Consider the following 144,179-nt stretch of genomic DNA (forward strand, 5'->3'; position numbering starts at 1 on the left):
TTCAATTGTTTTTTCCCTCAATCTACACACAATACCCCATAATGACAAAGCAAAAATATATATTTTTAGACATTTTTGCATATTTATGTAAAAAATATATAAATAAAAAGGAAATCACATTTACATAAGTATTCAGACCTTTTACTCAGTACTTTGTTGAAGCACCTTTGGCAGCGATTACAGCCTTGTGTCTTCTTAGGGAAGACGCTACATGCTTGGCACACCTGTTATTGGGGAGTTTCTCCCATTCTTCTCTACAGATCCTCTCAATCTCTGTCGGGTTGTAGGGGTAGCATCGCTGTACAGCTATTTTCATGTCTCTCCAGAGATGTTCGATCGGGTTCAAGTCCGGGCTCTAGCTGGGCCACTCAAGGACATTCAGAGATTTGTCCCGAAGCCACTGCTGCGTTGTCTTGGCTGTGTGCTTAGGGTCGTTGTCCTGTTGGAAGGGGAACCTTCGCCCATTCTGAGGTCCTGAGTGCTCTGGAGCAGGTTTTCATCAAGGATATCTCTCAACTTTTCTCCGTTCATCTTTCCCTTGATCCTGACTAGTCTCCAAGTCCCTGCCGCTGAAAAACATCCCCACAGCATGATGCTGCCAGCACCATGCTTCACCGTAGGGATGGTGCCAGGTTTCCTCCAGACGTGACGCTTGGTATTCAGGCCAAAGAGTTCAATCTTGGTTTCAGTAGAGCAGAGAATCTTGTTTGTCATGGTCTGAGAGTCCTTTAGGTGCCTTTTGGCAAACTCCAAACGGGCTGTCGTGTGCCTACTACTGAGGAGTGGCTTCCGTCTGGCCACTGTACCATAAAGGCCTGATTGGTGGAGTGCTGCAGAGATGGTTGTCCTTCTGCAAGGTTCTCTCATCTCCACAGAGGAACTCTGGAGCTCTGTCAGAATGACCATCTGGTTCATGGTCACCTTCCTGACCAAGGCCCTTCTCCCCTGATTGCTCAGTTTGGCCAGGCGACCAGCTCTAGGAAGGGTCTTGGTGGTTCCAAACTTCTTCCATTTAAGGATGATGGAGGCCACTGTGTTCTTGGAGACCTTCAATGCTGCAGACATTTTTTGGTACCCTTCCCCAGATCTTTGCCTCAACAAAATCCACTCACGGAGCTCTACGGACAATTCCTTCGACCTCATGGCTTGGTTTTTGCTCTGACATGCACTGTCAACCTGTGGGATGTTATATAAATAGGTGTGTGTGCCTTTTCAAATCATGTTCAATCAATAGAATTCACCAAATTTGGACTTCAGTCAAGTTAAAGATACATCTCAAGGATGATTAATTGAAACACGATGCTCAAAATCTAAAAACCTGTTTTCGCATTTGTCATTATGGGGTATTGTGTGTAGATTGATGAGAAATGTTTTATTTGATCAATTTTAGAATAAGGCTGTAACGTAACAATGTGGAAAAAGGGAAGGGGTCTGAATACTTTCTGAATTCACTGTAGACTGTCATTCATATTAAGGTCAAAATACTTGAATGTAACTGATAAAGCATCACAAACTAGTGTACCTGTGACAGACAGCCTGACATGTGTCTCTCTTTGAAGGAAATTATACCAATAGCGTTGTGTCGGAGTCTTGAATGTGAACCAGTACTCAGCTGAGTCGCTCTCCCTCAGGTCTGTGATTCTCAGGGTGCAGACATTCTCTTTTATCCCCACCGAATTCAGCACGACCTGCATACTCTGGCACCGAGGCACCGTTTCGGAGGACGCATGGCTCTCGACCTTCGCCTCTCCCGAGTCGGTAGGGGAGTTGCAGTGATGGGACAAGAATGTAACTACCAATTGGGGAGAAAAAAGGGGTAAAAGTAAATATATATATATATATATATATATATATATATATACAGTGGGGAGAACAAGTATTTGATACACTGCCGATTTTGCAGGTTTTCCTACTTACAAAGCATGTAGAGGTCTGTAATTTTTATCATAGGTACACTTCAACTGCGAGAGACGGAATCTAAAACAAAAATCCAGAAAATCATATTCTATGATTTTTAAGTAATTAATTTGCCTTTTATTGCATGACATAAGTATTTGATACATCAGAAAAGCTGAAAACCTTTGTTTGCAATTACAGAGATCATATGTTTCCTGTAGGTCTTGACCAGGTTTGCACACACTGCAGCAGGGATTTTGGCCCACTCCTCCATACAGACCTTCTCCAGATCCTTCAGGTTTCGGGGCTGTCGCTGGGCAATACGGACTTTCAGCTCCCTCCAAAGTTTTCTATTGGGTTCAGGTCTGGAGACTGGCTAGGCCACTCCAGGACCTTGAGATGCTTCTTACGGAGCCACTCCTTAGTTGCCCTGGCTGTGTGTTTCGGGTCGTTGTCATGCTTGAAGACCCAGCCACGACCCATCTTCAATGCTCTTACTGAGGGAAGGAGGTTATTGGCCAAGATATCGCGATACATGGCCCCATCCATCCTCCCCTCAATACGGTGCAGTCGTCCTGTCCCCTTTGCAGAAAAGCATCTCCAAATAAAGATTTTTCCACCTCCACGCTTCACGGTTGGGATGGTGTTCTTGGGGTTATACTCATCTTTCTTCTTCCTCCAAACACGGCGAGTGGAGTTTAGACCAAAAAGCTCTAGTTTGGTCTCATCAGACCACATGACCTTCTCCCATTCCTCCTCTGGATCATCCAGATGGTCATTGGCAAACTTCAGACGGGCCTGGACATGCGCTGGCTTGAGCAGGGGGACCTTGCGTGCGCTGCAGGATTTTAATCCATGATGGCGTAGTGTGTTACTAATGGTTTTCTTTGAGACTGTGGTCCCAGCTCTCTTCAGGTCATTGACCAGGTCCTGCCGTGTAGTTCTGGGCTGATCCCTCACCTTCCTCATGATCATTGATGCCCCACGAGGTGAGATCTTGCATGGAGCCCCAGACCGAGGGTGATTGACCGTCATCTTGAACTTCTTCCATTTTCTAATAATTGTGCCAACAGTTGTTGCCTTCTCACCAAGCTGCTTGCCTATTGTCCTGTAGCCCATCCCAGCCTTGTGCAGATCTATAATTTTATCCCTGATGTCCTTACACAGCTCTCTGGTCTTGGCCATTGTGGAGAGGTTGGAGTCTGTTTGATTGAGTGTGTGGACAGGTGTCTTTTATACAGGTAACGAGTTCAAACAGGTGCAGTTAATACAGGTAATGAGTGGAGAACAGGAGGGCTTCTTAAAGAAAAACTAACAGGTCTGTGAGAGCCGGAATTCTTACTGGTTGGTAGGTGATCAAATACTTATGTCATGCAATAAAATGCAAATTAATTACTTAAAAATCATACAATGTGATTTTCTGGATTTTTGTTTTAGATTCCGTCTCTCACAGTTGAAGTGTACCTATGATAAAAATTACAGCCCTCTACGTGCTTTGTAAGTAGGAAAACCTGCAAAATCGGCAGTGTATGAAATACTTGTTCTCCCCACTGTATTTATATCAATATAAAGTCCCTGAACAGAACAGCAAAAGCCATATCCCTAGACTCCGCCACAAGTGGTACTCAGTGATGTTGTGTTGGATTTGCCCCAAACATAACGCTTTGTATTCAGGAAATAAAGTTAATTTATTTGTCACATTTGTTTTGCAGTTTTACTTTAGTGCCTTATTCTGTACAGGCTTCCTTCTTGTCACTCTGTCATTTAGGTTAGTATTGTGGAAGAACTACAACGTTGTTGATCCATCCTCAGTTTTCTTCTATCACAGCCATTAAACTCTGTAACTGTTTTAAAGTCACCATTGGCTCATGTTGAAATCCCTGAGCGGTTTCCTTCCTCCCGGCAACTGAGTTAGGAAGGATGCCTATATCTTTATAGTGACTGGGTGTATTGATACACCATCCAGTGTAATTGAATATCCCTTTGTGCATGGGGAAGTTATTAATCTTTTTTTTCACCTACCAATAGGTGCCCTTCTTTGCGAGGCATTGGAAAGCCTCCCTGATCTTTGTAGTTGAATCTGTGTTTGAAATTCAGTGTTCAACTGAAGGACCTTTTCTTTTTTTTTCTTTTTTTTTTGGGGGGGGATGGATCAGCTTAATATTGCAGATAGATTGTATCTTCTATCAATGTAATTGTCTGCATCACTTCCAATCCCCCATGTTTATTTTTATTTTTTATATATATATTCCCCTTTATTACTTTTCAACCCCACCATCCTTTCCCTACTTGGAGTAAATTAGTGAACAACAAAGCCCAGGCCTCTACTTCCGGTCTATACTTACTATCTACACCTTATGGACAGAGTTAATTTTACAATAATTCTATATCTATATATATATATATTTATTTTATTTTTTGCTCCTGAACTTCTTCTACTCTCAACCTCTCCGATCATTTTCATGATGTCCATCCGGTTTGCTTCTAAATGCCATATCTTTCTAACTGTGCTCTTTCCCAAAAGCTCCCAACATACAACCTATATACTTATTATGGACACAGTATGCTTACATTATTAGCTATCTTTGTTATTATTTGTTGTTATTTGTTATTAGTCCCATCCTTCAACTCTATTCAATACCTCCCATCTATCTCTTAACACCATCCATATAGGATTTCTATTTGCCATATATATTTCAACCGTACTGTGATGTTTTACAAAAGTTCTGAACCTTTCTATTCTCATTGCTTCTACAGATTGTGAATTAAAAATAAACATTTTTGCTAAAAGTATTATTATATTATTGTTGATTGACTATGACTTTTCAGATCACCCAGTGATTCAGACCAACTGAAGGACCTTACAGATAATTGTATGTGTGGGGTACAGAGATGAGGTAGTCATTCAAAAATCATGTTAAACACTATTATTGCACACAGTGAGTCCATGCAACTTATTATGTGACTTGTTAAGTAAATTTTTACTCCTGAACTTATTTATGCTTGCCATAACAAAGGGGTTGAATACTTATTCACTCAAGACATTAAAGCTTTTCATCATTTTATTAATTTGTAAAACTTTCTAAAAACATAATTCCATTTTGGAATTATGGGGTATTGTGTGTAGGACAGTGACACACAATCTCAATGTAATCCATTTTAAATTCAGGCTGTGACACAACAAAATGTCAAAAAAAAGTCAAGGGGTGTGAATACTTTCTGTATGTAGATTGAACAATACAGAGAAAGAGGGTAACCAATGAATGAGCCCATACCTGCCACAGACCCGAGACCACCAACACACTTCCTGCTGTTCTCAAGGCTATTGTTGCATCACTCTCCCTGCAGTCTTAGACACAAAGGTAGACAACTAAAACACTTTAACTGGTGAAATAACTACACCTGATACTTAGCATACAACATGATTATTCATGTGTTGGTCTAAATCTGTTTTATTCTCACAACCCTGACTATAGCACTGAGACCAATGGCCCTATCATTATCAGAATATATGGTTTATCACTAAAAACACAATTAAACAATGTTTCAAGATAATAATATAATAATATAATGATAATAATAATATGCCATTTAGCAGACGCTTTTATCCAAAGCGACTTACAGTCATGCGTGCATACATTTTTGTGTATGGGTGGTCCCGGGGATCGAACCCACTACCTTGGCGTTACAAGCGCCGTGCTCTACCAGCTGAGCTACAGAGATATTGTCAAGTACTTATAGAGTGAAGGGAAGTGGTCTTGTACAGTAAATCAACTTACTAGCTAGCAGAGCATTACTATATAGATAAACGATTTTTCTGTGCTCGAATAAACATTATAATCAGGACCTTTTCAATGCAACTGCTGCATCCTAAGATGGTGGGTTCTTTTACTGATGACTCTGAAGCTTACTTATAATAACCAAAACTGATTTATTTCACGTTCACCTTAACACATTCCAATCAACTACTCTCTACAGTGTCTTCAGCCCAACTCTCCTATATATCATTGAACTTTTACCGCCCTTGCATCTCATAATCCAATCACTTCAATGCAAGAACGGAAACCCCATTGTCATTTGTTAAATCAAATAACTCAACTCCTGCATACAAATCCCATTGGCTATTTGCAACCATTTAAAATCTAAACTCATCAACACATAATACATTTCTCAATACACCACAGCAACAAACCAAAACAAATATAGCTTTGCAAGATTGAGTCAGTGATTTTGTTGTAGGCAGATCCAGAGCGCAATTGAGTAGAATTATATCCGCAGGGGTAGACCACGAGCGTTCTTTCAATCAACCGCGAGTGAATGCGCTTTTCAGATCAGTTCAGAGCCGCGTGTGTATTACTTTATTACTGTAAACGCGCGCCAGAAGTTGCACAAAATTCTCACAATGTTCAAGTTTCCGCTCACAAGACCTAAAATTAGCTCAGTGCCCCAAAACATGAGGGAACATTGGTCAGGACACAAGTAGCTGATACAGAACTATACCTCTTTAAGACATTAGTCTACACTGAGTATACAAAACATTAGGAACACCTGCTCAGGTGACCAGGTGAAAGCTACGATCCCTTATTGATGTCACTTGTTAAATCCACTTCAAATCAGTGTAGATGAAGGGGAGGAGACAGGTTAAAGAAGAATGTTTAAGCATTGAGACATGGACTGTGTATGTGTGCCATTCAGAGGGGGTGAATGGGCAAGACAAAATACCTATTAAGCGCCTTTGAAAGGGGTATGGTAGTAGGTGTCAGGCGCACCGGTTTGTGTCAAGAACTGCAACGCTGCTAGGTTTTTCTATCCTCAACAGTTTCCCTTGTAATAATGGTCCACCACCCAAAGGACATCCAGCCAACTTGACACAACTGTGGGAAGCATTGGAGTAGACATGGGCCAGCATCCCTGTGGAACGCTTTCGACACCTTGTAGAGTCCATGCCCCGATGAATTGAGGCTGTTCTGAGGGCAAATGGGGGGGTGCAACTCAATATTAGGAAGGTGTTCATTCTGCAGAACAAATCACCTTTTTGGAGCACATATACTATACTGGAAGGAAAGTTGGAAAATATCAATTTTAAAATACTTTAAAACAAATGCAACAACATAATTGGACCATAACAATAGATTTATGGTTTCTCTGTAGTTCTGTATGTCTCACCAGCTACACTAAAACCTGGTGTTTCCAGTGTACTGTACTACAGCGCTCTCTACTGGCATCTCAACAACACAACAACCATCAATGTGACTCAAAAACAGTCTATTTTGATTTTAGATTTAGATGTATTACTAAAGGTAAATAATACTTTTTTTTCTTACTTTCGTACCGAAATATATCATATTTTGCATCATCTGCAATGTATAAGAGTTTGTTTTGTAATATTTATGACAGATGGTCATGTTATCCTGTTGATAATTTCAGATTGAAATGAGGTTGTTAGCTTCTTGCTAGCTGAATACCAGTGCTCTCAGAACCACGTTGTGGAGAGATGGGGGTCTGGGAGAGATGAGGATCTACTGTTGCATGTGGGGTTAGGGTACCACTGCAACACAGTCACACATCACAAGGACATTAAATTAAGCTCAAACCTATTGGATCACACTAACAGTAGGATTTGTCCCCACTTTGCTGTCGTAGTTGCTGAGTTGAGTGTGAACAGCTCCACGACAAGCATTACTCTGACGCAGTTTGTTTCACAGTTGCTGAGAGATGGAAACCACAAGCCTGTGTTTGAGGTGTGAAGAACAGCTCTAAATATGGACAAGAAAAGCAACAGTGCACACCAGAAAGACATTCAGAAGCAACTTTATTGTGCATACTCTATATCAATTTACAAATGTCTATAGATTTAATATAAAATGTTCTATCATTTTCTATTCAAAGTTACGAATGAGCCCATACCTGCCACAGACCACAGAAAGCCCACCAACACACTTCCTGCTGTTCTCAAATCCGTTGTTGCATCTCCCTCCCTGCAGTCTTAGAAACATAAAGATAGACAACTAAAACACACTTTATAACTGATTTAAATATATATATATACCTAGCACACAACATTACTATTCCTTTATTGGTCTAAATACATTTTACCCTGACTATAGAATTGAAACATGGGGCTGTCATACCTAGAATAATATGGTTTATGACTAAACAAATCATCAAAATATATATTTTAAGATGTCATCAAACTTACTTACAGAGTGAAGTGAAGGGAGGATAAGTGAAGTGTCTTGTAGGATAAGTCAACTGACTGGCAGTGCAAGGAAAACACTAAATAAATCAAATCAAATCAAATGTTATGTCACATGTGCCGAATACAACAGGTGTAGACCTTATAGTGAAATGCTTACTTACAAGCCCTTAACCAACAATGCAGTTCAAGAAATTGAGTTTAGAAAATATTGACTAAATAAACTGTATAGAATGTTATAGGTATAAGATAATATCAACTGTATTTCCAGAGTGAAGAGAAGAAGTTTGGTAGGAGACCTTACTGGCTGTGAGAAAATAGAGGAGTGTGAGGTCTGTGGTTGACATGACCTATAAGTATTGATGGGCAGAGCTGGCTTCCTGTCCCCATGATGCCTCTTCCTAACAACCAACACATCATTCGATTCACAATAAAAATGTGTGAACGTCTTTTTGGAGAACGCTTAATATACAGTGGGGAAAAAAGTATTTAGTCAGCCACCAATTGTGCAAGTTCTCCCACTTAAAAAGATGAGAGAGGCCTGTCATTTTCATCATAGGTACATGTCAACTATGACAGACAAAATGAGAAAAAAAATCCAGAAAATCACATTGTAGGATTTTTAATGAATTTATTTGCAAATTATGGTGGAAAATAAGTATTTGGTCAATAACAAAAGTTTCTCAATACTTTGTTATATACCCTTTGTTGGCAATGACACAGGTCAAACGTTTTCTGTAAGTCTTCACAAGGTTTTCACACACTGTTGCTGGTATTTTGGCCCATTCCTCCATGCAGATCTCCTCTAGAGCAGTGATGTTTTGGGGTTGTCGCTGGGCAACACAGACTTTCAACTCCCTCCAAAGATGTTCTATGGGGTTGAGATCTGGAGACTGGCTAGGCCACTCCAGGACCTTGAAATGCTTCTTACGAAGCCACTCCTTCGTTGCCCGGGCGGTATGTTTGGGATCATTGTCATGCTGAAAGACCCAGCCACGTTTCATCTTCAATGCCCTTGCTGATGGAAGGAGGTTTTCACTCAAAATCTCACGATACATGGCCCCATTCATTCTTTCCTTTACACGGATCAGTCGTCCTGGTCCCTTTGCAGAAAAACAGCCACAAAGCATTATGTTTCCACCCCCATGCTTCACAGTAGGTATGGTGTTCCTTGGATGCAACTCAGCATTCTTTGTCCTCCAAACACGACGAGTTGAGTTTTTACCAAAAATTTATATTTTGGTTTCATCTGACCATATGACATTCTCCCAATCCTCTTCTGGATCATCCAAATGCACTCTGGCAAACTTCAGACGGGCCTGGACATGTACTGGCTTAAGCAGGGGGACACGTCTGGCACTGTAGAATTTGAGTCCCTGGCGGCGTAGTGTGTTACTGATGGTAGGCTTTGTTACTTTGGTCCCAGCTCTCTGCAGGTCATTCACTAGGTCCCCCCGTGTGGTTCTGGGATTTTTGCTCACCGTTCTTGTGATCATTTTGACCCCACGGGGTGAGATCTTGCGTGGAGCCCCAGATCGAGGGAGATTATCAGTGGTCTTGTATGTCTTCCATTTCCTAGTAATTGCTCCCACAGTTGATTTCTTCAAACCAAGCTGCTTACCTATTGCAGATTCAGTCTTCCCAGCCTGGTGCAGGTCTGCAATTTTGTTTCTGGTGTCCTTTGACAGCTCTTTGGTCTTGGCCATAGTGGAGTTTGTAGTGTGACTGTTTGAGGTTGTGGACAGTGTCTTTTATACTGATAAGTTCAAACAGGTGCCATTAATACAGGTAACGAGTGGAGGACAGAGGAGCCTCTTAAAGAAGAAGTTACAGGTCTGTGAGAGCCAGAAATCTTGCTTGTTTGTAGGTGACCAAATACTTATTTTCCACCATAATTTGCAAATAAATTCATTAAAAATCCTACAATGTGATTTTCTGGATTTTTTTCTTCTCAATTTGTCTGTCATAGTTGACGTGTACCTATGATGAAAATTACAGGCCTCTCTCGTCTTTTTAAGTGGGAGAACTTGCACAATTGGTGGCTGACTAAATACTTTTTTTCCCCCACTGTACAATAAGGAAAGTTGAAAGATATCCCAATTAAATGCAACAACATAACTTGACCACACTAATAGTCCTATGGCTTCTGTACTTCCGTATGTCCCATCAGCTACATACCTGGTGAAGGGATTTACAAGAAATATGTGAACATCTTTTAGGCGCAAACTAATTATACAAGCGGCCTATGCTCCTTCAAAAAAAAAGATTGTTATAATGGATAAAAAATATAATTGTGATAAGCAGTCGTTGTTGAGCAGATAATGGATTTCATTGATTGATTAATTGAATGCATGAATACACACCTAGTATTGTTGAAACATTATTCTACATTATACTACAATTATTTAATGGATAATAGGAGATAATGAAATAAGATACAGCTCTGAACACCCCCCCCCCCATGGTATTCAGACTCAGTAAACTGATAGAGAACGGGAGGATTGGATGACTCTTTACAAGATATTTTCTACTGAAACTTTATTTAGGGATCTGGAACCGGTGCCGGAGAGGAGGGAGATGAAAGAAAACATGTTTCTGCTTTCTGGTGTTTTTTTATGTGACCCTGAATGAGCAAAGCTATTTCCACATAGACAGGAGTAACGTTTCTCTCCAGTGTGTGAGAGCTGGTGTATAGTCAGGGTGGAATCTGGAGGAAAACTCTATCCACACTGATCACAGCTATCAGGCTCCTCTCCTGTGTGTATGCGTTGGTGTGTGCTCAGGGCTCCTGATTGATTGAAGCGCTTCCCACACTGATCACAGCTATAAGGCTTCTCTCCTGTGTGTATGCGTTGGTGTGTGCTCAGGGCTCCTGACTTCCTGAAGCTCTTCCCACACTGATCACAGCTATAAGGCTTCTCTCCTGTGTGTATGCGTTGGTGTGTAATCAGGGATACTGATTGACTGAAGCTCTTCCCACACTGATCGCAGCTATAAGGCTTCTCCCCTGTGTGTGTGCGCTGGTGTGTAATCAGGGCTCCTGAATGATTAAAGCTCTTGCCACACTGATCACAGCTATAAGGCTTCTCTCCTGTGTGTATGCGTTGGTGTGTTCTCAGGGCTCCTGATTGCTTGAAGCTCTTCCCACACTGATCACAGCTATACGGCTTCTCTCCTGTGTGTATGCGCTGGTGTGTAATCAAGGCTCCTGAATGATTGAAGCTCTTCCCACACTGATCACAGCTATAAGGCTTCTCTCCTGTGTGTATGCGCTGGTGTGTAGTCAGGTGTCCTGATTGATTGAAGCTCTTTCCACACTGATCACAGCTATAAGGCTTCTTCTCTCCTGTGTGTATGCGTTGGTGTGTAATCAGGGATCCTGAATGATTGAAGCTCATCCCACACTGACCACAGATATAGGGCTTCTCTCCTTTGTGTATGCGTTGGTGTGTAATCAAGGATACTGATTGACTGAAGCTCTTCCCACACTGCTCACAGCTATAAGGCTTCTCTCCTGTGTGTGTGCGTTTGTGTGCAGTCAGGGTTCCTGATTGATTGAAGCATTTCCCACAATCAAAGCAGGGGTAAGGCCTCTCCCCTGTATGAATTCTCTGATGAGATTTTAAGGTTGTAGATGCAGTGAAACTATTCCCGCACTGAGAGCAGTGGTACGGTTTCTCTCCGGTGTGAATCCGCTGGTGAATTATCAATTCCCTCTGTTTAGCATAACTCTTCCCACAGTCAGAGCAGCAATGATGACGTTTCTTCCCTACACCTCTCTGCTGGTGTTTCTTGAGGTGTTCTGATCCGGATAGACTTTTCTCTGTCTTGTCAGCATCATGATGTTGTTGAGGCTCCCAAGATGATAAGCTCCTCCCACTGAGAGAGCAACGATTAGGGTTGTCCCCTGTGAAACAAAGACATTGAATTGTTAGATTTTGCAAACATGGGCCCATAAACAGATGGGTCGTTCCATGAAATGAATGCCTTTTACGTCCCTTTTTATATTTGTTCAGTAGAAATTGTGCACCAATATAACATTTTCAATCTCTGTTATATTAAATAAAGTACCCATTAAAACAGAACATATGGAGAATTCGATTAATCAAATTTTCATATGAATAAAGACCTGCTAAAGTGACAAAATTCTGCATTTTGACAGGTCCCTCAGTCAACCCTGTGTAACTTTTAGAAAGATTTTAACCCACCTAATACAATAATTTCTCCAAGTTTTAACATCATTGAGTACGGTTACATGCGCAGAATAATATGATTATTGTGAATAGTCAATTAGTATAGGAGTTTGATTTAAACGTTGACATGCTTTGAATAATTTCTCTAATAATCCTGTTTACATGGACACATCTGAAATCAGGCTACCTGATGGGACTTTGGCAATTTTTTGCATTTATCAATCTAAATAAACATTCTACCACAGAGGCCATGTAGCATATTTCATTCTGAGTTCAGACAAATAAAGTTTGTATTTCAAAACTATTTTTAAGATGCATACTTTCAGTTTTTCCGAACTCACTGCACTCACACAAAAGAAGGAAGCATGCTAGCACATACGCAGATTAAATACATTTACATTTTAGTCATTTAGCAGACGCTCTTATCCAGAGCAACTTACAGTTAGTGAGTGCATACACCTTCATACTGGCCCCCCGTGGGAAACGAACCGCCATAACTCTGATTAAAGTGTTCACATGTCCTAATAATTCTAAAGATTGCTCAGAAAACCAGGTGTTTTTAAAGGGGTATGCTTACTTCGGTTATGACCTCACACCAATTAAGATAAGCAGAGTAAGGTGTTTACATGACTAATGCCATACTCGGCCTACTGCCATAATCAGTTTAATAGGAAATGACTAGTGTGCATGTAAAGCCCTAGTTATTTGGTTACTTTGACAGTCATTTCTGAAGTTTATTTATTTAATGTGATTTGTGATTAATTTACGTCTGTCCCTCATGTTTTCTTTAAAAAACGGCATTGTTGGTTAAGGGCTTGTAAGTAAGCATTTCACTGTAATGTCTACACCTGTTGTATTCGGCGCATGTGGCAAATACAATTTGATTTGTTTTTAAGGTCAACCATGTCACATGAACTGTGGCAGGTAGCTTAGTGGTTAAGAGCGTTGTGCCAGTAACCGAAAGGTCGCTGGTTCAAATCCCGTAGCCGACTAGGTGAAAAATCGGTCGATATGCCCTTGAGCAAGGCACTTACCCCTAATTGCTCCTGTAAGCCGCTCTGGATAAGAGTGTCTGCTAAATGACTAAAAAAATAAAAAATAAGGTGAAACTGTTCCTTACATGTTTTTTTTGCAAAAGAGACATTGATCATCTAATAGTCAAATCATAGAGTAAAAGCAGGTGAGCTGGTTCTAATCTTTCTGTCAATTCTCTGGTGTTTTGTGGTGGAAAACTGAGCAAGTGAACCCTTTTACCCATAAATTGACATGGTAGAAATGTTTTAACAATTACATTTTTTTGTGAATATTGAATTCAATTGCCACTCCCTGTTGCACAAAACTTGCTTCCATTACCCTTGTTATAAGCGAATTCGTGGCTGATTTTAAAGGACCATTTTACCAATGTAAACTAGTGGTTGTGTTGTTTTCAGTAGTCCCGTTATGTTCAACACTGTTACTTTATTTGGCACATTGGCATTTACCATAGTATTTCATTTTTATTTCACCTCTTGAGATGGGAAAACACGTTTTTTATTACGTTTAACACATGCTCTATGACAAGAATGTTAAATTTAGGTGAAATCAAAGTTGTTATTTTTTATACAAAGTTACACTTCTCAAAATTGTATGGAACAACCAGATATTTTCATAAATATATAATTAAGCAATTAATTGTTACAGAAGCAGACTGTAGTCTAATCTACACATCATGGTTCTTACTTAATGAAATCAAATCTCCATCTTCCTTCTCTTCTCCTCCTCCTCTCTCAGTTCCACTCTGCCCCGGTGTTTTCCTGCAGTCGAGCAGTAAAGTACCGGGAGGCGGTCGACCTGGGGACTCCTGGAGGGTGGAGGGGGACAGGCTAGCTTTGTCCTGTTGGCGGCAAGAAGTATTCTACATAGATTAATATTAAACTAATGATTTTATTAATTCAGTCTAAACCTCTGATTGATTTGGGAGCATCCCTAGAATATCTCCTTTTACCTGAAATGTTCAATCGTTCACTACAACCCACAAATCTAAAAGCATTGGATTGGTGGAGGCATCGGCTAGTTTCCACCATATTCCGGGACCACCCATACACAAAAAAAGGTATGCACGCATGACTGTAAGTCGCTTTGGATAAAAGCGTCTGCTAAATGGCATATTATTATTATATTATATTTATTATACCAGTCATTTCCTTTCAAACAGCGAGGAAGAGGAGAAACGAGAGGGATAACTTGGCCCAAAATCTGGCTTATTTGATCGAATATACATTTCGTAACGATTAGGTTGTTAGGAGTGTATTGGTAAAAGTAGGACACGTGACATCCCGGCAACTTTGAGAAAATAAACACTTATATGGGAGTAGTGCCTGGTCGTCACTAGTTACCACAAACAAAGTTATAAACCACGCCCATTTATGCAATTGATCTTATTAAAATGTGACTTTAACCCTAACCTTAACCACACTTCTAACTTTATACCTAACCATAAATAAATAAAAATGCGATATAGACGTTTGACTTTGTGGCTGGGGTAACTAGTGGAAACTCGATTATCTGCCCTCTCATTGGTTATAATGGTCCCACCTGATCTTGCCTCGTTCTGATTGCCTTCCATTTTAGAATACATTTATTTTCTTCGTTAGAGCGGCCACTTGAGTATCTGGTCAAATAATGGATAATGTGTTCGAAATCCGTGAAGGGATGTGAACATGTGCACACTTTGGGAGGAAGGAGAGATGTTTAGGTCATAGTCACAGATTCCTAAACATTAATAGTAGTAGGCTACTTTTTGCTGAAGGAAAACAAATCCCAGCAAGTTTTACCGTCAAAGATGATTAAAAACTATGCCTAGACATTTTATACAGCTCTGCAGGCCTATAATGTTGAAACCAGACTTACCCGATTCATTGTGGAAGCTATTGTTTCTTTGTATGATATGAAATGTTTGTCGGCTACAACAGTACAATTAGGGTGCTGTGCTGTTGTCTTCATCTTCGGTGGGGTTTATCGGCGGTTGGCATCCAACGTTATGGTGCATTACCGCCACCTACTGTACTGGGTGTGGGCCAGAGACCGGGAGAAACTAAATCCTACCTGCCAGCCCCGTTGCTCTTAAAAAATATAACAATATTTGAGACTATATCTAATGACGTTCTACTCAATATACTCTTTAAACTAATTTCCTGTATCCCCTTCTCCCTCATACTAGATCGCATCCTCTCTCTTTCCCTCTGATACTGCCCACACTGTAGAAATACATGCTCCATGGTCTCTGTATCCTGGCAATAATCACACTTTCCTGTTGGATGCTTTCCTATCACATTTAAGGTCTTATTCAACTGGCTGTGTCCCACCCTTAATCTTGTAAAAATAGCCTCCTCTCTTCTGTTCCTTCCTGCCGTCCTCCCCTCCCCGACTTTCCTCTGTACTTGAAATAAATGCCTGCCCTTATGACAGGGGCGGTGTGTTCAATAGGGCGATATGGGCGACGCACTGCCAAACGGGAAAAGGAAGGGATTTTTTTTCTAATCAATTATATCACGGCAACAGTAGTTATCAGTGTTGTAATCTAGACGTCTGATCTGCCACAGTGCCACTAAATGTCCAATCAGGCTAAAGTCGTGCTTCAAATGGCCCCCCCCCCTTTTGGGGCGATTTCAGTCAGGTTGAAAATCGCCCAGAAGTCTGTCATAGACTCCCATGTAAAATCTATTTTTTTCAAATATCAGAGCTTTCAATACAATCTCTATGGGTTTCTGAGGGCTTGCACTTACGCGCTTTCGTCATACGTAACATAACCATGAACGTAACTAAGAAAAGAGCGGGTAGCCTCGTCAATCAATTCACTACTACTATCAAAATGGCTAGGCTTCAGTGCAACTCGATTGTGTCTTTGAAAGAAGTTCCTTTTTGTCGGCGAACAAATGAAGATAAATTGGCAACGAAACAATTAGGACCTCCCAGACCAAATTTTATAATTCAACAGGTTTCTACTAAAGGGGGGAAGTCCTACACCCGAGGATTTTCCAAAAATTGGTACGAACGAAAAACCTGGCTAGCAGGCTGCGATGTAGCTAATGCAATCTTCTGCTACCCCCTGCTTACTCTTTCACCCTGAAGGCGGCACGGCAGACAGCACCGCTTGGACAGCGACTGGTGTGTAACGGACATGCACCATCTTTCAGGAAAGATTAAGAAACATGAGCTGTCAAAGACCCACATGGATAGCTGTTTGAGATTGTCTGCTTTGGGGAGAGTGAACATTCCCACTCAACTGGATGAGGGATACAGGCTAGCTGTCCGCCGCCACAACGATGAGGTTAGTGTTGATAATCACAAGTTTACTGGAGAACTGAAACTGACAAGGCTGACAAGATAGGACCCTTTTGTCCATTGTTATTGGATAGGAACAGAACTTATAACCAGCTCCTGACCTAAATAGATCTTAGCACAACATTTTACTCAACATATCATATTCCATATTCACTATAACAAATATATTTACTACGACATTAGCAAGAACCGCCACATCCTCAGCCGGCTAATCCAGTGTGTGAAGTTTTGCGGAGTGTTTGAGTTAGCTTTGCGAGGCAAAGATGAAACTGAGGGCTCCACCAACCCTGGTAAGCCAACACTTTTGAGATCAGTCAATAAATGCTTCTGGTATTGACTTATATGCTGCCCCTGTCTTCATGTTGTTGCTGGACATATCTTTTTTAAAATGTGTGTAGGTCACCTAAATCATCAGAAAAATTGCCCCCCCTGAGAATTTTTTCAGGAGCCGCCACTGCCTTATGATCTCTATTCCACTGCTCCTGCCATCTCTTCACCATCACTGTATATCAGACTTTTTGCCTCTGCCTTGCTCATTGAAACACCAACATCCCCACTACTAAGCGCTTGTTTAGTCAGTACATCAACTGCTTCATTCCCCTCAACCCCCACATGGGCTGGGACCCAAGAAAATCTGATCTGAATACCAATCTGTCTAATCCTGCCATGGGTTTGTAGCACCACATAAAGCAGGTAGTATCTGCTACGTGAGCTAAAGGACTGCAGACTCATCAACACTGCACATGAATCAGAGCAAATAACTACTATGTCTGGTTTGACTTCCTCCACTCACTGCAAGGCCAACAGTATGGCCATCAGCTCCACCGTATATACATCCAGATGATCTGTAATGCGTTTCCTGACTTCCACCCCACATTCCTGCACTACAAATGCTGACCCAGTACATCCTGTCCTTGGATATTTTGAACCATCTGTGTAAATGGTCACAAAATCCTGATACACAGTATCCAGACGTCTCTTAAACAAATCAGATGGATCAACACTCTCCCTATCTTTCTGTAGTCTCTCCAACACTTCTAGATCAACTACTGGAGGCGGGAGTAGCCATGGTGGATTTACAGGAATAGCTACCGTTGGACTAAAGTCCCTTCCATAGAGTCCCATCTCCTTCGCCTGGGTATTAAACACCCACCCACCCACCCACAGCTCTTGTTCTGTCTTCGCTCATGTTCCCAGCATGCCTGTAAAACCTCTTTCGCAGGATGAGACACCCCATGTCCTTGTAGGTTGACCCAATAATTCATTCCCAGCTGCTGTCTCCTAATCTGCAATGGCACATCCCCCATCACCACCTGTAATGCAGCCACTGGGGACGTCCGAAACGCCCCACTACATATTCTGAGTCCTTGCCCCTGTATGACATCTAGCCTTTCCAATGAGGTCCAGGCTGCCGAACCATACGCTATACAGCCATAGTCTATTACAGATCGGATCAATGCAACATACATGGTCCTCAATGAGGAACGCCCAGCCCCCCACTCCTTCCCTGTCAGACAGCGCATCACATTTAGCACCTTCTTACACTTTCCCACCACTCTCTCAATGTGTTCGGCCCAGGTCAGTCTAGTATCAAAGTATACCCCAAGGAACCTGAAGGCCCCCACCCTCTCCAAGTTTATCCCATATAACCTCAAGCATACCTCCTCTCCCACCTTCCTGCTGGTAAAGAACACTGTTTGAGTTCTCTCTACAGAGAACCTGAATCCCCACATTAATCAATCAATCAAATGTTATTTATAAAGCCCTTTTTACATCAGCAGATGTCACAAAGTACTATACAGAAACCCAACCTAAAACCCCAAACAGCAAGCAATGCACATGTAGAAGCACGTGGGCTAGGAAAAACTCCCTAGAAAGGCAGAAACCAAGGATGAAACCTAGAGAGGAACCAGGCTCTGAGGGTTGGCCAGTCCCCTTCTGGCTGTGTCGGGTGGAGATTATAACAGTACATGGCCATTAAGGCCAGATTTTTCTCCAAGATGTTCAAACGTTCATAGATGACCAGCAGGGTCAAATAATAATCACAGTGGTTGTAGAGGTTGCAACAGGTCAGTACATCAGGAGTAAATGTCACTTGGGTTTTCATAGCCAGGCATTTAGAGGTTGAAATAGCAGGTGCGGTAGAGAGAGAGAGTTGAAAACAGCAGGTCTGGGACAAGGTAGCACGTCCGGTGAACAGGTCAGGGTTCCATAGCCGCATGTAGAAGAGTGGAAACTGGAGCAGCAGCACGACCAGGTGGACTGGGGACAGCAAGGAGTCATCAGGCCAGGTAGTCCTGAGGCATGGTCCTAGAGCTCAGGTTCTCCGGGATGGGAGGGAGAGAGGTTATCCACCAGTTCCTGGCGCCAACGAAGATGGCGGCCTCGTGCCTAGCTCTTAGGAAACTTTGCAGTATTTTGTTTTTTTATGTACTATTTTTTACATTATTAGCTCAGAAAGTGTTTAGCATCATTACATACAGCCGGGAAAAACTATTGGATATCAGAGCGGCGGTAACTCACCAGCATTACGACCAGGAATACGACTTTCCCGAAGCAGATCTTTTGTTTGCTCTCCCCAGGGCAACTGAACTGATTCCAGCGGCTGACCCAAAACATCGCCGGCGGAGGAGAGGCACTCGGAGCGGCCTGCTGGTTCGACTTAGGAGGCGCGCACACCACCCACCGCTTACAAGTATTCTACTCGCTAATGTTCAATCTTTGGTTAACAAAGTCGACAAACTACGGGCAAGGATTTCTTTCCAGAGAGACATCAAGGCCTGTAACATACTCTGTTTTACGGAAACATGGCTCTCTTGGGATATTCTGTCGGAAATCGGTCCAGCCAGACGGGTTCTCAGTTCATCGCGCAGACAGGAATAAATATCTCTCGGGAAGCAGAAGGGCGGAGGTGTGTGTTTCATGATTAATGACTCATGGTGTAATTGTAGTAACATACAGGAACTCGAGTCCTTCTGTTCACCCGACCTAGAATTTCTCACAATCAAATGCCGACCGTATTATCTCCCAAGAGAATTTTCTTCGGTTATAGTCACGGCCGTGTATATCCCCCCTCAAGCCGATACCACGACGGCCCTCAAAGAACTTCACTGGACCTTATGCAAACTGGAAACCACATATCCTGAGGCTGCATTTATTGTAGCCGGGGATTTTAACAAAGCAAATTTGAGGACTAGGCTGCCGAAGTTCTATCAACATATCGACTGTTTTACTCGTGCTGCCAATATCCTCGACCATTGCTATTCGAACTTCCGGGATGGTTATAAAGCCCTCCCCCGCCCTCCTTTCGGCAAATCTGACCACGACTCCATTTTGCTTCTCCCTTCCTATAGGCAGAAACTCAAACAGGAAGTACCTGTGCTAAGGACTATTCAACGCTGGTCTGACCAATCGGAATCCACGCTTCAAGATTGTTTTGATCAAGCGGACTGGGATATGTTCCGGGTAGCTTCTGTAAATAATTTAAACAAATACACTGAAACGGTGACTGAGTTTATCAGGAAGTGTATAGGTGATGTTGTGCCCACTGTGACTATTAAAACCTACCCTAACCAGAAACCATGGATAGATGGCAGCATTTGCGCTAATCTGAATGCGCGAACCACCACATTCAACCATGGCAAGGTGACTGGAAATATGGCAGAATACAAACAGTGTAGCTACTCACTCCGCAAGGCAATTAAACTGGCAAAACATCAGTATAGAGACAAAGTGGAGTCGCAATTCAACGGCTCAGACACAAGACGTATGTGGCAAGGTCTACAGACAATCACGGACTACAAAAGGAAAACCAGCCATGTCGCCGACACCGACGTCTCGCTTCCAGACAAGCTAAACACCTTCTTCGCCTGCTTTGAGGATAACACAGTGCCACTAACGAGGCCCACTACCAAGGACTGTGGCCTCTCCTTCTCCATGGCCGACGTGATTAAGACATTTAAGCATGTTAACCCCCGCAAGGCTTCCCTAGCCGCGTCCTCAGAGCATGCGCAGACCAGCTGGCTGGTGTGTTTACAGACATATTCAATCTCTCCCTTTCCCAGTCTGCTGTTCCCACATGCTTCAAGATGGCCACCATTGTTCCTGTACCCAAGAAAGCAAAGGTAACTGAACTAAATTACTATTGCCCTGTAGCACTCACCTCTGTCATCATGAAGTGCTTTGAGAGACTAGTCAAGGATCATATCACCTCTACCTTACCTGTCACCCTAGACCCACTCCAATTTGCTTACCGCCCCAATAGATCCACAGACGATGCAATCGTCATCGGACTGCACACTGCCCTATCCCATCTGGACAAGAGGAATACCTATGTAAGAATGCTGTTCATTGACTATAGCTCAGCATTCAACACCATAGTACCCTCCAAGCTCATCATTAAGCTCGAGGCCCTGGGTCTGAACCCCGCCCTGTGCAACTGGGTCCTGGACTTCCTGACGGGCCGCCCCCAGGTGGTGAAGGTAGGAAACAACATCTCCACTTCGCTGATCCTCAACACTGGGGCCCCACAAGGGTGCATGCTCAGCCCCCTCCTGTACTCCCTGTTCACCCATGACTGCGTGGCCAAGCACGCCTCCAACTCAATCATCAAGTTTGCAGACGACACAACAGTAGTAGGCTTGATTACCAACAATGACGAGACCGCCTACAGGGAGGAGGTGAGGGCTCTGGGAGTGTGGTGCCAGGAAAATAACCTTTCACTCAACATTAACAAAACAAAGGAGATGATCGTGGACTTCAGGAAACAGCAGAGGGTGCACCCCCCTATCCTCATCAACGGGACCGCAGTGGAGAAGGTGGAAAGCTTCAAGTTCCTTGGCGTACACATCACCGACAAACTGAAAGGGTCCACCCATGCAGACAGTGTGGTGAAGAATGCGCAACAGAGCCTCTTCAACCTCAGGAGGCTGAAGAAATTCGGCTTAGCACCTAAAACCCTCACAAACTTTTACAGATGCACAATTGAGAGCATCCTGTCGGGCTGTATCACCGCCCGCAACCGCAGGGCTCTCCAGAGGGTGGTGCGGTCTGCCGAATGCATTACCGGGGGCAAACTACCCGCCCTCCAAGACACATACAGCACCCGATGTCACAGGAAGGTCAAAAAGATAATCAAGGACATCAACTACCCGAGCCACTGCCTGTTCACCCCGTTATCATCCAGAAGGCGAGGTCAGTACAGGTGCATCAAAACTGGGACCGAGAGAATGAAAAACAGCTTCTATCTCAAGGCCATCAGACTGTTAAATAGCCATCACTAGCACATTAGAGGCTGCTGCTGCCTATTGAAATCACTGGCCACTTTAAGAAATGGAACACTAGTCACTTTAATAATGTTTACATATCTTGCACTACTCATCTCATATGTATATACTGTATTCTATTCTATAATATTCTACTGTATCTTAGTCCATGCCGCTCTGTCATTGCTTGTCCATATATGTATATATTCTTAAATCCCATTCCTTACTAGTTTTGTGTGTTTTAGGTATATGTTGTGAAATTGTTAGATATTACTTGTTAGATATTACTGCACTGTCGGAGCTAGAAGCACAAGCATTTCGCTACACCCGCTATAACATCTGCTAAACATGTGTATGTGACAAATACAATTTGATTTGATTTGATAGAGACTTCCCCACCCTCACCTGGATAGACCTTCCAAACAGGAAATCCTTTATCCAGTTGTTCATTCTTCCTCCTACCCCCATAATATCGAGCTTGATTAACAACCCCTCCTTCCACATCATATCATACGCCTTCTCCACATCAAAAATGACAGCTACAACAGTCTCCTTGTTCAACTGAGCCTTCCTGACTTCTGCTTCTAAGCAGAGCACTGGGTCCATAGTTCCCTTACCCTTCCTGAACCCACTCTGATGTGACGATATTAGCCCTCTGCTCACCAGGAAGTAAGTTAGCCTCTCCGTAATCATACGTTCCATAATATTACATACATGTGATGTTAAAGCTATTGGCTGATAGCTTGTTGGCCTCGTTGGGTCCTTCCCGGGCTTCCGGATTGGTACCACTACTGCCTCCTTCCAACTGCCTGGTAGTTTCGCCTCCTCCCACACTCTGTTGTACAACACCAATAACTTATCCAGTGCCTCATCACTAAGATGGGCCAACATAACATAGCACACCTCATCTTTCCCAGGTGAAGCCTTACCTATTGCTCTTTTCACCTCTGCCATGGTAAATTGTGCACTAAACGCATAATTTACATCCTCCCTCCTTATCCAGCACTCCAGGATGCTCCTCTCTCGTGTTCGCTCTCCCCCTCTGCCCCTCCTCTGACAAATTTGCAGAGCTATGCACTTTGACAAATGCTTTGGCCATCATCTCTGCCTTCATCTGTTACTGCCACTTCCTCCCCACTCGTCAACACTGGATAATCCCACTCTCTTCTGACCCCACTCATCCTCTTAATCATCCCCCACAGGTGTCGCCCTTCCAATGGTGTCACGGAACCGATGCCAACATGACCTCTTTGCCTGACGGATAGTTCTCCTCACCAGGGCCTAGGCCTGCTTATACTGAATCAGATGTTGGAAGTTATGCATTCTTTTCAGTATTCTAAATGTCCTGTTCCTACTCCTCACCATTGCCCCATACTCCTCCGTCCACCATGGGACTGCTTTCCTCCTCCCTGAACTCTTAGGTATAGCCTCAGTAGCTGCCCCCACTAACGCTGTTCTCACCCAGTTATTCATACTGTCCACATCCCCTCTCATATCCTCCCGAGCCATCACCTGCTCACTCAACTCCTGAAACTGATCCCACTTTGCCTTTCCAAACACCCACCTGCCTACTCCATCCACTGACACCTCCTCCTCCCTCAGGCCTACTGTACATACAATGGGGTAATGATCACTCCCTACTGTCGACTCCTCCCATACCTCCCACTCACAGATTCCTGCCATCGCACTAGATACCAGAGTGAGGTCCAAGGCAGACTCTTTCCCTGTGGCTACATCAATCCTGGTCCCTAGAGTGTGTTGTGGGCATTAAAATCCCCACACCACATTACCTTACTTCTATCCTGGCCCTCCACCCTCTCCAGCACTTCCAGGTCCAATATCTGACACGGATTATATTAGTTCACTACCACTATCAACCCTCCTCTCAACCACATCTCCACCACCACATATTCCTGTTCAATACCTTTGCCTAGCATCCTGTAGGGAAGTCCTTGCTTTATGAAGGTGGCACATCCTCCCCTCCCCCTACATCTCTGTCCCTACGAACCACTACATATCCCTGTATGGTAAATGAATTGTATGATCAATAAAATATGATAAATATGAGCACCCCCACAGCTGCAGAACTTTGGTTGTACACCATCTCCACACTTCCCATACTCATGCTCCCGTCCACACCTGGCACACCTCTTTTTCTCTTTACAGACTGTTGCCACATGCCCAAACCTCTGGCAGTTATAACATCTTAAAGGCTTCGGTGCATAAGCCCTCACATAATAACTCATATATCCTATGGTTACTTTATTTGGCAGTACCCGGTCCTTGAAGTGTAACAGAATAGACGTGCTATCTACCCTAACTCCACCCCATGTTGCTTACAATCTTTGAATATTCACTAGAACGCCTCCTCTCAAATTGTTGCTTACCTCTTTAGTGCTAACACTCACAGGCACTCCTGTTATCCCCCCTTTAATCCACTGCTTCCCTGCTTGATCAGTCCAGCTGCTCGACACCACCTTACACTTCCCTATTTGCTTCACTCTGAGAGCATTGTCCCTCTGCGCCATGTCCTTACAGAACACCAACAAGCTTCCATCTCTTAACACTTTAGCATTGACAACTTCCCCAATCAGCTATTTTATCACAGTCGTCAACCTTATCAGACTCATCGCCCCCAACTCCGCCTTCCTCCCGAAACTTCAGAATCACTTTATACTCCTCCTCACCTCCATGCCCCACTCGCGTCTTATCTTGCCCTTCCTCTGCACTTTCTACCTCCGAACTTCCGCTAGCGTTGGAACCTAGTTTGCTCTCCTCAAATTTTCTGCCTCCTCTCTGCCTCGATAGACCTCTCGCTCCCCTTCATACCCCTACTCCCTTTCTCTCCCGCTTTCTTTTTCCTCTTTCTTACTCCCTCCTTTATTTGTACCGCTATGCACCATACTTGCTTCACTTTCTTCTCCATCACTATCGCCTACCATCTCTGACCCAGTCACAGCACAGCCGTGCTGAACCACCGCCATACCGAGTACAGTTTGTTTGTTTATCCAGCAAGATAGCTAGCTGTGGGATTGCTTCCTTGTTTGGCAAATGTTCCAAACGCGCCAGTCTCCGACCCTAGCCTGTGCTGTTGTCTTCTTCTGTAAGGTTTTATGGCAGACTACACCTATTGGCGTATTTCTGTCACCTACTGTACAGGTAGTGAACGAAAAATACAAATATCCGTCCAAATTATTTATATCGTAGGTAAAGAATCCAAGCAGTACATTTCTCCATAATAGTGTAAAATCTTCATAAATATGTTGCATTATAAATCTACTGATGTCTTGCCACAGATTCTTTACATGAATACCATAAAAAAAAAAAGATGCAACACCGCTTCTGGGTGGTCATTACAAAAGGTACAATTTGAATTTATGTATTTTTAAACTTCTTCATAGAGTGGTTGGCAGGATAATATTAATGAATAATTTAAAAATAAACTTCCTTAATTTTGTTCATAATTAGGTAAAGTACCAGTCAAAAGTTTGAGATGGTTTGTGATGAGTTGGACCTCAGAGTGAAGGAAAAGCAGCCAACAAGTGCTCAGCATATGTGGGAATTCCTTCAAGACTGTTGGAAAAGCACTCCAGGTGAAGCTGGTTGAGAAAATGCCAAAGCTGTCATCAAGGCAAGGGTGGCTACTTTGACAAATCTCAAATATAACATATATTTTGATTTGTTTAACACTTTTTTGGGTTACTACATGATTCCATGTGTTATTTCATCATTTTGATGTCTTCAATATTATTCTACAATGTAGAAAATAGTAAGAATAAAGAAAAAACCTGGAATGAGTAAGTGTCCAAACTTTTGACTGGTACTGTATGTGTGAGACAACATCCAAAGTTTTCCCCAACAGATATTATCAACAAAACAATTCCAATAAGGCATGACATAAGGTATATAGATACAACATCCTGTTGATACCAGCTCTATTGTTGTTGAATGGACCAAAAGAAAAACAAAATCTTTACTACTGATGAGTCAACAGGGGTAATCGAAGGTAGCAACACCTGAGGGAATGGCATCTAAATCAATTGCAAAATCTTTAGGCGTTATATGGATCTTGTAAAGTGATACAAATTCCTCATTATTAAGTAAAAGACCCTCTGCATTTACAAGTTGGCTCACCAATAGGATATTATTTCAGAACAAATATTTTTTTAAACAAATATTTTTATACCATATGTGCCGTATATTCCAGATATAATATACTTGTAGAGAGAAAGAAATGATGCTTCTAAATTAAGGACCATGACAAGAAAACCTGCCGATGAAAAGCGGAGTTTCACTGTAACTTTGTCAATATTATAATTGCAAACCAACGTGAAGTTAAGACCACCAAAAGTAGAAAAGACATGATGAGGAATAAAGTTCTGCATAGAAGTGGGTCTTCTCAGGAAGTGTTTTATCAAATTGATCTTAAAAGTATTACTTAAGGTAGGAATGTCCAGAAAATTCAGCCTACCATACTCATAATTGTTCATTAAACAGTTTTCCTAATGTACGGTTTCTCCACAGAAAGTTTAAAAGCATCTGGTGTGTAGAAAGGGTTCTACCTGGAACCAAAGAGGTTCTACCTGCAACTGAAAAGGGTTCCCTTATGGGGACAGCAGAAGAACCCTTTAAGGTTCTAGATAGCACCTTTATTTTCAAAGAGTGTAGTGTTGGTACGCCCACTCCACAACAACACATTTACATTTACATCATTTAGCAGATGCTCTTATCCAGAGCGACTTACACCTCAACAATCAACATAAATTATGTCATGGCGCATCACCATGGCAATGATGATTTGTGTGACATCATTGCATCGACAATCCACAAGAGTGATGTAATGACATTTGGAGTTCCTGACATCATTTGTTTGGCTTCTATCTGTTAGAGAGGATAGCTGCATCTGAATGTCACCCGACAGTATATAGGGAATAGGATGTTATCTTAGACAGACTATGTGTAGGTCTATTCTAGTCTGGTGTATGGATAATTTAATAGATTGGTCTATTGACATGGTAATCTGCCTAGATATGATTATCACTTACCTGATTGGTTAATCCTGTGACCTCTTAACTTTGATACGTTGATAGAACGTGCTGCCTTGAACATGCCCCTGTGTTGTACTACCATGTTTTGGATTAGTAAAGTTTCCCAAATGAGCACCTCTCTCCTGTCCAGTTATTATTAGCTATTCTATAGGTGATAAAACCTAAAATACTACAGATGGAATGTGATGTTTAAATCACTGTGTACATTTATTGTTAGGCCTCATTAAATAAAGCTGATTATATTGTGTTATTTAATACATGGAGCGTACTTACTGAAATAGAGCCCAGTATATACTTTGGTTTAAAAAGGGATGGTTTCACCCAAAATCAAAATCATCCTCATGATAGAATATTTAGCATTTTACAAAAGCATTTTACAAAAGATCAGAACAATTACAATGTTAATTGCAAGATGTGTATGAAGGCCAGATTCAGACTTGAGATATGTAGAGTTAACATGGACTTAAGTCAATAAAACATGGACATTAGGCAATATTTTGGGACTTAAGTCAATGTTAAGTTATCAAGTCTGAATAGGGTCCAACATGAACAACAGTGTGGGTTTATAGTCTTGTACATTAATGAAGTTACAGAAATTATTTACCTGTTTGTTGTGCCATGACCCATGACACTCTACAACATTATGGGCAACAGTTTCCTCTTGCTAAAAGAGCTAAAAAAAAACCTGCGCAATGACGAATTTGGTACATTATCTTGTCCCCTTTCAGATATAAAAACAAATGCTTTTAGCCACAGCTCAGTCTCAAGCCATGAGCCTGCGACCCTTGTAGAACTTAACCAAGACCCTATAGTATACTATATTAAACCCTATAGTAGAACCTATGGTATACTATATTAAACCCTATAGTATACTATATTAAAGCCTATAGTAGACCCTATAATATACCATATTAAACCCTATAGTATACTATATTAAACCCTACAGTAGACCCTATAGTATACTATATTAAACCCTATAGTATACTATATTAAACCCTATAATATACTATATTAAACCCTATAGTACACCCTATAGTATATTATATTAAACCCTATAGTAGACCCTATAGTAGACCCTATAGTATACTATATTAAACCCTATAGTAGACCCTATAGTATACTATATTAAACCCTATAGTAGACCCTATAGTATATTATATTAAACCCTATAGTATACTATATTAAACCCTATAGGACACCCTATAGTATATTATATTAAACCCTGTAGTAGACCCTATAGTATACCCTATAGTATACTATATTAAACCCTATAGTAGACCCTATAGTATACTATATTAAACCCTATAGTAGACCCTATAGTATACTATATTAAACCCTATAGTATACTATATTAAAATCTATAGTAGAACCTATATTATACTATATTAAACCCTATAGTAGTCCCTATAGTATACTATATTAAACCCTATAGTAGACCCTATAGTATACTATATTAAACCCTATAGTAGACCCTATTTTTAATAATAAAAAGTAAGAAAAATAGAAAGACTTCTTTCTTCTGTGCTGCCGACAACGCTGCTTTTAAAGACAATTTCCCTGACGTTTACAATCACATTCACGGTAAAAGCTGCGTAGGTTGGCTTAAGTGTTATTACCTTTAAAATTCAAGTGCAGTATGCTTCTCCATAACGCATATTTGATTGAATCCCAGGCAGAACCATCTTGTGTGCGGGTCTTCTGGTGTTCAGAGTGCATCCAAAACGGCACCCTATTCTCTACATACTGCACTAGAGGGAACAAGGTACCATTTTGACGCATCCAAGGTGTTTGTTGTGTTAAGGTCTGTTGCTTGTGGTCTTCTTGGTTCTGGGTTTGTTGACTGTTCTATAGAGCACAGAGGGGTCCTCCTCAGCTTCTTGTGCTGGAGGTCTGTTATGAAAGGAGACAACTTGTCATCCTCAATCTTCACTTCTGGGATCTCATTTTAAGTAATCGTGTAGATGTTAATACATTTAAACCAAACAACTACTGGTCTGCTTAACATACAAGTGTTGTATGCATTCCTAAATGTCAAGCACAAGTACCATTTAATTAACAAAGTATCTTCAGATAATAATGGCTGGACTTGCTCACCGAGTGGAAGCACTGGGGGTGTTGAATTTCACAACATCGTACTGAACGTCCTCATCCTCTTTCTGGGGTTGAGGCAGTTGGACGGTGGAGTACAGAGGCATTTCCTGGTTATTGGAGCAAGAGAGGTGGACATTGGTGTAGTGAACGTCACCCTGCTCGTCTGTGCTGCAGTGGGGCCATGGACATGCCTGAGACGTTGTCATACACTAGACTGTCTCCCTGGAGAGGAGAAATGACAGACAATAGAAGCATACCTTGGGACTATTCCATTGGTTCCATTGTGCCAGGCAAGATTAATCGAACACTGATAAAAAGATCTGAAAGAAAACAAATACTTTTTGACCTCAACTCACCTGTCCATTCCCTGCTGTGTCCCTTCTGTCAGATTTGGAGGCTTTCTTCATGTTTTTTACACAAATGAATGAATCAATTATTGAATAACAATAAAGTTAGTAACAAATCAAAATGATAAAGTGAAAGATAAGTCTTAGAAAGATGCTCACCTGAACCACATGAAGCCAGAGAGACAGAGGATGAGAACCACAACTCCTATAGATGCATTCTTCTGTATGTCCCATCAGTTGCACTAAAACCTGGTAAAGGGTTTTACAATAAATATGTCTAGATCTTTTTGGAGCAAACTTATTCTAGAAGAGGCCTCTGGTCCATATAAAAAACAACATATAAATGAAGTGAGAAGCAGATGTTGTTGAGCAGATAATGGATTTAATTTATTGATCAATTGAATACATGAATACACACATAGTATTCTTGAAACATTATTCCACATTATACAATTATTTAATGGAGTTAATTAAATAAGATACAGCCCATGTCAACATCCCCCTCTACACACAAACTGTTCACTATGACATTTTACATAATGACATTTGGCCATTTAGATCAAAATGCATGAGAATAAATGGACACGGGACCTACTCCTAGATCATCACTCCTACTCCAACACACTTGATACATATGGATCCAGAGCTGCATACTATGCTAAACAGGTTACCATGGTAATCAGACTTAGTATACTGTTAGAGAATGGGAGATAGAAAACATATTGTAAAGAGTAATGTATTGATTTGGAACCGGTGCTGGAGAGGAGAACACATTTGTTCTTTCTGGTGTTTTTTAAGTGACCCTGAATGAGCAAAGCTCTTTCCACAAAGACAGGAGTAAGGATTCTCTCCAGCATGTGTGAGCAGGAATTTAGTTTAATAAGCATACTGAGTAGAACATCATTAGATACAGTCACAAATATTTATATTTAAGAGAAACGGGGCTGGCAGATAGGATTGAGTTTCTTCCTGTCTCTGGCCCACACTCCATTACATTAGGTGGCGTAATGCACCACAACGTTGGATGCCAACCGCCGATAAACACCACAGAATAAGATGTACTTTCATTGTTAGAGTGGCCACTTGAGTCATATAATGGATAATCTGACACAGATTCCTACACAGGATAAAGTAGCACGCCACTTCGTTTTTGTCCAGTCATTTAAACAGAACACAGGAATGTGGAGGATCAAAGATTATGAAAACTAGGCCTAGACATTTTATACAGCACAGCAGGCCTATACTGTTAAAAGGAAACCAGACTTACTGGATCCATCGTGGAAGCTATTGTTTCTTCAGCGTTTATTACTAAGACCAGAAATGTGTAGGCTACAGTACAGTTACTATGTTGTCACAATGTTCAGATAAGGATTAGGGGGTTGCCGGGAGAGAATTCCAGTCTCAAGGCTGCAACTGATGAACCCCTAGACTAGAGCAATCAAACATCTATTTAAATATCCAAGCTCAATTACATTATGACAACATAAAAGTCGACTAAAGTCAACAAAACTTTCAACAACACCCCTTTCACAAACAATGTAAAACAAAACAAGTAAACATGAAACCACATTGCAGATGTATGTTTTACAATGACATTTACATGCAAGCATTCGTTCCTTCTAACAAATCACCAATAAAAAGTAGAATGGTAAGGTATAAGATATTATCAAGTGTATTTCCAGAGTGAAGAGAGAGAAGTTTGGTAGGAGACCTTACTGGCTGTGAGAAAACAGAACAGTGTGAGGTCTGTGGTTGACATGACCTATAAATACTGATGGGCAGAGCTGGCTTCCTGCTCCCATGATGACTCTTCCTGACAACCAACACATCATTCGCTTCACAATAAAAATGTGTGAACATATTTTTGGAGCACACTTAATATACAATTTAGGAAAGTTGAAAGATATCCCTATTAAAATCCTTTAAAACAAATACAACATAATTTGACCACACTAATAGGCCTATGGCTTCTGTATTTCCATATGTCCCATCAGCTCCTGAGTGGCGCAGCGGTCTAAGGCACTGCATCTCAGTGCTGTCACTACAGACCCTGGTTCGATCCCAGGCTGTATCACGGCCGTGATTGGGAGTCCAATAGGGCGGCGCACAATTGGCCCAGTGTTGTCTGGGTTAGGGGAGGCCGGGGTAGGCCGTCATTGTAAATAACAATTTGTTCTTAACTGACTTGCCTGGTAAAATAAATAAAAAAGCTACACTAAAACCTGGTGAAGGGTTTTACAATTAATGTGTGAACATCTTTTAGGAGCAAACTAATTATACAAGAGGCCTATGGTCTTTCTAAAGAACAGATTTCTATTATAGATTTTAAAAAACATAATTAATGTGAGCAGATAATGGATTTAAATGTATTGATCAATTGAATGCATGAATACACACTTAGTATTGTTGAAACATTCTACATTACAAAATGATTGAATGCTTAATAGGAATTTATTAAATAAGAAACTGCTCTGAACACCCCCACCCAACCACACACACACACACAAACACAACCACCTGCTCCTAGATCAGCACTCCTACTCCAAGACACTTGATACATATGGATCCAGAGCTGCATATTATGCTACACAGGTTACCATGGTAATCAGACCTAGTAAACTGTTAGAGAATGGGATCATTATTATATTATTACTAGATGCTTTCTATTGAAACTATATTTAGGGATCTGGAACCGGTGCCGGAGAGGAGGGAGATGAAAGAAAACAGGTTTGTGCTTTCTGGTGTTTTTTCAGTGACCCTGAATGAGCAAAGCTCTTTCCACATAGACAGGAGTAAGGTTTCTCTCCAGTGTGTGTGAGCTGGTGTGTAGTCAGGGTGAAATCTCGAGCAAAACTCTTCCCACACTGATCACAGCTATAAGGCTTCTCTCCTGTGTGTATGCGTTGGTGTGTAGTCAGGGCACCTGATAGATTGAAGCTCTTCCCACACTGATCACAGCTATAAGGCTTCTCTCCTATGTGTATGCGCTGGTGTGTAGTCAGGTTTCCGGATACAGCAAAGCTCTTCCCACACTGATCACAGCTATAAGGCTTCTCTCCTGTGTGCATGCGTTGGTGTGTGCTCAGGGTTCCTGATTGACTGAAGCTCTTCCCACACTGATCACAGCTATAAGGCTTCTCTCCTGTGTGCATGCGTTGGTGTTTAGTCAGGTCTCCTGATTGATTGAAGCTCTTCCCACACTGATCACAGCTATAAGGCTTCTCTCCTGTGTGCATGCGTTGGTGTTTAGTCAGGGATCCTGATTGATTGAAGCTCTTCCCACACTGATCACAGCTATAAGGCTTCTCTCCTCTGTGTATGCGTTGGTGTGTGCTCAGGGTTCCTGATTGACTGAAGCTCTTCCCACACTGATCACAGCTATAAGGCTTCTCTCCTGTGTGCATGCGTTGGTGTTTAGTCAGGGATCCTGATTGATTGAAGCTCTTCCCACACTGATCACAGCTATAAGGCTTCTCTCTTGTGTGTATGCATTGGTGTGTAGTCAGTTGTCCTGAATTCGTGAAGCTCTTCCTACACTGATCACAGCTATAAGGCTTCTCTCCTGTGTGTATGCGCTGGTGTGTAGTCAGGTGTGCTGATTGATTGAAGCTCTTCCCACACTGATCACAGCTATAAGGTTTCTCTCCAGTGTGAATACACAGGTGAATTATCAATTCTCTCTGTTTAGCAAAACTCTTCCCACAGTCAGAGCAGCGGTGGGAAGGTTTCTTCCCTATAAGTCTCTGCTGGTGTTTACTGAGATGTTCTGATCTGGAGTGACTTTTCTGGAGAGACGTCTTGTCAGCATCATGATGTTGTTGAGTCTCCCCAGATGATAAGCCCCTCCCACTGAGAGAGCAATGGTTAGGGCTGTCCCCTGTGAAACAAAGATATTGAATAGCATGGACATCTGAAAGCAGGCTAACTGATGGGTGTTTGGTAAACGCAGAACATTTCTAATCAAAATAGAAGTACTACCACAGCGACAATGTTATTTTTGATAAGCATATTTGATTCCAATTTCGGACATAAAGTTTGTATGTGAAAACTATTTCTAAGATGCAGACTTGCAGTTTTTCTGAACGCACTGCACTCGCGCAAAATAAGGAAGCTTGCGTTGCTCGTGCTAGCACATGCACAGATTAAATCTGCCTCTATGAATCTGATGAAGGCATTTACGTGTCCTAAAAATGTGAAAGATTGCTCAGAAAACCAGGTGTTTTTAACAGCGTTGCTTGGATTGTCACCTTAAGCCAATTAAGATAAGCAGAGTAAGGTGTTTACATGACTAATGCCATACTCAGCCTACTGCCATAACTAGTTTAATGTCCAATTATGAGTGTGTATGTAAACATACTCATTGTAAAGCACTAGTTATTTTGTTGCTTTGACAAAGTCATTTCTGAAGATTATTATGAATGTGATTAGTGATTTATTTACGTCTGTCCCTCATTTTAAGGTCAACCCTGTTACATGAACTGAACTCTCTATTTAATATGGTGAAACTTTTCCTTTAAAAAAATGTTTTAAAATGGGTGGAACTACCCAGATAGTTCCACCACTATATCATTAATCAATTATTGACTAAAGTGCATTAAGATGGCAGAATTCAGATATGATTGTTTTAGCACTATGCACAGAGTTTTGAAACTACGGTGCATGACATTGTTCAATGTTCCAGTAAATCAACACAATCTACTTTTTCCGTTTTTCAAATTGCCGGCATCTTGAAGCTAAAATTGGGATCATGTTTACTGTGCTAATGACTAAACCAAAAAAACTGTAAAGGAGAGCAATGTACAATAGAGTACTCCTGAGTGGCGCAGTGGTCTAAGGCACTGCATCGCAGTGCTAACTGTGCCACTAGAGATCCTGGTTCGAATCCAGGTTCTGTCGCAGCCGGCCGCGACCGGGAGACTCATGGGCGGCGCACAATTGGCCCAGCGTCGTCCAGGGTAGGGGAGGGAATGGCCGGCAGGGATGTAGCTCAGTTGATAGAGCATGGCGTTTGCAACGCCAGGGTTGTGGGTTTGATTCCCACGGGGGGGGGGGGGGCAGTATAAAAATAATAAAAAATTATATTCACTAACTGTAAGTCGCTCTGGATAAGAGCGTCTGCTAAATAATGTAAATGTAATACACAGTGAACTTAGCAAAACAAGGAATTTGTGGTAAGTACATGCGGGCCGCCATCTTTATGCACCTCCACTATTGTTACAGAAGCAGACTGTAGTGTAATCTACACACCATGGTTCTTACTTAATGAAATCAAATCTCCATCTTCCTTCTCTTCTCCTCCCCTCTCAGTTCCACTCTTCCCCGGTGTTTTCCTGCAGTCGACCAGACGCAGCAGTAAAGTGGTACCAGGAGGTGTTTGACCTGGGGACTCCTGGAGGGTGGAGGGGAACGGGCTAGCTTTGTCCTGTTGGCCGCAATAAATATTAAACACAGTTTATCATTAAACCAAATATTTCATTAATTTAGTCTACACCTCTGAATTATTTGGGAGCATCCCTAGAATATCTAATTTTTCCTGAAATGTTCAATCGTTCACTACTTCCCACAAATCTAATAGCATTGGGTTGGTGGAGGCATGGGCTAGTCAGAGTTTCCACCATATTTCTTATACCAGTCATTTCCTTTCAAAACAGAGAGGAAGAGGCGACTTGTGGCTTATTTGAACGAATATACGTTTCGTAATGATTAGGTTGTTACGAGTGTACTGATGAAAGTAGGACACGTGACATGACAGAAACTTTGACAAAAAAAACACTAGTGCCAGGTCGACACTAGTTACCACAGCCACAAACCACGCCTATTTCAACAATGTATCTTCTTAAAATGTAATCTTAAACCTAACCTTAACCACACTGCTTACCTTATGCCTGACCCTTGCCTTAAAATACATAAAGCATATTTCAGTTTACATTAATTTCTACGATATATTTTAGTGACTTCGTGGCTGTGGTAACGACTGCCTTCCATTTTTTTAAAGACATTGATTTTCATTGCCATTACATATTAGAAGGCAATCGCTGGCAATTAATTATTGGGTTAACTTAATCTTTGGCTGGGTGGGTGATAAGCAGGCAGGCAGATGGGATTGCATGGCAGGGCCTTTAACCACACAGTACCTACAGTGAGGAAAAAAAGTATTTGATCCCCTGCTGATTTTTTACGTTTGCCCACTGACAAAGAAATGATCTGTCTATAATTTTAATGGTAGGTTTATCTGAACAGTGAGAGACAGAATAACAACAAAAAATTCCAGAAAAACGCATGTCAAAAATGATATTAATTGATTTGCATTTTAATGAGGGAAATAAGTATTTGACCCCCTCTCAATAAGAAAGATTTCTGGCTCCCAGGTGTCTTTTATACAGGTAACGAGCTGAGATTAGGAGCACACTCTTAAAGGGAGTGCTCCTAATCTCAGCTTGTTACCTGTATAAAAGACACCTGTCCACAGAAGCAATCAATCAATCAGATTCCAAACTCTCTACCATGGCCAAGACTAAAGAGCTCTCCAAGGATGTCAGGGACAAGATTGTAGACCTACACAAGGCTGGAATGGGCGACAAGACCATGGCCAAGCAGCTTGGTGAGAAGGTGACAACAGTTGGTGCGATTATTCGCAAATGGAAGAAACACAAAATAACTGTCAATCTCCCTCGGCCTGGGGCTCCATGCAAGATCTCACCTCGTGGAGTTGCAATGATAATGAGAACGGTGAGGAATCAGCCCAGAACTATACGGATGGATCTTGTCAATGATCTCAAGGCAGCTGGGACCATAGTCACCAAGAAAACAATTGGTAACACACTACGCCGTGAAGGACTGAAATCCTGCAGCGCCCGCAAGGTCCCCCTGCTCAAGAAAGCACATATACACAGCCGTCTGAAGTTTGCCAATGATCATCTGAATGATTCAGAGGAGAACTGGGTGAAAGTGTTGTGGTCAGATGAGACCAAAATCGAGCTCTTTGGCATCAACTCAACTCGCCATGTTTGGAGGAGGAGGAATGCTGCCTATGACCCCAAGAACACCATCCCCACCGTCAAACATGGAGGTGGAAACATTATGCTTTGGGGGTGTTTTTCTGCTAAGGGGACAGGACAACTTCACCGCATCAAAGGGACGATGGACGGGGCCATGTACCGTCAAATCTTGGGTGAGAACTTCCTTCCCTCAGCCAGGGCATTGAAAATGGGTCGTAGATGGGTATTCCAGCATGACAATGATCCAAAACACACGGCCAAGGTAACAAAGGAGTGGCTCAAGAAGAAGCACATTAAGGTCCTGGAGTGGCCTAGCCAGTCTTCAGACCTTAATCCCATAGAAAATCTGTGGAGGGAGCTGAAGGTTCGAGTTGCCAAACGTCAGCCTCGAAACCTTAATGACTTGGAGAAGATCTGTAAAGAGGAGTGGAACAAAATCCCTCCTGAGATGTGTGCAAACCTGGTGGCCAACTACAAGAAATGTCTGACCTCTGTGATTGCCAACAAGGGTTTTGCCACCAAGTACTAAGTCAATGTTTGCAGAGGGGTCAAATACTTATTTCCCTCATTAAAATGCAAATCAATTTATAACATTTTTGACATGCGTTTTTCTGGATTTTTTTATTGTTATTCTGTCTCTCACTGTTCAAATAAACCTACCATTAAAATTATAGACTGATCATTTCTTTGTCAGTGGGCAAACGTACAAAATCAGCAGGGGATCAAATACTTTTTTCCCTCACTGTATCCCTGTGTGTCCACCATGGCTACTCCCACCTCCAGTAGTTGATTTACAAGTGTTGGAGACAGTATGGTAAGACAGGGAGGGTGTTGATCCATGGGAGTTCTTTAAAAGGCGACTGGACACTGTAAATCAGTATATTTGCCCAGGGGCGGTGTGTTCATTAGGGCGATATGGGCGACGCACTGCCAAACGGGAAAAGGAAGGGATTTTTTTTCTAATCAATTATATCACGGCAACAGTAGTTATCAGTGTTCTAATCTAGACGTCTGATCTGCCACTAAATGTCCAATCAGGCTAAAGTCGTGCTTCAAATGGCCCCGCCCCTTTTGGGGCGATTTCAGTCAGGTTGAAAATCGCCCCAGAAGTCTCTCATAGACTCTCATGTAAAATCTTTTTTTTTTCAAATATCAGAGCTTTCAATACAATCTCTATGGGTTCCGGGAGGGCTTGCACTTACGCGCTTTCGTCATACGTAACATAACCATGAACGTAACTAAGAAAAGAGCGGGTAACAGCGTCAATCAATTGACATACTACTGTCAAGATGGCTAGCGTTCAGTTCAACTCGATTGTCTCTTTGAAAGAAGTTCATTTTTGTCGGCGAACAAATCAAGATAAATTGGCAACGAAACAATTAGGACATCCCAGACCAAATTTAATAATTCAACAGGTTTCTACTAAAGGGGGAAAGTCCTACACCCGAGGATTTTCCAAAAATTGGTACGAACGAAAAACCTGGCTAGCAGGCTGCGATGTAGCTAATGCAGTCTTCTGCTACCCCTGCTTACTCTTTCACCCTGAAGGCGGCACGGCAGACAGCACCGCTTGGACAGCGACTGGTGTAACGGACATGCACCATCTTTCAGAAAAGATTAAGAAACATGAGCTGTCAAAGACCCACATGGATAGCTGTTTGAGATTGTCTGCTTTGGGGAGAGTGAACATTGCCACTCAACTGGATGAGGGATACAGGCTAGCTGTCCGCCGCCACAACGATGAGGTTAGCAAGAACCGCCACATCCTCAGCCGGCAAATCCAGTGTGTGAAGTTTTGCGGAGTGTTTGAGTTAGCTTTGCGAGGCAAAGATGAAACTGAGGGCTCCACCAACCCTGGTATTTTTCTTGGACTTGTCAACTTTGTGGCACAATTAGATGAGGTGTTTTATGGAAATGCATATTGTTTATGCAGTGTTGAGGAATGTGAAAGAACACCCTTGATTATTTTTACTGTGATAACTTATTTTGCTTTTGTAAGCCAACACTTTTGAGATCAGTCAATAAATGCTTCTGGTATTGACTTATATGCTGCCCCTGTCTTCATGTTGTTGCTGGACATATCTTTTTTAAAATGTGTGTAGGTCACCTAAATCATCAGAAAAATTGACCCCCCTGAGAATTTTTTCAGGAGCCGCCACTGTATTTGCCCATATATACAGATGGATCAAAAGACCCAAGGGCAGGTCAAACTGGATCAGCCTTTGTTGAAAAGGAAAGTGGGGTGGCTGTCAGGAGACGTTTTACAGACCACCTGGCTGTGTACATGGCAGAGCTGATGGCCGTACTGTTGGCCTTGCTGTGGGTGGAGGAAGTCAAGCCAGACAGAGTAGCTATATGTTCTAACTCATGTGCTGTGTTGATGAGTCTGCAGTCATTTAACTAACATAGTTAAGTCTGCTTGGGTCCCGGCCCATGTGGGGGTGGAAGGGAATGAGGAAGTAGATGTGCTAGCTAAACAGGCCCTTAGGAGACAGGAGGTTAAGGTGCCAATGAGCAAAGCAGAGGCTAAGGGAATGATATGGGCAGCGGTGGTGCAGAGATGGCAGGAGCAGTGGAACAGTGACACTAAGGGCAGGCATCTATTCATTGTTTTCATTTTAGTCATTTAGCAGGCAATGTTATCTAGAGCGACTTAAAGGAGAAATGAGGGTTAAGTTGCTCAAAGGCACATTTTCACCTAGTCGGCGCCGGTTACTGGCCCAACGCTCTAAACCACTAGGCTACCTGCCGCCCCTATTCCAGGTACAGAGTAAAGTAGGGGAGGATGGTAGGAATGGACAGAAGAGAGGAGGCCATCCTTACAAGGCTAAGGGTGGGACACAGCCAGCTGAATAAGTCATTAAATGTGATAGGAAAGTATCCAACAGGAAGGTGAGATTACTGCCAGGAAACAGAGACAGTGGAGCATGTACACAGTGGATAAGAGCGTCTGCTAAATGACGTAAATGTAAATGTAAATGAGAGAGACTCCATCCAGTATGAGGGAGAAGGGGGTACAGGAATTGAGTTTGATAAGCATACTGAGTAGAACATCGTTAGATACAGTCTCAAATATATATATTTTTTAAGAGAAACGGGGCTGGCATATAGGATTTAGTTCCTCGATTCCTGTCGCTGGCACACACTCCATTACAGTAGGTGGCGTAATGTACCATAACGTTGGATGACAACCGCCGATAAACCCCCCAGAAGAAGATGTATTTTCATTGTGAGTGGCCACTTCCGAGTATCTGGTCATATAATGGATCATCTGAATTTCAAATCAGTGGAGGTGAACAAGAGCACACTTCGGGAGGAAGGCAAGATAATTAAGTAATAGACACAGATTCCTATGCATGATATAGTAGTAGGTTACTTTTTTGAAGGAAAAAAAATCCCAACAAGTTTCACCGGAATGTTTTTTTTGGTCCAGCCAGTAACAAAATATGGAGGATCAAAGATGATGAAAACTAGGCCTAGACATTTTATACAGCACAGCAGGCCTATACTGTTAAAAGGAAACCAAACTTACCGGATCCATTGTGGAACCTATTGTTTCTCCATCAGACAACTTGTCTTAGACAAGAAATGTGTTGCCTACAGTACTACAGTTCCTTTGTTTTAAGTGTTCACAAGGGGGTTGCCGGGAGGCGACATTTCCTTCAGCAGGAAGGGGCAATGTCATGAATATTCATGAGTCTCGACATAGAACCCGTCGGGTGATTGGTTGACCTTTCTTAAGTGCTGACGTCACCATGAATCCTTACCCAAACACAAAACATGGCGGACAATTTATCTTGCTTCGGATCTGAAACCAGTAATAACCATCAACTTCTACTACAGTTAACATAAAATTAAAACACGAATCTGATATTCCTGCACCACAATAATATTGTCGTCGAGGATGGCTTGCCAGCTAGCTACAGTGTTTGATTCATATAATCCGTTTTGTTATAATACAGTTTAGCTAGGTAGCGAAATGCTTATTCGCGATGTTAGCTAGACTCGGGAGCTCGTGTTGGTACATAACATATGCTTCATGAGCCTGTGGGTTAGATATGATTCCACCATGGACAACAACAACTGGCAACTAGTTCGTTTTCTGACATATGTTCAAGTCATAGCTAGTTTATCTAGTGAACACCGCATTTGGAAGGACAACTACTGACTCACATGTAGCTGGCTAGTTAGCATTCTGGCTCACACTGGCCATGCAGTAGCAAAATACACACCTATCTCGACATAAGAGCTCGTTGCAGAGCTATTAGAGAAAGGAGGATCTTATAATCTCATTCGGCAATGAATGGAGGAACGTATAACGCCTCACCCAGCAGACTGTCGAACAATCGCGTTCACGTTGTCATGCTGGGTCACGCAATCCCTTCTCAGAGTCGAGAAACCGGCATATTTTTCTCCACAGTAGGAAATGTCACGATTCCAAAGCTATACGACATTACAGAGAACAACTAAATTACCTCACATATCGGAAAAGATATGTAATGACGAAATTCTTCTTTAGTGGACGTTAATGTACGCATTTACTGTATTTCCCGGAGGGTAATGCTTTTTCAATTTCAGTCAGGGGGAGGGTTTTGTATATTTTTATTTAGTCCAGGGGAGGGTCATGTAATTTGTAATTGATTAAATGTCACTATTTGTCACCATTTTGGAATTTACTTATTGAATTACCATCTAACTTTGGTGTACACCCCTGCTTTCTCTCTCAATTCAATTTCAATGTAAGGGCTTTATTGGCATGGGAAACATATGTTTACATTGCCAAAGCAAGTGAAATAGATAATAAACAAAAGTGAAATAAACAGTAAACATTACAGTCACAAAAGTTCCAAAAGAATAAAGACATTTCAAATGACATTATGTGCAAATAGTTAAAGTACAAAAGGGAAAATAAATAAACATGAATATGGGTTGTATTTACAATGGTGTTTGTTCTTCACTGGTTCCCCTTTTCTTGTGGCAACAGGTCATATATCTTGCTGCTGTGATGGCACACTGTGGTATTTCACCCAATACATATGGGAGTTTATCAAATTGGGTTTGTTTTCGAATTCTTTGTGGGTCTGTGTAATCTGAGGGATATATGTGTCTCTAATAAGGTCATACATTTGGCAGGAGGTTAGGAAGTGCAGCTCAGTTTCCAGCTCAATTTGGGTGCAGTGTGCGCATAGCCTGTCTTCTCTTGAGAGCCAGGTCTGCCTACGGCGGCCTTTCTCAATAAAAAGGCTATGCTCACTGAGTCTGTACATATTCAAAGCTTTCCTTAAATTTGGGTCAGTCACAGTGGTCTTTCTCTCTCGCTCTGTCACTCTCTTTTCTTTTTATTCTTCTTCTTCTTCTTCTTCTTCTTCTTCTTCAGTGGATTATATAAGGTGGTTGACAACCAACTTTAAGGTGCATTACCGCCACCAACTGGACTGGAGTGTGGACCAGAGACAGTGAAGTTCAAAATCCTACCCAATATTCTCGTCTCCCTCAGGAAAGAAATACATAATTAAATACTACATCCCCTGAAGATTTACCCAGCAGTTCACTTAATCCTGGCTCTTCAACTCCATTACTCTAAAAAACTAATACAAATCGCTTTCTTTCCCTAACATATTTCTGGCATTGTTCCACTGTCTCCAGCTCCTCCTGACAATGATCACACCTCCCAGTCGGAAGTTTCCCCACCAATTTCAATGTACTATTGAGCCTTGTGTGTCCCAGTCTCAGCCTTGTGACTACACTTTCCTCCCTTCTCTCTCGGCCTGAGGACCTCCCTGCCCCCACCTTTTCCTGGATCTTATACAGGTATCTTCCCTTTCTCTCCTTGTTCCACACTCTTGCCATTTGTTTTGAACTACTATTCTTATTAACCCCTTGGCTTCTGCTTTACTGATTGACAATTCCATCTCAACATTACACATGTGCTGATGGCCTAGTCACTTTTTCCCCTACCTACATGTACATATTACCACAATTACCTAAACTACCTTGTTCCCCTGCACATTGACTCGGTACCGGTACTCCTTGTATATAGCGTCGTTATTGTCATTTTATTGTGTTACTATTTTCCTTAGCTACTTAGCTTACTTTTTAACTCTGCATGGTAGGGAAAGGGCTCGGTAGTTACCTGTATGTCCTTGTGATAAAACTTAAACTTAATCCACAGTAATAATTAAATACTACATCCTCTGAAGATTTCCCCAGCAGTTCACTTAATCCTGGCTCTTCAACTCCATTACTCTAAATGACAATGACCCCAAGCATATTTCCGAAGTTGTGGCAAAATGGCTTAAGGACATCAATGTCAAGGTATTGAAGTGGCCATCACAAAGCCCTGACCTCAATTCAATAGAACATGTGTGGGCATTTTAATGAGGGAAATAAGTATTTGACCCCTCTGCAAAACATGACTTAGTACTTGGTGGCAAAACCCTTTTTGGCAATCACAGAGGTCAGACATTTCTTGTAGTTGGCCACCAGGTTTGCACACATCTCAGGAGGGATTTTGTCCCACTCCTCTTTGCAGATCTTCTCCAAGTCATTAAGGTTTCGAGGCTGACGTTTGGCTACTCGAACCTTCAGCTCCCTCCACAGATTTTCTATGGGATTAAGGTCTGGAGACTGGCTAGGCCACTCCAGGACCTTCATGTGCTTCTTCTTGAGCCACTCCTTTGTTGCCTTGGCCGTGTGTTTTGGGTCATTGTAATGCTGGAATACCCATCCACGACCCATTTTCAATGCCCTGGCTGAGGGAAGGAGGTTCTCACACAAGATTTGATGGTACATGGCCCCATCCATCGTCCCTTTGATGCGGTGAAGTTGTCCTGTCCCCTTAGCAGAAAAACACCCCCAAAGCATAATGTTTCCACCTCCATGTTTGACGGTGGGGATGGTGTTCTTGGGGTCATAGGCAGCATTCCTCCTCCTCCAAACACGGCGAGTTGAGTTGATGCCAAAGAGCTCCATTTTGGTCTCATTTGACCACAACACTTTCACCCAGTTCTCCTCTGAATCCTTCAGATGTTCATTGGCGAACTTCAGACGGCCCTGTATATGTGCTTACTTGAGCAGGGGGACCTTGCGGGCGCTTCAGTCCTTCACGGCGTAGTGTGTTACCAATTGTTTTCTTGGTGACTATGGTCCCAGCTGCCTTGAGATCAATGACAAGATCCTCCCGTGTAGTTCTGGGCTGATTCCTCACCGTTCTCATGATCATTGCAACTCCACGAGGTGAGATATTGCATGGAGCCCCAGACCGAGGGAGATCGACAGTTCTTTTGTGTTTCTTCCATTTGCGAATAATCGCACCAACTGTTGTCACCTTCTCACCAAGCTGCTTGGCGATGGTCTTGTAGCCCATTCCAGCCTTGTGTAGGTCTACAACCTTGTCCCTGACATCCTTGGAGAGCTCTTTGGTCTTGGCCATGGTGGAGAGTTTGGAATCTGATTGATTGATTGCTTCTGTGGACAGGTGTCTTTTATACAGGTAACAAGCTGAGATTAGGAGCACTCCCTTTAAGAGTGTGCTCCTAATCTCAGCTCGTTACCTGTATAAAAGACACCTGGGAGCCAGAAATCTTTCTGATTGAGAGTGGGTCAAATACTTATTTCCCTCATTAAAATGCAAATCAATTTATAACATTTTTGACATGCGTTCTTCTGGATTTTGTTGTTGTTATTCTTTCTCTCACTGTTCAAATAAACCTACCATTAAAATTATAGACTGATCATGTCTTTGTCAGTGGGCAAACGTACAAAAAATGGTGCGTGATGTCTAATATAAAAAAAGTCTCAAGGTTTTGCTCGCTTGAGGTAGAGTACCTTATGATAAGCTGTAGACTACATTGCCTTGCAAAAGTATTCATCCCCCTTGGTGTTTTTCCTATTTTTTACATTACAACCTGTCATTTAAATGGACTTTTATTTGGATTTCATGTAATGGACATACACAAAATAGTCCAAATTGGTGAAGTGAAATGAAAAAAAAACTTGTTTCAAAAAATTCTAAAAAATATATAACGGAAAAGTGGTGCGTGCATATGTATTCACCCCCTTTGCTATGAAGCCACTAAATAAGATCTGGTGCAACCAATTACCTTCAGAAGTCACATAATTAGTTAAATAAAGTCCACCTGTGTGCAAACTAAGTGTCACATGATCTGAGTATATATACACCTGTTCTGAAAGGCCCCAGAGTCTGCAACACCACTAAGCAAGGGGCACCACCAAGCAAGCGGCACCATGAAGACCAAGGAGCTCTCCAAACAGGTCAGAATATAAGGAATGATGGATGGCGCTAAATACATGGAAATTCTTGAGGGAAACCTGTTTCAGTCTTCCAGAGATTTGAGACTGGGACGGAGGGTCACCTTCCAGCAGGACAATGACCCAAAGCATACTGCTAAAGCATCACTCGAGTGGTTTAAGGGGAAACATTTAAATGTCTTGGAATGGCCTAGTCAAAGCCCAGACCTCAATCCAATTGAGAATCTGTGGTATGACTTAAAGATTGCTGTACACCAGCGGAACCCATCCAACTTGAAGGAGCTGGAGCAGTTTTGCCTTGAAGAATGGGCAAAAATCCCAGTGGCTAGATGTGCCAAGCTTATAGAGACAAACCCCAAGAGACTAGCAGCTGTAATTGCTGCAAAAGTTGGCTCTACAAAGTATTGACTTTAGGGGGGTGAATAGTTATGCACGCTCAAGTTTTCTGTATTTTTGTCTTATTTCTTGTTTGTTAAAAAAAATTACAAAAAAATAATCTTCAAAGTGGTAGGCGTGTTGTGTAAATGAAATTATACAAACCCCCCCCCCAAAATCCATTTTAATTCCAGGTTGTAAGGCAACAAAATAGGAAAAATGCCAAGGGGGGTGAATACTTTCGCAAGCCACAGTACCAGTCAAAAGTTTGGACACACCTACTCACTCCAGGGTTTTTCTATATTTTTTACTATTTTCTACATTGTAGAATAATAGCGAAGACATCAAAACTATGAAATAACACATATGAAATCATTTAGTAACCAAAAAAGTGTTAAACAAATCAAAATATATTTTATATTTGAGATTCTTCAAAGTAGCCACCCTTTGCCTTGATGACAGCTTCGCACACTCTTGGCATTCTCTCTGTGCAATGCTGTAAAGTTTGGAATAAATTATTTTCTATATTAGTTCGGGGTTAATCTAATCCTGACCTGACAGTGAGGCTTTTAACTAATCTATTTTGTTTTCCAACCCTCAGGAGACCATGAGAAGGGAGTGGGTCACCTGACCAACACCATTGCTGTGTGTGGTTAACTCCAGCAGCTCCAGCAGACCTCTTCCTGTCTTTTAGAAACGGGCCACTGTCCGCCAGGTGAGGATGCTCTCCCATGGAAGGGCTGTTGTGGCACCAAAATGCCTGAAAGTTGCCTGGGAGTGCTGATCTAGGATCAGGTCAACTCTGTCCATATAACACTAGTATTCATTATGATCTTTAGTAAATTCTTAGTCTGGATTGTTCTCTTGGGTCAAAGTGGACTTTGTACATTCATGAAATATGATTAGTAGTGTAAAACCATATGTAGCTAGCTAGCACTGTAGTAGTACCTAATATAGGATCCTTGTATCAGCATTAATTCGTCAGGGCATGGACTCTACAAGGTGTCATGGACTCCCAGCAGTGTTGCAGTTCTTGACACAAACCGGTGCACCTGGCACCTACTACCATACCCCGTTCAAAGGCACTTAAATATTTTGTCTTACACATTCACCCTCTGAATGGCACACATACACAATCCATGTCTCAATTTTCTCAAGGCTTAAAAATCCTTCTTTAACCTGTCTCCCCCCTTCATCTACATTGACTGAAGTGGATTTAACAAGTGACATCAATAAGGGATCATAGCTTTCACCTGGTCAGTCTATGACATGGAAAGAGCAGGTGTTCCTAATGTTTTTTTACACTTACTGTAGTTTATTGATCCTGAACCACAATGTGTCTAAAAAAGGTAGTAGAGAATAATTTGATAATCAAACATAGAATATTATTACACTGAACAATATGGTATTGCGTAATATAATATTTTCATAAAAGGCAATTGCGCAATAATGACTGACAGCAATACCAAATAAATCATTAAACATATCAGGAGCACTCAGTCCTAGAGGAAAACATATTAAATGTTGTTATCAATATTATCCATGTTAGTCGTTGAGAAAAGTTTTTGTGTAATCAAAAATATAGAAATGCAAAATCCCAATGATAAAGAGCAGAAGTAAAATCTTGATATATACTGTCAATATACTGTAGATTACTATCATAACAAGGACAGATCATTCAAATACAGCATTCACTCAAAAGTTGAAGTTCATGGTCTGGAAAACTTCTAGATGTGGTAGCAATATGATTGTTAAGAGAACAGAGGTTTAAGGCCTAGCTTTGGTTTGGTGCCATAGCTCTTCAGTCCATGTTCTGTGGTGGTTTTCTTTAGTCCAGGTTCTGTGGTGGTTTTCTTTCATCCAGGTTCTGTGGTGGTTTCACCAGTTGTCATAATGGGAGGGCTGAGCGTCTCTCTTAGTGGCTGTGTCACTGGGGGAGTCCCTCACACTCTGAAAGAAGACACACTGAATGAACACTTTACACACCACTATATCTAACATGTTTACAGACACACACAAAATCACAAGAGCCTTACTGCCAGAGTGTCATAATCAGGGGACCTGGTCCTCATGTTCAGAGCTGTGTATGTGTCACTCTTATGATCAGGATGGACTCTCTAGAGAGAGAGAGAGAGAGAGAGAGAGAGAGAGAGAGAGAGAGAGAGAGAGAGAGAGAGAGAGAGAGAGAGAGAGAGAGAGAGAGAGAGAGAGAGAGAGAGAGAGAGAGAGAGAGAGAGAGAGAGAGAGAGAGAGAGAAATAATCTTTATTGGGTCTGGGAGCCCACCACACAAATACTCATACAAAACCGTATTTACACATAAATTAAAAACACAACTCCAATTCCTCCTCCACAGTAACTGAACACAACAGCCTCTGAATACCCCATATACTCATAAACAGATCAATATTGTTGACAAGTTTATAATAGGCAAACTCAACCCTTAGTCTTGCTGCCAACATTCCCTCCAGCATTCCCACCACATCCACAGACCCCTGTCCCCGAATACTGTTCTTTCGGGTCTTCCATGTGGCTAATTTTGCTGCCCCTAACACAAAATTAAGCAACACAACTACACCTTTCTGACTAAACCTGTACTTTGGCCCAAATATATACAGTTGGGAAGAGAAAACCTCTCCCAGAGCTGAGAACCAATTAGTGATCAGGTCAATCATCCCGACCAACCTGGGACACTGTAAAAACACGTGTGCCAGAGTTTCAGACTGAGCACAGAATGGACACCCCTCCCCAACAGTAGGATCCAGGTGTACCAGATACATGTTGGTGGCTATGGCTCCATGTATTATCCTCCATTGGAGGTCAGCTGTCCTCTTATCAATAGGCAGTTTGTATAATGTTCGCCAACAGCCTTTTGGGGAGGCACCTGGACCAAGCACACCCGCCCACCTCGTCGATTTTACCCCTTCCAGGGAAGAGGCATGGGACACCTTTACACATATTCTGTACATGGCCTTCTTTCCCACCTCCTTGAACTCCCCCAGCTCCGGGGTATCGAAGGAAAGCAGCATCCCCACGTCCTCCTCGAATGCCCCTGCCGCAGCACTAACAATCAGTGCAGGGAACACATAATCCAGACCCTCCTTCCACCGATCAGAATTGGAAGTGTCAGTCACATACTGCAGATGAAGTACTGGCAAGGAATCACAGACCTCAGCGACGACCTTCCTCAGTAGGCGAGACGATCGGATCCCCGCTCTTTCTCCCAGCTCCTCCAACGACCTATTCCTGTTCCACATCAGATGACCCAGCTTAGTACACCCCACGCCTAACAGGCATGAACGTAGGCTAGCTGAACCCAGAACACGGGACTGGATGGCAGTGTTGTGAAAAAGAGGTTCTTCAAAAAGCCACATCCCTGGTGGCGTGCAGGCCTTACGGGACTTGACCAGAACTCTCCAAGCCTGCATAACAGACTCATAAAATGGAGTCAGGCCAGGCAACTCGCCCCCCTCCAGCTTTAAGAGGAAAAGGTGCTTGTCTAAGCCCAAACAGCCCGCTCTCCTCATCAATGCGTAGGCTGTGTCAACCCAGCTAGAACCGTCACTGTACAACAGTCTCTGGGCTGCTTGAAGCCGGAAAGCCATGATCCTGGAAGAAATGTCCACCAGGCCTTGCCCACCCTCGTGCAGTGGCAGGTACAGGGCTGAAGCTTTAATCCAATGTTGTCCAGACCAGAAGAAGTTGACAAGGGTCCTCTGAAGCTCTTGTATCAGACCCTTTGGTGGCTGTAAAATCATTAGTCTGTGCCACAGGGTAGACGCAGCTAGGTTATTAGCTACCAGTACCCTTCCCCTATAAGACAGCTGGGGCAGCACCCATTTCCATCTTGACAGTCTGGCACACACTTTCTCCACTACACCCTCCCAGTTCTTTTTCTGAAAGACATCGGAGCCTAGAAAACCCCCCAAAGTCTTCATCCCATCTCTGCCCCACTGAAGCCCCCCTGGTAACCGTGGAGCGGACCCCATCTGAAGCTGGCCTGCCCACAGCGCTTCACTCTTTCCCCAATTGACTCTAGCTGAGGAGGCCCCCTCATACACCTTTAAGGCGTCTGAGAGAACCTTAACATCCTCACCCCCTGTAATAAAAACTGTCACGTCATCTGCATACGCAGACAGTGCTATCGTGGGACCCTTCATTACACCTGGCACAGAGAAACCAGTAAGCTTCGCTCTTAAAAAACAAAGCATTGGTTCAATCGCCAGACTGTATAACTGCCCTGAAATTGGGCATCCCTGCCTGATGCCCCTTTGGACAGGGATGGGACAACTCAAACCACCCCCCACCTTCACCATACACGAGGCCCCAGCATACAGTAAATTCATCCAAGACAAAAAAACATCCCCAAACCCAAAGGCTTTCATTGTTTTAAACAAGTACTGGTGGTCCACACGATCAAAAGCCTTCTCCTGATCCAAAGAAAGTAAACCCACATTTACATCAGACAGTTTACAAATGTCCAAAACATCTCTTATTAGAAACAAGTTGTCAACAATAGAGCGATCAGGTACACAGTAGGACTGGTCCTTGTGGACCAACAATCCCAGATACTCTTTCAACCTGTTTGAGAGACATTTAGAAACAATTTTATATTCTGCACACAGCAAAGCAACAGGTCTCCAATTTTTTATGAGAGCCAAATCCCCCTTTTTTTGGCAACAGTGAAAGTACCGCACGTTGACAAGATACAGGAAGAGAGCCCTCATGAAAAGATTCACACACCACTTCATAAAAATCCTCCCCAATAGACCCCCAAAAGTGCTTATAAAACTCAGATGGTAAACCATCAATGCCAGGGGCTCGGCCTGTTGAGAGCTGCATAACTGCTGTGGACAGCTCTTGCAGTGTAATGTCAGAGTCCAATGCGACTCTTTGCTCAGGTCCCAATTGAGGAAGACCGTGTAACAACTGTTCAGTACACAGAGAGTCACAATCCTCCGCCTTATAGAGGGCAGAATAGAAATCCACGGCATGTTGACGCATTTCACTGTCATCCGTGGTCACCTTCCCATCAGGGAGACGAAGGCAGACCATCTGTTTACGTTGCAATGTCGACTGTCCTAGGTTTTAAAAAAAAGCACTAGGAGCATCCATATCCTTGAGGGAAGCGAAACGAGACCTAATCAAGGCACCCTTCACTCTTTCATGCAGAAACGACCTCAATTCATGTTTCTTGTCCTGTAAGTTCATGACTAGTCCGGGGTCATTCTGAGTGAGCAACTTCAATTCAATAGATTTAATGTTCTGCTCAAGGGCCCTGATAGTCTCTTTAACTTCAATTCGAGACAGAGCAGTATACTGTTGACAAAATAATCGTATTTGGGCCTTCCCAACCTCCCACCATTGTCTCAAGGACTCAAAATTCCCTTTTGTAACCCTCCATTTTTCCCAAAACAACAAAAACCTTTCACAAAACATGACATCATGTAACAATTTAACATTAAAATACCAATAAGATGATGACCTTCGTGGACAGGACAAGTGAATATCAACAGTGACAATATGGTGATCAGAGAAACCCACAGGAGTAATGTCACACCTTCCAACCCTACTACAGTATTGCTCAGATACATACAACCTGTCTAACCTTGCTGCACTGACATGACCTTCATTAACTTTTAGCCATGTGTACTGCCTAACTTTTGCATTCCTTACTCTCCACACATCAGAAAGCTCAAACTCAGTTAATAGACCAGACAGACAAATTGCTGACCGCAGGTGAGGTTCTTCAGCGGTGCGATCAACAGTAAAATCCACTGTACAGTTCCAGTCCCCCCCTAAAACCATACACCCCTCTTGGTCACACTGTCTTAAGGTTTCCTTTATTTTATCAAAACCAACAATACGCTCTGTACCCTCATTAGGAGCATAAACATTCAAAAAAACAAACAAAAACCCCATAACATCCACCTTGACCAATAAAACCCGACCCTTGACAATCTCTGTTGTAGATACCACAGTCACCCCTAAGCCTGAAGAAAACAAGATTGCCACCCCAGCACTGAAATTAGTACCATGACTGAGTATATGCTGCCCCTCCCACCACATACCCCAGTCAGCAGCATTTTCCTCATCACTATGTGTCTCCTGTAGGAAAACTACATTAAGCCTTTTCTGTTTTATTACTTCTAATACCCAAGCCCTCTTATTCCTGTCCCTTCCTCCATTAATATTGAGAGAACCTACCCTTAGTACCTCCATATAGAAAAGAAAAAGGAAAAGCAGAAGATACCACAGAGAAACCAGACAAAGAGAATAGAACACCCTATGAGGCATAATCATCATCATTATTTAAATTTTCTCTTAACCTGACCACGTTTCCCACCACCTTTTGCTGCTGCAACAGCAGTAACAAATTTCCTCAAGCGAAACCGCTTCTTCTCACTCAACTGGTCTAACCCCACCGTCTTCTGTAACATCACAGCTGACCTCACAAACTTATCAACATCAAAATAATCTGCCAATTTGACAGATTTCCCAAAAGTCTGATCCAGAAACCCATTTACCTCCTCTAGATCGTAAATTGAGTCCTCACCAGCTGATACCGTATCAAGAGAGATATCCATATCCATATCCTTCTCCTGATCCTCCTCAACTGAGGCCACAGACCACTGACTCCCCTCTACCACATCCCTTTCAACACTCCCCACTTGCACCCCATCACTCGTACCAGGCATCTCCTCCACTACCTGGGAGACTAGCCCCACCTGAACCCCATTACTCGTAGTGGGCATCTCCTCCACTACCTGGGAGACTAGCCCCACCTGAACCCCATTACTCGTAGTGGGCATCTCCTCCACTACCTGGGAGACTAGCCCCACCTGAACCCCATTACTCGTAGTGGGCATCTCCTCCACTACCTGGGAGACTAGCCCCCCCTGTAACCCAGCACTCATAGTGGGCATCTCCTCCACTACCTGGGAGACTAGCCCCCCCTGTACCCCAGCACTCATAGTGGGCATCTCCTCCACTACCTGGGAGATGAGCTCCACATGAACCATCTCCTGTAACCCATTACTTGTAGTGGGCATCTCCTCCACTACCTGGGAGATTAGCTCCACATGTACCCCCTCCTGTACCACAGCACTCGTACTGGGCACCTCCTCACCAGTCTGAGGAAATGGCCCTTCAGATCCATCCTTACCTTCTACAACAAAAAATTCCCGCTGCATAACATTTCCCTCTGGTACAAGTTGCACCTCTGTGCCCTCAACACGGACAACTTGTTCCTCAGCAACAGATGCGTGTGGCTGCTCTACCACTGTCAGCCCACCTCTTCCTACATCAGTGGGCCCAGGCGTTACGAGGACCACCTGCGCCCCTCCCTCTGCCTTCTCCCTTTTCGGGCAAGCATGTCGCTTATGACCAACATCCCCACACTCAAAACACCGTTGACTACCTGTACTAGCATAAGCCATATACAATCTATTGTCATACTTGACTTTAAACGATAACTCCAAAGTCTGCTCCGGTGAGTCCAAAAACATAAACACCTGTCGCCGAAACGACATTACCTGTTTCAACGCCGGGTGTTTGCAACCCAATGGGACAACCTTAATTGAACTTGCAAACTTCCCAAAGCGCAATAACTCGCGCTCCAATAGCTCATTTGGAATGAACGGCGGTACATTTGAAATCGTTACCCTTGTTGACGGAGAAAAAAGCGGCGTAACTTGAATAAACATTCCTTTAAGAAGTATGCCATGCTCAACCATACGATCAACAAGGCGCTCTTCTTTAAGAAATACCACCACCGCTTTATTCATCCGTGACGCATAAGCAACATTCTCATATCCTACCTTCTCTCCTACGGCGACCAGAACCTCTTCCACCGTGACAGTAGCTTCAGTAACACACCTAAAGCCATGCCGAAGTGACAGGGACGGCGTCCCGATTCGGGCCGCCATCCCCACCAAAATCAGGGTAATTTCGACACAAAAAACAATATACTTAATTCTACCACAACAAAAAAATTGAAATAATAACCTTAATCATGCATAGAAGAAAAAAGGATATCACCAAGAAAAGGAAAACCCAGGATATCTAACTCTACACAACACTCGCACTTAGCACTCACTCAAACAATTCCCAGCACGCACCAAACACTCCCAGCATGCAGAGAGAGAGAGAGAGAGAGAGAGAGAGAGAGAGAGAGAGAGAGAGAGAGAGAGAGAGAGAGAGAGAGAGAGAGAGAGAGAGAGAGAGAGAGAGAGAGAGAGAGAGAGAGAGAGAGAGAGAGAGAGAGAGAGAGAGAGATTGATTATAATTAACGGACAGAAGCCTTTTAAACCTCAAATACATTAAAAGTTATCCTTTATCAGGGTGATCAAATTAAGATCTTACAGCTATATATAAAACAAAATACATAAATGAATATATTATAAAGGACTTACTGCCAGGTTGACGTAATCAGGGGATGTGGTCCTCATGTTTTGGTCAGGATGGACACTCTGTGGAGAAATACATTTCAAGATAACAACAATAAGATAATACAGAAAGAGAATGTGTAGTGATGTAGTAAATTAATGTCACCAGGTGTGGAGGTGTAACCAGGGTGTAGTGATGTAGTAAATTAATGTCACCAGGTGTGGAGGTGGAGGTGTAACCAGGGTGTAGTGATGTAGTAAATTAATGTGACCAGGTGTGGAGGTGGAGGTGTAACCAGGGTGTAGTGATGTAGTAAATTAATGTGACCAGGTGTGGAGGTGGAGGTGTAACCAGGGTGTAGTGATGTAGTAAATTAATGTCACCAGGTGTGGAGGTGGAGGTGTAACCAGGGTGTAGAGATGTAGTAAATTAATATCACCAGGTGTGGAGGTGTAACCAGGGTGTAGAGATGTAGTAAATTAATGTCACCAGGTGTGGAGGTGGAGGTGTAACCAGGGTGTAGTGATGTAGTAAATTAATATCACCAGGTGTGGAGGTGGAGGTGTAACCAGGGTGTAGAGATGTAGTAAATTAATGTCACCAGGTGTGGAGGTGTAACCAGGGTGTAGAGATGTAGTAAATTAATGTCACCAGGTGTGGAGGTGGAGGTGTAACCAGGGTGTAGTGATGTAGTAAATTAATATCACCAGGTGTGGAGGTGGAGGTGTAACCAGGGTGTAGAGATGTAGTAAATTAATGTCACCAGGTGTGGAGGTGGAGGTGTAACCAGGGTGTAGTGATGTAGTAAATTAATGTCACCAGGTGTGGAGGTGGAGGTGTAACCAGGGTGTAGTGATGAAGTAAATTAATGTCACCAGGTGTGGAGGTGGAGGTGTAACCAGGGTGTAGTGATGTAGTAAATTAATGTGAACATGTGTGGTGGTGGAGTTTTAACTGATATAATCACCTGTGTGTCTGCTGTGGCATCACTTCCTCCTGTGGATCTCCTGTAAAGAGGGACAGAGTGAATTCTGCTCTCTACTGACCTTTAGGGGTTGATATGTTACAAATGCAATACATGTAAATTAAATGCTGACCTCTTCAGAGTGCAGCAGATTGTGATTAGAAGAGCTCCAGCAGTCAGGACAGCCCCCACCACAGGAACCCAGGGAAACACTGCTGCAGGATCATTAATACATGATGTTAGAAAATACTTCTGTCAAATCAATGTATATGACATCATGCAATACTTACATGAAACATGAATACGGACATGATTGGAAGTCTCTCTCCCTATAATGTTGAGAGCTTCACAGTAGTATTCTCCACTGTCCTCAGAGCTGATGTTAGGAGTTTAAAGAACTCAACTCAATACAAGAGCACACACAGTACAAGTGAAGTTTATTTACAAATACTCACAAATGACAGTGAGAGTCTCTTCAGGAGAGTGGAGATTCTCGTATCCTTTTGCAGTACAGGAGTATCTGCCTGCATCCTCTCCGCTGACTGGGTCTAGGAACAGGTAGTTATTTTGGTTGTTTATGAGTTGTCCGTTCTTGTACCAGATGTAGGTGGGGTTGTCAGTCAGAGTACAGGTGGTTCTACAGGTCAGTAACACTGCCTTTCCTTCTGTCACCGTGGCAGAAGACACCTGAACTTGCAGTCCTGGGATTAAAAACATACCGTATTACATTGCTTGACTACAATTCTAATCATATGAAGCAAAGCATTCATATTATATACAGTGCATTCGGAAAGTATTCAGACCCCTTTACTTTTTCCACATTTTGTTATGTAACAGCCTTATTCCAAAATGGATTAAATTGTTTTTTCCCCCCCTCATCAATCTACACACAATACCCCATAATGACAAAGCAAAAACATATTTTTAGACATTTTTGCGACCAGCTCTAGGAAGGGTCTTGGTGGATCCAAACTTCTTCCATTTAAGGATGATGGAGGCCACTGTGTTCTTGGGGACCTTCAATGCTGCAGACATTTCCCCAGATCTTTGCCTCGACAAAATCCTGTCTCGGAGCTCTACGGGCAATTCCTTCGACCTCATGGCTTGGTTTTTGCTCTGACATGCACTGTCATATTATATAGACATGTTATATAGACATGTGTGTGCCTTTTCAAATCATGTTCAATCAATAGATTTACCAAATTTGGACTTCAGTCAAGTTAAAGAAACATCTCAAGGATGATCAATGGAAACACGATGCTCAAAATCTAAAAACCTGTTTTCGCATTTGTCATTATGGGGTATTGTGTGTAGATTGATGAGGGAAATGTTTTATTTAATCCATTTTAGAATAAGGCTGTAACGTAACAAAATGTGGAAAAAGGGAAGGGGTCTGAATACTTTCCGAATGCACTGTAGACTGTCATTCCTATTAAGGTCAAAATACTTGAATGTAACTGATAAAGCATCACAAACTAGTGTACCTGTGACAGACAGCCTGACATGTGTCTCTCTTTGAAGGAAATTATACCAATAGCGTTGTGTCTGAGTCTTGAATGTGAACCAGTACTCAGCTGAGTCACTCTCTCTCAGGTCTGTGATTCTCAGGGTGCAGACATTCTCTTTATCCCCACCGAACTCCTCACGACCTGCATACTCTGGCACCGAGCTCAGAATTTTAGGCTCCTCATCAAGTTTCTCTTGGATGTACCAGTTTGATTCTGAGACTGTATGATTACTTGGATGTTGATATGTGCAGGGCAGTTCCACTGTTGACCCCTTCAAGGCACAGATACTCTGATGGAGGTAAGTCACGTTGAAACAGGTCTTACCCAGAACACCTAAAAGACAAAAGTAACCCATCAATGAGTTTAAGAAATTAGTCAATTATCTTTCTAATCAGTTATTCAGGACTGAACAATACAACTTTAGTGATAGTAATAATCGTAGTAAGATTCAAACTTTGCAAACTTAAAAAATATGAATAATCTTTTGCAAAAAATACTGTAATTGTATTTAGACTCACACACTGCAGGAGAGAGGAGATCCTCGTGGCCTTTTACAGCACAGGAGTAACTGTTTGTAAAATAACTGATAACAGAGTATTGTTGGAAGGTGGGTTCATCTAGACGTTGGCCGTTCTTGTACCAGATGTAGGTGGGGTTGGGGTTGTCACTCAGAGTACAGGTGGTGTTACAGGTCAGTGTTACACACTGTCCCCACACTGTGTTGGTAGGAGACACCATAACTTGGCTTTTTTGTCCACACTTTGTTGCTGTAGTTGCTGAGTTGAGTTTCAATGGAATCCATAGAGAAGTGTCAGTCAGTGAGGTGTGAAAGACTGCTACTTTGGATTCTTGTCCTGAATTGTTTATGTATGTGGGCCTATGGTAAAGCTAGCTTACCTTGGTTATTCTAGTGTACTATAGGTAGATATATAATATATACAGTACCTTCAGAAAGTATTCATACCCCTTGACTTATTCCACATTTTGTTGTGTTACAGCCTAAATTCTAAATGGATTACATAGATTTTTTTCTCTCACCCATCTACATGCCACCAGAGGTCTCTTCACAGTCCCCAAGTCCAGAACAGACTATGGGAGGCACACAGTACTATATAGAGCCATGACTACATGGAACTCTATTCCACATCAAGTAACTCATTATAAAAAAATAAAAAGATAAAAAATACACCTTATGGAACAGCGGGGACTGTGAAGCAACACAAACATAGACACATGCATACAAACACACATGCATACTCTTCCTGGGGTCCATATACCTATAACACAAAATCCATCTGTACATGTGTATAGTGCCTATGTTATCGTGTGTTTGTATGCATGTGTCTATATTTGTGTTGCTTCACAGTCCCAGCTGTTCCATAAGGTGTATTTTTATGTTTTTTTTAAATATAATTTTACTGCTGGCATGAGTTACTTGATGTGGAATAGAGTTCCATGTCGTCATGGTTCTATATTATTGCTTTTATTTTTTTACTTAACACTTTTTATTTATTTTACTTTTTCTTTAAAAAACGGCATTGTTGGTTAAGGGCTTGTAAGTAAGCATTTCACTGTAATGTCTACACCTGTTGTATTCGGCACATGTGGCAACTTTGATTTGACTTAAGTACGTTTTTACTCCTGAACTTATTTATGCTTGCCATAACAAAGGGGTTGAATACTCAAGACATACTCAAGACATTTCAGCTTTTCATGTTTTATTCATTTGTAAAACTTTCTAAAAACATAATTCCACTTTGAAATTATGGGGTATTGTGTGTAGGCCAGTGACACACAATCTCAATGTAATCCATTTTAAATTCAGGCTGTGACACAACAAAATGTGAAAAAAAGTCAAGGGGTGTGAATACCTTCTGAAGGCACTGTATGTAGATAGAACAATACAGAGAAAGAGGGTAACCAATGAATGAGCCCATACCTGCCACAGACCAGAGACAGAACACCAACACACTTCCTGCTGTTCTCAAGGCCATTGTTTGTCTCCAACTCTGCAGTCTTAGAATCACAAAGGTCCCACCAGCTGCAGTAAAACCTGGTGTTTCCAGTGTATTGTAACACAGCACTCTCTACTGGCATCTCAACAACACAACAGCCATAAATGTGACTCAAACCATCTCTCATCCTGTAGTCTTAGCAACATAACTAACTATAGCTGGAGAATAAATACACCTTATACATCAAATGAGAGGTGAACAATCACACATTGCAGTGTTTCCCAACCCTGGTCTTCCAGTCAACATCAAGCCCTCAATGAGTTGAATGAGGTGTGTTTGTCCAAGGCTACAATGAAAATGTGTACTGTTGGGGGTACTGGAGGACCAGGGTTGGGAAACACTGACTTATTGAATAGATCTGTCTGTAGCACTGTTTACACTGTAGACATTATTCATTAATTGCTTCAGATCTGTTATATTCTCATAATCCTGACTATAGCATTGATACCTGGGTCCCTGTCTTTATCAGAATATATGGTTTATCACTAAATCTATCAAGCACAATATTACAAGATATACAAGTAAAGTGTACTTACAGAGTGAAGTGAAGGGGGGAGGTCTTGTACTGTAAGTCAATTTACTGGCAATGCATAGAAACAGGAAGTGTGAGTTCTTAAAGTATTTAAAGTAGTCAGGGCTCAAGTAGCTGATATAGTTATATAAGCTGACATATGGAATTATTTTAAGATGGTCATATCATAGATAATAATATCATAGATAATAATCATAGCTTTTTGATTCAGAATTTTAAGACCGCTTTAGGTCTTAAATTAATTTAATTTGATAAAATATTTAATTTGGCCTTTAGTACCAAATCCCATGGAAACTCATTGAATAACACATTCATAAATGGCAAAAAAGACAGTCAAAAAAGACATCATAACGTGTTTAGAAGTGGCTGTCCTATATCTAGGAGATATAAGAGAGCTCAGGAAATATATATACAGTGAGGAGAACAAGTATTTGATACACTGCCGATTTTGCAGGTTTTCCTACTTACAAAGCATGTAGAGGTCTGTAATTTTTATCATAGGTACACTTCAACTGTGAGAGACGGAATCTAAAACAAAAATCCAGAAAATCACATTGTATGATTTTTAAGTAATTAATTTGCATTTGATTGCATGACATAAGTATTTGATCACCTACCAACCAGTAAGAATTCCGGCTCTCACAGACCTGTTAGTTTTTCTTTAAGAAGCCCTCCTGTTCTCCACTCATTACCTGTATTAACTGCACCTGTTTGAACTCGTTACCTGTATAAAAGACACCTGTCCACACACTCAATCAAACAGACTCCAACCTCTCCACAATGGCCAAGACCAGAGAGCTGTGTCAGGACATCAGGGATACAATTGTAGACCTGCACAAGGCTGGGATGGGCTACAGGACAATAGGCAAGCAGCTTGGTGAGAAAGCAACAACTGTTGGCACAATTATTAGAAAATGGAAGAAGTTCAAGATGACGGTCAATCACCCTCGGTCTGGGGCTCCATGCAAGATCTCACCTCGTGGGGCATCAATGATCATGAGGAAGGTGAGGGATCAGCCCAGAACTACACGGCAGGACCTGGTCAATGACCTGAAGAGAGCTGGGACCACAGTCTCAAAGAAAACCATTAGTAACACACTACGCCGTCATGGATTAAAATCCTGCAGCGCACGCAAGGTCCCCCTGCTCAAGCCAGCGCATGTCCAGGCCCGTCTGAAGTTTGCCAATGACCATCTGGATGATCCAGAGGAGGAATGGGAGAAGGTCATGTGGTCTGATCAGACAAAAATATAGCTTTTTGGTCTAAACTCCACTCGCCGTGTTTGGAGGAAGAAGAAGGATGAGTACAACTCCAAGAACACCATCCCAACCGTGAAGCATGGAGGTGGAAACATTATTCTTTGGGGATGCTTTTCTGCAAAGGGGACAGGACGACTGCACCGTATTGAGGGGAGGATGGATGGGGCCATGTATTGCGAGATCTTGGCCAACAACCTCCTTCCCTCAGTAAGAGCATTGAAGATGGGTCGTGGCTGGGTCTTCCAGCATGACAACGACCCGAAACACACAGCCAGGGCAACTAAGGAGTGGCTCCGTAAGAAGCATCTCAAGGTCCTAGAGTGGCCTAGCCAGTCTCCAGACCTGAACCCAATAGAAAATCTTTGGAGGGAGCTGAAAGTCCGTATTGCCCAGCGACAGCCCCGAAACCTGAAGGATCTGGATAAGGTCTGTATGGAGGAGTGGGCCAAAATCCCTGCTGCAGTGTGTGCAAACCTGGTCAAGACCTACAGGAAACGTATGATCTCTGTAATTGCAAACAAAGGTTTCTGTACCAAATATTAAGTTCTACTTTTCTGATGTATCAAATACTTATGTCATGCAATCAAATGCAAATTAATTACTTAAAAATCATACAATGTGATTTTCTGGATTTTTGTTTTAGATTCCGTCTCTCACAGTTGAAGTGTACCTATGATAAAGATTACAGACCTCTACATGCTTTGTAAGTAGGAAAACCTGCAAAATCGGCAGTGTATCAAATACTTGTTCTCCCCACTGTATATCTTTTACACATATTAGTAAGACATGAACATACATGACACAGTCTTGTTGATGCAGGACAACTAATGACGTCACATAGGCCTACAGATCAGTGCCCTCGTTAATAGAGTAGATGGTTAATATTATGTAGATTACACCTCATACTGCAACTCAGCGGTGGAGGGGCAGGGGATCACTTATTCTAACAGATGTGTAGCACTGTTTTTCCATCAATTGTTTCAAACCTATTTTATTCTCCTTACCATGACTATAGCATTGTTGTTTTGTAACCAAGGGACACAACATATCCTTGACTCTTCTACATATTTCAACTAAACATAATTAAACTAAACAAAATGAAATATATGAAACCACACCACAGATGTGTATTTTACAATTAGGTTTACATGCAAGCATTCGTTCCGCGTAAGAAATCACTGATTAAAAGTAGAATGGTAAGGTATAAGATATTATCAAGTGGACTTACAGAGTGAAGAGAGAGCGAGAGGTTTGATAGAGGACCTTATTGGCTGTGTGAAACAGAGTGTGATGTCTGTGGTTGACACTAACTAGATGTACTGAGAGGCTAAAATGGGGATGCACAGCTGGCTTCCTGTCATGCCTCTTCTTGACAACCAACATGTCAGTAACGGGCTTTACAACAAATGTATTAACATGTTTTGGAGCACTTATACAAGAGGCCTACGTTCCTTATAGAAGCCAAGGGTTTAAGCCAGTCAAGCTATTACACAAGAAGGAAAGTTGTAAAACATCCCTATTCAAATCCTAGAATATAATTTGACCATACCAATAGGCCTCTCTACTGGCATCTCAACACAACAGCCATCAATCTGACGCAAATCATAGAGGTTGATGAAGGGAGCACTTGGACCAAAGCCTGAGAAGTTGTCATCAATTGGACTAGAGTCTCGCTGATGGGGAAAGAGGACAGATAACAAGAGGGTTGAAAAATATATTAACGCCACAGTCATTGGTGTCACGCCCTGGCTCTGGGGACTCTTATATGTTGAGCCAGGGTGTTAGTTTCTATGTGTAGTGTCTATGTTTTGTTTTGTGTTCTTTTCTAGATCGTGTATTTCTGTGTTGGCCGGGGTGGTTCCCAATCGGAGGCAGCTGTGTCTTGTTGTCTCTGATTGGGAACCATACTTAGGCAGCCTGTTGTGCACTTGTCATTTGTGGGATCTTGTTCCGTGTAGGTTTGTGTTTATGACCGAGGACTTCACGTTCCGTTTTGTTGTTTTGTTATTGTTAATAGTACTCAATAAAAGATGTACGCATTTCACGCTGCGCCTTGGTCCACTCATTACGACGATCGTGACAGAAGATCCCACCAAAACAGGACCAAGCAGCGTTTCCAGGAGCAAACGCCGGAGGTAACGTTGGTAGATGTCCTCCTCGGTTGGGGGAGGATAACAGAGGAGGAGGCCGTCCGTTACCGGAGGGCGATGAAGGGGGAGACCCAGGCAGGAGAGGAGAAGGGGGAGACCCAGGCAGGAGAGGAGAAGCGGCGCCAACCGGGCCGTCGTCGGACAGGCGAGAGGCAACCCCAATAAACATTTTGGGGGGGGCACACGGCATGGACGACGGGGCTGCTGGAGGCAGCTACAGGGCGAGATTGTGGACTAGGAGAGAAGGCCCCCAGGTTACGGGGGCCATTGGTCATTAGAGGGAAGGAGAGTGTAGAGGCACGGCGAGAGGTACTGGGGTGTGTTACCAGTCCGGTCCGGCCCGTTCCTGATCCCCGCACAAGGCCAGTGGTGTGTGTTCCCAGTACGGTCCGGCCTGTTCCTGTCCCTCGCACCAAGCCTGTGATGCGCGTCGCCAGCCGGCCCGGCCTGTTCCTGTCCCTCGCACCAAGCCTGTGTTGCGCGTCGCCAGCCCGGCCTGTTCCTGCCCCTCGCACCAAGCCTGTGGTGCGCGTCGCCTGCCCGGCCCGGCCTGTTCCTGCCCCTCGCACCAAGCCTGGGGTGCGCGTCGCCAGCCCGGCCCGGCCTGTTCCTGCCCCTCGCACCAAGCCTGGGGTGCGCGTCGCCAGCCCGGCCCGGCCTGTTCCTGCCCCTCGCACCAAGCCTGTGGTGCGCGTCACCAGCCCGGCCCGGCCTGTTCCTGCCCCTCGCACCAAGCCTGTGGTGTGTGTTCCCAGTACGGTCCGGCCTGTTCCTGTCCCTCGCACCAAGCCTGTGATGCACGTCGCCAGCCCGGCCCGGCCTGTTCCTGCCCCTCGCACCATGCCTGTGGTGCGCGTCGCCAGCCCGGCCCGGCCTGTTCCTGCCCCTCGCACCAAGCCTGATGTGCGCGTCGCCAGCCCGGCCCGGCCTGTTCCTGCCCCTCGCACCAAGCCTGGGGTGCGCGTCGCCATCCCGGCCCGGCCTGTTCCTGCCCCTCGCACCAAGCCTGTGGTGCGCGTCACCAGCCCGGCCCGGCCTGTTCCTGCCCCTCGCACCAAGCCTGTGGTGCGCGTCGCCAGCCCTGTCCGGCCTGTTCCTGCTCCCCGCACCAAGCCAGTGGTGCGCGTCGCCAGCCCGGTCCGGCCTGTTCCTGCTCCCCGCACCAAGCCAGTGGTGCGTGTCGCCAGCCCGGTCCGGCCCGTTCCTGCTCCCCGCACCAAGCCAGTGGTGCGCGTCGTCAGCCCGGTCCGGCCCGTTCCTGCTCCCCGCACCAAGCCAGTGGTGCGTGTCGTCAGCCCGGTCCGGCCCATTCCTGCTCCCCGCACCAAGCCTGTGGTGCGCGTCGTCAGTCTGGCACAGCCTGTGCCTGTTTCACCGGTGCCTGGTCAGGTACCGGTCAGCTGCTCCACACCGGAGCCTAAGCAATCCGCTCCACCGATGTCCAGTCCAGCTCCAGCCAGCGGGGCCAGACCAGACCAGGGGCGCTACGGGGGGTTAGTTAGAGGGTGGTGGTCATGCCCGGAGCCGGATCCGCCTCCGAGGCGGAATGCCCACCTGGCCCCTCCCCTGTTGGGTTTAGTTGGCGCGGTCGCAGTCCGCGCCTTTGGGGGGGGGGGGGGGGGGGGGGTACTGTCACGCCCTGGCTCTGGGGACTCTTATATGTTGAGCCAGGGTGTTAGTTTCTATGTGTAGTGTCTATGTTTTGTTTTCTATGTGTTCTTTTCTAGATCGTGTATTTCTGTGTTGGCCGGGGTGGTTCCCAATCGGAGGCAGCTGTGTCTTGTTGTCTCTGATTGGGGACCATACTTAGGCAGCCTGTTGTGCACTTGTCATTTGTGGGATCTTGTTCCGTGTAGGTTTGTGTTTATGACCGAGGACTTCACGTTCCGTTTTGTTGTTTTGTTATTGTTAATAGTACTCAATAAAAGATGTACGCATTTCACGCTGCGCCTTGGTCCACTCGTTACGACGATCGTGACAGAAGATCCCACCAAAACAGGACCAAGCAGCGTTTCCAGGAGCAAACGCCGGAGGTAACGTTGGTAGATGTCCTCCTCGGTTGGGGGAGGATAACGGAGGAGGAGGCCGTCCGTTACCGGAGGGCGATGAAGGGGGAGACCCAGGCAGGAGAGGAGAAGCGGCGCCAACCGGGCCGTCGTCGGACAGGCGAGAGGCAACCCCAATACATTTTTTGGGGGGGGGCACACGGCATGGACGACGGGGCTGCTGGAGGCAGCTACAGGGCAAGATTGTGGACTAGGAGAGAAGGCCACCAGGTTACGGGGGCCATTGGTCATTAGAGGGAAGGAGAGTGTAGAGGCACGGCGAGAGGTACTGGGGTGTGTTACCAGTCCGGTCCGGCCCGTTCCTGATCCCCGCACAATGCCAGTGGTGTGTGTTCCCAGTACGGTCCCGCCTGTTCCTGCCCCTCGCACCAAGCCTGTGGTGCGCGTCGCCAGCCCGGCCCGGCCTGTTCCTGCCCCTCGCACCAAGCCTGTGTTGCGCGTCGCCAGCCCGGCCCGGCCTGTTCCTGCCCCTCGCACCAAGCCTGGGGTGCGCGTCGCCAGCCCGGCCCGGCCTGTTCCTGCCCCTCGCACCAAGCCTGGGGTGCGCGTCGCCAGCCCGGCCCGGCCTGTTCCTGCCCCTCGCACCAAGCCTGGGGTGCGCGTCGCCAGCCCGGCCCGGCCTGTTCCTGCCCCTCGCACCAAGCCTGTGGTGCGCGTCGCCAGCCCGGCCCGGCCTGTTCCTGCCCCTCGCACCAAGCCTGTGGTGCGCGTCGCCTGCCCGGCCCGGCCTGTTCCTGCCCCTCGCACCAAGCCTGGGGTGCGCGTCGCCAGCCCGGCCCGGCCTGTTCCTGCCCCTCGCACCAAGCCTGGGGTGCGCGTCGCCAGCCCGGCCTGGCCTGTTCCTGCCCCTCGCACCAAGCCAGTGGTGCGCGTCGCCAGCCCGGCCCGGCCTGTTCCTGCCCCTCGCACCAAGCCTGTGGTGCGCGTCGCCTGCCCGGCCCGGCCTGTTCCTGCCCCTCGCACCAAGCCTGTGGTGCGCGTCGCCAGCCCGGCCCGACCTGTTCCTGTCCCTCTCACCAAGACTGTGGTGCGCGTCGCCAGCCCGGTCCGGCCTGTTCCTGCTCCCAGCACCAAGCCAGTGGTGCGCGTCGCCAGCCCGGTCCGGCCTGTTCCTGCTCCCCGCACCAAGCCAGTGGTGCGCGTCGCCAGCCCGGTCCGGCCTGTTCCTGCCCCTCGCACCAAGCCTGGGGTGCACGTCGCCAGCCCGGCCTGTTCCTGCCCCTCGCACCAAGCCTGTGGTGCGCGTCGCCAGCCCGGCCCGGCCTGTTCCTGCCCCTCGCACAAGCTTGTGGTGCGCGTCGCCTGCCCGGCCCGGCCTGTTCCTGCCCCTCGCACCAAGCCTGTGGTGCGCGTCGCCAGCCCGGCCCGGCCTGTTCCTGTCCCTCGCACCAAGCCTGTGGTGTGCGTCGCCAGCCCGGTCCGGCCTGTTCCTGCTCCCCGCACCAAGCCAGTGGTGCGCGTGGCCAGCCCGGTCCGGCCTGTTCCTGCTCCCCGCACCAAGCCAGTGGTGCGCGTCGCCAGCCCGGTCCGGCCTGTTCCTGCTCCCCGCACCAAGCCAGTGGTGCGCGTCGCCAGCCCGGTCCGGCCTGTTCCTGCTCCCCGCACCAAGCCAGTGGTGCGCGTCGCCAGCCCGGTCCGGCCTGTTCCTGCTCCCAATGAATGAGCCCATACCTGCCACAGACCACCAACACACTTCCTGCTGTTCTCAAGGCCATTGTTGCATCACCCACCCTACAGTTTTACAATCATAAAATGTTCCACCAGCTGCAGTAAAACTTGGTGTTTCTAGTGTACTGTGGGGTGGCATCTCAACAACACAACAGCCATCAATGTGACTCAAACCATCTCTCATCCTGCAGTCTTAGAAACATAACTAACTATAGCTGGTGAATAAATACACCTTATACATCAAATGAGAGATGAACAATCACTTATTGCAATGTTTCCCAACCCTGGTCTTCCAGTACCCCCAACAGTACACATTTTCATTGTAACCCTGGACAAACGCACCTGAGTCAACTTGTCAACTAATCATCAAGCCCTCAATGAGTTGAATGAGGTGTGTTTGTCCTACAATGAAAATGTGTACTGTTGGGGGTACTGGAGGACCAGGGTTGGGAAACACTGACTTATTGAATAGATCTGTCTGTAGCACTGTTTACACTGTAGACATTATTCATTAATTGCTTCAGATCTGTTATATTCTCATAATCCTGACTATAGCATTGATACCTGGGTCCCTGTCTTTATCAGAATATATGGTTTATCACTAAATCTATCAAGCACAATATTACAAGATATACAAGTAAAGTGTACTTACAGAGTGAAGTGAAGGGGGGAGGTCTTGTACTGTAAATCAACTTACTGCCAGTGCATAGAAACAGGGAGTGTGAGTTCTGTGGTTGACACATATTTAAAGTAGTCAGGGCTCAAATAGCTGATACAGAAATGCCCGTTCCTTCCTATTTAAGTCATTAACATGCATGACTCAGTCTACTTATAATTATTATAATAAGACATGGGACTTACACAGTGCTTTTCAAAGACAACTAATGATGTCAGATAGGCCTATAGATCTGTACCCCAGTTATCAGAGTAGATGACTATAGATTGAATAGCAACGGATAGGAGAAAGATGGTTATTATTATGTAGATTACACCTATGTCATGTTGTGCTACTGCTTTAATAAAGAGAACCTATTTATATCATCTGTTTAATTACTGATAATGCTAATTACTGATAATACAATTAAGCGGTATCAGGCAATTAACATAATCACCTATTTTTTTATTACGTGCTAAAACATAACAAATATGGAACCGATGCAAAACAAAACAAAGGTTTTACTAGGAGACTGACATGCAAACATTCATTATGCAGAACAAATCACCAAGAACAAAGGTTTTACTATGAGACTGACATGCAAACATTCATTCTGCAGAACAAATCACCAAGAACAAATTATGATAATGTAAAAGGTAGTATCAAGTGTACTTCCAGAGTGAAGAGAGGAGTTTGGTAGGATACATTATACTGGCTGTGTGAAACAGAAGAGTGAGTTATATGGTTTACACCAAATAGATGTACTGAGGGTGATGCAGATCTGGCTTCCTGCACCCATGATGCCTTTTCCTGACAACCAATATGTCACTGAAGTGCTTATAAAAAAATGGAAAAGATCCCCATTAAAATACTTTAAAACAAATGCAACAACATCATTTGACCACACTAATAGGCCTATGGTTTCTCTGTAGTTCTGTATGTCTCACCAGCTACACTAAAACCTGGTGTTTTCAGTGTACAGTACTACAATGCTTTCTACTGGCATCTCAACACAACAACCATCAATCTGACTGAAAGACAGTCTATTGAGTAGCACTGGGGTGGTTGAATTTCACAGCAGAATACTGGATATCCTCGTCCTGTTTCTGGGGTTGAGACAGTTGTGCAGTGGAGTATCGAGACACTTCCTGTTTTCTGTGTTGGATGCTGGCGTAGTGAATGTCCTCCTGGTAGTCTGTGTCCGCTCTCTGTGCTGCAGTAAGGGTCATGGCCATGTCTGAGACGTTGTCATGCACTGGAATAGAGTCTCCCTGATGGGGAAAGAGGACAGATAACACGAGGACTGGAAAAGACTGTAGTTGTGGTGTTTTGAGTCAGGTGTAGGGAGACCACTAGTGGATTAATAGACTGTAGTTGTGGTGTTTTGAGTCAGGTGTAGGGAGACCACTAGTGGATTAATAGACTGTAGTTGTGGTGTTTTGAGTCAGGTGTAGAGAGACCAATAGTGGATTAATAGACTGTAGTTGTGGTGTTTTGAGTCAGGTGTAGGGAGACCACTAGTGGATTAATAGACTGTAGTTGTGGTGTTTTGAGTCAGGTGTAGGGAGACCACTAGTGGATTAATAGACTGTAGATGGGGTGTTTTGATTCAGGGGTAGAGAGACCACTAGTGGATTAATAGACTGTAGATGTGGTGTTTTGAGTCAGGTGTAGAGAGACCACTAGTGGATTAATAGACTGTAGTTGTGGTGTTTTGAGTCAGGTGTAGGGAGACCACTAGTGGATTAATAGACTGTAGTTGTGGTGTTTTGAGTCAGGTGTAGGGAGACCACTAGTGGATTAATAGAATAACTGCAGGATGAAAACAAACCAACCAGATGACCTTTTCAGTTTTACTGAGTAACCCAGTGTGAATCATGTGTGTGGGGGTGTCTGTCTGTGCATGCACACACATGTATGTTTGCGTTTGAGCAAACTGTGTTTCCATGTGTGTACTCTGTGTGTGTTAGGTTAAAGCTATGATAACTCACACACCTCTTCTTTCAAGTGTTCCGACTGAAAATGTTGTGATGATGATGGTGACTATTCACATTAATCATATTATTCTGCGCTTGTAACCGTACTCAATGATGGTAAAATGTGGAGAAATTATTGTATTAGGTAGGTTAAAATCAGTGTGGAATCTCTCGCACCAAGCCTGGGGTGCACGTCGCCAGCCCGGCCCGGCCTGTTCCTGCCCCTCGCACCAAGCCTGTGGTGCGCGTCGCCAGCCCGGCCCGGCCTGTTCCTGCCCCTCGCACCAAGCTTGTGGTGCGCGTCGCCTGCCCGGCCCGGCCTGTTCCTGCCCCTCGCACCAAGCCTGGGGTGCGCGTCGCCAGCCCGGCCCGGCCTGTTCCTGTCCCTCGCACCAAGCCTGTGGTGTGCGTCGCCAGCCCGGTCCGGCCTGTTCCTGCTCCCCGCACCAAGCCAGTGGTGCGCGTGGCCAGCCCGGTCCGGCCTGTTCCTGCTCCCCGCACCAAGCCAGTGGTGCGCGTCGCCAGCCCGGTCCGGCCTGTTCCTGCTCCCCGCACCAAGCCAGTGGTGCGCGTCGCCAGCCCGGTCCGGCCTGTTCCTGCTCCCCGCACCAAGCCAGTGGTGCGCGTCGCCAGCCCGGTCCGGCCTGTTCCTGCCCCTCGCACCAAGCCTGGGGTGCGCGGCGCCAGCCCGGCCCGGCCTGTTCCTGCCCCTCGCACCAAGCCTGTGGTGCGCGTCGCCAGCCCGGCCCGGCCTGTTCCTGCCCCGCGCACCAAGCCTGTGGTGCGCGTCGCCTGCCCGGCCCGGCCTGTTCCTGCTCCTCGCACCAAGCCTGTGGTGCGCGTCGCCAGCCCGGCCCGGCCTGTTCCTGTCCCTCGCACCAAGCCTGTGGTGTGCGTCGCCAGCCCGGTCCGGCCTGTTCCTGCTCCCCGCACCAAGCCAGTGGTGCGCGTGGCCAGCCCGGTCCGGCCTGTTCCTGCTCCCCGCACCAAGCCAGTGGTGCGCGTCGCCAGCCCGGTCCGGCCTGTTCCTGCTCCCCGCACCAAGCCAGTGGTGCGCGTCGCCAGCCCGGTCCGGCCTGTTCCTGCCCCTCGCACCAAGCCTGTGGTGCGCGTCGCCAGCCCGGCCCGGCCTGTTCCTGCCCCGCGCACCAAGCCTGTGGTGCGCGTCGCCTGCCCGGCCCGGCCTGTTCCTGCTCCTCGCACCAAGCCTGTGGTGCGCGTCGCCAGCCCGGCCCGGCCTGTTCCTGTCCCTCGCACCAAGCCTGTGGTGTGCGTCGCCAGCCCGGTCCGGCCTGTTCCTGCTCCCCGCACCAAGCCAGTGGTGCGCGTGGCCAGCCCGGTCCGGCCTGTTCCTGCTCCCCGCACCAAGCCAGTGGTGCGCGTCGCCAGACCGGTCCGGCCTGTTCCTGCTCCCCGCACCAAGCCAGTGGTGCGCGTCGCCAGCCCGGTCCGGCCTGTTCCTGCTCCCCGCACCAAGCCAGTTGTGCGCGTCGCCAGCCCGGTCCGGCCTGTTCCTGCTCCCAATGAATGAGCCCATACCTGCCACAGACCACCAACACACTTCCTGCTGTTCTCAAGGCCATTGTTGCATCACCCACCCTACAGTTTTACAATCATAAAAGGTTCCACCAGCTGCAGTAAAACTTGGTGTTTCTAGTGTACTGTGGGGTGGCATCTCAACAACACAACAGCCATCAATGTGACTCAAACCATCTCTCATCCTGCAGTCTTAGAAACATAACTAACTATAGCTGGTGAATAAATACACCTTATACATCAAATGAGAGATGAACAATCACTTATTGCAATGTTTCCCAACCCTGGTCTTCCAGTACCCCCAACAGTACACATTTTCATTGTAACCCTGGACAAACGCACCTGAGTCAACTTGTCAACTAATCATCAAGCCCTCAATGAGTTGTGTTTGTCCTACAATGAAAACTGTTGGGGGTACTGGAGGACCAGGGTTGGGAAACACTGACTTATTGAATAGATCTGTCTGTAGCACTGTTTACACTGTAGACATTATTCATTAATTGCTTCAGATCTGTTATATTCTCATAATCCTGACTATAGCATTGATACCTGGGTCCCTGTCTTTATCAGAATATATGGTTTATCACTAAATCTATCAAGCACAATATTACAAGATATACAAGTAAAGTGTACTTACAGAGTGAAGTGAAGGGGGGAGGTCTTGTACTGTAAATCAACTTACTGCCAGTGCATAGAAACAGGGAGTGTGAGTTCTGTGGTTGACACATATTTAAAGTAGTCAGGGCTCAAATAGCTGATACAGAAATGCCCGTTCCTTCCTATTTAAGTCATTAACATGCATGACTCAGTCTACTTATAATTATTATAATAAGACATGGGACTTACACAGTGCTTTTCAAAGACAACTAATGATGTCAGATAGGCCTATAGATCTGTACCCCAGTTATCAGAGTAGATGACTATAGATTGAATAGCAACGGATAGGAGAAAGATGGTTATTATTATGTAGATTACACCTATGTCATGTTGTGCTACTGCTTTAATAAAGAGAACCTATTTATATCATCTGTTTAATTACTGATAATGCTAATTACTGATAATGCAATTAAGCGGTATCAGGCAATTAACATAATCACCTATTTTTTTATTACGTGCTAAAACATAACAAATATGGAACCGATGCAAAACAAAACAAAGGTTTTACTAGGAGACTGACATGCAAACATTCATTATGCAGAACAAATCACCAAGAACAAAGGTTTTACTATGAGACTGACATGCAAACATTCATTCTGCAGAACAAATCACCAAGAACAAAGGTTTTACTATGAGACTGACATGCAAACATTCATTCTGCAGAACAAATCACCAAGAACAAATTATGATAATGTAAAAGGTAGTATCAAGTGTACTTCCAGAGTGAAGAGAGGAGTTTGGTAGGATACATTATACTGGCTGTGTGAAACAGAAGAGTGAGTTATATGGTTTACACCAAATAGATGTACTGAGGGTGATGCAGATCTGGCTTCCTGCACCCATGATGCCTTTTCCTGACAACCAATATGTCACTGAAGTGCTTATAAAAAAATGGAAAAGATCCCCATTAAAATACTTTAAAACAAATGCAACAACATCATTTGACCACACTAATAGGCCTATGGTTTCTCTGTAGTTCTGTATGTCTCACCAGCTACACTAAAACCTGGTGTTTTCAGTGTACAGTACTACAATGCTTTCTACTGGCATCTCAACACAACAACCATCAATCTGACTGAAAGACAGTCTATTGAGTAGCACTGGGGTGGTTGAATTTCACAGCAGAATACTGGATATCCTCGTCCTGTTTCTGGGGTTGAGACAGTTGTGCAGTGGAGTATCGAGACACTTCCTGTTTTCTGTGTTGGATGCTGGCGTAGTGAATGTCCTCCTGGTAGTCTGTGTCCGCTCTCTGTGCTGCAGTAAGGGTCATGGCCATGTCTGAGACGTTGTCATGCACTGGAATAGAGTCTCCCTGATGGGGAAAGAGGACAGATAACACGAGGACTGGAAAAGACTGTAGTTGTGGTGTTTTGAGTCAGGTGTAGGGAGACCACTAGTGGATTAATAGACTGTAGTTGTGGTGTTTTGAGTCAGGTGTAGGGAGACCACTAGTGGATTAATAGACTGTAGTTGTGGTGTTTTGAGTCAGGTGTAGAGAGACCAATAGTGGATTAATAGACTGTAGTTGTGGTGTTTTGAGTCAGGTTTAGGGAGACCACTAGTGGATTAATAGACTGTAGTTGTGGTGTTTTGAGTCAGGTGTAGGGAGACCACTAGTGGATTAATAGACTGTAGTTGTGGTGTTTTGAGTCAGGTGTAGGGAGACCACTAGTGGATTAATAGACTGTAGATGTGGTGTTTTGATTCAGGGGTAGAGAGACCACTAGTGGATTAATAGACTGTAGATGTGGTGTTTTGAGTCAGGTGTAGAGAGACCACTAGTGGATTAATAGACTGTAGTTGTGGTGTTTTGAGTCAGGTGTAGGGAGACCACTAGTGGATTAATAGACTGTAGTTGTGGTGTTTTGAGTCAGGTGTAGGGAGACCACTAGTGGATTAATAGAAGAACTGCAGGATGAAAACAAACTAACCAGATGACCTTTTCAGTTTTACTGAGTAACCCAGTGTGAATAATGTGTGTGGGGGTGTGTGTCTGTGCATGCACACGCATGTATGTTTGTGTTTGAGCAAACTGTGTTTCCATGTGTGTACTCTGTGTGTGTTAGGTTAAAGCTATGATAACTCACACACCTCTTCTTTCAAGTGTTCCGACTGAAAATGTTGTGATGATGATGACGACGATGCTGGTTGCCATGGTGTTGAAATGGTGTGAGTGTGAAGCATTGCCATGGTAGCTCGTCTCTCTCTCTCTCTGTGATTCTCAGTACAGATGTCCGGAGTCACCCAGCTCAAGCTTGTGATGTCCTTTCCTAACTACGGACAAGCCATGCTGAAACCAATGACGTGAGATACTGATCCTTCTCTCTCTCAGGGTGTTAGGGTACAGGAGGATCCCTCCGGCTGTAGGGAGGTTGGTTGACGTGGTAACAGAGATCAACAACATCACCACAGACCACAAACTTGCCAGGACCTTCTTCACCTCCCCTGGTCTGTCTATCATTCTATCCCTTCATCACTCTCTCACACTCACCCCATCTCCTGCGTCTGCATCTCCTCTCCCTGCGATAGTACGGCTAGAGTGACCTATCTTTCTCTCTCCCCCCTCTCTCTCCCTCCCTTCTCTCTCTGTCTAGGATCCGTCGCTCCACCCTACTCCATCTCCTCTCCCTGCCCTAGAACCGCGTCAGTGACGTCATGAGGGACTCACTCTTCCATGATCCTCTATTTTCGGTAGCGCCTTTCCTCTCCGAGCCGCACCTCTCCACCATGGATGTCACCTAGTGACTGTGCTCTGAACCATACACTGTTGCCAGGGATGACAGCCGCCATGGAGGAGACGATGAGGATGATGATGATAGGTCTAGTGTATGCTATCGATGGGCTGGGATGTTTAAATCCCTGTGTACATTTACCATACGGACTTGTTGTGGAAAATCTAAACCATGTTGTGGAAATTACCATTAGGGACACTTGAAGTAAATCTTAAATTAATCACCCTGTTTATTAACAGTTAACTGGAGAGGTTCCAACCAACTCAATGCACCATATGTCGATCAGGAGATCCAACAAGGCAGTCCCGTTATTTCTCTTTTATACTGCAGACAAGTCATATTTGCATGATTTAGCTTATTCATCATTCATAATTAATTAACGTTTGCTTCACTCATGTGACTGACCAATACCTCACAAGGCTTCTTCTCTCTAAGCTGAGAACTTGAAACTGAGATATCTTTAGTTCTCAAAACAAGGTTGGGCGTACTGCCAAATTGCAGATACTGATAAGTGAGGATTAGTTCAATCAGTCACTTGCATGAACACAGAAATTGGTTATTAGAACAGCACATGAAAATAACACAGAAATGTGTTATTAGAAAAGCACAAACATAAAATGTCCATCACAGTAAGGTTTAAGATATTATCAAGTGTATTTCTAGAGTGAAGAGAGAGCAGTTTGGTAGGAGACCTTACTGGCCGTGAGAAAACAGAAGAGTGTGATGTCTGTGGTTGACATGACCTATAAGTACTGATGGGCAGAGCTGGCTTCCTGTCCCCATGATACCTCTTCCTAACAACCAACACATCATTTGCTTCTCAATATAAATGTGTGAACATCTTTTTGGAGCACACTTAATATACAATGAGGAAAATGTAAAGATATCTCTATTAAAATGCAACAACATAATTTGACCACACTAATAGGCCTATGGCTTCTGTACTTCCGTATGTCCCATCAACTACACTAAAACCTGGTGAAGGGTTTTACAATAAATATGTGAACATCTTTGAGTAGCAAACAAATTATACAAGAGGCCTATGATCCTTATAAAAATAGATTATTATTATAGATTTAAAAACAATGTGATAAGCAGATTGTCACGATCGTTGACTGAAGACACGGACCAAGGCGCAGCGTGATAAGCATACATACTTTTATTTAACGTACTTAACGACAAAAACAACAAACAAACGATACGTGAAGTCCTGAGGTTATAACACAACAAACCTTTACGGATCAAGATCCCACCAAGACTAGTGCAAAACAGGCTGCCTAAGTATGGTCCCCAATCAGAGACAACGAGCTACAGCTGCCTCTGATTGGGAACCACCCTGGCCAACATAGATCAAACGATCTAGAAAAAAAACATAGAAAAACTAAACATAGCAAATCCACACCCTGGCTCAACATTTAAGAGTCCCCAGAGCCAGGGCGTGACACAGATGTTGTTGAGCAGATAATGGATTTAATTTATTGATCTATTGAATACAAGAATACACACCTAGTATTGTTGAAACATTATTCTACATTATACAATTATTTAATGGATAATAGGAGTTAATGAAATAAGATACAGCTCTGAAGACCCCCACCCAACACACATAGCACTCTTACTCCAAGACGCTTGATACATATGGATCCAGAGCTGCATATTATGTTACACAGGTTACCATGTTAATTAGATTGAGTAAACTGTTAGAGAATGGGAGATAGATGACTCTTTATGAGATGTTTTTTTTTTGAAACTTTATTTAAGGATCTGGAACCTGTGAAGGAGAGGAGGGAGATGGAAAAAAACATGTTTGTTCTTTCTGGTGTTTTTTCAGGGACCCTGAATGAGCAAAGCTCTTTCCACATAGACAGGAGTAAGGTTTCTCTCCAGTGTGTGTGAGCTGGTGAATAGTCAGGGTGAAATCTCGAACAAAACTCTTCCCACACTCATCACAGCTATAAGGCTTCTCTCCTGTGTGTATGAATTGGTGTTTTCTCAGGGCTCCTGAACGATTGAAGCTCTTCCCACACTGATCACAGCTATAAGATTTCTCTCCTGTGTGTATGCGTTGGTGTGCAGTCAGTGTGGAATCTCGCGCAAAACTCTTCCCACACTGATCACAGCTATAAGGCTTCTCTCCTGTGTGTATGCGTTGGTGTGTAGTCAGGGCTCCTGATTGATTGAAGCTCTTTCCACACTGATCACAGCTATAAGGCTTCTCTCCTCTGTGTATGCGTTGGTGTGTAGTCAAGTGTCCTGACTTCCTGAAACTCGTCCCACACTGATCACAGTTATAAGGCTTCTCTCCGGTGTGAATCCGCTGGTGAATTGTCAATTCCTTCTGTTTAGCAAAACTCTTCCCACAGTCAGAGCAGCAGTGGTGAGGTTTCTTCCCTTTACGTCTCTGCTGGTGTTTCTTGAGCTGTTCTGATCTGGAGAGACTCTTCTCTTTCTTGTCAGCATTGTGATGTTGTTGAAGCTCCCCAGATGATAAGCCCCTGCCACTGAGAGAGCAACGATTAGGGCTATCCCCTATGAACCAAAGACATTGAATAGTTAGGTTTTGCAAATATGGGTCCACAAACAGATGGGTCATTCCACGAAATGAAATGCTTTTGCGTCCCTTTGATATTTTGTCAGTAGAAATTCTGCACCAATATTCAATTTGAAATCTCTGTTATATTAAATAAAATGCCCTTTTATACAGAACACATGGAGAACTCAATTAATCCAAATTGTTATATGAATAAAGACTTGCTAAAGTCCCTCCAAGTCTGTCTAACTTCTATAAAGATTTTAACCTACCTAATACAATAATTTCTCCACATTTTACCATCATTGAGTACGGTTACAAGCGCAGAATAATATGATTAATGTGAATAGTCAATTAGTACAAGAGTTTGATTTAAACGTTGACATTCTTTGAATGAAGAACAATTTCTCTAATAATCCTGTGTACATGAAATCTGAAATCAGGCTACCTGATGGGACTTTGATAAATGCTGAAAATTGCCAATCAAAATAAACGTTCTACCACAGCCACCATGTATTTTTTGAAGCATATTTAATTCTGAGTTCGGACATATAAAATTTGTATGTGAAAACTATTTAGAAGCTGCACATTTTCAGTTTTTCTGAACTCACTGCACTCGATCAAAAGAAGTTAGCTTGCGCCGCTTGTGCTAGCACATGTACAGATTAAATACACCACTATAACTCTGATTAAAGAGTTTACATGTCCTAATAGTTCTAAAGATTGCTCAGAAAACCAGGTGTTTTTAAAGGCGTATGCTTACATCGGTTATGACCTCACGCCAATTAGAGTAAGGTGTTTACATGACATTTTTACATTTTAGTCATTTAGCAGACGCTCTTATCCAGAGCGACTTACAGTTAGTGAGTGCATACATAAAAAATTATACTGGCCCCCCGTGGGAATCGAACCCACAACCCTGGCGTTGCAAACGCCATGCTCTAACAACTGAGCTACACTGGGCCCGTGTAGCTAATGCTATACTCGGCCTACTGCCATAATCAGTTTAATAGGAAATGATTATTAGTGTGCATGTAAAGCCCTAGTTATGTGTTTTCTTTGAAAGTCATTTCTGGATATAATTTTTTTCATGTGATTAGTTATTAATTTACACCTGTCCCCCATTTTAAGGTCAACCCTGTTACATGAACTGAACACTTGTTTTAAAGTGTTTCTTAACTTTTTGTAGCAAAATGCTTTTTTATGAAGTTGAACATGTGCTCTTTATGACAGAATGTTAAAATTAGGTGAAATCCAACTTTGTATTTTTTTTACCACGTTACACTTCTCAAAATTGGGTGGACGACCAGATATTTTCATCAATAAATAATTAATCAATGAATTGTTACAGAAGCAGACTGTAGTCTAATCCAAACACCATGGTTCTTACTTAATGAAACCAAATCTCCATGTTCCTCTTCTCCTCTCTATGTTCCACTCTGCCCCTGTTTTTTCCTGCAGTCGACCAGAACCAGCAGTATAATACCGGGAGGCGGTCGACCTGGGGACTCCGGAAGTGTGGAGGGGGACGGGCTAGATTTGTCCTGTTGGCCGCAAGAAGTATTCTACATAGATTAACACTAAACCAAGTATTTTATTAATTCAGTCTAAACCTCTGATTTTGGTGTATCCCTCTAATGTCTCATTTTTCCTGAAATGTTCACTCGTTCACTACAACCCACAAATCTAAGAGCATTGGATTGGTGGAGGCATGGGCTAGTTTCCACCATATTTCTTATACCAGTCATTTCCTTTCAAACAGCGAGGAATAGGAGAAGCGAGAGGGATAACTGGGTCCAAAATCTGGTTTCTGCCTTATTCGATCAAATATACTGTAACGACCCAGTATTGTGTTCTGTGTTCGTGGGTGTGTTATCGTTCTCATGGGTGCTAGCAGGGGTTAAATATGCCAGGACAGATGGAAAGGTTGGGGGGGTATGATGGGTAATCCCGCGGGGTTTTGGAATGCTTAAATAGGGGTTACGGTCTCATCTCTCTCTCTTCTGTTCGGGACCCTTGACTTGACAGGTTATATTTGTGTATGTTCGAGGTTTAGCGGCGCGGGCTGTGGCCTGAACAATAGCCCATTCAGGAATAAACCTGTGTTCTGCCTGTACACCTGGTGCCCGTCTCTCTTTTACTTTATGACCCAGCTGGGTCATTACATTGGTGTCAGAAGTGCATTCGAACGACGGGATAGATCGAGATTAGGCGAGTTAGCTGTTTCAGTATAGGCCGTGGTTAGCTTTAGCGTGACTCGCATCTACGGTCATGATGATCGGGGCGAGGCGGAAAATTAAGGAAGAGTCAGACGAAGTGTCCGTTGTGGGCTCGGGTGTACCCGGTCGAGAGGGTCAGGCGACGACGGCTGTAGAAGAGCTGGAGAGCCACATGGCGGAAGTTAAATTGTCAGTCAGCAAGATGGCAGAACGGGCGGGTTTTCCTTCAAACCGCTCGACCAGAACAGATGTCACGGCGACGGAGATATCGACGTCACCGCGTGCGGAAATGGCTGGGCCTCCTTATGTAAACAGAGATGGCAGCGCCCTATTGCCATTAGCCACGGTAGCGGCTAAACTTCCAAAGTTCAATGGACAAGGTAAATGGGAAGTTTTTTTCACTCAATTCGAGTTGTTGGCTAGAGCCGGGAGGTGGTCTGACGAGACGAAAGGGTTACAGCTTGCCCTGAGCCTGGCAGAGGAGGAGTCGGAATGCCTGCTAACGCTAGCCCCGGACGAGAGGGGCGACTACGGTGCGCTAGTGGAGGCATTGGGGGGCCATTTCGGCAGCGATGCACAGCCCAACATGCTGCGGATTGAACTGAGTAACAAAAAGAGACTTCAGGGGGAATCATTAAAGGCGTTGGCAAGTGATATTCTGAGCCTGACCAGGCGGGCTTATGCAAGTATGCCGATTGGGGTGCAAGACGAGCTGGCACGGGACAGTTTTATTCGAGCGCTCTCCCCCACCGAACTGGGTAAGCATGTTCAGATGTCGGACCCAGCATCTCTGCGGGCTGCAGTGGAGATAGCCAGGAAGAGGGAGCTGATCTGGGGTGAGGGAGTGAGAGTGGAGGTTGCCAGTCAACCAGAGGTGAGACCAGCGGCGGCCGGCGTGCCGGGGGTCACCAAACCAGAGTGGGTCGACGAGTTGGGCGGGTTAGTCAAGACCGCTTCGCTTGTCATTGAGAGGGGCTCCAGACAACATCGCAGTGTCAGCTCAACTCCCATTGTCTGCTGGGGTTGTGGCCAGCCTGGCCACATTCAGCGGGAGTGTGGCAGATTCTCCCGTCACCAGGGAAATGACAGCGGGTTCTCGCGCAGGGGGCAGCGCGGGCCCACCCCTCCGCCCCCGAACACACAGTAAGCAGAAGAGGTACCCAGCAGCGCAGGCAAGAGGGCGGGGACCTGCTTCCCCAGGGTGTAGCTGCCACCGTGTTTCCTAGTCCGGTAGTTGTGGTGGGACATACCACCATTGGGGACTTCTGCAATGTCATCGTCAAGGTAGAGGGGGTGGAATGTTTGGCCCTGGTCGACACGGGCTCTACAGTAACCCTGGTGAGACCAGACATACTACCTGTTGGGGTGCGGGTGGAGCCAACCCTTGTCCAGCTACGGACTGTCACGGGGGAGCTAGCCCCCATGTTAGGGAAGTGTCGGTTGTCTGTGACTGTGGGGGGAAGAACTGTGGGGTGTCCGGTGTGGGTAGCAGCGGTACAGGACCCCTGTATACTGGGAATGTACTTTTTGAAAAACTGTGGGGCTCAGTTGGACTTAGCTTCGGGCACTTTGAGGCTGTCGGGGGGGCCCACAGTGGGAATGTCACCTTCGGGAGGGCCAGCAGGGGGCAGGGCTGTCCCTCCGTCTTCCTCCAAGCTTGCCGAAACTCCACTGGTCGTCCCGGCTGCTCCCTTGGTCGTTGTGCCATCCCAGCAGCTGTCTCCGGCGGCAACGACCTTCACTCCCGATAATGGTGCAAGCACAGGCAGCCCAGTAGCCCAAAACACACTGGCTCCTTCACCCCATCAGCCCGACGGGGGGAAGGAGGAAGTTATCGACGCCGTTGAGGCTGTGTGGCTGAAAAACTGTCAAGGTCTGGATGAGAGACAACAGAGACAGTTAAAGCAGCTGCTGTTTGACTTTAAAGATAGCTTCGCTTGGGGGGAAGATGAGGTAGGGCAAACGCACCTGGTTCAGCACGACATCGACACTGGGGACAACCAACCCATTAAAATTCGGCCCCGTTGCATTCCCCTTGCCAAGAGGGAAGCAACAGCCACAGCTATTGCTGACATGTTACGGACTGATTTCATTGAGCCATCAGATAGCCCATGGTCCGCGCCGGTCGTCATGGTGCCTAAGAAAGGGGGTAAACTTAGGTTTTGTGCGGACTACAGGGGCCTAAATTCTGTCACCACTAAAGACTCTTACCTCATACCGAGGATCGATGAGTCGCTAGACCACGTCAGAGGGTCCTCGTGGTTCTCTTCCCTTGATATGCGCAGTGGCTACTGGCAGGTGCCCCTCTCGCCTGGGACACGTGAAAAAACTGCCTTCTCCACGGATAGGGGCCATTGGCAGTTCAAGGTGCTGTGCTTCGGGCTTTGTAATGCTCCTGCCACCTTTGAGAGGCTCATGGACAGAGTGCTGGCGGGGGTTCCGAGAGACGAGTGTGTCGTGTACCTAGACGACATATTAGTGCACGGCACATCATTTGAGGGGGCACTGGGGGCACTTAGGCGAGTGCTGGAGAGGATCTCGGGGGCGGGGCTAAAATTACACCCGGAAAAGTGCCTTTTCATGCAAAGGGAGGTGGCGTTCCTGGGTCATCAGCTGGGTGGTGAGGGCATCAGCACGATGCCAGACAAAGTGGAGGCTGTGAGGGGGTGGCCAGTTCCAAGGGGGAAAAAAGAGGTTAAGAGCTTCCTGGGTCTGGCATCCTACTATCGTAGGTTTGTGAAAGGGTTTGCGGGGATAGCAGCTCCTTTGAACAACCTTCTCAAGAAGGACACTGTTTTTCAGTGGACCGAAGAGCACCAGTGTCACGCTCTGGCTCCGGGACTGTGTATTTGAGCCAGGGTGTGTTCATTTGGTTGTGTTTGGTATTGGTTGTGTTGTATTTGGTTGTGTTTCCTTGTTTGGTCGTGTGACTCCCAATCAGTGGTAACGAGTGTCAGCTGTCGGCTCGTTATCTCTGATTGGGAGCCATATTTAAACTGTCAGTGTTCACCTTAGTGTTGTGGGTTTTTGTTCCATATCAGTCATTGTAACTGAGGACTTCACGATTCGTCATTGTTTGTTGTTTTTGTATTGAGTACTTTAATTTAATAAAGTCATGTTCGTATCGCACGCTGCGCCTTGGTCCACTCACTTAGTAGACGTTCGTGACAGAAAAACCCACCGTACCAGGACCAAGCAGCGTGTCCAGGAGCCAAGGGTCTGGACATGGGAGGAGATTTTGGATGGTAAAGGGTCTTGGACTTGGGAGGAAATCCTGGATGGGATGGATCGCCGGCCATGGAGTAAAACAGTGGAGAGGCGACTGAGAGAGGAGCAACGGCGTCAGCAGGGCCATCGTCGGAAGGACGAGAGGCAACCCCAAAAAGTTTTTTGGGGGGGGCACATGGCTTGGGCGGCTGGGCAGCAGGAGGCTGCCACAGGGAGACGTGGAGAGAAGGCTACCGGATTACGGGAGCCATTGGCGAGTAGAGGGAGGGAAGTAGTTGAGGCACGGCGTGAGAGTCTGAGGTGTGTTACCAGTCCGGTCCGGCCCGTTCCTGATCCTCGGTTAAGGCCAGTGGTGTGTGTTCCCAGTACGGACCGGCCTGTTCCTACTCCACGCACCAAGCCCACGGTGTGCGTCGCCAGTCCAGCCCGGCCGGTTCCTGTTCCACGCACTAAGCCTGCGGTGTGCGTCGCCAGCTCTGCCCGGCCGGTTCCTGCTCCACGCACTAGGTTTACGGTGTGCGTCGCCAGTCCAGCCCGGCCGGTTCCTGTTCCACGCACTAAGCCTGCGGTGTGCGTCGCCAGCCCAGCCCGGCCGGTTCCTGTTCCACGCACTAAGCCTGCGGTGTGCGTCGCCAGCCCTGCCCGGCCGGTTCCTGCTCCACGCACTAGGTTTACGGTGTGCGTCGCCAGCCCAGCCCGGCCTGTTCCTGCTCCACGCACAAAGCCTACGGTGTGCGTCGCCAGCCCAGCCCGGCCTGTCCCTGCTCCACGCACAAAGCCTACGGTGTGCGTCGCCAGCCCAGCCCGGCCTGTTCCTGCTCCACGCACAAAGCCTACGGTGTGCGTCGCCAGCCCAGCCCGGCCTGTTCCTGCTCCACGCACAAAGCCTACGGTGTGCGTCGCCAGCCCAGCCCGGCCTGTTCCTGCTCCACGCACAAAGCCTACGGTGTGCGTCGCCAGCCCAGCCCGGCCTGTCCCTGCTCCACGCACAAAGCCTACGGTGTGCGTCGCCAGCCCGACCCGGCCTGTTCCTGCTCCACGCACAAAGCCTACGGTGTGCGTCGCCAGCCCAGCCCGGCCTGTCCCTGCTCCACGCACAAAGCCTACGGTGTGCGTCGCCAGCCCAGCCCGGCCTGTTCCTGCTCCACGCACAAAGCCTACGGTGTGCGTCGCCAGCCCAGCCCGGCCTGTTCCTGCTCCACGCACAAAGCCTACGGTGTGCGTCGCCAGCCCAGCCCGGCCTGTTCCTGCTCCACGCACAAAGCCTACGGTGTGCGTCGCCAGCCCAGCCCGGCCTGTCCCTGCTCCACGCACAAAGCCTACGGTGTGCGTCGCCAGCCCGACCCGGCCTGTTCCTGCTCCACGCACAAAGCCTACGGTGTGCGTCGCCAGCCCAGCCCGGCCTGTCCCTGCTCTACGCACAAAGCCTACGGTGTGCGTCGTCGGCCTGGTCCAGCCCGTTCCTGCTACTCGCACCAAGCCAAGGGTGCGAGTCGTCAGCCTGGTCCAGCCCGTTCCTGCTACTCGCACCAAGCCAGGGGTACGAGTCGTCGGCCTGGTCCAGCCCGTTCCTGCTACTCGCACCAAGCCAAGGGTGCGAGTCGTCAGCCTGGTTCAGCTCGTCCCTGCTACTCGCACCAAGCCAAGGGTGCGAGCCGTCAGCCTGATCCAGCCCATTCCTGCTACTCGCGCCAAGCCAGGGGTGCGCGTCGTCAGTCCAGATCCTACCAGCTGGGTCAGATCGGACCGGGGGCGCTACGGGGGGATTGAAGAAGGGTGGTGGTCAAGCCCGGAGCCGGAGCCGCCTCCGAGGAGCAACACCCACCCAGCCCTCCCCTATTTGGGGTGTAGGCGCGGTCGGAGTCCGCGCCTTTAGGGGGGGGTACTGTCACGCTCTGGCTCCGGGACTGTGTATTTGAGCCAGGGTGTGTTCATTTGGTTGTGTTTGGTATTGGTTGTGTTGTATTTGGTTGTGTTTCCTTGTTTGGTCGTGTGACTCCCAATCAGTGGTAATGAGTGTCAGCTGTCGGCTCGTTATCTCTGATTGGGAGCCATATTTAAACTGTCAGTGTTCACCTTAGTGTTGTGGGTTTTTGTTCCGTATCAGTCATTGTAACTGAGGACTTCACGATTCGTCATTGTTTGTTGTTTTTGTATTGAGTACTTTAATTTAATAAAGTCATGTTCGTATCGCACGCTGCGCCTTGGTCCACTCACTTAGTAGACGTTCGTGACAACCAGCGGGCGTTTGAGGCCCTCAAACGTGCCCTGGTGGAGGCCCCTGTCCTGTCCTCACCAGACCCGAACCGTCCGTTTATCCTGGACACCGACGCAAGCAATGAGGGCTTGGGGGCTGTGCTGGCTCAGCGTGGTTCTGACGGGGAGCACGTAGTAGCTTATTACAGCAGAACTTTTGATAAGGCTGAAAAACGCTACTGCGTGACAAGGAGGGAGCTTTTGGCTGTCGTGGCAGCAGTACGCCATTTCAAGTACTACCTGGGGGGCCTGCCGTTTGGCCACCCTCCTGATAACGACGACAGGGTTTTGCCTGGCCCGAACTATGTTCATCGTCTGCAGAACCGGTTAGAAGCGGCTCACACCTTCGCAAGAGAGCAACTCGAGAACGCAGGAATGCGCCAAAAGCGCCACTATGACTCACGCGCTAGGGGGAGGCACTTTGGAGCAGGAGAATGCGTGTGGCTTCACAGCCCCACGCGCAAGAAGGGGCGGTGCCCAAAGCTGGACAGTGCCTGGGTGGGGCCGTGCCTGGTGATAGAGAGAGTGGGGGAGGTGACGTACCGGGTGGAGGTTCCCCCACGGAGCAGGAAGGTGGTGGTCCATCGGGACCGATTGGCGCCCTACAGAGGCAGGAAAACGGTAGGGAATGGAAGTGAGGACTCTGATGTGAGTACACGGGGACAGTCTAGCGAGGAGACTCTAGTGCAACCTGAGCCTGGGACGGGGGCTGCCTCTTCGGAGGGCGCTGGAAATGACATTGGGGCAGATGAGTGTTCTGGGGGTCCACCAGTGAGAGTCAAGGGGAGGCACAAGAGACTGATGCGACCTCCGGGTCGTTTTAAGGATTTTGTTTTGTAACCCTAGGGGCTAGGGTTTAGAAAGGGGGGGGGCTATGTAACGACCCGGTATTGTGTTTTGTGTTCGTGGGTGTGTTATCGTTCTCATGGGTGCTAGCAGGGGTTAAATATGCCAGGACAGATGGAAAGGTTGGGGGGGTATGATGGGTAATCCCGCAGGGTTTTGGAATGCTTAAATAGGGGTTACGGTCTCATCTCTCTCTCTTCTGTTCGGGACCCTTGACTTGACAGGTTATATTTGTGTATGTTCGAGGTTTAGCGGCGTGGGCTGTGGCCTGAACAATAGCCCATTCAGGAATAAACCTGTGTTCTGCCTGTACACCTGGTGCCCGTCTCTCTTTTACTTTATGACCCAGCTGGGTCATTACAATACATTTCGTAACGATTAGGTTGTTAGGAGTTTATTGGTAAACAGCCCGTCTGGTGTTCGACCTTCCCAAGTTCTCTCATGTCACCCCGCTCCTCCGCACACTCCACTGGCTTCCAGTTGAGGCTCGCATCTACTACAAGACCATGGTGCTTGCCTACGGAGCTGTGAGGGGAACGGCACCTCCTTACCTTCAGGCTCTGATCAGACCCTACACCCAAACGAGGGCACTACGTTCATCCACCTCTGGCCTGCTAGCTCCCCTACCTATACAGAAGCACAGTTCCCGCTCAGCCCAGTCAAAGCTATTTGCTGCTCTGGCACCCCAATGGTGGAACAAGCTCCGCAACGACGCCAGGACAGCGGAGTCACTGACCACCTCCCGGAGACACTTGAAACCCTACCTGTTTAAGGAATACCTGGAATAGTATAAAGCAATCCTTCTACCCCCCCACCACCCCATAAAAAAAAGAAGAAAAAAAGTGGTTGTCCCACTTGCTATCATAAGTTGAATGGACCAATTTGTAAGTCGCTCTGGATAAGAGCGTCTGCTAAATGATGTAAATGTAAAGAAAAATGATATGTAGAACACCTGACATCCCGGCAACTTTGAGGAATGAAAAACACTTACAGTGGGGAAAAAAAGTATTTAGTCAGCCACCAATTGTGCAAGTTCTCCCACTTAAAAAGATGAGAGAGGCCTGTAATTTTCATCATAGGTACACGTCAACTATGACAGACAAATTGAGGAAAAAAAATCCAGAAAATCACATTGTAGGATTTTTTATGAATTTATTTGCAAATTATGGTGGAAAAAAAGTATTTGGTCACCTACAAACAAGCAAGATTTCTGGCTCTCACAGACCTGTAACTTATTCTTTAAGAGGCTCCTCTGTCCTCCACTCGTTACCTGTATTAATGGCACCTGTATGAACTTGTTGTCAGTATAAAAGACACCTGTCCACAACCTCAAACAGTCACACTCCAAACTCCACTATGGCCAAGACCAAAGAGCTGTCAAAGGACACCAGAAACAAAATTGTAGACCTGCACCAGGCTGGGAAGACTGAATCTGCAATAGGTAAGCAGCTTGGTTTGAAGAAATCAACTGTGGGAGCAATTATTAGGAAATGGAAGACATACAAGACCACTGATAATCTCCCTCGATCTGGGGCTCCACGCAAGATCTCACCCCGTGGGGTCAAAATGATCACAAGAACGGTGAGCAAAAATCCCAGAACCACACAGGGGGACCTAGTGAATGACCTGCAGAGAGCTGGGACCAAAGTAACAAAGCCTACCATCAGTAACACACTACGCCGCCAGGGACTCAAATCCTGCAGTGCCAGACGTAACCCCCAGCTTAAGCCAGTACATGTCCAGGCCCGTCTGAAGTTTGCTAGAGTGCATTTGTATGATTCAGAAGAGGATTGGGAGAATGTCATATGGTCAGATGAAACCAAAATAGAACTTTTTGGTAAAAACTCAACTCGTCATGTTTGGAGGACAAAGAATGCTGAGTTGCATCCAAAGAACACCATACCTACTGTGAAGCATGGGGGTGGAAACATCATGCTTTGGGGCTGTTTTTCTGCAAAGGGACCAGGACGACTGATCCGTGTAAAGGAAAAAATGAATGGGGCCATGTATTGTGAGATTTTGAGTGAAAACCTCCTTCCATCAGCAAGGGCATTGAAGATGAAACGTGGCTGGGTCTTTCAGCATGACAATGATCCCAAACACACCGCTCGGGCAACGAAGGAGTGGCTTCGTAAGAAGCATTTCAAGGTCCTGGAGTGGCCTAGCCTGTCTCCAGATCTCAACCCCATAGAAAATCTTTGGAGGGAGTTGAAAGTCCGTGTTGCCCAGCGACAGCCCCAAAACATCACTGCTCTAGAGGAGATCTGCATGGAGGAATGGGCCAAAATACCAGCAACAGTGTGTGAAAACCTTGTGAAGACTTACAGAAAACGTTTGACCTGTGTCATTGCCAACAAAGGGTATATAACAAAGTATTGAGAAACTTTTGTTATTGACCAAATACTTATTTTCCACCATAATTTGCAAAAAAATTCATTAAAAATCCTACAATGTGATTTTTTGGATTTTTTTTCCTCATTTTGTCTGTCATAGTTGACGTGTACCTATGATGAAAATTACAGGCCTCTCTCATCTTTTTAAGTGGGAGAACTTGCACAATTGGTGGCTGACTAAATACTTTTTTCCCCCACTCTATATGGGAGTAGTGCCTGGTCATCACTAGTTACCACAAACAAAGCCATAAACCACGCCCATTACTACAATTAATGTTATTAAAATGAGATATTTACCCTAACCTTAACCACACTTCTAACTTCATGCCTAACCCTAAATAAATACAAATAGGATATAGACATTTGACTTCGTGGCTGTGGTAACTAGTGGAAACCCGATTATCTGCCCTCTCATTGGCTATAATGGTCCCACCTGATCTTGCCTCTTTCCGGTTGCCTTCCATTTTTGAAGACATTTATTTTCTTTGTTAGACCTGCCACTTGAGTATCTGGTCAAATAATGGATAATGTGTTCGAAATCAGTGAAGGAATGTGAACACTTTGGGAGAAAGGTCATAGTCACAGATTCCTAAACATGACATAGGCTACTTTGTTGAAGGAAAAAAAATCCCAACAAGTTTTACCGTGAGGTTTCTTTTGTCCAGCCGTTTAAACCGAACACAGGAATTACATTTACATCATTTAGCAGACGATGTTTTAAACCGAACACAGGAATGTGGATGATTAAAGATGAAAACTAGGCCTAGACATTTTATACAACACAGCAGGCCTATACTGTTAAAACCAGACTTACCCGACCCATTGTGGAAGCTACCGTTTCTTTGTATGACATGAAATGTTGTAGGCTACAGTACAGTTAGACTACTTTGACTACTTTACAATATAGCTAACGTTAACTAGCTAATGACAAGCTCGTCTCTGCTGCCTGGATGCTTTCACGTTTCTCTCATCTGGGTTTCTTGCTGCTTGCTAGCACACAAGCAGTAGCCTACTGCAGTAGTCCGACTACACAAATTACCAATATTAAATTTTTTCAGTCAGCCCTCGAATGCTAGCTAACTAACGTTAGTTGATTGTAACACTGACACTCTGTGTGCTGACTACAGGTTTGGACGTCACTCTAAAGATGAACCCTCTATCCTGACACCTCTGGAGCAGTGCTGCAGGTAAAACATGGGTGCATTTAGTGGCGATTTTAGCATGTAAATCTTGGTGGGGTAAAAAGAAATAACAAAGTGGGATGCATGTCAGCAAAGCCACAACACTAAACAATACATTAATTGCACTATAACTGTGACAAACGGTGCCCACAAACTGTTAGGGCCTGCATAAAGCTGTCCCAACAGCAGAGTCCCAACACCTTACAACTGCTACACCTGGCTATCAGGGAGCCTTGTCTGGCAGCGAAACAGTGCTTAAACAAATGTTTAAACACTTGCTTAAACAAATGTGGTTTCTACTGACAAATGAGATGTACATAATATGGTATAAGGGGATGACAAGCGGATAAGAGGCAATCCGTAATTTCGATTAAGACATTAATGAGAGCGCTAGGACGGACATAGTCAATATAACTACTTGTGAAATGTACAGCGACATAATTCAGAACACGGGCTGTTCTTACAGTATTCTCCCTGTACACCAAGTCAGAACCGTAGGATAAATAAAGAGGGCAGACAATGAAAGCTCTTACAATATTAGATGATTACATTTCTCAAAAACAGGTTATAGGCTACATGGGCACCATCAAGTCAGATCAGTAGGCAAAATTAAGAGGTGAAAATAGACCAAATTATTAGGATGAGGCACATGGGCAACTAACAGCTTACTACACAACATACACTTAGTATTACTTTCTTAGCTACAGCATACATATCTCCCTGGCATATTACATCATTTATGCAGCAGCGTATAAGACATTGTTGGACTCACCTTGTTGTGTTGTGCTCACTTGAACAGGAAGGTGGTGCGGCGGTCCTTCGTGGGATTTTGCAGTTCCGAGTTAACAGTTGTTTTGAGCGCGCCACAAATCATGCTTAATTGACAGCTTGGCCAATGTTGAATGTTTATAATCTTAGACTTGGGACCACACAGCCACTCCACTGAATAGCAGGCTAGTGATTGCTTTGCAATGCTTGCAGTTAGCCACTGATTCCTTCCAACTTGTGTAATGTTTATGTCCAATGGCCGATGAGCACCGATACGTTTTATCTATAATTTCTCCATATTATTTATCTTTATATGACAAGGATTAAAAATAATTTGCCAGTAGATTGTCGACTTGATTCATGATAATGACTGCTGGCTAAGATTTTGAAAGTATGATGTTGAAATGATCAGTCTAATCAAAGCTACTGTAGATATAACGTGATATGACATCATTTTATCTGTGGTCAATGACCTTGAGCGTTCTTGGATGGCCACTTCTAATGTAACTCTATGGCAGCACCCAAGGGGCTAGAATTTTCGAGGTCTACCCTTAGACTTGGCGGTGATGTAGTGTCCCCATGAGTGACAGAACACTGAGCCAATCACGGCGCAACGCTCTGTATTTTCTGGACTGCCTTACTCAATAAAACAAAAAAGACTGTTTGTATGCAGCTTTATTAACTCAATTATATATAATTTTTACATTGTTTGCAAACTGATATGTGACACGTATTAATACCAAAATAACATGCAAAACAGGCAAGCCCCCCCCCTCAAAAAATGTGGGGCTCAAAACAGGCCCTGCACCACCTGCCCTGAATGACGGGTCGCCACTGGGTGCATGATTAAGTTGTGTTATAATTAATATATATACTCATATGTATAGCAGCTAGAGGAAAGAACATGATAAATGTAAAATATAATTCCTCTTTCTCAACTTTCACTCCATTTCTCTCTCGCTCTCTTTCTCCCTCTAGGATTCGTCGCTCCACCCTGCTGCGTCTGTCTGTGTCTCCTCTCCCTGCTCCAGTACAGTCTGTGATGTCATGAGGGACTCTCTTTTCCACGATCCTCTATTCTCCGTGGCCTCTCTCTGAGCTGCACCTCTCTGCCCTGGACCGTCGCCTAGCGACCGTGCTCAGAACTGTGAGCCGTTGCCAGGAAGGACAGTGTAGCCGCCATGGAGGCGAGGATGATGTCACTCATTATACGACCTTCGTTACACCTGTGACACATGCAGGGTACACTCTTAGAAAAAAGGGTTCTTTGGCTTTCCCCATAGGAGAACCCTTTTGGTTTCTACATGGAACCCAAGAGGTTCTACCTGGAACTGAAAGGGGTTCTTCAAAGGTTTCTCCTATGGAGAAAGCCGAAGAACCCTTTAAGGTTCTAGATAGCACCATTTTTTTCTAAGAGTGTAGTGTTGCCACGCACACTTCACGACAACACTTCAACCGTCAAAAGAAATTGTCACAACGCATCACCATGTCCATGATGATTTGTGTGACTTCATTGCGTCGGCAATCCACAAGAGTGACACGATGACATTTGGAGTTCCTGGTATCATTTGTTTGGCTTCTAACTGTTAGAGAGGAAAGCTGCATCCCAAATGTCAACCGACATTATATAGGGAATAGGATGCCATTTCAGACAGACTATTTGTTGGTCTATTCTAGTCTGGTGTATGGATGTGATGTTTAAATCACTGTGTACATGTATTGTTAGGCCTCATTAAATAAAGCTGATTATATTGTGTTGTTTAATACATGGAGCGTACTTAGTGAAATCAAGCCCAACATATACTTTGATTAAAAAGGGATAGTTCAACCCAACATTTCACAAAAAATCTATACAATTACAATGTTAATTGCAATATGTGTATGAAGGCCAGATTCAGACTTGAGATATGTATACTTAACATGGACTTAAGTCAATAAAACATGGACATTAGACAATATTTTGGGACTTAAGTCAATGTTAAGTTCTCAAGTCTGAATCGTGTCTGACGTGAACAACATGGGGGTGTATAGTCTTGTACATTAATGAAATTACAGAAATTATTCCCTAGTTTGTTGTGCCATGACCCATGACACTCTACAACATTATGGGCAACAGTTTCCTCTTGCTAAAACACACTCAAAGAGAAAAAAACAACCAGCGCAATGACCAGTTTGGTATATTATCTTGTTCCCCTTGAGATATACAAAGCAAAGCTTTTAGCCACAGCTCAGTGTCAAGCCATGAGCCCGTGACCAATGTAGAAATTATCCAAGCCCTATAGTAGACCCTATAGTATACTATATTAAACCCTATAGTAGAACCTATTTTTAATAATAAAAAGTCAGAATAAAATAGAAAGACTTCTTTCTTCTGTGCTGCCGACAACGCAGTTTTTAAAGACAATTTCCCTGACGTTTACAATCACATTCACGGTAAATGCTGCGGAGGTTGGCTTAAGTGTTATTACCTTTAAAATTAAAGTGCAGTATGCTTGTCCATAATGCAACTTTGATTGAATCCCAGGCAGTCATCTTTTGTTCAGGTCCTCTGGTGTTCAGCGTGCTTCCAAAATGGCACCCTATTCCCTACATAGTGCACTAGAGGGAACAAGTTACCATTTGGGAAGCATCCAAGGTGTTGTTGTGTTCAGGTCTGTTGCTTGTGGTCTTCTTGGTTCTGGATTTGTTGACTGTGCCAGAGGTCTGTTATGAAAGGAGACACAACATGTCATCCTCAATCTTCACTTCTGGGGTCTCATTTTAAGTAATCATGTAGATGTTAATACATTTAAACCAAACAACTGCTGGTCTGCTTAACATACAAGTGTTGTATGCATTCCTAATTGTCAAGCACAAGTACCATTTAATTTAAAGAGTCTCTGAGATGTTGTAATGGCTGGACTTGCTCACAGGGTGGCAGCCCTGGGGCGGTTGAATTTCACAGCATCGTACTGGACATCCTTTTTCTGGGGTTGAGGCAGTTGGACAGTGGAGTACAGAGGCACTTCCTGGTTATTGGAGCAATAGAGGTGGACATTGGCGTAGTGAACGTAACCCTGCTCGTCTGTGCTGCAGTAGGGGCCATGGCCATGCCTGAAACGTTGTCATACACTGGACTGGGTCTCCCTGGAGAGGAGAAATGACAGACAATAGAAGCATACCTTGGGACTATTCAATTGGTTCCATTGTACCAGGCAAGATTAATCGAGCACTGATAAAAAGATCTGAAAGAAAACAAATACTTTTTGACCTCAACTCACCTGTCCATTCCCTGCTGTGCCCCTTGTGTCAGATTTTACTAACAATTAAGTTAGTAACAAATCAAAATGATAAAGTGAAAGATAAATCTTAGAAAGATGCTGACCTGAACCACATGAAGCAAGAGAGACAGAGGATGAGAACCACAACTACAATTCCTATAGCTGCATTCTTCTGTTCTTCTGTCTGTCCCATCAGCAGATGGTAAAGGGTTTTACAATAAATATGTCTAGATCTTTTTGGAGCAAACTTATTCTAGAAGAGGCCTCTGGCCCATCTAAACAAACAGTTAAATGAAGTGAGAAGCAGATGTTGAGCAGATAATGGATTTAATTTCTTGATCAATTTAATACATGAATACACACCTAGTATTGTTGAAATATTATTCTACATTATACAATTATTTAATGGATAATAGGAGTTAATTAAATAAGATACAGCCCTGAATACCCCCACCCACCTCAACATCCCCCTCTACACACAAACGGTTCACTATGACATTTGGCCATTTAGATCAAAATGCATGACAATAAATGGACACGGTACCTGCTCCTAGATCAGCACTCCTACTCCAACACAGTTGATACATATGGATCCAGAGCTGCATATTATGCTAAACAGGTTACCATGGTAATCAGACTTAGTATACTGTTAGAGAATGGGAGATAGAAAACATATTGTAAAGACTCATGTATTGAAACTTTATTTAGGGATCTGGAACCGGTGCCGGAGAGTAGGGAGATAAAATACATGTTTGTTCTTTCTGGTGATTTTTCAGTGACCCTGAATGAGCAAAGATCTTTCCACATAGACAGGAGTAAGGTTTCTCTCCAGTGTGTGTGAGCAGGAATTGAGTTTAATAAGCATACTGAGTAGAACATTGTTTGATACAGCCTCAAATATTTATATATTTTTAAGAGAAATGGGGCTGGCAGACAGGATTTAGTTCCTCGATCCCTGTTGCTGGCCCACTCCAGTACAGTAGGTGGCATAATGCACCATAACATTGGATGCCAAACACCGCTAGACCCCACAGAAAATGTATTTTCATTGTTAGAGTGGCCACTTGAGTATCGGGTCATATAACGGATCATCTGACTTTCAAAGCAGTGGAGGTGGACAAGTGCACACTTTGGGAGGAAGGAGAGATAATTAAGTAATATGACAAATTCCTAAACATGATATAGTTGTGAGCTACTTTGCTAAAGGCAAAAATCCCAACTAGTTTTACTATTATGTTTTTTTTGTGTCCAGCCGTTTAAACCGATCACAGGAATGTGGAGGATCAAAGATGATGAAAACTAGGCCTAGACATTTTATACAGCACAGCAGCCTATACTGTTAAAAGGAAACCAGACTTACTAGATCCATCGTGGAAGCTATTGTTTCTTCAGCGTTTATTACTAAGACAAGAAATGTGTAGGCTACAGTACAGTTACTATGTTGTCACAGTGTTCAGATAAGGATTATGGGGTTGCTGGGAGAGAATTCCAGTCTCAAGGCTGCGACTGATGCACCCCTAGACCAGAGCAATCAAACATCTATTTAAATATCCAAGCTCCATTAATCTTACTTCAGAAAGTTCCCGATCTATAAAAGTTGAGTATAGTCAAGAAAACGTTCAGCAACACCCGTCACTAAGAATCCTGTTGTCTGCTGTCGTCTATTTTTACCTGACAGCAACTTGGAACAGAGTTCTATTTGAGTCCAGTAAGACACGTGTTTCTCTGTTGATTGTTTTAAACCTGTTTTATTCTCAGGACCATGACTATAACATTGAGTATTGGGACACAGGGCAACAACATATCCTGGTCTCTTCTACATAATACAATTAAACATTTAAAAAAATACATATTTTAATAAATGAATATGCAATCAGCAATGTAAAACAAAACAAGAAAACATGAAACCACATTGCAGATGTATGTTTTACAATGACATTTACATGCAAGCATTCGTTCTGAGTAACAAATCCCCAATAAAAAGTAGAATGGTAAGGTATAAGATATTATCAAGTGTATTTCCAGAGTGAAGAGAGAGAAGTTTGGTAGGAGACCTTACTGGCTGTGAGAAAACAGAAGAATGTGATGTCTGTGGTTGACATGACCTATAAATACTGATGGGCAGAGCTTGCTTCCTGCCCCCATGATGCCTCTTCCTAACAACCAACACATCATTCGATTCACAATGAAAATGTGTGTACATCTTTTTGGAGCACACTTAATATACAATAAGGAAAGTTGAAAGATATCCCTATTAAAATCCTTTAAAACAAATGCAACAACATAATTTGACCACACTAATAGGCCTATGGCTTCTGTATTTCTGTATGTCCCATCAGCTACACTAAAACCTGGTGAAGGGTTTTACAATAAACACGTGAACATATTTTAGGAGCAAACTTAATATACACTACCGGTCAAAAGTTTTAGAACACCTCCTCAAGGCTTGTTCTTTATTTTTACAATTTTCTACATTGTAGAATAATAGTGAAGACCTCAAAAGTATGAAATAACACATATGGAATCATGTAGTAACCAAAAAAGTGTTAAACAAATCAAAATATATTTCATATTTGAGATTCTTCAAATAGCCACCCTTTGCCTTGATGACAGCTTTACACACTCTTGGCATTCTCTCAACCAGCTTCATGAGGTAGTCACCTGGAATGAATTTCAATTAACAAGTGTGCCTTCTTAAAAGTTAATTTGTGGAGTATCTTTCCTTCTTAATGTGTTTGAGCCAATCAGTTGTGTTGTGACAAAGTAGGGGGGTATACAGAAGATAGCCCTATTTGGTAAAAGACCAAGTCCATATTATGGCAAGAACAGCTCAAATAAGCAAAGAGAAACAACAGCCCATCATTACTTTAAGACAGGAAGGTCAGTCAATACGTAACATTTTAAGAACTTTGAAAGTTTCTTCTGGAGCAGTCGCAAAAACCATCAAGCGCTATGATGAAACTGGCTCTCATGAGGACCGCCACAGGAATGAGACCCAGCGTTACCTCTGCTGCAGAGGATAAGTTCATTGGAGTTACCAGCCTCAGAAATTGCAGCCCAAATAAATGCTTCACAGAGTTCAAGAAACAGACACATCAACATCACCTGTTCCGAGGAGACTGTGTGAATCAGGCCTTCATGGTTGAAATGCTGCAAAGAAACCACTACTAAAGGACACCAATAAGAAGAAGAGACTTGCTTGGGCCAAGAAACACGCGCAATGGACATTAGACCGGTGTAAATTTGTCCTTTGGTCTGGAGTCCAAATTTGAGATGTTTGGTTCCAACCCTGTGTCTTTGTGAGACGCGGTGTTGGTGAATGGATGATCTCTGCATGTGTATTTCCCACTGTAAAGCATGGAGGAGGAGGTGGTATGGGGTGGGGGTGCTTTGCTGGTGACACTGTCTGTGATTTATTTAGAATTCAAGGCACACTTAACCAGCATGGCTACCACAGCATTCTGCAGCGATACACCATCCCATCTGGTTTGGGATGAGTTGGACCGCAGAGTGGTTACTACATGATTCTATTTGTGTTATTTCATAGTTTTGATGTCTTCACTATTATTCTACAATGTAGAAAATTATCCAAATAAAGAAAAAACCCTTGAATGAGTAGGTGTTCTAAAACTTTTGACCAGTAGAGTACAATAAGGAAAGTTGAAAGATATCCCTATTAAAATACGTAAAAATAAACGCAACAACATAATTTGACCACACTAACAGTCCTATGGCTTCTGCACTTCTCTGTATGTCCCATCAGCTACACTAAAATCTGGTGAAGGGATCTACAAGAAATATGTGAACATCTTTTAGGACCAAACTAATTATACAAGAGGCCTATGCGCCTTATAAAAATAGATTATTATTAAAGATTTAAAAAACATAATTACAGTGCCTTGCAAAAGTATTCATCCCCCTTGGCGTTTTTCCTATTTTGTTGCATTATAACCTGTAATTTAAATGGATTTTTAATTGGATTTCATGTAATGGACATACACAAAATAGTCCAAATTGGTGAAGTGAAATGGAAAATATAACTTGTTTCAAAAAATTAAATAACAAAAATACCGGAAAAGTGGTGGTGCATATGTATTCACCCCCTTTGCTATGAAGCCTCTTAATAAGACCTGGTGCAACCAATTACCTTCAGAAGTCACATAATTAGTTAAATAAAGTCCACCTGTGTGCAATCTAAGTGTCACATGATCTGTCACATGATCTCAGTATATATTCACCTGTTATGAAATGCCCCAGAGTCTGCAACACCACTAAACAAGGGGCACCACCAAGCAAGCGGCACCATGAAGACCAAGGAGCTCTCCAAACAGGTCAGGGACAAAGTTGTGGAGAAGTACAGTTCAGGGTTGGGTTATAAAAAAATATCTGAAACTTTGAACATCCCACGGAGCATCATTATATCCATTATTAAAAAATGGAAAGAATATGGCACCACAACAAACCTGCCAAGAGAGGGCCGCCCACCAAAACGCACAGACCAGGCAAGGAGGGCATTAATCAGAGAGGCAAAAGCCATTGCTTAAAGAAAAAAATAAGCAAACACGTTTGGTGTTCGCCAAAAGGCATGTGGGAGACTCCCCAAACATATGGAAGAACGTACTCTGGTCAGATGAGACTAAAATTGAGCTTTTTGGCCATCAAGGAAAACGCTATGTCTGGCGCAAACCCAACACCTCTCATCACCCCGAGAACACCATCCCCACAGTGAAGCATGGGTGGCAGCATCATGCTGTGGGGATGTTTTTCATCGGCAGGGACTGGAAAACTGGTCAGAATTGAAGGAATGATGGATGGCGCTAAATACAGGGAAATTCTTGAGGGAAACCTGTTTCAGTCTTCCAGAGATTTGAGACTGGGACGGAGGTTCACCTTCCAGCAGGACAATGACACTAAGCATACTGCTAAAGCAACACTTGAGTGGTTTAAGGGGAAACATTTAAATGTCTTGGAATAGCCTAGTCAAAGCCCAGACCTAAATCCAATTGAGAATCTGTGGTATGACTTAAAGATTGCTGTACACCAGTGGAACCCATCCAACTTGAAGGAGCTGGAGCAGTCTTGCCTTGAAGAATGGGCAAATATCCCAGTGGCGAAATGTGCCAAGCTTATAGAGACATACCCCAAGAGACTTGCAGCTGTAATTGCTGCAAACGGTAGCTCTACAAAGTATTGACTTTGGGGGGGTGAATAGTTATGCACGCTCAAATTCTGTTTTTGTCTTATTTCTTATTTGTTTCACAATAAAACATATTTTGCATCTTCAAAGTGGTAGGCATGTTGTGTAAAAAAATATATTTTAATTCCAGGTTGTAAGGCAACAAAATAGGAAGTATTGCCAAGGGGGGTGAATACTTTCCAAGCCACTGTAATGAGATAAGAAGACGTTGTTAAGCAGATAATGGATTGAATTTATTGATCTATTGAATACAAGAATACACACCTCGTATTGTTGAAACATTATTATACACAATACAAGTATTTAATGGATAATAGGAGTTAATGAAATAAGATACAGCTATGAAATCCCCCACCACACACACATAGCACTCCTACTCTGAGATGAATGATGGATATGGATCCAGAGTTGCATATTATGCTACATAGGTTACCATGTTAATACTATTTAGTAAACTCTTAGAGAATGGGAGATATATTACTCTTTACAAAATGTTTTCTATTGAAACTTTATTTAGGGATCTGGAACCGGTGCCGGAGAGGAGGGAGATGAAAGAAAACATGTTTGTACTTTCTGGTGTTTTATCAGTGACCCTGAATGAGCAAAGCTCTTTCCACATAGACAGGAATAAGGTTTCTCTCGAGTGTGTATGCGTTGGTGTATAATCAGGTGTCCTGATTGATTGAAGCTCTTCCCACACTGATCACAGCTATAAGGCTCCTCTCCTGTGTGTATGCATTGGTGTTTAGTCAGGGATCCTGAATGATTGAAGCTCTTCCCACACTGATAACAGCTATAAGGCTTCTCTCCTGTGTGTATGCGCTGGTGTGTAATCACGGATCCTGAATGATTGAAGCTCTTCCCACAGTGATCACAGCTATGAGGCTTCTCTCCTGTGTGTATGCGTTGGTGTATAGTCAGGTTTCCTGATTGATTGAAGCTCTTCCCACACTGATCACAGCTATAAAGCTTCTCTCCTGTGTGTATGCGTTGATGTATAGTCAGGTGTCCTGAATGATTGAAGCCCTTTCCACACTGATCACAGCTATAAGGCTTCTCTCCTGTGTGTATGCGCTGGTGTATAGTCAGGTGTCCTGATTGATTGAAGCTCTTCCCACACAGATCACAGCTATAAGGCTTCTCTCCTGTGTGTATGCGTTGGTGTGTAGTCAGGTCTCCTGATCGACTGAAGCTCTTCCCACACTGATCACAGCTATAAGGCTTCTCTCCTGTGTGTATGCGTTGGTGTTTAGTCAGGGATCCTGAATGATTGAAGCTCTTCCCACAATGATAACAGCTATAAGGCTTCTCTCCTGTGTGTATGCGCTGGTGTGTAATCACAGATGCTGAATGATTGAAGCGCTTCCCACACTGATCACAGCTATAAGGCTTCTCTCCTGTGTGTATACGTTGGTGTGTAATCAGGGATGCTGAATGATTGAAGCGCTTCCCACACTGATCACAGCTATAAGGCTTCTCTCCTGTGTGTACACATTGGTGTGTAATCAGAGATCCTGACTTCCTGAAACTCTTCCCACACTGATCACAGCTATAAGTCTTCTCTCTTTTGTGTATGCGTTGGTGTTTAGTCAGGTGTCCTGACGTCCTGAAATTCTTCCCACACTGATCACAGCTATAATTTTTCTCTCCTGTGTGTATGCGTTGGTGTATAGTCAGGTGTCCTGATCGACTGAAGCTCTTCCCACACTGATCACAGCTATAAGGCTTCTCTCCTGTGTGTATGCGTTGGTGTATAGTCAGATGTCCTGATCGACTGAAGCTCTTCCCACACTGATCACAGCTATAAGGCTTCTCTCCTGTGTGTATGTGTTGGTGTGTAGTCAGGTCTCCTGATCGACTGAAGCTCTTCCCACGCTGATCACAGCTATAAGGATTCTCTACTATGTGTATTCGCTGGTGTGTGGTTAGGTTTACGGATAAAGCAAAGGTCTTCCCACACTGATTACAGCTATAAGGTTTCTCTCCTGTGTGTATACGTTTGTGTGTAGTCTGGGCTCCTGATTGATCAAAGTATTTCCCACAATCAATGCAGGTGTAAGGCCTCTCCCCTGTATGAATTCTCTGATGAGATTGTAAGGTTTTAGATGCAGCTACACTCTTCCCACATTGAGAGCAGTGGTACGGTTTCCCTCCGGTGTGAATCTGCTCGTGAATGATCACTTCCTTCTGTTTAGCAAAACACATCCCACAGCCAGAACAGCAGTGGTGAGGTTTCTTCCCTATATGTCTCTGCTGGTGTTTCTTGAGGTGTTCTGATCTGGAGAGATTCTTCTCTGTCTTGTCAGCATCATGATGTTGTTGAGGCTCCCCAGATGATAAGCCCCTCCCACTGAGACAGCAATGATTAGGGCTGTCCCCTGTGAAACAAAGACATTGAATAATTAAGTTTAGCAAATATGGGTCCATAAACAGATGCCTTTTGCATCCCTTCGTTATTATTCCAGTAGACATTGTGCACCAATATTCAATCTTTTAAAAAAAAAAATTTTTATAAAGTGCCCTATAATACAGAACACATGGAAATCTGATTTTGTAATATGAATAAAGACTTGCTAAAGTGACACAATTCAGCATTTTGACAAGTCCCTCCGTCAACCCTGTTTAACTTCTAGAAATATTTTAACCCACTTAATACAATCATTTCTCAGTTTTACCATCATTGAGTACGGTTACAAGCACAGAATATTGTTATTATGTAGTCAATTAGTATAAGAGTTTGATTTAAACGTTGACATACTTTGAAAGAAGAACAATTTCCCTAATAATCCTGTTTACGTGGACACATCTGAAATCAGGCTACCTGATGGGACTTTGATAAATGCCGAAAATTGCCAATCAAAACAAACGTTCTACCACAGCGACCATGTTTTTTTTTTTTAAAGCATATTTGATTCTGAGTTTGGACAAATAAAGTTTGTATGTGAAAACTATTTCTAAGCTGCATACTTTCAGTTTTTCTGAACACACTGCACTTGCACAAAAAAAGTTAGTTTGCGCCGCTTGTGCTAGCACATGAACAGATCAAATACAACGCTATAACTCTGATTAAGGCGTTTACATGTCCTAATAATTCCAAAGATTGCTCAGAAAACCAGGTGTTTTTAAAGGACTATTTTTCCAAGGTCAAGTAGTGGTTTTGTTGTTTCCAGTAGTCCCCTGTTACGGTCAACACTGTTACTTTATTTGGCACATAGGCACTTAGTATAGTATTTGTTTTTTATTGAACCCCTTGAGATGGGAAAACATGTTTTTTATTAAGTTGAACACATGCTCTTTATGACAGAACGTTAAAATTAGGTGAAATCAAACGGTTTCTTTGACCAAGTTACACTCCTCAAATTTGAGTGGAACGACCAGATATTTTCATCAATATATAATGAATCAATGAATTGTTACAGAAGCAGACTGTAGTCTGATCCACACACCATGGTTCTTACTTAATGAAATCAAATCTCCATGTTCTTCTTCTCCTTCTCCTCTCTCAGTTCCACTCTGCCCCGGTGTTTTCCTGCAGTCGACCAGACCCAGCAGTAAAGTACCGGGAGGCGGTCGACCTGGGGACTCCTGGAGGGTGGAGGGGGACGGGCTAGATTTGTCCTGTTGGCCGCAAGAAGTATTCTACATAGATTAATATTAAACAAAATATTTTATTAATTCAGTCTAAACGTCTGATTTGGGTGCATCCCTCGAATATGTCCTTTTACCTGAAATGTTCAATCGTTCACTACAACCCACAAATCTAAGAGCATTGGATTGGTGGAGGCATGGGCAAGTTTCCACCATATTTCTTATTCCAGTAATTTCCTTTCAAACAGCGAGGAAGAGGCGAAGCAAGATGGATAACTGGGCCCACAATCTGGCTTCTGGCTTATTTGATCGAATATACATTTCGTAACGATTAGGTTGTTAGGAGTGTATATGTAAAAGTAGGTTACGTGACATCCCGGCAACTTTGAGAAAAAATAACAATGTATGGGAGTAGTGCCTGGTCGTCACTAGTTACCACAAACAAAGTCAAACCACACTCATTTCTACAATTGATCTTATTAAAATGTGATCTTAACCCTAACCACACTAACTTTATGCATAACCCTAAATAAGTAGAAATACGATATAGCAGTGCTTAATTTGAGCCGGATCCTTCTGGAACAGCATCAGGCACCATTCAGATTAGACTTTGTTTGTTCTGGCAACTATTTGCCAGGATCTGGTACCTCTCGCAGCATGATTTAAGAATTGTTAAGTCAAGTTTCCTCCTCGTTATTTCTCCCGCCCCCCAGAAAGACCATGTAAAAGCGCTGTAATCTTTCTGTGTAATCATCCTATCCTGCCACACTGATTCCAGATCTGTTCTCTTAATTGTACATAGAGGTTATGGGGAGGGCCGGTGGGGTAAGTAACTGATCTTGACACAGGTGTTGGTAGTGGTGGTCAGCTAGTTAAGAGGTCCCTACGTATTGACGTCACGTAGCCTAGGCTAGTCGTCTCTCAACTGAATTTGAATCGTGGGAAAGGCAAATAAAAAAACTGGATAAGAAAAGGCAATTGAGTTAGATTACATTTTTGAAGTCCAAAAATCCAGAGAAAGATGGTGAATCGAACCCAGAACGAGCCAGAGAACTGTCAGTGCCTGAGGAGAGGAGTGAGGGGCAAACTGTTCCTGGTGGCGATGCCTTAGCTAGCAGCGCTGCTAATCCCGCCAGTTCAGCATCACCACCGGCACCTCCACTAGCTAGTAGGCAGAGTAGCGAGTCAGACTCAGCAGGAGAGGGAGACGGGGAGCTGGGGGTAGGGGGATAGTTCATCCACCGACAAAGTGCTCGGAGCTGGTGCAATTTGCAGGTCAAGAACAAGCAAACGTAAAACCCCTGGCTTGTCATTTATAATTCAAAGTTGGGCTGTACAACATGCAAAAAGGTAGGAAGCTTGGGTCTAGAAACGACTGGAGGGATTAAACTTGCAAAAGAGTCGATGGAATGTACAGTAACATCCTCTGCCTCAGATGTAAAACAAGAGGCCTCAGAAAAAAGGTTTTTGAACATGCCCCAACCAAGGCACATTTAGTGGCAGCAAGCCTTGTAGACAAGGCTAAAGAGGACACCCAGGTTATAGTTAACACTCAAAATGAAAAAATAGACACTACAGCCAGTCTTCAGAACAGCCTCAGAATGAGGCTAAACGTCACAGCCACAGGCCCGCTCATGGCTTTGAGCAAGAAATGTACTCTCAGGAGTTAAATGGACTTGACATGGGGAAAGTCATTGTGGGAGGTATTGAAAACTAAGGTAGGACTTTATTTTTTCTTTACAAACTTGTTCTGTGAAGGTAATCTGAATATGTGCTTCATTTTATCACACAGGCAGGAGGCCTATATATTCTGATATGTGTTCTAATGTAGCCTACATTGATTTGTTTTATTTGAAGTTATATTACAATATTGTGATATTTGTTCTACTGCTACATTGATGTCTTAAAAATTCTATGAAATGTGGGTATGTAAGCCCAACAGCTGAGTATGTGTGGATATGCATATGGCGGGTGTTCTGCAGTGTCTTCTATAAATGTTGCTGTACATTGATGTCTAGAAAATTAGCCTATAAGAAATTCGGACTTGTGTAAGCCCCGAAACTATACTCAAGTATGTGGGCATACTGCAGTGACATTTAAAATGCTTTGAATTAATCAGCACCTTGTAGAGCGCTGTCCGTTTCACCACCATAGATAGTAGGCTACTTAGCTGTTTACTCTTTCTGCTGCGCTGCTACTTTGTTTTTGACACTTCTTTTTTCTCAATGTGTTCCGGTACCTCAGAGCACCTCGGATAACCACCCCTCTCGCGGACACTACAGTTGAAGTCGGAAGTTTACATACACCTTAGCCAAATACATTTAAACTCAGTTTTTCACAATTCCTGACATTTAATCCTAGTAAACATTCCCTGTCTTAGGTCAGTTAGGATCACCACTTTATTTTAAGAATGTGAAATGTCAGAATAATAGTAGAGAGAATGATTTATTTCAGCTTTTATTGATTTCATCACATTCCCAGTGATCAGAAGTTTACATACACACTATTCGTATTTGGTAACATTGCGTTTTAAGTTGTTTAACTTGGGTCAAACATTTCAGGTAGTCTTCCACAAGCTTCCCACAATAAGTTGGGTGAATTTTGGCCCATTTCTCCTGACAGAGCTGGTGTAACTGAGTCAGGTTTGTAGGCCTCCTTGCTCGCACACGATTTTCAGTTCTTCCCTCAGATTTTCTATAGGATTGAGGTCAGGGCTTTGTGATGGCCACTCCAATACCTTGACTTTGTTGTCCTTAAGCCATTTTGCCACAACTTTGGAAGTATGCTTGGGGTCATTGTCCATTTGGAAGACCCATTTGCGACCAAGCTTTAACTTTTTGACTGTTGTCTTGAGATGTTGCTTCAATATATATCCACATAATTTTCCTTTCTCATGATGTCATCTATTTTGTGAAGTGCACCAGTCCCTACTGCAGCAAAGCACCCCCACAGCATAATGCTGCCACCCCCGTGTTTCACGGTTGTGATCCAGGCTCTGTCGCAGCCGGCCGCGACCGGGAGACTCATGGGCGGCGCACAATTGGCCCAGCGTCGTCCAGGGTAGGGGAGGGAATGGCCGGCAGGGATGTAGCTCAGTTGATAGAGCATGGTGTTTGCAATGCCAGGGTTGTGGGTTCGTTTCCCACGGGGGCCAGTATAAAAAAAAAATGTATTCACTAACTGTATGTCGCTCTGGATAAGAGCGTCTGCTAAATGACTAAAATGTAATGTAAAATGTGTTCTTCGGCTTGCAAGCTTCTTCCTTGCTGAGCGGCCATCCAGGTTATATCAATATAGGACTTGTTTTACTATAGGACTTGTTTTACTCTGGCTATAGATACTTTTGTACTTGTTTACTCCAGCATCTTCACAAGGTGCTGTTGTTCTGGGATTGATTTGCACTTTTCGCACCAAAGTACGTTCATTTCTAAAGCCATGACATCATTTTCTGGAATTTTCCAAGCTGTTTAAAGGCACAGTCAACTTAGTGTATGTAAACTTCTGACCCACTGGAATTGTGATACAGTGAATTATAAGTGAAATAATCTGTCTGTAAACAATTGTAGGAAAAATTACTTGTGTCATGCACAAAGTAGATGTCCTAACCGACTTGCCAAAACTATAGTTTGTTAACAAGAAATGTGTGTAGTGGTTGAAAAACTAGTTTTAATGACTCCAACCTAAGTGTATGTAAACTTCCGACTTCAACTGTATGTGTTACCGGACCTCCCAAAATACAAATTAAGCACTGCGATATAGACGTTTGACTTTGTGGTTGTGGTAACAGGCATATCTGCCCTCTCATTGGCTATAATGGTCCCACCTGATCTTGCCTCTTCACGATTGCCTTCCATTTTTGAAGACATTTATTTTCTTTGTTAGACCTGCCACTTAAGTATCTGGTCAAATAATGGCTAATGTGTTCGAAATCAGTGAAGGAATGTGAACACTTTGGGATGAAGGAGAGATAATTAGGTCATAGTCACATATTCCTAAACATGATATAGTAGTAGGCTACATTGTTTTAGGAAAAATAAATCCCAACAAGTTTTACCGTAATGTTTTTTCCCCCAGACGTTTATATCGAACACAGGAATGTGGAAGATCAAATATAATGAAAACTAGGCCTAGACATTTTATACAGCACAGCAGGCCTATAATGTTAAAACCAGACTTACCGGATCCATTGTAGAATATACTGTTTATTTGTATGACATGAAACGTTGTCGGCTACAACAGAACAGTTAGGCTGCTGTCGTCGTCTTCTTCTTCTTCTTCTTCAATGAGGTTTAACGGCGGTTGGCATCCAATTTGTTTCATTACCGCCACCTACTAGACTGGAGTACAACTCCCTTATATTTCGCTTGAAAAATAAAATAAAATATAGAAATACCCTACCATCTAACACTACCCTCACAAATTCAAAATTATTATTAATAATTAACACCACCCTTCTCTGTATGGGTGGTCCTCTGTAGCTCAGCTGGTTGAGCACGGCGCTTGTAACGCCAAGGTAGTGGGTTCGAACCCCGGGACCACCCATACACAAAAAAAAATATGCACGCATGATTGTAAGTCGCTTTGGATAAAAGCGTCTGCTAAATGGCTTATTATTATTTAAATATATTTATTCCTACCTCATGTCCTCAACCTAAAATGATGTGACATCACCACTTAACACTCCCTGTGACTCTTCTGATGTCAAGTCTTGCACACCCAAATACCTCTCTGCAGCTGCCACCACGACCTACATTTTCTTTGACTTACGTTCCATCCCTGCAGTAGTTGTGGTCCTCTGTAGCTCAATTGGTAGAGCATGGCGCTTGTAACGCCAGGGTAGTGGGTTCGATCCCCGGGACCACCCATACGTAAAAATGTATGCACACATGACTGTAAGTCGCTTTGGATAAAAGCATCTGCTAAATGGCATATTATATTATAATAACCATTGCTATAAATGCTAAAAATCCAATCTTACTGAAACATATATCACTTGTTGACCTATCTCTCTGTACTGGTACAGATCTACTACTCTCACCACTCCGCCCCCTTGACCCATCTTCCTCTACTTTCTTCACTGCCTCAGCATATGACAACTTCTTCACTACTCTTACCCTGGAAACTCAACCTGCTTCTCTCGCACATTTCTGAACCCCAGCCCCATGGCCACCCCTACAATTAGCACATACCACTACTTTCCCCAATGCTACATATTCCTTTGTCTCATGCCCTTCTGCACACTTCTCACACCTTGGAACCTCCCTCCTGCATACTGCTGCCACATGCCCATAAGTTTGACACCTGTAACATCGTAATGTGTTCGGCACATAAGCTCGTACAGGATAACTTATATATCCTAACTTCACTTTGTTAGGTAAAGACTCAACTTCAAAACTCAAAAGAACAGACAATGACTCTTCTGTTTCCCCACTCTCACCACCCTGTTTGCATCGCACCAAACGACAAGCATCACAAACACTGGGAATCTTCCCCTTCAGTTGGTCCACTTTTACATTTACTGCTACCCCAGTAATCACTCCTTTCAATGGCGCCATTTTCTTGAAAGCGAAACAATTCACAAATCTTTCCCCCATTTGTTTAACTCTGAGCGCCTTCTCCCTCTGCCCAACAGAAACACAAACAATTATCACTAGACCACTTCTGGTTACCCTCACCGATTCCACTATACCCAACTCTTTATTCACCCATCTTGAAACCACAAATGGATCAGCCAAAAGGCAAGGGTCCACTTTTTCCAAAAACTTCACTCCTACTGTCATCTTTATCCTGACCCTCTGTGCAAGCCTCTGGCTCTGAGTACTTCACCACACCTACCACCTCCAATACTTCACCCTCATTCACTTCCATTTCTCCTCCTGTCTTCAGCTCACTTTGCTTACATTTCCTACCATTCTTCTTTATCAAACCTTCTCCCTTTTTCCCCAACACAATCCTCCTCCCTCTCTCTCTTAGACCTCCTCTGCCTCCCTTTTTCCTTCCATTCCTCCTCCGCCATCCAAGTATACATCTCCTTATCCCACAGCTGTCTGTTAGGCATCGTTTTTCCTTCCCTCCTTCCCTCCTTCCCTCCTTCCCTCCTTCCTTACTTCCCTACTTCCTTCCTTTGATCTTCCATTTGTCTTCTTCTTCTTCTTCTTCTTTAAGGTTTATTCTTCTTCTTCGGTGGGGTTTATCGGCGGTTGGCATCCAACATTATGGTGCATTACCGCCACCTACTGTACTGGAGTGTGGGCCAGAGACCGGGAGAAACTAAATCCTACCTGCCAGACCCGTTGCTCTTAAAAAAGATAACAAAATCTTTGAGACTATATCTAATGACGTTCTACTCAATATAGTCTTTAAACTAAATTCCTGTATCCAGTTCTCCCTCATACTAGATCTCATCCTCTCTCTTTCCCTCTGATACTGCCCACACTGTAGTAAGACATGCTGTACAGTCTCTGTTTCCTGACAATAATCACACTTTCCTGTTGGATGCTTTTCTATCACATTTAATGTCTTATTCAACTAGCTGTGTCCCACCCTTAATCTTGTAAAAATAGCCTCCTCTCTTCTGTCCCTTCCTGCCATCCTCCCCTCCCTTACTTTCCTCTGTACTTGAAATAAATGCCTTCCTTTATTAGCTCTATTCCACTGCTCCTTCCATTTCTGCACCATCACTGTATATACAGTGGGGGGAAAAAGTATTTAGTCAGCCACCAATTGTGCAAGTTCTCCCACTTAAAAAGATGAGAGAGGCCTGTCATTTTCATCATAGGTACACGTCAACTATGACAGACAAAATGAGAATTTTTTTTCCAGAAAATCACATTGTAGGATTTTTAATGAATTTATTTGCAAATTATGGTGGAAAATAAGTATTTGGTCAATAACAAAAGTTTCTCAATAATTTGTTATATACCCTTTGTTGGCAATGACACAGGTCAAACGTTTTCTATAAGTCTTCACAAGGTTTTCACACACTGTTGCTGGTATTTTGAACCATTCCTCCATGCAGATCTCCTCTAGAGCAGTGATGTTTTGGGGCTGTCGCTGGGCAACACGGACTTTCAACTCCCTCCAAAGATTTTCTATGGGGTTGAGATCTGGAGACTGGCTAGGCCACTTCAGGACCTTGAAATGCTTCTTACGAAGCCACTTCTTCGTTGCCCGGGCGGTGTGTTTGGGATCATTGTCATGCTGAAAGACCCAGCCACGTTTCATCTTCAATGCCCTTGCTGATGGAAGGAGGTTTTCACTCAAAATCTCATGATACATGGCCCCATTCATTCTTTCCTTTACACGGATCAGTCGTCCTGGTCCCTTTGCAGAAAAACGAATGATGTTTCCACCCCCATGCTTCACAGTAGGTATGGTGTTCTTTGGATGCAACTCAGCATTCTTTGTCCTCCAAACACGACGATTTGAGTTTTTACCAAAAAGTTATATTTTGGTTTCATCTGACCATATGACATTCTCCCAATCCTCTTCTGGATCATCCAAATGCACTCTAGCAAACTTCAGACGGGCCTGGACATGTACTGGCATAAGCAGGGGGACACGTCTGGCACTGCAGGATTTGAGTCCCTGGCGGCGTAGTGTGTTACTGATGGTAGGCTTTGTTACTTTGGTCCCAGCTCTCTGCAGGTCATTCACTAGGTCCCCCCGTGTGGTTCTGGGATTTTTTTGATAATTTTGTGAGATCTTGCGTGGAGCCCCAGATCGAGGGAGATTATCAGTGGTCTTGTATGTCTTCCATTTCCTAATAATTGCTCCCACAGTTGATTTCTTCAAACCAAGCTGCTTACCTATTGCAGATTCAGTCTTCCCAGCCTGGTACAGGTCTACAATTTTGTTTCTGGTGTCCTTTGACAGCTCTTTGGTCTTGGCCATAGTGGAGTTTGGAGTGTGACTGTTTGAGGTTGTGGACAGGTGTCTTTTATACTGATAACAAGTTCAAACAGGTGCCATTAACACAGGCAACGAGTGGAGGACAGAGGAGCCTCTTAAAGAAGAAGTTACAGGTCTATGAGAGCCAGAAATATTGCTTGTTTGTAGGTGACCAAATACTTATTTTCCACCATAATTTGCAAATAAATTCAATAAAAATCCTACAATGTGATTTTCTGGAGAAAAAAATTCTCAATTTGTCTGTCATAGTTGACGTGTACCTATGATGAATATTACAGGCCTCTCTCATCTTTTTAAGTGGGAGAACTTGCACAATTGGTGGCTGACTAAATACTTTTTTTCCCCACTGTATAAGGCTTTTTGCCTCTGCCTTGCTCATTGAAACTTTAACATCAACATCCCCACTACTAAGTGCTTGTTTAGCCTGTTCATCTACTGCCTCGTTCCCCTCCACCCCCACATGGGCTTATGTGAACGGAATCACTACCCTACATAGGCTCAGGGGCTTGTGTGGACGGAACATATATCGACAGGATTCCTTGTAATGGCTCTGCTGTAAAATCCCTGAGTCCCAAAAAACGTTCAGCTGCACTCACAAGCATTCACAAGTCACAACAATGCCTATTTTCTCCAATTTCTTCTTTGTTTTCGCTGTGCAGTTTTTAACCAATCAATGCAATAAACGATACAAAGTCCACCTTTTTAACATGCAACATGTCAGGATCCTACGGAGCCCTTAGGGGTCATGTTGTTGAGAAAAACTGCCAGACCAGGGGCGGCCTGTTCAATAGGGCGATATGGGCGACGCACTGCCAAACGGGAAAAGGAAGGGATTTTTTTTCTAATCAATTATATCACGGCAACAGTAGTTATCAGTGTTGTAATCTATACGTCTGATCTGCCACAGTGCCACACTGCCACTAAATGTCGAATCAGGCTAAAGTCGTGCTTCAAATGGCTCCCCCCCCTTTTGGGGCGATTTCAGTCAGGTTGAAAATCGCCCAGAAGTCTGTAATAGACTCCCATGTAAAATCTATTTTTTTCAAATTTCAGAGCCTTCAATACAATCTCAATGGGTGTCTGTGGGCTTGCACTTACGCGCTTTCGTCATACGTTACGTAACCATGAACGTAACTGAGAAAAGAGTGGATTGTTTGAAAGAAGTTCCTTTTTGTCGGCGAACAAATGGAGATAAATTGGCAACGAAACAATTAGGACCTCCCAGACCAAATTTAATAATTCAACAGGTTTCTACTAAAGGCGGAAAGTCCTACACCCGAGGATTTTCCAAAAATTGGTACGAACGAAAAAAGACATTGCCACTCACTCAACTGGATGACGAGGGATACAGGCTAGCTGTCCGCCGCCACAACGATGAGGTTAGTGTTGATAATCACACGTTTACTGGATGTGGATATGGTGTAATAAAGGCAGTTTATTCAGAGGTAAATATATCTGGAATCGCGTTCACGGACCCGTTCGTCAAACTCTTAGGGAGCTATAAATTAAGCCCCATTACTTACCATATCAGATAAGAGAAATTGCTGCAGCTACATATATTTTACATCCTGGCCCTACATAGTTCACTATTTGCATCACTTACCAAAATATTACATGTGGTCATATATGCTTGGAAAGTGGAGATGCCATAGAACGTCAAAAAAGTAAACATTGCTGGAGACACATTGCCGTTTTGGAGAAGACATCGCGTTTGCTAGCGAAGAGATTTGTTGTGGCAAATGAACTTGGGCTGGGAATTGCCAGGAACCTCACGATAAGATATATGCATCAGCATTGCGAGTCTCATGATTCTATACGTATTGCGATTCGATACTGTGATTTTATTGCGCACCATATGTCTGTTGCAGAGCGATCAGAAAGCCATGAGAACGAGTTTTGATCAGTCATGGAAATAAAAGTGCTGAAAACTAATTGGCTCCCAATGTGAAAAGATTGAGAACAAGCTATGAAGGAACAATAATGGTGTTTTGGTGCAGGTACAGCCAACTAGCGCTAAAATATTGCGATATTGTCAATACAGTATATCGTAAAGTATCACTATGTAACTCGATTTCTTTCACCCCAATCCCTCAAATTAACGGTAAATAACTGAATTGTTTGCCCCACATTTAGCTAAGATGATTAGCTAGCCAGCTAAAATGTTTTATTTAGTTAGCAGTCGCATCTACAATAGTTTACTGTCAATAACATGTCTCCAAAAATGACGTGGTGTCTCCAATTGTGTTGACATTTTACAATTGCAATGCGCATCCATGAGTATCCACTTTCTGTAGCTCAGCTGGTAGAGCATGGTGCTTGTAACGCCAAGGTAGTGGGTTCGATCCCCGGGACCACCCATACACAAAAATGTATGCACGCATGACTGTAAGTCGCTTTGGATAAAAGCGTCTGCTAAATGGCATATTATTATTATTATTATTATTATTATTATTATCTGAAGAGAGCCCCGAAACATTGTGTGCAGACATTTTATGCAATAAATGAAGTAGGTTCAATCTAGTAGTTCTGATCTTCTGATTGGTCCTGATGAGTTGGGCGAGGTCCCCTGCAGGCTACTGTCACTGTTGCATTGGCTCTGAGTCGGGTTCTCTGTCTTCAAATGTTCAGCCTAAGAGAGGGGATTTTTGTGTGTGTGTGTGTGTGTGTGTGTTTAACAGTGATGATGTGTGTGTGTGTGTGTGTGTGTTTAACAGTGATGATGTGTGTGTGTGTGTGTGTTTGTGTGTGTGTGTGTCCTCAGAGCAAGAACTCGTGAGTTGGAAGAACTGAGAGGCCTATGGCGTGGGTGTTGTCCTTGGCCACCTGCTGACAAGGCTGACAAGATAGGACCCTTTTGTCCATTGTTATTGGATAGGAACAGAACTTATAACCAGCTCCTGACCTAAATAGATCTTAGCACAACATTTTACTCAACATATCATATTCCATATTCACTATAACAAATATATTTACTACGACATTAGCAAGAACCGCCACATCCTCAGCCGGCTAATCCAGTGTGTGAAGTTTTGCGGAGTGTTTGAGTTAGCTTTGCGAGGCAAAGATGAAACTGAGGGCTCCACCAACCCTGGTAAGCCAACACTTTTGAGATCAGTCAATAAATGCTTCTGGTATTGACTTATATGCTGCCCCTGTCTTCATGTTGTTGCTGGACATATCTTTTTTTAAATGTGTGTAGGTCACCTAAATCATCAGAAAAATTGCCCCTCCTGAGAATTTTTTCAGGAGCCGCCACTGTGCCAGACTAATCCGTTCCCTCGTTTTTTTAAATCAGTTCTCTTAGATATTATTATCCATTCCCTCTGATTTTTGAATCAGTTCTCTTAGATTTTTTTACCCATTCCATCTGATTTTTTATCCGTTCCCTCGGATTTGTTATCCATTCCCTTGGTTTTTTAAATCCGTTTCCTCTGATGTTTTATGTTTTCCCTATGAATTCCCATATCTAATTGCAATTTAATTGCATGCTGTTTGGGGCACACAAGCATCCAACTTCAAGTTCAATCAATAGACCCCACCCACCCCCAAGTATCAGTCACATAGGCCTATCAGTTTGTTGTCTATGGCCTGTAGCAGAAACCAAAAGATCTGGAGCAGTATTTGCAATAATCTATTTTACAATTCTAAAGTTCAGGGGAATGGCAACAATATCATAGCAGTCTCTCGCCCATGAGGCCTTCCACATGTCAACACACTAGCAATGCCAATGCCAACCCCAACGAGCAACAGGTATAGAATATTCTCATGAGCTCAGAGTTGAGCGGACGCGTTGCCCCTGGTGACCCTTTTAATTTTTGTGGATTGCTAGGTATTACTGCACTGTTGGAGCTCGAAACACAAGCTTTAGCTGTACCTGCGATAACATCTGCAAATATGTGTACACGACCAATAAAATTGTATGTGATGTGTCACTGTCCAGCAACTGGTGGTGCTGAAATCACGGAGGTAGCACACCTATGTTTATTTGGTGCTGATTTGTGCCACTGTTCATGGTCCTGAATCAATACGTGTCTGCTGTTTTAATGGCACATCTTGGAGTTCATCAAATCAAATCAAATCAAATAGTATTTGTCACATACACGTGTTTAGCTGATGTTATTGTGGGTGTAGCGAAATGCTTGTGCTTCTAGTTCCGACAGTGCAGTAATATCTAACAAGTAATATCTAACAATTTCACAACATATACTCAATACAGAAAAATCTAAGTAAGGAATGGAATTTAAGAATATGTACATATATGGACAAGCAATGACAGAGCGGCATGGACTAAGATACAGTAGAATATTATAGAATACAGTATATACATATGAGATGAGTAGTGCAAGATATGTAAACATTATTAAAGTGACTAGTGTTCCATTTCTTAAAGCGGCCAGTGATTTCAATAGGCAGCAGCAGCCTCTAATGTGCTAGTGATGGCTATTTAACAGTCTGATGGCCTTGAGATAGAAGCTGTTTTTCATTCTCTCGGTCCCAGCTTTGATGCACCTGTACTGACCTCGCCTTCTGGATGATAGCGGGGTGAACAGGCAGTGGCTCAGGTGGTTAAGAAAAGCCATGCGTGAAACATGAAACGTAACCGTTAAATTAGATCAGTAAACGAACAAACCCTATTTTACGACTATGAATGAACATTTACACATTCAATTCCTACTTTACATCTCACTTTACTCGGGTTACAGATCTTTTTTATACGTACAAACTTTTGTCAGGAATGTATCTAGTCGAAGTTAGTTAGCCAATCAAGCAACTCTAGCCCAGGCATTAGTTGCTTTGCAGCTTCCGGTTTCATTTCCAAAATAAAAGTCTAGAGCTTGTTTTAGAACGGCATTCGATAACGTTATACCAGTAGATGGCGTAGTATAGGTTTGGGCCTTCAGCAAATGACTTGTGTGAGAATTGTACTATAAAGACACATAAGAGCCTTGTCTAGAATAACCAGCTAGGCCTATTCCACTATCTAAATATGCCATGCAGTTGTGTGTTATTGAATGGCAATAAAATTGCATATTTTATTTGTATAGCTGTGTGGGGCTACTGTGGGGATCATGTAACCTAATGAATCACACTATTTCCAGTATTTGGGAGCACAGACTGTAGGCCTTATATTAGGCATTTTGACTGTTGTATTTGAGAATTCCACTCTGAATGTAGGCTTGTTATAGCCTTTTGCGTTGCACAACCCCATCACGCAGAGGCTATATCCATATCAGTAAATGAGACAAAACTAAATATTGATTAAGTCTTGGCTATAACCTGTCCTGAGTTTAATAGCCAAGGGGTCCCAAATGGTCAAGACGATCTATAACCTATTCTTATTGCCAGATCTGTTTTCCCTATCAGCCCCTGCATGTGCTCCTTCAACTATTTTGTTTAAAATGTATTTAGAGGCTATATTTAGAGGCCTGTGAGCTAGGGTCTCTTTTTAAGGGGAGGCCTATAATAAAAACTGTTATAAAACACAAATAGAGTCCTAAAATTACCTAGAATGATAGCCTAAAATGACTATTTTTTTATTTGGATAGGCCTAAATTAAACATTGCATTATTAAAATGCTTTGGAGAATTTTGGAGAATTTAGATAATTTTGAATACACACATGGATTTCAATAAACAAATGGATAAGACTGTTCTATTCTCTTTGATTTAGTTCCTATTGCAACTCAGACAAATGACAGAATGGATGACATACTGACTGACTGAACTGAATGAAGGATGAATTAAATGTTCAAATATTTTGGAATGATGAGTTGCACGCATCATGCATGCTCTGCACTTTATTTGGCTAGTAGGCAGACAGGCCTACATTAAGGTATAATGAGCAGTGTCGCAATGGAGGGAATAGCCTATACGGAGACTACCTAAGACCACTGCAACATAGTTATTGTAAAGTGTGGGAATAAGCTTATGTCAGACTTAGCCTACGTTTAACCTTTCCCTTGTTCATTTCAAGGTCCATATGTTCATGACCCGATTCATTTAAATCAAGTCAAATTATTTAAAAATCATATTAAACCCTCCTACAGAATATGCTTTGGCAAGATTTTGAGTGATGAAATACATTTCAAAATATTTTGAGTGGAAAGACTCCAGTGGTCATACATTATTCATAGATTTTCCAAACATCGATTATTATTCTGTTTCATTATTCCTGGTATATACTACTGGCTATGATTGCAGACAGAGCTATATCTTGTGGAAGGATGAAATAGTATGAATAAATTAATCAAAATAACGTTTTGATTAATGGCTATGATTGCAGACAGAGCCCAGATAATGGGATGGTGCAATATTGAATTAGTAATTTAAGCGATAATGCCCGAGAAGCCGGTGTTTGGAGGATATATTGGCACGGGTGTTTTCAGGCCCGAGATGAGTTGTCCCCCCCACATTCTGAAATTGCATTTTTGTCCCCCCATATGGAAAACATATGGAAACATCTCTAATGTTACAGGCTTCACTGTCATGGTGCACACCGGTTTCTTCATCCCGTTCCCACCCACACCTGCTGGGTTTCTGTCCGACTCCCGCCCGCTACTGTAAGAACTGGTCCCAAACCCAACCTCAGTCCAGCAATACTATTTTAGGCGTATGTGATGCGCCCTATAGGCAATATCAAAAACGCAAAAAAATAACTTCAGAAATGTGTTAAATTACCATAGATTATTACATGGCCCTTATATGTTTTTACAGGGCTATATCAGCCAATATGCACTTTATCTTGAGCTATTTTACAGCCTACCTTTTAGGAGTGGGATGATTTTCAGACGGAGAAATAATGGGTGATCAATATTTAGGCCTATTTCTAGGCAATATAGTAAACTATAGCCTAATCATAGGCCTATTAAGGAAGTACTTTTCCTTGGAAAGATAACTGCCCCGTGCTTCTTCGCCCATGCATAGGCTATAGCCTACTCTATTTAATTGAGGCCACACGTGCACCTGATCTCGCAGGTATGGCTACAGAACTGGAAGCAGCAAGAATGATGACAGCGACATGTTTTGCATAGTCCTATAGGATATAGCCTACCTTTTAGGAGGACGATTTGCAGGCAGAGACAAATAGATGGGTAATCAAAACGTATTGATAATGAAAAGGTGCAATGCTCGCTCACCATAGTAGCCTAACCTATTCAGACCTAAGTATTCAGACCCCCTGACTTTTTCCACATTTGTTATGTTACAGCCTTATTCTGAAATGGATACAATTTCAAGAGTTGTTCATTTGTTAGGCTATTGGTTAAAGGTGCAAAACAATATTTATGATTGAATTACCTTTGATGTAGTTCAGTCTTATTATTCACTTAAATATTTTTTTATGATCTCTTACCTAGCTTGATGACTGTTGCTATTTTTGCTTATTTTTTGTTCTAAATGGAGATGGCACATTGGATTGTGTAAAAATGCGTAAAATGACCTTTAAATGCCCATCAAAATCCCCCCCCACACTTCTAAAACCAAAGTGGCACCCCTGGTTTATTGCATTGGATTTAAAATGCACAGTACAAACAAAGAAGAACTCTGATAAAATAGGCATCAATTGTGAGTGCAGCTGAACGTTTTGGGGGATTTTACAGCAGAGGTATTACAAGGAATCCGGTTGATATATGTTCCGTCCACACAGGCCCCTGAGCCTATGAAGGAATATGATTTGGATTATCACTGAAGGGGTGGGGCATTTTGGAATTAATTAAATGTTTGTATTGTATATGATGGTGGTACTGTATTTCCCCGGCCCCGGCCCCCCTTTCCCGCAATGGATTTTTTTATTTTCGTTCACTAGCCATACAGTAGGTGGCGGCAATACAAAAATAGATGTAGTCTGCCATAAACTTTAAAGAAGAAGAAGACCACAGCAAAGTAGCCTAGCTGTGCTGTTGTAGCCAACATTTCATGTCATACAAAGAAACAGTAGCTTCCACAATGAATCTGGTAAGTCTGGTTTTAACATTATAGGTCTGTTGTGCTGTATAAAATGTCTAGGCCTAGTTTTCATATTTGATCCTCCACATTCCTTTGTTCGTTTTTAAACGGCTGGACAAAAACAATGTCACGGTAAAACTTGTTTTTTTACTTCAACAAAGTAGCCTACTACTATTCATGTTTAGGAATCTGTGACTATGACCTAATTATCTCTCCTTTCTCCCAAAGTGTTCACATATTCACATCCCTTAACTGATTTCGAACACATTATCCATTATTTGACCAGATACTCAAGTGGCCACTCTAACAAAGAAAATAAATGTCTTCAAAAATGGAAGGCAATCGGGAAGAGGCAAGATCAGGTGGGACCATAATAGCCAATGAGAGGGCAGATATGCGTTTTTCCACTAGTTACCACAACCACACAGTCAAACGTCTATATCGCAGTGCTTAATTTGTATTTCGGGAGCTCCTGTAACACATAGTGAGCGCGAGCGCGAGAGGGGTGGTTATCCGAGGGGCTCTGAGTTAACGGAACACTTTGAGAAAATAAAGTGTCAAACACATCGTAGCAGCAGACAGAGTAAACAGCTAAGTAGCCTACTATCTATGGTGGTGAAACGGACGGCACTCTCCAAGGTGCTGATTAATTCAAAGCATTTTAGACGACACTGCAGAACACCCGCTATATGCATGCATATGCACACATACTCAGCTGTGGGGCTTATGTACCCACATTTCTAATAATTTTCAAGACATCAATGTAGAAGTAGAACAAATATCACAATATCGGAATATAACTTTAAATTAAATAAATCAATGTAGGCTACATCAGAACACACATCAAAATATATAGGCCTCCTGCCTATGTGATAGTATGAAGCACATATTCAGATTACCTTCACAGAACAAGTTTGTAAAGAAAAAATAAAGTCCTACCTTAGTTTTCAAAACCTCCCACAATGACTCTCCCCATGTCAAGTCCATTTAACTCCTGAGAGTACATTTCTTGCTCAAAGCCATGAGCGGGCCTGTGGCTGTGACGTTTAGCCTCCTTCTAAGGCTGTTCTGAAGACTCTGGCTGTAGTGTCTATTTTTTCATTTTGAGTGTTAACTATAACCTGGGTGTCCTCTTTAGCCTTGTCTACAAGGCTTTCTGCCATCAAATATGCCTTGGTTGGGGCATGTTCAAAAACCTATTTTCTGAGGGCTCTTTGTTGTTTTACATCTGGGGCAGAGGATGTTACTGTACATTCCACCCACTCTTTTGCAAGTTTAATCCCTCCAGTCGTTTCTAGACCCAAGCTCCCTACCTTTTTGCATTTTGTACAGCCCAACTTTGAATTATAAATGACAAGCCAGGGGTTGTCATTTTTGCTTGTTCTTGACCTGCAAATTGCACCAGCTCCGAGCACTTTGTCGGTGGATGAACTATCCCCCTACCCCCAGCTCCCCGTCTCCCTCTCCTGCTGAGTCTGACTCGCTACTCTGCCTACTAGCTAGTGGAGGTGCCGGTGGTGATGCTGAACTGGCGGGATTAGCAGCGCTGCTAGCTAAGGCATCGCCACCAGGAACAGTTTGCCCCTCACTCCTCTCCTCAGGCACTGACAGTTCTCTGGGTCGTTCTGGGTTCGATTCACCATCTTTCTCTGGATTTTTGGACTTCAAGCATTTTATCAAACTCAATTGACTTTTCTTATCCCGTTTTTTATTTGGCTTTCCCACGATTCAAATTCAGTTGAGAGACGACTAGCCTAGGCTATGTGACATGAATACGTAGGGACCTCTCCACTAGCTGACCACCACTACCAACACCTGTGTCAAGATCAGTTACTTACCCCACCGGCCATCCCCATAACCTCTATGTACAATTAAGAGAGCAGGTCTGGAATCAGTGTGGCAGGATAGGATGATTACACAGAAAGATCACCGCGCTTTTACATGGTCTTTCTGGGGGGGCGGGAGAAATAACGAGGAGGCAACTTGACTTAACAATTAATAAATCATGCTGCGAGAGGTACCAGATCCTGGCAAATAGTTGCCAGAACAAACAAAGTCAAATCTGAGATGTGCCTGATGCCGTTCCGGCAGGATCCGGCTCAAATTAAGCTCTACTATATCGTATTTTTATTTATTTAGGGTTAAGCATAAAGTTAGAAGTGTGGTTAGGGTTAAGATCACATTTTAATAAGATCAATGGTAGTAATTGGCGTGGTTTGACTTTGTTTGTGAAACTAGTGACGACCAGGCACTACTCTCATACAGTGTTTATTTTCTCAAAGTTGCCGGGATGTCATGTGTCCTACTTTTACATATACAGTCCTATGACTGTATATGTCATAGGACTGTATATGCACCAGCTCCGAGCAAATACTATGAAAAAGTATTTGCCCCCTTTCTAATTTTCTCTACTTTTGCATATTTGTGATACTGAATGTTATAAGATCTTCAACCAAAACCTAATATTAGATAAAGGGAACATAAGTGAACAAATAACACAACAATTACATATTTATTTCATAAACAAATTTATGCAACACCCAATTCCCCTGTGTGAAAAAGTAATTGCCCCCTTACACTCAATAACTGGTTGTGCCACCTTTAGCTGCAATGACTCCAACCAAATGCTTCCTGTAGTTGTTGATCAGTCTCTCACGTCGCTGTGGAGGAATCTTTGCCCACTCTTCCATGCAGAACTGCTTTAACTCAGTGACGTGTGGGTTTTCAAGCATGAACTGCTTGTTTCAAGTCCTGCCACAACATCTCAATTGGGATTAGGTCTGGACTTTGACTAGGTCATTCCAAAACTTCCAATTTGTTGCTTTTTAGCAATTTTCATGTAGACTTGATTGTGTGTTTTGGATCATTGGCTTGCTGCATGACCCAGCTGCGCTTCAGCTTCAGCTCACAGACGGATGGTCTGACATTCTCCTGTAGAATTCTCTGATACAGAGCAGAATTCATGGTTCCTTCTATTAATGCAAGTCGTCCAGTTCCTGAGGCAGCAAAGCATCCCCAAACCATCAGTGGTTCGTTACGGAATGTATATTCGATCAAATAAGCTAGAAGCCAGATTTTGGGCCCAGTTATCCCTCTCGCTTCTCCTATTCCTCGCTGTTTGAAAGGAAATGACTGGTATAAGAAATATGGTGGAAACTAGCCCATGCCCACCAATCCAATGCTCTTAGATTAGTGGGTTGTAGTGAACGATTTAACATTTCACTCCCGGTACTTCACTGCTGGGTCTAGTAATCAGAGGTTTAGACTGAATTAATAAAATATTTTGTTTAATATTAATCTATGTAGAATACTTCTTGCGGCCAACAGGACAAATCTAGCCCTCCCCCTCCACCCTCCAGGAGTCCCCAGGTCGACCGCCTCCCGGTACTTTACTGCTGGGTCTGGTCGACTGCAGGAAAACACCGGGGCAGAGTGGAACTGAGAGAGGAGGAGGAGAAGAGGAACATGGAGATTTGATTTCATTAAGTAAGAACCATCGTGTTTGGATTAGAATACAGTCTGCTTCTGTAACAATTCATTGATTAATTATATATTGATGAAAATATCTGGTGGTTCCACCCAATTTTAAGAAGTGTAATTATTATTATTTTTAAACAGTCTGATTTCACCTAATTTTAACATTCTGTCATAAAGAGCACTTGTTCAACTTCATTAAAAAACATGTGCAACAGGGAGTGGCAATTGAATGCAAGCTTCACCAAAAAATGTAATTGTTAAATCATTTCTACTATGTAAATGTTTTGGTAAAAGGGTTGACTTGCTCAGTTTTCCACCACAAAACAGCAGTAAATTGACAAAAAGAGTAGAACCAGCTCACCTGCTTTTACTCTATGATTTGAGTATTAGATGTTCATTGTTTGTTTAGAATAATATATTAAAACAAGGGTTGACCTTAAAATGAGGGCCAGATGTAAATTAATCACTAATCACATGAAGTATATAATCTTCAGAAATGACTGTCAAAGTAACCAAATAACTAGGGTTTATATGCACACTAGTCATTTCCTATTAAACTGATTATGGCAGTAGGCTGAGTATGGTATTAGTCATGTAAACACCTTACTCTGCTTATCTTAATTGGTGTGAGGTCATAACCGAAGTAAGCATACGCCTTAAAGACACCTGGTTTTCTGAGCAATCTTTAGAATTATTAGGACATGTAAACTCTTTAATCAGAGTTATAGTAGTGTATTTAATCTGTACATGTGCTAGCACAAGCGGCGCAAGCTAACTTCTTTTGATCGAGTGCAGTGAGTTCAGAAAAACTGAAAGTATGCAGCTTAGAAATAGTTTTCACATACAAACTTTATTTGTCCGAACTCAGAATGAAATATGCTTCCAAAAAATTACATGGCCTCTGTGGTAGAACGTTTATTTAGATTGGCAATTTTTTGCATTAATCAAAGTCCCATCAGGTAGCCTGATTTCAGATGTGTCCACGTAAACAGGATTATTAGGGAAATTGTTCTTCTTTCAAAGTATGTCAACGTTTAAATCAAACTCCAATATTAATTGACTATTAATAATAGTCATATTATTCTGTGCCTGTAACTGTACTCAATGATGGTAAAACTTGGTGGGTTAAAAGTTTTCTAGATGTTACACAGGGTTGACTGAGGGACTTGTCAAAATGCTGAATTTTGTCACTTTAGCAAGTCTTTATTCATATAAAAAATCAGATGAATCGTATTTTTCATGTGTTGTGTTTTAATGGGCACTTTATTTAATATAACAGAGATTTAATATTTAATATTGGTGCACAATTTCTACTGGAAAGATATCAAAGGGATGCAAAAGCCATTACATTCATGGAACGACCCATCTATTTATGGACACATATTTGCAAAACCTAACTATTCAATGTCTTTGTTTCACAGGGGACAGCCCTAATCGTTCCTCTCTCAGTGGCAGGAGCTTATCATCTGGGGAGATTCAACAACATCATGATGCTGACAAGACAGAGAAGAGTCTCTCGAGATCAGAACACCTCAAGAAGCACCAGCAGAGATGTATAGGGAAGAAACCTCACCACTGCTGCTTTGACTGTGGGAAGAGTTCTGCTAAACAGAGGGAATTTATAATTCACCAGCGTATTCACACTGGAAAGAAACCGTACCACTGCTCTCGGTGTGGGAAGCGTTTCACTGCATCTAAAACCTTAAAATCTCAGATAATTCATATAGGGGAGAGGCCTTACCACTGCTTTGATTGTGGGAAGAGCTTCAGTCAATCAGTAGCCCTGACTAAACACGAACGCATACACACAGGAGAGAAGCCTTATAGCTGTGATCAGTGTGGGAAGAGCTTCAATCATTCAGGACACCTGACTACACACCAACGCATACACACAGGAGAGAAGCCTTATAGCTGTGATCAGTGTGGGCAGAGCTTCAATCGTTCAGGACACCTGACTACACACCAACGCATACACACAGGAGAGAAGCCTTATAGCTGTGATCAGTGTGGGAAGAGCTTCAATCATTCAGGACACCTGACTACACACCAACGCATACACACAGGAGAGAAGCCTTATAGCTGTGATCAGTGTGGGCAGAGCTTCAATCGTTCAGGACACCTGACTACACACCAACGCATACACACAGGAGAGAAGCCTTATAGCTGTGGTCAGTGTGGGAAGCGCTTCAATCATTCAGGACACCTGACTACACACCAACGCATACACACAGGAGAGAAGCCTTATAGCTGTGATCAGTGTGGGAAGAGCTTCAATCAATCAGGACAGCTGACTATACACCAACGCATACACACAGGAGAGAAGCCATATAGCTGTGATCAGTGTGGGAAGAGTTTCAATCAATCAGGTTATCTGATTACACACCAACGCATACACACTGGAGAGAAACCTTACTCCTGTCTATGTGGAAAGAGCTTTGCTCGTTCTGGGTCACTGAAAAAACACCAGAATTCACAAACATGTCATCTTTTATCTTCCTCCTCTCCTGCACCGGTTCCAGATCCTTAAATAAAGTTTAAATACATTACTCTTTACAATATGTTTTCTATCTCCCATTCTCTAACAGTTTACTAAATCTGATTACCGTGGTAACTTGTGTAGGATAATATGCAGCTCTGGATCCAAATGTATCAAACGTCTTGGAGTAGGAGTGTTGTGGGGTGGGGGATTTTGAGGTGGGTGGGTGTTTTCAAAGCTGTATCTTATTTAATTAACTTCTATTATCTATTAAATAATGTAGAATAATGTTTCAACAACAGTAGGTGTGTATTATTGTGTGAGGGAAATAGCCTTGAATTGTACATCTTGTCTCATACAATCATTGGTTCCTGTAGGTGCTGGGTAAAGATATGAGGGGGAGGCGGTCATGTCCCCCTCAGAACTTTTGGCAGAACGCCCAGAATATGTTCTATAAGTTAAGATAGGAGATGGTGCCAGTCATATGCAGTGCAGGAACCAAATGTTAATTATGAATTAATTATGAACAATTATTAATGTAAGTCATGCAAATATTATTTGTCTGTGTAAGCAGTATATAAGAGAACTAACGGGACTGCCCCGAAAGAGCTCCTGACCGACGTGTACTATGGTGCATTAAGTTTGTTCGAACCTCTCCAGCTTGCTGGTAATAAATAACTATTCATTTAATTTTGGCTTTGAGTCCCTGGTGGTAATTTCCACGACAGGTATTCAATACAAAAATAAATTAAATCCATTATCTTACATGAAGGAGATGTGTCGCACTGCATGAGGCAAATGGTGGTCACACCAGATACTGACTACCTTTTCTAAAGGTATCTGTGACCAACAGATTCATATCTGTATACCCAATCATGTGAAATCCATAGATTAGGGCCTAATTCATTTATTTCAATTCACTGATTTCTTTATATGAACTGTAACTTAGTAAAATCTTAGAAATGGTTGCATGTTACGTTTATATTTTGGTTGAGTGCAAGAATAATTGAAGAAACTAATTAATAAATGAATGGGCCTACTATTGTTTTAGGTGTTCTTTGTCAGAACTGTTTCAACGTGACTTATATCCATCAGAGTATCTGTGCTATGAAAAGCTCAACAGTGGAACTGCCCTGCACATATCAACATCCAAGTTATCATGTACTATCAGAACCAAACTGGTATATCCAAGAGAAATGTAATGTAAAATCCTGAGCTCGGTGCCAGAGAATACAGGTCGTGCTGAGTACCCTGGGACTAAAGAGAAAGCCTTCACCCTGAGAATCACAGACCTGAGAGAGAGCGATTCAGCTGAGTACAAGTTCAGATTTAAAACACAGTATGCAGAATGTGGGTACAGCTTCCCTGGTACAACTGACTGTCACAGGTAATATATAATATCTAATTGTAATAATTCATTAGAATCATTCAGACCTGCAGGTGAAGGTGTCTTACTCCACAGAGGAAAAGTAGAGAACACTAACCTGTAGCACCACCTGTCTTCTGACCGACAACCCCAACCCCACCTATATCTGTAACAAGAACGGACAACATCTCCATGACCCTACTTCCCAACAATACTCCTGGAATAGAGAGAGAAGGGAGGAAAGTCTACACACCAACCAGCCTTCCCCTACTTTACTCTGTACCTGGAATAGGGGCGGCAGGTAGCCTAGTGGTTTAGAGCGTTGGGTCAGTAACCCGAGCCGACTAGGTGGAAAATCTGTCAACGTGCCTTTGAGCAACTTAACCCTAATTTCTCATGTAAGTCGCTCTATAGATAGGTGTCTGCTAAATTACTAAAATGTCAACAAATAATAGATGCCTGCACTTAGTGTCACTGTTACACTGCTCCTGCCATCTCTGCACCACCACTGTCCATATCATTCCCTTAGCCTCTGCCTTGCTCATTGGCACCTCCACCTCCTGTCTCCTAAGGGCCAGTTTAGCTAGCATATCTACTTCCTCGTTCCCTTCCACCCCCATATGGGCCGGGACCTAAGCAAAGCTTATATGGACACCCATCTGTCTTTCCCGGGCATGAATTTGTATTCCCTCATATAGCAGGCCTTGTCTGCTATGTGAGCTAAATTATTGCAGACTCATCAACACTGCACATGAGTCAGAACCTATAACTACTCTGTCTGGCTTGACTTCCTCCACCCACTGCATGGCCAACAGTACGGCCATCAGCTCTGCCATGTACACAGCCAGGTGTTCTGTAATAGGTCTCCTAACAGCCACCCAACTTTCCTGTTCAACAAAGGCTGATCCAGTCTGACTTGTCTTTGGGTCTTTTGATCCATCTGAATATATGGGCAAAAAATACTGATTTCCAGTTTCCAGTCACCTATTAAATAACAACAGATGGATTAACCTCCTCCCTGTCTTTCCGTACTCTCTCTAAGACTTGTAAATCAACTACTGGAGGTGGGAATAGCCATGGTGGACTCACAGGGATAGGTACTGTGGGGCTAAAGTCCCTGCCATACAATCCCATCTGCCTCGCCTGCTTATCAGCCACCCATCCAAAGGTTTTATTCTGTCCATGTTCATGCTCCCAACTTTTCTGTAGCACCCCTTTTGTGGGTGAGACCAGTGGTGGAAAAAGTACCCAATTGTCATACTTGAGTAAAAGTAAAGATACCTTAATAGAAAATTAAGTAAAAGTGAAAGTAACACAGTAAAATACTACTTGAGTAAAAGTATTTGGTTGTATATATACTTAAGTATCAAAAGTAAATGTAATTGCTCAAATAAAGTTAAGTATTAAAAGTAAAAGTATAAAAAATGTAAAATTCCTTATATAAAGCAAACCAGACTTCATAATTGTCTTGTTTTTTAAAATTACGGATAGCCAGGGGCATGCTCCAACACTCAGACATCATTAACAAACAAAGCATGTGTTTAGTGAGTCTGCCAGATCAGGGGCAGTAGGGATGACCAGCGATGTTCTCCTGATAAGTGTGTGAATTAGGACATTTTCCTGTCCTTCTAAGCATTCAAAATGTAATGAGTACTTTTGGGTGTCAGGGAAAATGTATGGAGTAAAAATGCATTATTTTATTTAGGAATGTAGTGAAGTAAAAGTAAAAGTTGTCAAAAATTTAATAGTAAACTACAGATACCCCAAAAAACTACTTAAGTAGTACTTTCAAGTATTTTTATTAAGTGCTTTACACCACTGGGTGAGACAACCCATGTTCCAATAATTCATTGCCTTCTAATATGTAATGGCAATGAAAATAAATGTCTTAAAAAATGAAAGGCAGTTGGGAGGAGCAAGATGAGATGGGACCATTCTAGCCAATGAGAGGGCAGATACGCATGTGAACAACAGGCACAACGGTTTCCACTTGTTACCACAGCCACAAAGTCAAAAATGTATATCGTAGAAATTCAAGAAAACTAAAATGTGCTTTTTTGATTTCAAGGTTAGGGTCAGGCATAAGGTTAGCAGTGTGGTTAAGGTTAGGTTTAAAATGACATTTTACGAAGATAAATTGTAGAAATAGACGTGGTTTATGACTTTGTGGTAGTGATAACTAGTTCCTACCTTGCACAATTCTGATAGAAGTTTTTTTTTCTCAGTTTCCAGCATGTCACGTGACCTACTTTTATCAGTACACTCATAACAACCTAATCATTATGAAACCTATATTCGATCAAATAAGCCACAAGTCGCCTCTTACTCTCTGTTTTGAAAGGAAATGACTGGTATAAGAAATATGATGGAAACTCTGACTAGCCCATGCCTCCACCAACCCAATGCTATTAGATTTGTGGGAAGTAGTGAATGATTGAACATTTCAGGAAAAATTAGATATTCTAGGGATGCACCCAAATCAATCAGAGGTGTAGACTAAATTAATCAAATGTTTGCTTTAATGATAAACTGTGTTTAATATTTATTATGGCCAACAGGACAAAGCTAGCCCGTTCCCCTCCACCCTCCAGGAGTCCCCAGGTCAAACGCCTCCCGGTACCGCTTTACTGCAGGGTCTGGTCGACTGCAGGAAAACACCGGGGCAGAGTGGAACTGAGAGAGGAGGAGGAGAAGAGAAGGAAGATGGAGATTTGATTTCATTAAGTAAGAACCATGGTGTGTAGATTAGACTACAGTCTGCTTCTGTAACAATAGTGGAGGTGCATAAAGATGGCGGCCCGCATGTACTTACCACAAATTCCTTGTTTTGCTAAGTTCACTGTATTGTACATTGCTCTCCTTTACTGTTTTTTTGGGATGGTCATTAGCACAGTAAACATAATCCCAATTTTAGCTTCAAGACAACGGACATTTGAAAAACGGAAAAAGTAGATTGTGTTGATTTATTGGAACATTGTTCAATGTTGCACACCGTAGTTTCATAACTCAGTGGATAGTGCTAAAACAATGATGTCATATCAGAATTCTAACATATTTATGCACTTTAGTCATTCATTGATTAATTATATATTGATGAAAATATCTGGGTAGTTCCACCCATTTTTAAAAGTGTAACTTGGTCCCAAAATTTTTTTTGCCTAAATGTAACATTCTCTCGTAAAGATGTTCAACTTAATAAAAAACATATTTTACCATCTCAAGACATAGAATAAAAAAAATATTGTAGTAAGTGCCTATATAACAAATAAAGTAACAGGGGACTACTGAAAACAAAAAAAACACTGGATTACATGGATAAAATAGTCCTTTAAATCAGCCATAAAACAGCTTGTGACAGGGGGAATGGAAGCTTGTTTTGTGTAACAGGGAGTGTCAATTTAATGCAATCTTCACAGAAAATCGTAATAGTTGAAACATGTCTAGCATATCTACGTATGGGTAAAAGGGTTGACATGCTCAGTTTTCCACCACAAAACAGCAGTAAATTGACAAAAAGAGTAGAACCAGCTTATTTGTTTTATAATTTTTTTTAATAGAAAAAATGCCAAGGGGGTGAATACTTTTGCAAGCCACTGTAATAAAGCAGAACAGGTGTATATATACTGAGATCATGTGACACTTAGATTGCACACAGGTGGACTTTATTTAACGATTATGTGACTTCTGAAGGTAATTGGTTGCACCAGATCTTATTTAGGGGCTTCATAGCAAAGGGGGTGAATACATATGCATGCACCACTTTTCCATTATTTATTTTTTGGAATACTTTGAAACAAGTTATTTTTTTCATTTCACTTCACCAATTTGGACTATTTTGTGTATGTCCATTAAATGAAATCCAAATAAAAATCCATTTAAATTACAGGTTGTAATGCAACAAAATAGGAACAACTTCAAGGGGGATGAATACTTTTGCAAGGCACTGTATTCAGGAACATGTTAAGACCCTCAGAACCTACCTTCAATTACCGCTGTTGACTCATCAGTAGTAAAGATTTGTTTGTCTTTTTGTCCATTCAATAACAATAGAGCTATACACGTGCCTTGTGTCAACAGGATGTTGTATCTATATACCTTATGTCATGCCTTATTGGAATGGTTTTATTGATAATATCTATTGGAAATATGTTTTGATGTTGCCACAAACATACCTACTTATTAACAAAATTAAGGAAGTTTCTTTTTAAATTATTCATCAATATTTTCCTGCCAACCACTATATGAAGACGTTGAAAAAAAATATATATTCAAATTGTACCTTTTGTAATGACCACCCAGAAACAGTTTAACATATTTTTTGGCATTCATGTAAGGAATCTGTGGCAAGACATCAGTAGATGTATAATTGAACACATTTATGAAGATTCTACACTATTATGGAGAGATGTACTGCTTGGATTCTTTACTTACGATAGAAATAAGTTGAAACAATTTAATGTAATTAATTTCATTATTCTTTTGGCCACATTTCATATTCACAAATGTAAATTTACAAACAAACACCACATTTTCTTACCTAGCAAAAAGGAATTGAACTATATCTTAAGACAAATAAATACTGTATCAACAAAAAAGCTGTTAGAATTATAAATGTGCGAATGTCCCTTAAGGTCCTTATGTAATGTGATATTGTACCCCCTAGCCCCGCCCATAGCCCCGCCCCTAGCCCACGTGTCCTTTGTATATTCTTTATATATCCTGTTGTTCCCCATGTACTTTTTGTATTGTATAAAAATAAAAATAAAATATTAGGCCGATACTCCAGCCTTTGGGAAACTCGCTCCTCGCTCTGCGAGCTCTCCTCTCACATATGTTAAGTTTTGACCGGAAGCCGCGCTCCCGCTTGACAACGCTTCGCTCCAAAAGATTGTCCGCTTCGTGGGCGTAGGCGTGACCTATTCAAGTAAGTAAATACATTTTGAAAATGGTCAAAAACAATGTTTTATTAACCAGCTAGCTACAGCAGGCCTCTGTGTGTAGGTTAATGAGCTGCTAGCTAGCTAGCCAACTTTACATACTATAGCTAAGTCAAATATCATCAGCTAGCTAACTTCATATTAGCTTGTTATCTTGATTTAGGCCTAGTTATCATCTTAAATTAAAGATACATGCTCCAAATAAATGTGTAGATAACAGCAATGGAAGAGGGTGAAAGGGTTTTCTGCTCCAGTGTCAGAAAAGGGTGTAGGTGCACTAGTTAGATAGGACAGGTTGTGGGATGACATTTTGAAAAGATTATCCAGCTCTAGTCCCTAGAGAGGAAAACTATGAAGACAGACAGAGAGATAATAGTCAGGACTGTCTAATTATAATAAAATTAAGTCTCTTTCTTTGTGACGTTGTCTGTCCTCAGATATGGAGAGCTGTGAAAGCCTGTCTGCAGATGAAGAGGTGCCAGTGAATGTCCCAAGAGACTGCTGGCACATCCTTGTATGCCATGGGTTGTATGTGTACTTATGTTAGCAAATGTTGTATACAACAATAAAGTTAAAAGTCACACACAATGTAGGCTACAAACGTATTACAACGGTATCAGGCCAATCCGTCTCCTGGAGGTATGCTGGGTGTGCAGACTTCTGTTCCAGCCCTGCACTAACATACACTACATTACCAAAAGTATGTTGACACCTGCTTGTCGAACGTCTCATTCCAAAATCATGGGCATTAATATCAAGTTGGTCCCCCCTTTGCTGTTATAACAGCCTCCACTCTTCTGGGAAGGCTTTCCACTGGAACATTGCTGCAGGGACTTGCTTCCATTCAGCCACAAGAGCATTAGTGAGGTCGGGCACTGATGTTGGGCGATTAGGCCTGGCTCGCAGTCGGCCAGTCAAGTTCTTCCACACCGATCTTAACAAACCATTTCTGTATGGACCGCGCTTTGTGCATGGGGGCATTGTCATGCTGAAACAGGAAAGGGCCTTCCCCAAACTGTTGCCACAAAATTGGAAGCACAGAATCGTCTAGAATGTAATTGTATGCTGTAGAATTAAGATTTCCCTTCACTGGAACTAAGGGGCCTAGTCCGAAGCATAATAAACAGCCCCAGACCATTATTCCTCCTCCACCAAACTTTACAGTTGGCACTGTGAATTTGGGCGGGTATTGTTCTCCTGGAATCCGCCAAACCCAGATTCGTCCGTCAGACTGCCAGATGGTGAAGCGTGATCAGAGAACGCATTTCCACTGCTCCAGAGTAAAATGGCGGCGAGCTTTAGACCACTACAGCCAACACTTGGCATTGCACATGGTGATCTTAGGCTTGTGTGCGGCTGCTCGGCCATGGAAACCCATTTCATGAAGCTTCCGATGAACAGTTCTTGAGCTGACTTTGCTTCTAGAGGCAGTTTGGAACTCGGTAGGGAGTGTAGCAACCGAGGACAGAGCTCTAAGACGTTTCCACTTCACAATAACAGCACTTACAGTTGACCGGGGCAGCTCTAGCAGGGCAGAAATTAGCCAAACTTACTTTTTTGAAAGACACTGAGCTCTTCAGTAAGGCCATTCTACTGCCAGTGTTGTCTATGGAGATTGCATGGCGGTGTGCTCGATTGTATACACCTGTCAGCAACGGATGTGGCTAAAATAGCCGAATCCACTAATTTGAAGGGGTGTCCAATACTGTTGTATATATAGTGTATCTGTGACCAACAGATACATATCTGTATTCCCAGTCATGTGAAATCCAGACATTAGGGCCTAAATAATTTATTTCAATTGACTGATTTCCTTATATGAACTGTAAGTCAGTAAAATCTTTGAAATTGTTGCATGGTGCGTTGATATTTTTGTTCAGTATATATAAATGCATATCAAACAAGAATATATATTCAATTAAATGAATACAGCATTGTAATATTATTGATGCCTTTCTCTCTCCTATTGATGCCCAAGCCTCAAAACGAGAAACACATGAAGACATAATTTGGAATTTGGAATAAATGTTAAACTTTGTATTGGTTTTCCTGTACCTGTGCATGAGTCCTTAAAACACAGTACATTGTACAAAATAAGTCAGTCCCAAGTGAGGGACATCTCAAGGAGATTAACTTCCAACATTTAGAAGCTTGATCAGTACATGAGGGCACATTTTGTCATGACCGCCACAGTGTTTTTTATACACAGGACAGGAGTTTACACATTTTTGTTCTAGCCCTTGACAAACACCTCCTTTAACTAATTGTGGTCTAAATTGAAGACTTGCACACAGTGCAATTCACTGGGACAGAAAAACATGTCTGTATTTAAGAATGAGCTTACAATGTTCAGACATATCTGCATGATAAACAATAACCGGGGTGAATCTACTTCTGTTTAACATTCTTGCGGCGAATACAACAGGTGTAAACCTTACAGTGAAATGCTTACTTACAAGCCCTTAACCAACAATGCAGTAAAAAATAAAATAAAATAAAGTGTTAAGTACAAAATAAAAAATAGCAAATAATTGGTGATTATCCTGGTGGCTGGGAGGTTCACAATAAGGGTGAGGTGTCCTTCAAGGTGGAACAAGCAGAGACAAGGGGGGAGAAATTAACCTCACTGTCGGGACTGATGTGTTATCATGTGTGCACCTGCGATTTCCATGAATCTGATTGGTCAAGACATGTAAAGAGCCTGCAGCAGCACTCCTATGTGAAGGACAGAGATATTTTGTGTGAGTTGACAAATCATGAGGCAAATCGGTCTAAAAAACAGCACTTTGTCCCCTTTGCAACTATATATTCTATTAAACAAAATTGAATGCTGTGGCAAATGCCGCCTCGTCACACGTTTTCTGGCAGCCCTGATGCAACGTCTTCAATGTATTCTGCCTGGAACCCGACCAATAATAGATGTCTTCTTGCATCAAAAGGAAGGAAATTACAGCAACTTGTGTCGTGTCAACCACTCACTTACTTCTCCTTTCCATACTGCCAGTGAGTTGTCTTACAAAACCTCCCCACTTCCCTCTGTAAGTACACTTGAAGATATCTTATAATATAGTGTTTTATAGTATGTTTTTAGTGATAAACCATATTCTCCTGGGTAATGATAATGAAAGGGACCCATGTCTGAATGCTATAGGATTGTAAGAATAAAGCAATAAATTGATTATTATGTGTAAACAGTGCTACAGACAGATCTGATGAATAAGTAATTGTTCCCCTCTCAATTGATTTATAAGGTGTAGTTATTCACCAGCTATAGAGTGAGTTGTTGTTTATGTTTCTAAGACTGCAGGGTGGGTGTGATGTGGAAAATGATCACTATACTTATTAAAAATCAAAGTTCTTCCAGAATCTTTGTAGAATCAAGATAGACTTTATTACATATAGCAACGAAAGCCGAGCTGGTCTGCAGAGCAACTCTCGTCTACCTCTCAGCTCTCCGTTTATATAGTCATATTCACATACATCTTAGCTTAAAGCCCCTCCCTCTTGGGTTCCCCCACCACCATCCTCAGTTTCCCCGTCTCTACCGCTCCGGCCACTTCCTTAGTCTATGATAGCGGCTAAATTTGACTTTTATTCAGTTTATAATCAATAGTAGTACCATCAATCAAGCCCTTGTCATGCACAAATAATCATGTTCAGTTTAAACTCTGTTCAACCCCAGCTCACCCTGGCTTGACCTGAAGATTGATTGTTGGACATGACAGGTCCACACTCAATCTCTCAAACATACCCAAACCCAACTCCTCTCTCCCCTCCCGTTATGCTGTAATTACTCAGGATTAGTCTGAACTCTATTCAACTCTGGCTCCGCTCTCAGGACTTTGTTTGAGGAGAGAGGCATTAGGCAACAGTCTGTTTTCAGTCTCTGATAAGGTAGGACAGCCATGGATTAAGTAAGAGCGAGGAATTCAACCCGAGGTCAGATCCCCATTTCACACACACACAAACCCAGTGAAAGGAACCAATTAAGTTCTTGCCTAGCAACAGAGAATTCTGACTATATGTTCGTCATGTCTGTGATTAACTTTGTTTATCCAATCTTCATCAGGTGATGCAACAATGGCCTTGAGAACAGCAGGAAGTGTGTTTGTGGTCTTTCTCTTGTCAGTGGCAGGTACTGTATGGTCACGTTCTTAGATTTTTAATATTCCTCTTATGATAGTTATCCTTGTTGCTATTCAATGTACAGACAATTATAAAATGCCATGAAAAAGTTCATGGCATTACAGTGGGGGAAAAAAGTATTTAGTCAGCCACCAATTGTGCAAGTTCTCCCACTTAAAAAGATGAGAGAGGCCTGTAATTTTCATCATAGGTACACGTCAACTATGACAGACAAATTGAGGAAAAAAATTCCAGAAAATCACATTGTAGGATTCTTAATGAATTTATTTGCAAATTATGGTGGAAAATAAGTATTTGGTCACCTACAAACAAGCAAGATTTATGGCTCTCACAGACCTGTAACTTCTTCTTTAAGAGGCTCCTCTGTCCTCCACTCGTTACCTGTATTAATGGCACCTGTTTGAACTTGTTATCAGTATAAAAGACACCTGTCCACAACCTCAAACAGTCACACTCCAAACTCCACTATGGCCAAGACCAAAGAGCTGTCAAAGGACACCAGAAACAAAATTGTAGACCTGCACCAGGCTGGGAAGACTGAATCTGCAATAGGTAAGCAGCTTGGTTTGAAGAAATCAACTGTGGGAGCAATTATTAGGAAATGGAAGACATACAAGACCACTGATAATCTCCCTCGATCTGGGGCTCCACGCAAGATCTCACCCCGTGGGGTCAAAATGATCACAAGAACGGTGAGCAAAAATCCCAGACCCACACGGGGGGACCTAGTGAATGACCTGCAGAGAGCTGGGACCAAAGTAACAAAGCCTACCATCAGTAACACACTACGCCGCCAGGGACTCAAATCCTGCAGTGCCAGACGTGTCCCCCTGCTTAAGCCAGTACATGTCCAGGCCCATCTGAAGTTTGCTAGAGTACATTTGGATGATCCAGAAGAGGATTGGGAGAATGTCATATGGTCAGATGAAACCAAAATATAACTTTTTGGTAAAAACTCAACTCGTCGTGTTTGGAGGACAAAGAATGCTGAGTTGCATCCAAAGAACACCATACCTACTGTGAAGCATGGGGGATGAAACATCATGCTTTGGGGCTTTTTTTCTGCAAAGGGACCAGGACGACTGATCCGTGTAAAGGAAAGAATGAATGGGGCCATGTATCGTGAGATTTTGAGTGAAAACCTCCTTCCATCAGCAAGGGCATTGAAGATGAAACGTGGCTGGGTCTTTCAGCATGACAATGATCCCAAACACACCGCCCGGGCAACGAAGGAGTGGCTTCGTAAGAAGCATTTCAAGGTCCTGGAGTGGCCTAGCCAGTCTCCAGATCTCAACCCCATAGAAAATCTTTGGAGGGAGTTGAAAGTCCGTGTTGCCCAGCGACAGCCCCAAAACATCACTGCTCTAGAGGAGATCTGCATGGAGGAATGGGCCAAAATACCAGCAACAGTGTGTGAAAACCTTGTGAAGACTTACAGAAAACGTTTGACCTGTGTCATTGCCAACAAAGGGTATATAACAAAGTATTGAGAAACTTTTGTTATTGACCAAATACTTATTTTCCACCATAATTTGCAAATAAATTCATTAAAAATCCTACAATGTGATTTTCTGGATTTTTCTTCCTCATTTTGTATGTCATAGTTGACGTGTACCTATGATGAAAATTACAGGCCTCTCTCATCTTTTTAAGTGGGAGAACTTGCACAATTGGTGGCTGACTAAATACTTTTTTTCCCCACTGTATATGAACTATAACTCAATAAACTCTTTGAAATTGTTGCATGTTGCGTTTATATTTTTGTTGAGTGCAATAATAATTGAATAAACCAATTTAATAAATGAATGGGTCTACTACTGTTTTAGATGTTCTGGGTCAGAACTGTTTCAATGAGACTTACACGCATCAGAGTATCTGTGCATTGAAGGGCTCAACAGTGGAACTGCCCTGCACATATAAACATCCAAGTTATCATGTTGTCTCAGAACCAAACTGGTATATCCAAGAGAAATGTAATGCGGCGCCTAAAATCCTGAGCTCAGTGCCAGAGTATGCAGGTCATGCTGAGTACCTTGGGACTAAAGAGAAAGAATGCAACCTTAGAATCACAGACCTGAGAGAGAGCGATTCAGCTGACTACAAGTTCAGATTTAAAACACAGTATGCAGAATGGGGGAACTGTCACAGATAACATATAATATCTACTACTTCTACTACTACAACTACTATTACAAATATATTAATTGTAATCCAATACAATATCATATTGCAAGTTATAATAATTAAAAATACATTCACTTTTCGTTTTTCTAGTCCCCTTTCATTCAGACCTGCAGGTGAAGGTGTCTTCCTCCACAGAGGAAAAGAAGAGAACACTGACCTGTGGCACCACCTGTCTTCTGACCGACAACCCCAAACCCACCTACATCTGGTTCAAGAACGGACAACATCTCCATGACCCTACTTCCCAACAATACTCTTTGAACACTCTAGTGGTCTGGCGTTACTCTGCAGACAGTTACTCCTGTACTGTAAAAAGCCATGAGGATTTTCTCGCTCCTACAGTGTGTGAGTCTGGACTCCCCTATAATAATCATCTTAAGTATCAACTATTAAGGCCTGTGGACAAATAGTAGAACATGTGGGGAAAAACAGACAAATCTGTGAACTCTTGGATAGTAACATTAGTAAAAATTATACCGTATAATATACAAGGTAGAAAATGGCTGATGGTATGTTATCTTGTTATACCGTTTTAGAATTCTATATTTTTTAATCCATTTTAGAATAAGGCTGAAACGTAACAAAATGTGGAAAAAGTCAAGGGGTCTGAATACTTTCCGAATGCATTGTATGTGTCTATATTTTGTATTTATTTTAAATGAACCAGTCCAATACATCTAAAACACTTGAAAATAGTCTCATTATCGTTTCAGGAATTGATACATTTTGATACATTTTGTTTCAGGTGTTCATGGTCAGAGATGTATGAATGTGACTTACACCCATCAGAGTATCTGTGCCTTGAAGGGGTCAACAGTGGACATTACCTGTACATATAGACATCCCAGCTGGCATAACGTCACAGAAGTATCCTGGTTCAACAAATGGGATTCTGGAGTTACTGCAGATCTAAGCCAGGACCCAGAGTATGCAGGTCGTGTGAAGTACCTTCCAACTACAGACAAACACTCCACCCTGAGAATCACAGACCTGAGAGAGAGTGACTCTGCTGAATACAAGTTTAGATTTACAACAACTGAGGTAAAATGGGGATACAGCTTCCCTGGAATAACTCTGAATGTCACAGGTAATTCTGCCATTACAGTATTATATAATCTAGTCTAAGTCATTATATTATTGGTGGAAATGAAGATGATTGAGCTCTTTTGTCTTCATTTACCCCTTTTCAGACTTGCAGGTGAAGGAGACTCCTGCCACAGAGGAAGGGAAGGTGACACTGACCTGTAGCACCACCTGTATGCTAACTGACAACTCCAACCCCACCTACATCTGGTACAAGAACAGACAACGTCTCACCAACACAAACACACAAGATAACTACCTCTCCCTAGACCAAATCAGCAGTGAGGATGCAGGCAGCTACTCCTGTGCTGTAAAAGGCTACGAGAATCTCCGTTCTCCTGTTACATTTGTTGGGGAACCAAAGTCTTTGAAGAATCCAGTTGTAGGAATCATAGTGGTTTTTCTGTTTCTCATCATCTGTCTCTTTGGGTTCATGTGGTTCAGGTGAGTGAGAAGAATTTACCCTTTTTCACATTCTGTTTTGTACTCGATCAAATATTGCTTGATTGATTGATTGTTGATTGATTTATTAATTGATTGATTCATGCATTCATTAATTCACAAAACAGGATGAAGGACTCCAAATCCATATTTGACACACAAGACAGGAGAGACACAGTAGAGAATGGACAGGTGAGTCTGTTGGAATCAGCTGACTGAGAACTACATTGATCTGTGTATAGATGGACTCAACGACTGTGGTAATATTTAATTTTTCACCCCTCATGTTGTCTGTCTTCTCTCCCCATCAGAGAGACTCTAATCCAGTGTATGACAACATCTCAGGCATGGCCATGGCCCCTACTGCAGCACAGAGACCGTTCACAGACGAGCAGGATGACGTTACCTACGCCAGCATCCAACACAGAAACCAGGAAGTGCCTCTGTACTCCACCGTCCCACCTTCCCATCCCCAGAAACAGGACCAGGATTTCCAATACGCTACTGTGAAATTCAACAGCCCCAGTGCTGCTCAATAGACATTGGGTTGGATTCAATCCAATTATGGATTATAGGCATTGCGGCTTTTAATGTAATGCTTTTTTTATTTTTTTATTATGCTTTTTGAAAATGCTATATAATTACTCAATTAGAATTACTTAGATTTTGGCTTGAACTATCCCTGTGCAGTCCATATTCTACTGTTCTATTATGGTGCAGTGATGTCAGAACGGTTCATTTTTTACATTAACTTCTTTGTTGTTGTAATATCCCAAACGGACAGTTTCAGCATTAAGGGTTCCAGCTTTAAATAACACAATATAACCAACTTTATTCATGAGGTGTCTCCTCCCGTTGCTCCCCTCCGGCGCTCTGATTCGCCGGTCTACTGAGCCACCGGTCTGAGCGCACCACCTCGGCGTCAGCTCTGCATCACCCTTCAGTCCCTCAGTACATCTAGATAGTGAACCACAGACCTCACACTCTTCTGTTGCACACAGCCAGTAATGTCTCCTACCAAACATCTCTCTCTTCACCAGGTAAGTACACTTGATAAGACATTATACCTCACCATTCTAGTTTTTATTGGGGATTTCTTCTGCAGAACACATGCTTGAATGTGAATGGTATTGTAAAATGTACTGGAGTGTGGTTTCATATATTTTGTTTTGTTTAGCATTGTTTTTTAAACACTTTATTTTTGTAATATTTAGTTTTATTATGTAGAAGAGACCAGGATATGTTGTTGCCCTGTGTCCCAACACTCAATGTTATAGTCATGGTCCTGAGAATAAAACAGGTTTAATACCATCAATAGAGAAACACGTGTCTTACAGTGCTACAGGTCTGTTATAATAAGTGCTTTTTCCTGCTTAATTGGAGTATAAGGTTTAGTTATTCACCTGTTATAAAGTATATTTTAGTTGTTTACCTTCATGTTTCTAAGACTGCAGGGAGGGAGATGCAACAATGGGCTTGAGAACAGCAGGAATGGATACATAGGCCTGTGGTTTACACACATCTCTCAGCAACTGTGTAACAAACTGCATCAGAGTTAGCCTAACCATTCCCGGTACGCTAGCCTATAATAACCACAATATAGTTAGCTTAACCATTCCCAGTACGCTAGCCTATAATAACCACAATATAGTTAGCTTAACCATTCCCAGTACGCTAGCCTATAATAACCACGATATAGTTAGCCTCACCATTCCCGGTACGCTAGCCTATAATAACCACGATATAGTTAGCCTCACCATTCCCGGTACGCTAGCCTATAATAACCACGATACAGGCCCAATACACCGGTACAGGACTAATGATGATACTAGTCTATAATAACCACGATACAGGCCCTATACACCGGTACAGGACTAATGATGATACTAGTCTAAAATAACCACGATACAGGCCCTATAGACCGGTACAGGACTAATGATGATACTAGTCTATAATAACCACGATACAGGCCCTATACACCGGTACAGGACTAATGAGGATACTAGTCTATAATAACCACGATACAGGCCCTATACACCGGTACAGGACTAATGATGATACTAGTCTATAATAACCACGATACAGGCCCTATACACCGGTACAGGACTAATGATGATACTAGTCTATAATAACCACGATACAGGCCCTATACACCGGTACAGGACTAATGATGATACTAGTCTATATATATATTTTTTTATTTAACCTTTATTTAACCAGGAAGGGCTCATTGAGATTTAAAATCTCTTTTTCAAGAGCGTCCTGGCCAAGATAGGCAGCACCAAGTCATTACAAAAAATTACAGACAGACAACATGAAAAACTACAATATCAAAAACAGCAAATTAAAAACATTGACAGGTCAGGGAATCAGCCTCAAAATCCTTCATCAGAGATTTAAAAACACCAATCGGGACAAGTTCTTCCAGTTTAAAATTATTTTGTAAGGTGTTCCAAGACGATGGCGCAGAGTACATAAAAGACCTTTTACCAAATTCAGTTCTGACATTTGGAACAGTTAGCAGGATAAAATCCAGTGAACGAAGAGAGTACCCACCACATTTCTGAACAATAAAAATGCCCAAATAAAAAGGTAGTAAACCCAAAATGGCTTTGTAAATAAAAGTATACCAGTGACTGAGCCTACGAGTGACTAGAGAAGGCCAGCCAACCCTGGTATACAAAGTACAGTGGTGCGTAAGGGTTTTACAGTTTAAAATAAATCTCAAAGTACCATGATAAAGAGTGTCAATTGATCTCAAACACTGAGCGGAAGCATTCATATATAAAATATCCCCATAATCTAGTAAAGGCATAAATGTAGCTGATACTAGCCTCCTTCTGGCTTCAAAAGAAAAACAGGCCTTATTCCTAAAATAAAATCCCAATTTCAGCTTCAATTTTTTTGTAAGTTGTTGAATATGCAATTTAAAAGAGAGGCCGTCATCAATTAGAATTCCAAGATATTTATATGAGGTTACAACCTCAATCTCCTTGCCCTGACAGGTAATAACAGGTGAAAGGTTCAGAGGTCTATTTCTTGCATTAGAAAACACCATTAGTTTAGTTTTGTCAGTGTTGAGGATAAGCTTCAATTGACACAAGGTATGTTGAACAGTATAAAAAGCAGTTTGCAAGTTCTGGAAAGCTTTTGTAAGAGATGAGGCACAACAGTAAATAACAGTATCATCAGCATAAAAATGAAGTTGTGCATTTTGGACATTTTTGTCTAAATCATTAATATAAATAGTGAATAAGAGAGGACCAAGTACAGAGCCCTGGGGCACACCATTCAGGACAGACAATTTAACAGACATAAGCCCATCAAATTGAGTGCACTGAGTTCTATCAGACAGATAGTTAGCAAACAATGCAACTGCATGCTCCGAAAGACCTACACTCAACAATCTCTGCCTTAGTATAGCATGATCAACTGTATCAAAAGCCTTAGAGAGATCAATAAAAAGTGAGACACAGTGCTGTTTTTTGTCAAGGGCTTCAGTGATATCATTTAAAACCTTCATGGCTGCTGTAATTGTGCTATGCTTCTTCCTGAAGCCCGATTGATACATTGATAAAATAGAGTTAGTAAATAAAAACTCTTTTAGCTGTTCACTTACAAGGGTTTCAAGTATTTTCACCAGGGGTGACAGCTTTGAGATTGGCCTATAATTATTTAAAAGAGTTGGATCTCCCCCTTTTAAAAGTGGTAGGACAAATGCTGATTTCCAGATCTTTGGAATTTCATTACATTCCAGGGTTAGATTGAACAGATATGTAAGTGGTTCAGCTATGAAATCAGCTGCCAGATTTAAAAAGCAGGGATCCAAAAGATCAGGACCTGCAGGCTTTCTTTGATCTAAGGATTTCAGGGCTTTATGTACCACCTGCACTGAGAATGGCAGAAAACTAAAAGTTTGACCAGCTCTCACTGGTTCATCCACACAGGGTTGTACAGAGACAGAGGACACTGGTTCATCCACACAGGGTTGTACAGAGACAGAGGACACTGAATCAAACAGCCTACCAGATGATACAAAGTGCTCATTGAAACAATTCAGCATTTCAGTTTTGTCATATATAGCAACAGAGTCCTTCAAAACACATGACGGTAATTCATTAACATTCCTGTTACCAGACATAGACTTAATAGCATTCCAAAACTTTCTAGGGTCATTCAGGTTATCAGTGGTAACAGACATAAAATATTCAGACTTGGCCTTCCTGAGAAGAACACTTGTTTCTTAACTGCCTAAAAATAAGCCAATCAGCATCAGAACCAGATTTCCTTGCTTTAGCCCAGGCTAGATTACGGTCGTGAATAATACAAGACAGCTCAGAAGAAAACCATGGATTATCCCGCCCTTTAACCCTGAACCTGCGGAATGGTGCATGTTTGTTTACTATTTGGAAAAAACCATCATGAAAGAATATCCAGGCAGTTTCCACATCAGGGATAAGCTCAATCTTGCTCCAGTCAAAATAAAACAAATCATGAAAGAAAGCCTGCTCATTAAAACACTTCAAATTTCTCTTACGAATAAAACGTGGATTTGTCTTTGGAACCTTAGTATTTCTAACAGCAACAACAGCACAATGGTCACTTAAATCATTACAAAAAACACCAACCGCAGAATATTTATGTGGAACATTTGTCAATATCAAATCAATCAGGGTAGATTTATCAGGGCATTTAAGATTTGGGCGAGTGGGTGAATTAATCAACTGGGTAAGATTCATAGAATTACAAAACATTTTTAAATCATCAGACACCGGCTTTAACCAACACCAGTTGAGATCACCAATCAAGATCATTTCACTGTAAAGAAGTTTAGACATAAGGTGCGTCAAAGAAGAAAATGCATCACCAAGAGCAGAGGGGGGTCTATAACAGCCAATCACAGTTATAGGGAGGCCCTTTGAAACCTCAATATTCAAAGCAAGAAATTCCAATTGTTTACAAATAGTTTCAGACTTTGCCACACTTACATGGAATTTAGATTTTACATATATAGCCACACCCCCACCTTTCTTAACCCGATCTGTACGATAAACATTGTAACCACTTATACAAATATCCTTATCAAAAATAGACTTGCTGAGCCAGGTTTCCGAAAACACAATTACATCAGCATCAGTTGATTTAGCCCAAATCCTAACCCCATCAATTTTTGACAACAGGCTGCGTACATTTAAATGAAAAATACCAAAACCAGATCTAGATTTAAAATCAGAGGGGGTTTGGAGACATTGCATATCAGGGCCAGGGTTAGGTTGCACGTTACCTGATATCAACAACAGAAGAATAACTAAGCACCTCTGTTTAATAACCTTGCACGGCTTCTCTTTTTTAAGAGACCTACTGCAAGCGAATTCTACAAGTGAGTTTCCAGACAATACAAAACAGTCATTTAAAACCATTAGACTTTGGTAGTGACACAAATTCGTACTGTTCACATCATGCCACAAATACATCGGCACTTGGACGAGTGGACCGAGTGAAAAAGAGCGAGTTCCTGCAGACAAAATGTCTAATGGACGCGAGAGTACATTTTCAGATGTACTCACCCTGCGACAATGTTCGTTTTCTCCAGAGTTCAATAAAGTCAGTGCACAAAGCAATACCACGTAAATTGTCATTTTCTCTGACCAAAAAACAAGAGGCCAACGAAGGTAAGTGGAGAGAGGGACAGCGTGTATGTGAGTCAATGTGAGTGTTTGCGCGTGTGAGTAGATTGGGTGTTGAGAACGGGTTGAGCTGCCACTGACAGCCAGGCGAAGAGCAAGGAGCAGCTCGGACAAGACACTCCGCGGACTAACGAGGAACTCAGGCCAGCCAGAGATAGGGTTACTTTGGTAAACTTCAAGTAATGAAGTTCCGAGTTGAGGAGGACCCGTGATCTTTACACCAGCAAAAATAAAATAGTTTGCACTACGCAACAACGAAGTTACGCAACCATAAATAAATAGATTATTAGTAGGTTAAAATGTACTAGTCACAAACAAACGACTTGACATGCTGCCATCTTGGATTCTTGAAATACAGGTAACCACGATACAGGCCCTATACACCGGTACAGGTCAAACGATGATACTAGTCTATAATAACCACGATACAGGCCCTATAGACAGGTACAAATATCAAAAAGCTTTATAAAAGCAAACTCAGACGTCAGCTTCAGGTGGTCCTCTAACGAATTGGATGGTCTCACTTCCCTTGGTCAAGGCCTCATCCCTCTCTTGCACAGCCTGAGGATCGGCACTTGGCAAGTAGGTCGCCAGTGGGATGACAGGGATTGAAGCCCTCAACGTCACCAGCCACTCCATTGTCAGCCGTCTCCTAACTGCATCTAAAGCCTGTCTCCTCTGTGCTCTGTTGAGCTCTATGTGTGAGTCCATGTGCCGGTCCAGCCTGCTGAAATGGGTGGAGCATCCTGTCACTGGACACAGCTCCTGCCTGATATTGACCTGGCCCGACTGCCAATGACAAAGGAGCACCCTCTCCTCCGTGTTCCTCACATTGTGTACCAGCCATGTATCCATGTATCAATTGTGGTTGGAGTCCTGGGTCTCTTCAAGGGTTGCCTGGGTCTCCTCAAGGGAGGCCCGAGTCCTCTGGAGGGTGGCCCCATGTGGGCAAAATGAACCATACGCTACAGGTTAGCTATATTCACACCCCTGAGAACGTGTGCCAAATTCCATCACTCTGAGTCAAACGGATCAAGAGATAGAAATATGTGCTTGTTGTAGCGCCACCATGTGGTCGATCTGAATGTGCTAAGATATGTTGAGTCTTGACAGTGTTAGGAACATGTGTATCAATATCCATGTCTGATTTATATGCATTTATATTTTGTTTAGCATTGTTTTTTAAACACTTAATTTTTGTAATGTGTAGTTGTATTGTGTAGAGGAGACCGGGATATGTTGTTGCCCTGGGTCCCAATACTCAATGTTTTATTCATGGTCCTGAGAATAAAACAGGTGACAGTATCCCCCCTCTCCAGCCGCAGTACGACGCCGGCCAGAAGGATGGCCCCGAGGGTGAGGAGCGGGCCGGTCTGGACGGCGAAGGTGGAACTGGGATGATGTTGTGATCTTGAATGTCGTCCACCGGAACCAAACACTGCTCCTCTGGACCGTACCCCTCTAGGTACTGGAGCCAACCCCCACGATGTTGGGAGTCCAGGAGGGATCTGACTGCATAGGCGGGGCTTCCCTCGATGTCCAGGGGAGGCAGAGGGGGACGGCATCAGCCAGGGGACCAGGAACCACCAGCCTGAGGAGGGAAATGTGAAAAGAGGTTGAGATACAGTAGTTAGTGGGGAGCTGTATTCAGTAAGTAGCCTCATTGACCCCCCCGGAGGACTTTGAATGGCCCCACAAACCGGGGGCTCAGCTTCCGGCAGGGCAGGCGGAGCGGAAGGTTACCGGGCCGCCCCTCTGCTCTAGTGGACCCTGGGTTAGGGCACACCGGACACCTCTGAAGCTGGTGCCCCTCCTGGCCACAATAGGAACAGAGCCCCAGCTGTCTCCGGCGACGCGGAGAGGTGTGTGGCCCCTACCTCCATTGGTTCAAGCTCTGCCTCAGGACAGCCAAAGTAGGGAGGCGAGTGGCGATAACCTTCTAACCTCCCGA

At 43.3% G+C, this 144,179-nt stretch overlaps 3 protein-coding genes across 6 annotated transcripts; 2 read left to right on the forward strand and 1 right to left on the reverse strand.

Annotated features, from left to right (window-relative positions):
- Positions 1 to 10,404: 10,404 nt before the first annotated feature.
- On the reverse strand, positions 10,405 to 104,852 carry LOC311119902 (uncharacterized protein). 4 transcript variants are annotated; one of them, XM_084194552.1, is made up of 3 exons: positions 15,175 to 15,278; positions 14,005 to 14,158; positions 10,405 to 11,999 (listed from the first exon to the last, which is right to left on the reverse strand). In XM_084194552.1, exons 1-3 carry the CDS (start codon positions 15,265 to 15,267, stop codon positions 10,813 to 10,815), a joined length of 1,434 nt encoding a protein of 477 aa, XP_084050678.1. In that variant the 5' UTR covers positions 15,268 to 15,278; the 3' UTR covers positions 10,405 to 10,812. The 4 variants fall into 4 exon arrangements, with proteins under 4 accessions (XP_084050678.1, XP_084050679.1, XP_084050677.1 ...); XM_084194553.1 differs by lacking the exon at positions 15,175 to 15,278 and adding an exon at positions 104,756 to 104,838 and having other exon boundaries at positions 10,558 to 11,999; XM_084194551.1 differs by lacking the exons at positions 10,405 to 11,999; positions 14,005 to 14,158; positions 15,175 to 15,278 and adding exons at positions 97,126 to 99,367; positions 100,448 to 100,607; positions 104,756 to 104,852.
- Positions 104,853 to 116,431: 11,579 nt separating this feature from the next.
- On the forward strand, positions 116,432 to 123,025 carry LOC311119880 (uncharacterized protein; the record flags this gene model as incomplete). The annotated part of the gene is made up of 3 exons (XM_084194531.1): positions 116,432 to 116,440; positions 119,770 to 119,917; positions 121,330 to 123,025. The coding sequence occupies 3 exons, from the start codon at positions 116,432 to 116,434 to the stop codon at positions 122,433 to 122,435; spliced, it is 1,263 nt and encodes a 420-aa protein (XP_084050657.1). The 3' UTR covers positions 122,436 to 123,025.
- A 13,472-nt stretch (positions 123,026 to 136,497) lies between these two features.
- LOC311119930 (uncharacterized protein) lies at positions 136,498 to 137,854 on the forward strand. The gene is made up of 3 exons (XM_084194576.1): positions 136,498 to 136,544; positions 136,670 to 136,733; positions 136,853 to 137,854. Exons 1-3 carry the CDS (start codon positions 136,534 to 136,536, stop codon positions 137,078 to 137,080), a joined length of 303 nt encoding a protein of 100 aa, XP_084050702.1. The 5' UTR covers positions 136,498 to 136,533; the 3' UTR covers positions 137,081 to 137,854.
- The last annotated feature ends 6,325 nt before the right edge of the window (positions 137,855 to 144,179 follow it).

The sequence above is a fragment of the Coregonus lavaretus genome, assembly GCF_964263955.1.
Source record: "Coregonus lavaretus genome assembly, contig: HAP1_SCAFFOLD_55, whole genome shotgun sequence".
NCBI classification, from domain to species: domain Eukaryota; kingdom Metazoa; phylum Chordata; class Actinopteri; order Salmoniformes; family Salmonidae; genus Coregonus; species Coregonus lavaretus.

What these genes read in the sequence shown, in the direction of transcription:
- LOC311119902 (XM_084194550.1), bottom strand. An exon ending in TTCATTAAGTAAGAACCATG is followed by an intron (nt 99,368 to 100,435) that starts GTGTGTGGATCA and finishes TTTGTTTCACAG; the next exon opens with GGGACAGCCCTAATCATTGC.
- LOC311119930 (XM_084194576.1), top strand. An exon ending in ACACAGTAGAGAATGGACAG is followed by an intron (nt 136,734 to 136,852) that starts GTGAGTCTGTTG and finishes TCTCCCCATCAG; the next exon opens with AGAGACTCTAATCCAGTGTA.